The sequence below is a fragment of the Erpetoichthys calabaricus genome, chromosome 1, assembly GCF_900747795.2.
Source record: "Erpetoichthys calabaricus chromosome 1, fErpCal1.3, whole genome shotgun sequence".
Classification (NCBI taxonomy): Eukaryota; Metazoa; Chordata; class Cladistia; order Polypteriformes; family Polypteridae; genus Erpetoichthys; species Erpetoichthys calabaricus.
In genome coordinates, this window is record NC_041394.2 from 273889067 (window position 1) to 274033245 (window position 144179).

General features: G+C 38.7%; 3 protein-coding genes across 3 annotated transcripts in view; 1 reads left to right on the forward strand and 2 right to left on the reverse strand.

The window, feature by feature from the left end:
* Positions 1–205: 205 nt before the first annotated feature.
* On the reverse strand, positions 206–21497 carry LOC114646664 (kelch-like protein 17). The gene is made up of 4 exons (XM_051931576.1): positions 20358–21497; positions 11607–12332; positions 4648–4948; positions 206–903 (listed from the first exon to the last, which is right to left on the reverse strand). The coding sequence occupies exons 1-4, from the start codon at positions 20610–20612 to the stop codon at positions 542–544; spliced, it is 1644 nt and encodes a 547-aa protein (XP_051787536.1). The 5' UTR covers positions 20613–21497; the 3' UTR covers positions 206–541.
* Positions 21498–24357: 2860 nt separating this feature from the next.
* On the reverse strand, positions 24358–65086 carry chkb (choline kinase beta). The gene is made up of 12 exons (XM_028815221.2): positions 64902–65086; positions 64439–64666; positions 43359–43467; positions 41687–41800; positions 41431–41564; positions 39591–39695; positions 38994–39052; positions 38790–38877; positions 36457–36565; positions 31191–31297; positions 30946–31027; positions 24358–29577 (listed from the first exon to the last, which is right to left on the reverse strand). Exons 2-12 carry the CDS (start codon positions 64654–64656, stop codon positions 29521–29523), a joined length of 1182 nt encoding a protein of 393 aa, XP_028671054.1. The 5' UTR covers positions 64657–64666; positions 64902–65086; the 3' UTR covers positions 24358–29520.
* Positions 65087–116347: 51261 nt separating this feature from the next.
* mapk8ip2 (mitogen-activated protein kinase 8 interacting protein 2) overlaps positions 116348–144179 on the forward strand; it is a 229654-nt gene continuing 201822 nt past the window's right edge. The window contains exon 1 of the mRNA XM_051931561.1: positions 116348–117216. Coding sequence (XP_051787521.1) covers positions 117152–117216 — 65 coding nt within the window. The 5' untranslated portion in view covers positions 116348–117151. The remainder of the gene's footprint in view (positions 117217–144179) is intronic.

The window sequence follows — 144179 nt, forward strand, 5'->3', positions numbered from 1 at the left end:
TCTTGTTCTGCTGTTTTAATTTTTGTTTATAAAAAACCTTTAATCACAAAGGAACTCTGTCTTTATAGTTTGGGACAAGGGTCTTGTATGATTTCCCCTCTCCCTGTTAAATTTTCACCTTGGTCTGTTTACAACTATGCACACCAAGGAGCCTGCTTTCCGAGTTTGAAGCCAGGCTAACTTTGGTTTTAGGTCTCACTGGAGCCTTGAGGCCTAGTTTTTAGCTTTAATGGGAGATGCTGAGCATTTTTGGCCATAATGAATGTATTTGGAGTTGTGCGCTCTCAAAAACCTCCAGAATGTTTGTTACCAGGACCAGGCTTTTAAAGTGACTGGCATGAATGTGATACAAAGTGATTACAGAAGAAGAAAACATATGATGGCTCCAATCAGTAAGTTCAATCAAAGTTTCATCTTTGCCAGGGAAGGTTTTTAATAAGGGCATTAAAAAGGGGCAAGTACAACAAATAACAACAACAGGAAGGTTCATTATAGTTAGGCTTATTTAAAATTATAAACTAAATAATGCACCCAAGCTTTATTAATATATATGATTGTCTTTCTTGAAACAGAGGTGAAAAACGGCCTCATAGAAGGAGGAGATTGGGAGAGGAGGTAGCAGCTCCGTTGAGAAGGACTTCAGATCTATCCGCAGTATGGCGTTCTGTTCAGCTGCAGGCATGTAAGCTGTGTGATGCAATATAGCTCCTTGACCTGATAATGCTATTTTCTGCATGGTCTTCACTTTCTCCCATTTTTGTTTCTTTACACAAAATGTCATCACAATGTTTTCTTGGCTATTTCCTCCAATTAAGTATAGTTTGTCCACTGCTCCCAAGAAATAGAGGTTGGATAGTTCTGTATCAGCCCGAGTCAAAGTAGGAAGAAGCTCACTCCAGGAATCTGAAAAGAAAAGTAAATATTTTGATGAATGAAATTAAATCCACTTGTGTGTCTTTTCCTATTGAATGTCCAGGACTAAAATCAATTGTTTTCTTGTAAATTGGGTTAATTTTGTCTAATGTCACATGTAGCAAGTGCCATCCCAGGGTGCATTATTTACCAGAAATACATAAATATCAAGAGAAACAAAGACAAAGTATAATTTAGTGATATGCAGAATAACCAAATCTGGACTCATTCTGGTTAGAATTTAAGCCCCCACCACACTACATGTTTCCAGCAATTTTCAGTCATGCCCTTTATAATATAAATAATCTTAGAAAGGTGTGGACAGTTGCAGTGCACATCCATGACCATAGTCGTGTAGAATGATATCCCAACAACTCAATCATAACACTTTGCCACTAGCCATAACAAAATCAGGCAATGAGCACTCAGCTGGAAGTACAGGCCATATAATGCTTACAAACAGAAAATAGCTCCATCTGATTTAGAAGAAAGTGGAGAATGGAGAAGAGTAATGACTTCCTCAAGTAAAGAACAAAAATGGGTGTGCTCGACCATGCAGAGAACATTCGAGCCACCACAAACGTTTGCTTGACTTCCCACGTTTGATAGAATGGAAAATAAAAGATACTCTATATTGATTGGCTGCCAAAATGTGTGGATCTTAGTGAAACTTTTATGATGTAATAGAAATTTGAAACTATCTTAGAAGTAATAAACGGGTGATGTACTTTGTCATCCTACCCGTTTTCTAGTCATATAATCTGAAAATTGCAAGGCAATGAGTTCCAATAAACGCAACTGTTAAGGGTGACTTGCTTTCCTACTTGAGGTGTGTAGTGTGACGGTGGCCTTATGAGCTGGTCAAAGTTTAAAAAAAATGAAAAATGATTGTTTGCTATCTGAAGTGACGGCATTATTACAGAAGTATAGAAAGAGCAGTTTAATGAGAGACAACATGTAGGCCCAGATCTAAATTGAATGTTACAATACTCTGAGATGGATCCTTACAAGCATGCCAGAAGAGTTTTATTGGCTTCAGTCTTTAAATCAAGACAACAGACTCCTTAATTCAAAATAAAACTTCTTAAAGCTGTTGGTGAGACTGCTTAATTTGGTTGTTTTATATAATTTTAACATTTGATTTCTTTTCCCAATTCTCATTTCCTTATGTCTGTTCTTTAGTGGCACTTGGTGTTCCTTAACTCCTTAACTTCGATAGAAAGATCCTCAATGAACAAAAAGGGACAGGCCTTTATCAGACTGCTCCAACATCATGGACGCTAGCCAGTGTCACAGCACATTGTACTGTAGAATTCCAAAGAAGGGACCAAAATGGACAGTCACAAACACTTTCACTTCCTGTATCTTCTCAACTTACACTAAAGCATCAGTTTCTTTTCCTCCATTGTTAAGTGTTATAGTGACCCTGAAGGGCAAGCGGCAGATAATTCAAACAAGTGCCGTGACTAAAATGAGACACGACATGTGCGAAATGAGACATGACAAATTCAAAGAAGTGATGCACATAAAGTTGGAGCTGAGTGTACAGAGAAGGTAGGTACGAATTCTAAATGAAAAAGAATGCTGATTGGTGGAAAGAGCTGTCAGTCACTTCTAAGTGAACTAAATGACAATAGCAGAGCACTGTTTGGAAAGCTTCACTTTTTTTAGTTGATATATACACTTTTTGTAACTGAATTATACTGTATATAGCAATCGGAGCATGTGTCAGCAAAGGAAAATACCTCATCCAAATCTGCTTTCAGCTCTGATGAGCAGTTCTAGTTTGATAAAAGAAAACCTAAATAATAATCACAATCTTCTGTTACCTTGCGCATATCTACAGCGAGACAGACTCAACCAAGATTAATTAACATTATTGTGAGTAGAGCTTTCTCAGTGCATTAATCTATTTCTGAGGATAAGAAGGAACTGAAACCATGGACTTAACACTACCTCATAGACAGAAACCCGCTCAGTTACACAGGTCTAATCGGAGTTACTGTGCATGAATCCAAGGCTTCTTTATGCCTTACACCCTCACAGGACAGAGGATTAGGCTTGTACACCCACGTTTAAATTAATTTATCTTGATTCTTCAACGATAGAACAGGAATCACAATGGTCATAATGCCCCGGAATATGTGCACACAATGTAAAAAACCATGGATTTTATAGTTTTACTTTTGTTAACCTAGAATGGCATCTACAGTACATTATTTCAAATGAAAAAGAATTAACCCATCCATTTGCCGCTACTGCCATAGTGTGCTCTCGGAAGTGATTGACAGTTCTTTCCACTAATCAGCTTTCTTCTTTGTTTTGAATTTGTAACGCACTGTTCCGTACACTCAACTCTGTTTTTGTGTGTAGCACTTGTTTGAATTTGCTGACGCCCGTTTTATTTTGTGCACATCACCTCTTAGTTTGTGCACATCACATTTGTTTTTCATTTTAACTGTTTACCATTTGCCCTTTGGAACATCTGTAAATTGTCCTTAGTTTATCCTGAATAACATCATGTATTACATAATATCTTTTGTTTAATTAGCACTTATATATATATATATATATATATATATATATATACACATACAAAGATGAGAGCCAGGAGGGTAATGTGTAAGGAAACGGATGAGGGAACTCCAGGTGCCTCAAAGTTCATTTTATTCTTTTTTTCATAAGAGCATCAGAATTATCCTGCTGAAGGACACAACCCAGAATGGAAGCAGAAGTCCTCAAGAGAAATTGTGGTAAGGTTCTATCTTTTCAGTCATGTCACAAGGGTATGTTATAAATGACAGATGATGCTAAAGGAGTTCAGTTCCTTTATGTACATTAGGAAAGAAGGACCATGGAAAGGACCGGTCCAAGTTGTTGATTTGGGAATGAACAGAAAATCCTACTTTGCTACCACAGGGCATCAACTGCTTTAAAGTCTGAGAAAATAAGGATTAAATTGCATTTATATACAGCACTTGCACAGAGTCTAACTATGGTAAATGGAATCAGACAGGCATAACCTAGTTGAGAACTTTGTTACTGTGAAGCAGATTCCTTGCTCTATAACACCTTTCAAGGCATTTCCTGTATTGGGGCTGTAGTACTAGGGTGTTGTACTGTGTTAGACATTATGGATGTAATGAGAAGTCAAGCAAAATGACTCCTTTTATTGGCTAACTAAAAAGATTACAATATGCAAGCCTTCGAGGCAACTCAGGCCCTGATTACATGTTGCCTGAAGAAGGGGCCTGAGTTTCCTCGAACGCTTGCATATTGTAATCTTTCTAGTTAGCCAATAAAAGGTGTCATTTTGCTTGACTTCTCACTGTATTGGGGCTGAATGCAAATTTGTATTCTAGTTTCTTGAGCACCATCTTTGTTTTTAGTTAGAAATATATATTTGTGCAAGTTTTGTGAATTTGTAACTTAGTGTGGCCGTGTATATGCCGTGTATACCAGTAATGGGTACCCTATCTCTTCATTGCCTCCTGCCAATTTATTGATTTAAATACTTGAGAATACCATAAAAGTATGGGACATTATTTAGAAATTTATTTACTTCTTTTTGAACATTTATTAAATTGGTTTTTTTTTTTTCTACTATGTTTTTGTCTCAAATGCTGTATCTTTAACATGTAGCATAGCTTTTGGATTTTCTTTTATGGATAACTGTTGAATTTAGCCCAACATAACTGTGTAGAAAGATATGACATGATAATAATTACTTCATACCTTCTTTAACATTATACTTTAACACAAGTTTCTCCCCTGTTCTTTGGATGGTTCCAACAACATAAATGCAGTCCTCCAGTACAGTTGTTAAAGGAATATCATGAGAGAGAGACACAGAGAAGATGAAGTCAGTGAGAGGCAGGGAAGAAACAAACACCCAGGTGTCAGACCAAGGATCATAGCGTTCAACCGCAGTGTAAAGAGCTGTGCTGGAATCAGGTGCTAGGAGGGAGTCCAGGTACCACCCGCCAACTGCAAAAATGTACCCTTCACACACTGCTGTGCTGAAGTGCCGTCTGCGCTGCAAAAGTGAAAAACACATTATGAAAGCCCACTCATCCATATGAACTGTATAAGTGATAAACATTGAAAAATTAAGTATACAAAATATTTCACAAATTAATATTTTCTGTCCTTCCTTATTTTCTCTATTGTTGCTAGTTTTTGATACTGGAAGATGTCATAATGATGTCATGAACTTGGGTATCATCTTTGAGTCATCAATACAATACGTTTTGACAAACAAATCTCCATCATAGTGAGGCAGCTTTTCCAAGTGAGGCAAATCTCAAAATTAAAATCCTTTCTTTCACAGAAGGATTTGGAAATAGTGATTCATACTGTTGTTACATCTTGGCTAGGTTATTGTAATTCCCTATATGTGGGTTTGCCCAAATCTGCCCTGTTGCACGTTCAACTGGTTTAGAGTGCAGCAGCTACATTTCTAACCAGCACTAGAAAAAGAGAGCATAACTCACCTTTACTGGCCTTGCTCCACTGGCTGTGAGATTTTGGATTGATTTTAAAATTTTATTGTTTGATATTAAGGCCTTGCATGGTTTCGCCCCAAAACACATCTGCAATCTCCCTCATCCCCTTTTGGAAATGAGGGCTTTGAGGTCATATGCTCAACTACTCCTTGCAGTTCCAAGATCACGACTGAAGTGTAGGGGTGACAGAGCAGTTGTTGCTCCTATGCTTTGGAGCGATTTGCTATTTCACATCAGATCTTCTCCAGCTATTGAGATTTTTTAGATCCACTTTTTCTGTTCTGACGTTCACTGTGGTTAAGGTCAATAGAAGGGGGAGGATGGAAATTAAATAGCCAGTAGCAAACTGTTTTACATAATTGTTTGCTTTGCGGTAGTCTTATATGTTCTTTTGTACAGCACTTTGGTACAACTTCTCTTGTTTTTAAATGTCTCCCTATTATAATAAAAAAATCCTGGGATGAGACGAGACTTTTTAGCCTGGGACAAGACGTGACTTTTTCAGAGAGATACTTTCACGTCCCACGAGACGAGATTTTGTGCCAAGAGATTTAACCACACCTGGGGCCAGAAATAAAAGACAAAAGAGTAGATGACAAATTAGAACATTGTAAAGAGGTTGAAAAACGTTGGCACGATACACAGGCAAAGCAGGTTAGAGATAATGAAAGTACTAAAATTTGAAAGTCTCAAAAAAAATGATAGTAAATATCGCATTAGCACAAACAAACGGAAATTATTACTCGGTGAAATAACGGAACAGTAAAAAGAGATCAAATATATTGTTTGGATTTAAACTTTAAGTCGGAGACTTTTAGATCATCTAATTCGTGTTGCTATCAGGGAAAAAAAGTAGTGTTTCTTCCTAATGAAGAGGTGTATCCACGAGAATTAAAAGATTTGTTGTTTGTTGAAAGTGAAATCCACATACGAGAGTGGCAGAGATGCAAAGTGGCTGGCGCGTAGCGCAGGCCTTTGGGGGTTGGTGAACGAAGTGAGCAGGGGGCAAAGCCCCCTAGTGCTTTTATAAATAAATTTCACCTGATTTGACTTGGAAGTTATCCAACACAAGCTTGCCTTGTGAAAAAGTAATTGCCCCTTGTTAAATGAATTAAATTAAAAGGGATGATAAGTGTCAGCTGATTGAACACGGTTCGCCCTTCTCAATACAAACCTTACTAATTTGGATCCAGCAACAAAGACTCAAAAAGCTTATGATGCTGCACTCAAATATAATTCCCATAAGTGATCAGCTAAAAGTTGTTGACACATAACTGCCTGAAAAAGGGAGATAAAGAAATTTCTGGGACAACACCAAACCACACTGACAGCCATACTCTCTAGAAATCATGTGGAATAGCAATGAATCTTTCTTGGAGTGGTTGGCCAGCTAAAACTATTCCAGGAAGCCGCACAGGATATTTAAAAAAAAAAAAAAGAAGAAAAGAAACATGCAAAAAACTGAAGGCGTCTCTAGCCTCAGCAAAGATCAGTGTGCATGACTCCAAAATTGGAGGGACTCTGGAAAACTTTACTTCATTGGAGAGTAGAAAAAGGAAACAACTGCTAACCAAAAATAACCTACGTGTTCACCTCTTATTTGCCAGGAAGCACCTAGATGATCCCCAAGCCTTTTGAGAGAATGTCTTATAGACAGAAGAGGGAAAAAAGTGGAAATTTCTGGATAATGTGGGTCCCTATTTTGTCTGGCATAAAGCAAACACAGCATTTCACTGTTAGTACATCGTACCCAGAGGCACCCCTTCCTATACGCACTTGATCGGAGGACTGATGTGGGGAGGGTCTATTGGGGTTTTGCAGACCTCAGTGACTCAGGAGCTCCACTGAACAGCCAACTGGATTGCACATTTTTGTTGCTTGGTTTACTTGACTTGAATCAGATAATTCTTCCCATAACCCTAAGCTTAAACATGTAGTGTAACCGGGTGTATCATGTAACATCACTGATCTATAATGCAAAGTGACAACCTCCTCAATGGAGCAGAGCTCTGGAGGTCCACAGCTTAACTCAGTTGGGGTTATTGCTGTTTCATGAATCATCAAATTAATGTCATTGACCTGTTGTAATAATTTTTATTAACATGCAGAGAGATGGCTTCAAGTCAACACCACTCAGGAGCACAGAAAAGAAAATGAGAGTATTAAGAAGCAGCTCATGTTGCATTTGTAGGTATGTTTTAGAAATATAAACTTGTCCAACTTCGAGTAAGCTAGCTAACATTATGTCAATTGCCACTACAGTACCGGTTTACTGGAGTAACAATGGAATAGCATTATGTGTGATAGTTTTAATATCGAGTGTTTAACAGATATTATCTGATGTTACAGTACCTAGCTGACACGTGGTTGAAGATTATTTATTGCCGCCATATAGACCTCAAGACCCATACACATTGTTAAAGGCTGCTAGCATTAGTCAACATATGAGTGTTGTGGCATTGAGGGCACGTTTGTAAATTGTACCAACACACCGCCTCTCTGGCTTACTAGTTGGTGATTGGTTGAATTGTGGAAGAGCAACACACAAGCAATTTTGATATACAAAAAGAGCAATTAGCTCAGATGAACTTGTTGGTTAATTTTAATGGCTGCTGACAAGACTGATTTAATTAATGCATTATTGCTATCTGTGGTCATTTGATGGACAAAATGAGTTTAGATAAATTCATACAGTAAGTATAAGTGATATATTTATATTATATGTTTCATTTTTTAAATATCTAAATACGCAGCTTCATTTTGATCCTGTATTGACTGCATTAAGTACATTGAGTAAGCACATTCAATAGTAGTATTAGTAGATTACAAAACTAAAATAGAATACAAACTCACTTAGAATAACATGAAAGATGTCTGGAATAGACTGAGTATATTTATGGGACTCAAGCAATCAAGGGCTCAGTTGCTAGAGGGTGATGTGAACAAAGCTAACGCCCTAAACCATTTTTTTAATAGATTTTCTCTCCCACTGCCACCTTATACCAATGACCAATCTCTCCACACCATCCATACTACATCATCAACTCCTTTCATGCCAACTGAAATGACCAGTGACAAGTGCACCTCTGACCATCAGTGTGGGCTGTCCATAACTGAAGACCATGTAAAGAGACAACTGAGGAAAGTACACACAGGAAAATCTGTCGGACCGGATGGAGTCAGTCCTTGAGGTCTTAAAGCCTGTGCTAATTTTGTTGTTTCCTCTGTCACCTGTTCAGTCTGGCCCTAAGGCTTCAGAAAGTGCCATTATTGTGGAAAATATCCTGCAGTGTTCCTGTTCCAAAGAAAGCAGGCGCTTCTTCTCCTGGACTATATAAGTCCTCTTGTGGTAGACCACCTGGAGCCACTACAGTTTGCCTATCAAAGATTGGAGTGAAGAATGCAATTAACTATATGCTCCACAAGGCTTATTCTCACCTGGGCAAAGCTGGTAGCACTGTTACGAATATATATATATATATATATATTTTTTTTTTTTCTTTCTCCAGTGCCTTCAATACCATCCAGCCATCCCTGTTAAGGGTAAACTCAGAGATATGCAGGTGGATGAACCTGTGGTCTCCTGGATAATGGACTCTCGGTCGGACAGACCACAGTTTGTGAGACTCGAGGACTGTGTCACCACACCATCGCACTGAAGGTACCACGATACTGTACAGTAATCCCTCCTCCATCGCGGGGGTTGCGTTCCAGAGCCACCCGCGAAATAAGAAAATCCGCGAAGTAGAAACCATATGTTTATATGGTTATTTTTATATTGTCATGCTGCGTCACAGATTTGCGCAGAAACACAGGAGGTTGTAGAGAGACAGGAACGTTATTCAAACACTGCAAACAAACATTTGTCTCTTTTTCAAAAGTTTAAACTGTGCTCCATGACAAGACAGAGATGACAGTTCTGTCTCACAATTAAAAGAATGCAAACATATCTTCCTCTTCAAAGGAAACAGAGAGTAAAGCAAACAAATCAATAGGGCTGTTTGGCTTTTAAGTATGCGAAGCACCGCCGGTACAAAGCTGTTGAAGGCGGCAGCTCACACCCCCTCCGTCAGGAGCAGAGAGAGAGAGACAGATAAAAACAAAGTCAAAAATCAATACGTGCCCTTTGAGCTTTTAAGTATGCGAAGCACCGTGCAGCATGTCGCTTCACGAATCAGCTGCACACAGCTGTAGCAACGTGAAGATAATGTTTCAGCATTTTTAGACGAGCGATCCTACGTCAGGATCAGAGAAAGTCAGCGCAAGAGAGAGAGAGAGAAAAGTAAGTTGGGTAGCTTCTCAGCCATCTGCCAATAGCGTCCCTTGTATGAAATCAACTAGGCAAACCAACTGAGGAAGCATGTACCAGAAATTAAAAGACCCATTGTCCTCAGAAATCCGCGAACCAGCAAAAAATCCGTGATATATATTTAAATATGCTTACATATAAAATCCGCGATAGAGTGAAGCCGCGAAAGGCGAAGCGCGATATAGCGAGGGATCACTGTATTAGAAAATTCTTAGGAATTGTCTGGTCATCTTTCTGAAAGCTGAAGCTAAATCATAGTTGGATCATGTCACAAAGGTCTAAAACAGAATTTCCAAAAAATAGCAAATTTAAATTTTGGAATGACCTAGTTACAGTTCAGTGCTAAACCTAATACAGATGTTGTTGCAGGACCTAAATGAGCAATTATTCATGAACCCCTCTAGTGTTTCTGTACTAAAGCAGGAATAGTGAGCCAAAATTCCTCCACAGCAATGTAGTACTAGGGTGTTGTACCGTGTTAGCCATTATAGATGCAATGAGAAGTCAAACAAAATGACACATTTTACTGGCTAACTAAAAAGATCACAATATGCAAGCTTTTGAGGCAACTCAGGCCCCTTCTTCCTGATTACATCTTGCCTGAAGAAGGGTCCTGAGCTGCCTCAAAAGCTTACATATTGTGATCTTTTTAGTTAGCCAGTAAAAGGTGTCATTTTGTTTGACTTCTCATTACATCCACAGCAATGTGATATTGAATTATAGAAGTGTCTGGTGGCAGTCATTGTAGCTGAAGCTTGTGCAACCAATTATTAAGTCTAATGGGAAACTTACTGTTTTTTTCCTATTTCCAATCAGTCTTGGATGACTTCATTCTGTTCATAACTATTCACTCAATAAATGTCATTTATAAAAAGTACTATTTATTCACTCAGGTGTCCTGTATTTAAGATTAGAGTTTCATTGAACACCTAAAAACATTCAATGACAAAAATGTTTAATACGAGTAAAAGAGAAAATCAGGAAGGGGAAAATATCTTTTTAAATAGATATATGAAACGAAGAATAACCTTTTTAAAATTGCTTAGTTACTTGCTCCAGTTCAAGGTCACAAATAGTGATCCATGGACAGGGTGGCAGACCACCACAGGACCCAGCTGTGCACACACCCCACTTATAGCGGGCCAATTTAAAATGGTCATTTAACTGTGAGTCAAAAGGCCAGGCCAGAGAAAGGAGGTGAAATGGATGGATGGTTTATCTCTAGCAGTTTGCAGAAATTGAGCAGATTCAGATTTAGCCTCGAGGTCTACTGGCATTTCTTCTGAAGACAAAGGTTTATTTTGGATTCATAATATTTGATCTGTATGAGATCTCTCATCCCACTCCTTCAAAAGCTCTTTATGTTTAGTAAATAGAAAAGCAACCTCTGTTGTCAAACATTTGTTGTTTCTCAGGTACTATGAAGTATAAATCATTTATTAAACTCATACATATGAACTGCTGTCATAGTCGTTCACATTTGCAACTGTGTACTGGATTTAGCAGATTTGAAGATGAGTGTTTTCCCAAGCTGCATGGCAGATATAAAATATTTCACAAAAACTGCTGCCACACGTGAGAAAAAAAAACATTGATGTCAAGGGGTTTGAGAATGATAGGAAAAGTATGGAATATAAACATTATCCATTTTTATTGAACAATTGCGTTTCTTTACTTTCTTTGTTTTTTGGCTATATTTTCTAATGTAATAATTATATAAGCAATTCTTTCAGAGTAGGTCATTCACAGATACCCCGCATTTATCTCACACACACATCTAGTTTCCTGTGTCGTTTCCTAACCTCGTTGTACTCCCGAGTTTCCCACAATCCCCAGAGTTCTGCCATTATTGCAATTCATTCATGCACAGCCTCAAGTACCTTAAGCAGTGGAGCCACTGAGGCCCAGCAGTTTGTCATCGGATTATACCGGAAGGATGCCATGTGGAATTCAAATCCTTTCTTTGCCTTTTTCCGATACCCTCCAATTACAAAGAGGTAATTATACAACACAGCTGTAGTGAAATTCCATTTGTCAGCCAGAAAAGGGAGCTTTGAACCCTGGGACCACGTTCCAGTTTCTTCATTGCTTTCAAACAGGTACAAGAAACGGGCGGCATCTATTCCACTACCCTCTCCTGCCGTGAGGTTCTCCTTTTTCAAGGTGCATAGGAAGAGGCTGCCTTCTGATCTCAGCGTAATGATCCTGTACCTATCGCTCAGCTCCAGACTGCGACATACAGAAGACAGCTCCAACATGTGTGCACTCAGGTAGCTGTATATTTCAACCAGCATTTCCTCACAGGTAATGGACTTAGCAAAATCCAAATAGAATTGGTAGTTTTCTGGAGTCAGAACAATTTTTAGAAACCGCAGGCACGCTGCGAGAAAATGATTGGCCAGCAGGTAGTTAGCAGCTTCTATGAACTCCGGGAGGTCCACTTCAGTTACTTCAAGATTTTGGTAAAAGGAGAACTCCAGGAAACTGCAAAAGGCTCTGGAAGGAATGTGGGACAGATCGATGATGTTGTCTTTCATCTCTCTCATTTGGGATTGAGACAAGGCCCTGAAATATTCACTGCACTCAGTCAGCCTTCTAAGATCTGCCTAAAAGAAAGTCAGAATGATATTTAGTACACTGATACAAGCATATTCAGGACAGGAATAGCGTGCTTTTTGTTAGAATTGAATACATTTTGGGTGGTGCAGAACTGAGAGGGAACAGAGCATTATGGGACAGTTAACATTAGTAGCAATTAACTGACTTACATAAGCTGTTTTTCTTTTATTTTTTTATAACAAATTGTCAATCTGTAAATTGCCGGCTTCCGAGTGTGACATTTTTAGTATTATGCCACATAATGTAATTGTCATTTCGTTGAGGTGCCCACGCAAACCGCAGACTTAGCTTTAACCACAAAGTCTTTGCAGCAGCAGCAGCAGCCCGTTGCCACCCACACACACACAGCTGTTTGCTACAATGTATGAAGGTAAATGGATAGGTCTTGTCCCAAGTGTGAATAAAGACGTTATAAGTGTGTGCCAAGTCTCCGGCCATGACAAAGTGAAGGAGTGTAAGACATTGTCTCTGGTGATTGTTGCCAGGGAAAGAATAGGACTGGGAGATAATAATGCAAAACCAAAACTCAGGATCAAGACTGGATGTTCAAAAAGATACACAAACAAACATAGTACCGGGGCAAACCAAAAGTCAAAGCGGAGTTTAAACATCCTTTGAGTTAAGTGCAAGTGCTGAAGATGTTGAAAAATTAAATGAATCACTTTTCTGTATCTTCCAGGTTACCAGAAAAGTTTCTTTTACTGTATCAAGGAACAATGTGGGATTGAGGCACTGAAGAACTTTTAGCCCTGAGAACATTTGAATGATCTGAGGCCATCTGGGACCTGAGAGTGACCAGCACAGTTGCTGGCACATGCATGGATCATCACGGCATTATAATGGAAAAGCATCATAACCCTTTTGGCCCTGACATCTTATTACTAGTACATATACATATATATATATATATATATATATGCAGCCATTTTTGTAAAGCACAGGTATGTTTGCAGCCATTGGAACCAGATGTGCTACTATTAGTACAGCCTGAAGAGACTGGAATACAGTCCGCGAAAACATGGAACTGAAACAAGTAGTATTGAAGTATTTGGCAGCTATTGTATAATAATAGTGATCATTTTTTTGTTTTTTCATTTTTGCGCTTCCTAGACACCCCAAAGGTAAAATATCTCACAAAATAATTTTCTCCATAAAAACAGAAAATCCAAGGCCGAAAGGGTTTAAAAATTTCTAAGCCCTGCATGCTTAAACTACACAAAATGTGATGTTGTGTAGTATGTCTTATTTTTGGAATAAAATCTTAAATATCTTTAATTAATCGAAGAAAAACAACACTGATGCAGCAGAATCAAATTGTGCAATGATGAACTGATAATTCACCGGTGTCATTATGAATGTGAAAATACATGGAAAGAAAGGAAAGTAAAAAATGTACCAAAACAGTGAGATCCATCCATCCATCCATTTTCCAACCCGCTGAATCCGAACACAGGGTCACGGGGGTCTGCTGGAGCCAATCTCAGCCAACACAGGGCACAAGGCAGGAACCAATCCTGGGCAGGGTGCCAACCCACCGCAGAAAACAATGAGATGCACATGAAAAAATATCCATGTCTTCTCCCATTTTCGGAGCCAGCTATATTAACCGATCTTCGATATCTCACTGACATGAGCTACTGAGTTAAAAGGCTCAGTCATGGTAATGTGAAATGAAAGCCCCCCTCATACTAGCTAAGCAAGACCCCAAAACACCCTTTTATATTGCACACTGGTGCTAGTGATATAGATGAGAAAGCCAAAGACTGTAGGGATGGTTTTGCAGAATAAAATCCCAAACCAATATCAAACAAGAGCCAGCAAATCATGCAGAGTCCAAAAGCCTTCTGTTAAAGATAATAAACAGTTGTGCTCTGTCCATGCAGAAGGCGACCGTTCCTGAGCATGAAGACATTTTTATACATGCTGTAGCTTAACACAGGTGAGATTCTTTGACACTCTTCTTTATCCTAATGGACTTTGTCTGGTAATTTCAGTCAAGCGCACTTTCTGTTACACCCTTTATTCAGTCTGCTCAAAGCCAACACCTTTTGCCATTTTAGTCTCCTATCATTTTCAATCATGCCCCCTTATTGCTAATCCTCCACCCAGTCTTTGGCATCGGCCTTCAGGGTGTTATTTGGAGTGGTTACATGTAAGACTTTGTGCATCTCGGTGCATTCCAATGTTTACACCATCTAGGGCTCAGTGCAGTTCAGTGCGTAACCCGTACAATATACTTTAAAAATAATAATGCGCTGCGAGGTGCAGAATTACGAAGCAGTACGTGCTTAATTAAAATTCTAACTTAATAATTATTATACATTCTAATGACTGTGCAGGTGGCACGGTGGCGCAGTGGTAGTGCTGCTGCCTCGCAGTTAGGAGACCCGGGTTCGCTTCCCGGGTCCTCCCTGCGTGGAGTTTGCATGTTCTCCCCGTGTCTGCGTGGGTTTCCTCCGGGTGCTCCGGTTTCCTTCCACAGTCCAAAGACATGCAGGTTAGGTGGATTGGTGATTCTAAATTGGCCCTAGTGTGTGCTTGGTGTGTGGGTGTGGGTGTGTTTGTGTGTGTCCTGCGGTGGGTTGGCACCCTGCCCGGGATTGGTTCCTGCCTTGTGCCCTATGTTGGCTGGGATTGGCTCCAGCAGACCCCGGTGACCCTGTGTTTGGATTCAGCGGGTTGGAAAATGGATGGATGGATGACTGTGCATACTATATTCTAATTATCCAGTGTGTTTGTATCTAAAAATATACAGTAAATATTCATGTAGATATATTTCCATAATGGCAGATCTTTGGGGTTGCTGGGCCTAAAAGCTCTGAAGGTAGAGTTGCAGAAAGATCCTGCACTGACCTGGTTAATAAATGGTTATTTGGTCACTACCCACCAACGGTCCACTCTTTCCTTTATCATGTAATCGAGGATTGCAAAAGTGCATCTTTGATGTGTTGGAGGAGGTTACAAGTATAAATGTAGGTGTCCAAGTGGTGCATGGAGTCTAATACATACTAATTTAATACATTAAAATGTTTTCATCTTTTAGTTATGTACATGGTTTTTGTGTGCTAATATGATAGTTTACGCCGGTTTTACTTACATTATAAACAGTTCATTTCTGTTATTTTTGAAATAATGGATTATCTTCATTAATGCCATATACCACTCAGGTAAGCTGTAGAATTATTCAATTATCCTATGTGTTAACAAAGATTGTCTTTTCTTTTTTTCGGATAAACTGGTTGAAGTGTTAAACACTGCCTTGTACTACATTATACATTTTGAACATTTCCTGTTATCTAACAGAATAACTTGGCAAATCATTCAATATCATAATTAAATATTTTAATTGCACATATCGGTTAGAACATTAGACAACGTTTGACGAAAACAAGCTGCTCAGCCCAACAAATAGCTTGCCAATCCTACTCACTTCATTCCTCTAAAATAACATCAAGTTGAGGTGTGAAGGTCCAGAAAGTCTTTCTCTCTATCATATTACCACATGGGTATGTCTATTAATGCATGTAATTGCATTCTGTTACCACTGTACTTTTGGAATATGACTCATTGTTACAAAACAGATGTCCGCTTCAACACGTTCTTCTATTCAGATATTGAAAACAGAAGTTTCTAGGCATGGTAGTCCTGCCCACAGGTCATGGTGCCTGGAGAGTGGTGACGTGCTGCATGTTGATTAGCACTTGCAAGTAAGGATTTCAGTGTACTCTGTACATGTGACAATATTGACTCTATAAATCTACAATTAATTAAATCATAGAATAATTAACTGCATTTGGCTTGAGGTTGGGAGCACAAACTGATACGGCACGCTGCTGCACCCTCCACTCAGTGAACCACCTCAGGATCTCAAATTAGGACCTGAGTGCAGCACCACACTAGCTCGAATGGAGTGGAACAGTGAGAGGTTTATTTTGTATGGTTGGCTGGAGTGACAATCCTGTCACCAACCCCCAAGTTTTCCCTGTAAGTTGGAGGACCTGCTTGCATTGCTTGATGCAGATAACGTCATACCCAGGATGGACCAATTGCAGGTTAAGGGCCCAACTGAGTGGAATCACTTCTGACATTTATAGGATTTGATCTTGCAACCTTCTGATTGCAGGCACAGATCCCTGGCCTCAGACCCTCCACTCTGCCTCATTTGGCTTGCTACTCTATGAAGTAACAAGTTGAACTGTTAAGCAATAAATCATTCAGACTCTTTCCATCTTTCTTCTTCTTCTTCCTCTTCATCTTTGCCTGATCAGCCTTCTCCAAACATCTCGGTCCTGACCTTCTTTTACTTTATCCTTCCATTTCTGCTTTGGCCCACAGCTGTCTTAATGTATGGGCACACTCTGGAGGCCCACGATGTTTCTGACACCTATGTATGTTTCTATTTTGCTATCAAAACAGGGGCCCTAGCATGCAACTTTGCCCGGGGGCCTATAATGCTGGTAAGACGGCCCTGCTTTGGCCTCTTCACTTTCCCTTCCCCTGTAGATCCATTCCCATCACTCTTTCGTCCACATATTGACTTTCTCTCCTCACCTCATGTCCATACCACTTTAACCTACTGTCCTGTACTTTCTTAGCTATCTCTTCCACTTTTGTGTACCTCTAATTGTCTCGTTTCTTATTCTGTCCTTTTTAGTTACTCCCCACATCCATCTCAACATTCTCATTTCTGGCACATCTAACTTAGCCAGAACTTTAAAGAAGAAATCAATCCATTCAAACCCTTTCCATTATTTTAAAAACAGAACTGCAGTAAGACATTAATGGCAGTATATTCATGTGATGTATAATGTGTATGTAAAATTAAATTTCTTTTGGGCTGTTTGATCAAAATTATCCACACCTATTTCTACAGAGTTTTGCAGTTATTATCTGATATAGCCTAACTTAGAATACAGGCTAGTTAAAATTTAAGTTTTCAACAAATAAAATAAAAACTGACACAACCTCACTAAAAGTTGCCATTATTAGCTGAAAATTAAACTGCATGATATTTTCACTAGATGGCAGCAACAGGTCAGTAGTGTCCCTAAGTGAAATTGCTTAGAAGGAATGGCACATGAGAACCACACCTGTTTGGACAAAACTTTGCAGTTTTTCCTGGTACTGTATAATCTAAATTAGAATCTAAATGAAAACATTTATAAAAAAATAAATAAAAACTGAGCCAACCAGACTAAAAGTTGCCATTTCTGCAGAACTTTATGTCTTTTAACCTTAATATCTCCAGAACACAACTTGATACCAATGAAAGTTTTACTTCTAAAGAATTACAAATCATTGTATTACCAATCAACACCAATTTTTGGTGCTTATGTTGACTTCAAAAGTTATTGAGAATTTTGAAATACTTAAGTATGTTGAAAAGAACAAGATTTTTATGTTTGTCATTTTAATATCTCCTTACTGCGGTGGGTTGGCACCCCACCCGGGATTAGTTCGTGCCTTGTGCCCTGTTTTGGCTGGGATTGGCTCCAGCAGACCCCTGTGACCCTGTGTTCGGATTCAGCGGGTTGGAAAATGGATGGATGGATGGATATCTCCTTAACTATTGATCATATCAAAAATCTGTTCCCTTTTTTCTTATGACAAACAAAAATGATCACAATCAGTTTGTGTCTGGTGCAAATGATAAGCAAGCCAGCTTCCCATTTGTGACAAGATCAGTGCCTGAGCTGGAGTAACCAAAGTCTTTTGAGACAGCAGGAGAGGGGTTGGGCACTTTGTGGAGGTCCGGCCAGAAGCACCACTCAGGGAGGAGGAGGGTGTATGTGCCACTTGCCCCTCATTTCTCTCAGTGATTGAGTTGTGTGTTACGACTGGTGTGGTACATTCTACATGCTCCATAACATGTTTTGCATCTTCTGATGCAAGCCAGTGCACATTATCAGCAATGTGACCTGAGGTCATTGGGTGTTTCCGGTCTTTTGACACCCTCACTCAGGTGGCCAAGCGGTTGTTGATCAAGCTGCAGCTTTCTCCCTCAGATCTGCTCTCTTGAGTCAGAGCCTTCTTGAGGCTTTCTCTGCTGCCTCAGTGCTATTATAGATGGCCCTCCTTCTCCTCTCGCCTATGATGCCTACTATGGTATAAGCCCTGCAGAGAGATTGTCCTGCAAAGCCTCTACATCCTACCTCCACAGGTAAGCACCTTGCCTGCCAGCCGTGTTTGCTAAGTCACTGACTAAGCCCTCATGCTTCTCTCTCACTCTCTCTTGCTCAAAGGACTCCTCTATTTGCTCTTCCCATGGTATGGCGAGTTCCAGCATAACTACACTCTTTGTAGTTTCTGACACCACAACAACATCTGGTCTAAGGGTAGTCTTGGTGTTGTGCTCAGGAAACTTGAGCTGCCTGTCCAAGTCTACTGTCAGCTGCCAGGCCTGTGTGGTGGAGAAATCCCTGAGCTAGGCTTAGATGTTCCTCTTGTTTCCTCTCCAACTCTAACGAAGCTCATGGTCTGCTTTAGGGGCTTTATCCTCTGGCAACTGGTGATGGCACTACTGATGCTTTCCGCAATTGTCTTAAGCACCTGGTCATGCTGCCAGCGATATTGGCCGTCTCCCAGAGCCTTTGACCAACCACTCAGGATATTCTCTACATTTCCCTTTCTCCATTACAGGGAGCCTGCTGGTGTATCAACCAAGCCCCAAAAGTGCAGACTGGACGGGCTGGGAAGGACATCATAGACAGCCTGGACCAAAAATCCAATGCAGTGTGGCTCTGACTGCCAAAGGCCTGCCCAGGAGATCTTCCTTTCCACTACTTGCTCCCACCTAGTCCAGGCACCTTGTTGTTTCATTGCTACCACTTTACTGGACCTCTACTCCTCCACTGCTGCTCTCACCTCACTCAGGACTAGGCACCTCCACTCTTTCCCCCGAGCCTTGTCATACAGTAACAAGGGGTTGTGACTGGTCCAAGCCCCACTCTTCCTTTGGCAACTGCTCCCACCACAGCTCTATGGCGTAGCTGTGACTCTGCCTGCTCCGATGCATCCTCTGCTCTCCACCACCACTCCTGTCCCATAAACTGTAGAGTCATTAGATTTTCAGAACTGCAGCACCCCTCTTACTCGCAAGACATTGAACTCTTCCTCAATGGATTCTCAGTTTGCAGGTGTTCCCATAAAGGTCGATACTGCTCAAGCTCCTCGGTAGACCCTGGTCCCCTCAGGTAACAGCTAACTCTTCTTTCTAGGTCTGAAATTATCGATAGTGGAAATTTGTAGAGGAGCAAAAGCCAAAGGATCTTTGGTGAAATCCCATGCTAGTATATCCACGCCGTGAATTTTCAATATTATTACTGAACTACAGAGATAATTCTTATTACTGTTTTGTTCTTTTGTGCATAATTACTTCCATTGCTCTAAATCTTGCACTTAATTTCACAGTAAAGTTTTACTAAGCCTTAATAAGCTTAGAAGTACTAGATGCTTAATACTGTACATGTCTTTCCGCTGCAGTGTGGAGGTCATACATTTTAGATCTACTCTTTATTTAATTTACTCATCAAACATACATTTTATCAGTTTTCCAGGTGATGCCAAGTAGAACAAGTAGTATTTATATCTTATATGTAAACGTCTACACATGGAAGTGTGTCTGTCTGTCTGTCCGGCCCGGAAGTGAGAGATGGAGTCGGGGTAAGGGCTCCACCTCCGAGGAAACAGACACTCGTTTAGCCGCTAATACACAAGCGAGGCCAACATGTCAGCAAAATGAAACCTCTGAAGAAAGAGTCATTCACTCAGCCGCTAATACACAAGCGAGGCGAGCACATCAGCAAAATGAAACCTCCTAGGAGAGAGATGCCCAGTAGTTCCTTTCAATTACGTTACGTCTTTACATTTCAATTTTTTTTCTGAAGATTTCAATAGTTTCTAGGACCCCGGGCTTTTTACAACACAGGCTGACACAGCTAGTATATGTATATATATATATATATATATATATATATAGTAATATTACATCCCTCAGCCACCCACAGAGTTACCTGAAATGTGTGTCCACTTGTCCGTATTGTGGCCAGCTCCTCCGTCTCTTTTCCAGATGAGTAAACTGCCAAAGCTGGTGGTCTGTCCAGTGTCCCCTGTACATTGTTCATTTCACGGCAGTTCTCAGAGATGCCAGGACCAAGCAGCCATATGCAGACAACAGAGAAAACTTTCTGTAGCCATCTAAAGATGGTTGTAATTCCCCAAACAAAAATAGTCCAGAGAGAAAATGAGGATTGATACGGTGGGCTCATTTGCGTTTGTATGCTTTCTTTCACTTAAGACGTAATACTTTTTTTTCACGTTGATAAAGGTTTCTACAGTAGTTTTAAAACGATTAATGGTCTGCTTTTCTGTATTTAACTGAATGTTGAAATGAAATGCAGAACACATTTATTATAAGATGATTAATTTAATTTCTCAAAAACAAGTTCCATGATAAAGAATTGCAAGCCAACATCACATAGTCTCTTCAATGATACTAGGACATATACAGCAGCTATAAACACACTCATTTTCTTCCTGAAATACTGCTATTCTGTTCAGATCACAACAAAGGCCTATAGCAAGACGGAAGACAAAAAAATATTTAAAGACCAATCTCGGTACAACCTGAAAGGCCCAGAAAACAGAGTAAGTCCAGGATTTACAAAAAAAAATGGAGTAGAAAAATATAAGTTGCAGCTTTGAAAGGCGCTACGATTCAGCAGTTCTCATGGCTTGGGCTGAAGCTATTTTAAGACAACGTCAGGCGGCTGGAAGCCCCCCAGCCACACGGCCGCTGAAATCTGATGCTTCATCAGCAGAAGAAATGAGAATGTGGCCCTTAGTGAACATTCCCGCAGTACGCTGTTCCAGCGTTTCACTTGTTTCTCCTTTAGTAATTGAATTAGGACCTGTGGTGAAAGATTAAAATAACTGGGCAATTATAAATAGCATTGTATTATTATAGTAGATTATAAAATACAGCACAAACACATTTTAAAACTAGTAGGTGTGTGTTAGTGAAGGGCAAGGGCAAAAACAATGGAACAGTGGGACACTCCCTTCATTCAGTTCAGGAGAAGCCAGAGATCAGCCATGCAGCACTGCGGGCAAGGCAGGAAATAGTCCTGGGCAGGGTGCCAGTCCACTGCAAGGACCCCTACACACACACACACACACACAGAACGCAGCCAACTTGGAATCCCCAGGCAACCCAATGTGCACATCTTTGATAATGTGGAAGAAAACCAAAGTACGAGGAGGAAGGATCACACAGACACAGGGAGAACACGCAGTCTCCACATGGACAAGAGCAAGTTGCAGGATTCAAGCCCAAGACACAGGATCGACTAGACAGCATTGTGAACTACAGCTCTAAAAGAAAGGGGGAAAAATAAATAGAGAGGTTATTCCAAAAATAGAGAAGAAGGTTTGAGCTGTGTAGCTTTCATGGTGTGTGCGCCAAAAGCATGGTTTTCTTTCAGCATGGGAATAGCTTTAGCCTTTTTTCTTTTGACATATATTTTACTCATTTTAAGGAGTTCATTACAATTGGTAATTTAGAAATCATTAGGACATTCAGCATGATTATTTTTTGCTCAAATTTGACTGAAACACTCTCAGGGAGTATAACAACAGTGATGCTGAGACCCTGAATTAGATTAAATAGTTTTTGAGAATTTCCTGACCTGACGTCTTTCTAATATAAGCCAATGCATATCTAAAATTCGAGTACTTGTATGTACTTAGTTGATTCTTCCAACATGCAGCATGCAAGTGTCTGAAAACAAAATGACTTTTTACAGTAGCATTCTGGTTCTGTAGAGGGGCAAAGGTTACAGATGCATTTAGCATCTATGCCAGTGCCATCAGTCACAGAGAAACTGGTGAACAGCCTTGCAAAAGTGTTCACGTGCAGCCTTAGAGACACAGCTTTGGTCCAGGCAGCCAGTCTTGGTTGGCAGTGGTGGATAGGACAGGTCTGCCGGACAAACTGACAGTTTGGATTTATCAGCATGGCATCGTACCACACATCTTATGGCCACTGCTGATATATGAGGTCTCAGTTACAACCGTGGAGGGCTTCGAGAGGAGGGTAAGCCATTATCTTCACAGGTGCAGATTCACTTTGAATGGTCATACAGGCAAGCTTGGGTCTCTCCCTTCAGCAGTCTGCATGAGATGTTAATGGCGGTACGTGGAAGGAAGGTGATGCAGTACAGGGGTTGCAATGACCCCAGAGTTTCTGATGCTGACATTGACGGGATGGCAGTGGAGAGTGCAAGATGTGCTGGAGCTGGCCGAATCCCTCCAATGGCACGGAAGAGTTGGTGGGTGGTGTAGTCACTGGGAAGGCTGGTCTTGGCAGTGCAGTCAGGATAGGCAGGTTCAAAGCAAGGACTGGCACAGGAAGAAGCGCAGATGGGTGTGGCACACAAGGAGCACGGCAGCACTAGAACACAAGGTCACGTGGCCTGAGCTCTGCAAAACTAACATCCAACTGACTGCTTTCCCAAACTGAGCGGTCTGTGATGTCCTGTCTAGCCCACCCAACCTCTACAAGTGAAGCAAGCTGGAAACTCCAGTCTGCACATTGTGCCAAAGAAGAGAGACACTGAAGCAAATCCTTAGCTGTTGTCCCACAGTGAGGTTTGATGAAAAAGAATCAGCAAATTTTATTTTTTGTGGTGAACAAACTTACCAATTACTGAAGAAAAATACTTAAAAAGTGAATATGAAATATATGAAACTAGTATTTGGAATGTAACTTCACAATTATGAACTGAGGATTTGTACATTTCCAGTGTTTAGGTCTTTACATGTCACAAACAATGATCTCTCTCTCTGCAGGACCCCAATTCAAAAATGACGCCAATCAAAGTTAGATATGTGACTGTAGATGTTCAAAGATCCAGCTCTTGAGTCTCGGTCCTTGGTACAATCAGGACGAGAGGTTCTGTTTGGAAGAAGCAGCAGCCACTAATCCATGTTCTCCATCAATTCCACTCATGTCTGCCTCAAATCGTGTGGCTCCATTCAGGATGTCCATGGCATGGGCCTCTCCCAGCTAATGATGTTGGTAACAGTCACTACAATGACTAACATGTCACAATAAATGGAATGCAGCAAGATTTGGCTTGTTTAATACATTAAATACACACAAACAACATTTCTCCAATAGGATCTTTAGTATTCTGTTGCAGAATTGTCTCAAAATTACCTGCAGAGGTTAACAGTGTTAATAAATAAATGCAGTCTGTACAATAAAATCCTTCTATGAAAAGGGACAGCAATTCATAAAAAAAATATTTTCTGTCCCAGTTTCAAAAAATGTCACGTACATCGCTGTGATAATGGACAGCTTTTATAACGTGGCCCAAATTCCATTTTTTTCAAGCTCCATCTAGGCACTTGACTCACTTGGCTGAGCTCGTAATTTGTCATGAGATATCCTCAAGCAGCTCCTACCACGGGCCACCCTCAATTCTAAGACAATATCTGTCAAAACTGAATTTAGGTAGGTTGCACAGACCTTTCTAACAAATATTTTTGTCCTCGTTATTGATTTGTTTCCTCAAAACAGGCATTTCAGGTTGTTCTTCTGCTTTGCTAAAACTGAAAATGGCACCGTCATTTGATCTTTAATTCAACCAGGAGTTCAGTTTAAATCCATCATGGAAAGAGCAGAGTTGAAGGATAACTTTGGTATTTTTCAAGTCTGTTATTTCTTCACAAACTTGTTATACAGTATATGCATTTGCTACGTAAAACTGTTAGGAACTTTCTTTAATTTTAAACAAATACAGTATCTCTCCCGCTCTGGTGCTTTAAAATGGAGGAAATACTTAAAAATGTAGAAATATATCTGTTTCTCAAACCAAGACAATGTTTCGGATGCATGTTTGTGACTTGAAAAACACCAAAACTTATCCTTTAAGTGTCTATGGGACTTGAACCGAGACTGATGGCCTGCTGCCATTCTGAAGAATAAAAAATCTTAACAGCATTTGGTACTACGGTTTGATTAGATTTTTATTTTACATATAGTCTTAATATGGTTTAAACAATCAAAAACTGCAGTCACATAATAAGGGGAAATTATTAAAGAAGTAGCAGAGCCAATTATTCACATATTGTTAAGTTGCTATAGACACATTTATACAAAATACATTCCTTTTAAAAGAAAGTTCAAAAATACAGTGAAGTACATAAAAACAAACTGATGGACAGGCCAGTGCACAAAACCAGTTTTAAAAGATAAACTCCTACCATAATTCTGTCCTGCAGTTTGTTTCAAACCCATTTCTCAGCATTGACATGTCAGTGCGCTGCTGTTGTTAACGTGTGACTTGCTACTGAGCGCTGTTACTACTGCAGGTTGCAACAAAGAAGAACAGGAATGTAGTGCAAGTTTGGTTAGAAGAAAAAACTGAAATTCACACCAACTCATGTGTTCAGATGAATGTTTAACCTCTCAAAATACACCCACCGGCCACTTTATTAGGTACACCTTACTAGTACCGGGTTGGACCCCCTATTGCCTTCAGAACTGCTGTAATTCTTCGTGGTATGGATTCAGCAAGGTGCTGGAAAGATCTCAGGGATTTTGGTCCATAATGACATGACAGCATCACGTAGTTGCTGCAGATTTGTCGGATGTGAATCTCCTATTCACCACATCCCGAAGGTGCTCTATGGGACTGAGATCTGGTGACTGTGGAGGCCATTTGAGTACAGTGAATTCATTGTCATGTCTAAAAAAACAATGTGGGATGATTTGAGCTTTGTGACATGGTGGATTATCCTGCTGGAAGTAGCCATCAGCAGATGGGTGCATTGCAGTCATAAAGGGATTGACACGGTCAGCAACAACACTCAGGTAGGCTGTGTCATTTAAACAATGCACAATTGGTAGTAAGGGGCTCAAAGTGTGGCAAGAAAATATCCCCCACACCATTACACCGCCAGGATGGATCCATGCTTTCATGTTGTTGACCCCAAATTCTTACTATCCGAATGTCACAGCAGTCATCGAGACTCATCAGACGAGGCAATGTTTTTCCATTCTTCTATTTTCTAATTTTGGTGAGCCTGTGTGAATTGTAGCCTGAGTTGCCTGTTCTTAGCCGACTGGAGTGGTCACCGGTGTGGTCTCCTGCTGCTGTGGCCCATCTGCTTCAAGGTTCGGTATGTTGTACATTCAGAGATTCTCTTCTGCATACCTCGGTTGCAACGAGTGCTTATTTCAGTTACTGTTGGTTTTCTATCAGCTCAAACCAGTCTGGCCATTCTCCTCTGACCTCTGCCATCAACAAGGCATTTTCGCCCAGAGAACTGCCACTCACTTTTTTGGACCATTCTCAGTAAATCCCAGAGATGGTTGTGCATAAAAATCCCAGTAGATCAGCAGTTTCTGAAATCTCAGACCAGCCTGTCTGGCACCAACAATTAAGTCATGTTCAAAGTCACTTAAATCAACTTTCTTCCCCATTCTGATGCTTGGTTTGAACTTTAGCAGGTCATCTTGAGAAGGTCTACATGGCTAAATGCATTGAGTTGCTGCCATCTGATTGGCTAATTAGGTATTTAGGTTAACAAGCAGTTGAACAGGTGTACCTCATAAAGTGGCTGGTGAGTGTATAGAAAAGTGAATGGAAACATTCAAAAAAAAGTTGGGAGATGTGTAAAGGGTTCAGACCACTGAGGAACAGTCACTAACAGAAGAGCAATGATAGATGAAACCACTTTACAATGAAGAATGATTGTCGACTTGCAGGTCTGTTGCCCAATCCAACTGAAAAGCATTTAGAAGCTGGTAAACTGCCAGTGTCGCCATACTGAGAAGGAGCAAGGCCATATAATAAGAAGTAATCAATTTACATGTCTTTAACATGACAAAAAATATTTTAAAAAATAATTCTTAAGAACCCTGGTATACTTCAAGGAAAGCCGTGCTCATCTAGGCAGCCCAGTCCAAGCTCCTCGCCCAACAGGTCATGTAACACAGCCACAGATCTCAATCTCATCTGACAGAGAAGCTGCTAAAAAAACTGCTCGAAACAGCACAAAATCTGGCCAAACAGAAGAGAATCAACCAGAAAAGAGTTTCTAACCAACAAGCAAGAAATTAAATGCTTGAAAGACTTTACAAAGCTTCTTTAATGTGGTTATTGTTGCACATATGAAAATGTTTTTCCTCTGTAGAATCTCCTTCATTTCATCAGGATCTGGTTAGAGGTCCATAGGACAGGCAAACTAGAGTTTGAGACGTTTGCGGAGTAATCTGAATTCTACTGACTACTATTCTAGTCAAAAGGAATGTTGTTATGGAATGAATTGATGATTCGGAGTTGAAAACATTTTGCTACTAAATCAGATTACTGAAATCTTTGAGGAACTGTAATCTGAATTTCTTGAGCATTCCTTTTAAAGTTGAAAATAAATTCTGTTCAGTATTGAACATAATTTAGTTACAGTATATGTTGACAAATGGCAAATTAATAAAAGATCAACTTTTATTATGGATATACAGTACTGGTGTGGCATCAAGCATGATGTGTGGACTTGTGTCAGATGTTTAACACTTTTTCTTTTTGGGATGAAAAACAATTAATATGTAACAGCAATATGTTGTGCCTGGGCTGATTAACAAATTACTGGAGCAAATGTGCTTATGTCAATGATAGACGCTTAAATCAATGAGAACACCTTCCTCCATGAGACAAAGGAGTAAAGAGGCATGGGATCGTTGAGTTGGGGGGGAGATGGAGGCACAAAACCAGGAGTGTGACTGCTCATTTTGTTTCATAGATAACCGATCACTAAATTATTTTATAAAAATGTAATCTCCATCTGCTGGCTTGGGTCTGCAAGTGAGGATTATGGATTTTGAGAAGAAGAATCTTATGATCTGACAAGAAGAAGGGTGGGAGAAACAGAATAAGTGGGACCTTTGCTTGGCAAATACATAACCAATTTGTAACTGGGATTTACAGCATGGAGAAAATAAAGAATATTCCATGACTATAGAAGAAATTCAAATTTTAAAAAACCAATCAGTCAATGGTGGAAAAAGAACTTAGCAAAGTCCAATACTAAAACCCTGAGATATTTGCAAATTTGCAATACTAGTTACAAGGAGGAGAGTTGAGAACCATGATTAGCAAGCACTGTCACCATAGGATTTCCTTGTGGAGAGTCTTGTGATGCCTTGACAAACCAGACTGAACAACCATTAAATGGGAAAAGACCCCAGCCACTCAAAGCACATCTGCTGGAGAACTGAAGAAAACAGCAGGTGCCTACCACTCGATGTTTTAGAGATGATGGGTACAACATAAATGTATACAGCCCAACTTCTTTTACTTTCTTCACAATTGCATTTATAGGCTTCCTTTTCAAGGATGTCAGTATACTGTAGTAAAGGTGTCTTCGTAGCTTGTATGACAAGAAAAGTCTTACAAACAGGATGATTAAAGCACAGGAACTGACCACACTGATACTTTCTGTGGGCCTTTTCAATGTTGGAAACCATCTCATCCATGATCTGGACCAAAAAAAAAAAAAAAACTTTTTTCAATGGTCCCCGTCTTCCTTTTCTACTAGCTTTGATTTAAGTGTTTCAATTTTACTCTGCAAGACTCTAATTTCATCAGTGTGTTGGGAAATGGAGTTGTGAGAACATACCGGTTTTTAAATCTGGAATTTTTCTGAACGTACAGGAAACTTCTGCTCACAAATCAACAAAATGAGCCCGCCTATTGGCCTTATGAGCGTTCATTTGTTCCATAAGGAGACTCTTCATCATCTTGTAATATCAGGACCATGCACCAGAATGTGCTGCAGGCCTCAAGGAGTCTTTTGATAAGTCAAAGGTTTCTGAATGGGCCCGGCGTGCTGCCCAATACATCCAGCAGCAAGATAAGTAGCGTCGAAGAGCACTCATTTGGGATAGTCGGCAGTAGGGGGTAAACAAATGTGACACGCTAAGACTACTGTACTCTCTTCAGCTTAAGGAATAAGCTGCCTGCATTAACAAGGTGCTTCATAGTCCCCCGTTAAATACAGCTTTATGATTTTATTGATTTTTTGACGATTTTATTATAATTATTATTTTATTGCAATTTTTGTTTAGATTCTGTCATGTGACATTCACATGACAAGAGATGTCATAGTGGTGCCTTGAGTGTGCAGTTGTGTAAGTGGAAGCAATGCCATTTGCCTTGGGCCTAATAATTTGTGAAGTGTACCACTGGAACCTGCATAAAAAAACTAATAAATAGCTTTGGAAAAACAAATCCTAACTAAATATTGTCACATACAAGCACAGTATTTCCAGTCTCCTGCCGTTTGCTTTATAATTCTGAAATGCTTTAAGAAAATGTTGATGATATGACATGATTTACTCTACTGTATACTGTCATAGTCTGCACTTGTATTGTGGTCATGGTAATTTAACATATATATTGCACATTTTAAAAAAAAACGTAAAAGTCTATCAATACATTCATATACCGTTACCTTTGACTGTACATTCATATACTTGTAATAATGGAATTTTGACAGCAAAAAATAAAAAGGGGCGGAAAATGTATTAATAAACCAGAGTAGCATTTTCATCCATGATCTTTGCGACACCCTGCACGTTTGTCTCTTTCCTACAGAAAATGAACCCTATAGCTGAAGCTCCATAGTATCAGGTGGCAAATACAGTATACAGTATACCAAATGAAGATCTTGACTTGACATTTCTAGACACTAACACGGACCTACTGTTCTCCAACATGTGTTCCCATTTCTTGAATAAAATGGAGATGAATATTTAGAATTGCATTGCAATTTTTATGCTGAATAATAAATTACTCTAAACAAAATGTTGGTACAGACAATTGTAATAATTAGCATATTGTTTTGCCCTCCCGTTTCTATGTTTACCATCTTTCTTTTATTTCCAAGGACGTTTGGCCTTCACTGTTTCGGCAAAGGTTATAGTGACTTACTTTATGTAGGCACCATTTTTTTGAAGGACTTGCAGGTCTAAAATAAATAATTACTGTAAAAAAAATTAAAAACAGACTGTGCAAATGGTGATAGCTGGAATCAGAATACACAGAAGCTACTCAGAGACATACAGTCTCAAATAGTCTTTCATCTGGCCTCCTTGAAAAGACAGAATAACTAAGCAAACAAAGCTTTCTGCCGGAAGTAAGCATTAAATCGACACAGGGCATAGTCCTGGAAAAAAATAAAAAGACAGCGACAAGGTTATTGAAGTATAAACTGACACCATACATTATACACATTTAATGAAGTATCCAGTTACTAGTGATGAGGCATGACTACCATGTACTGAATGGGAAAGCAATATTAAGTATGCCTTTTATGATTTGTTTAGAGTCTTCCTATAACTAAGTTTAGATGGTACCTGGAATATCTCAAAGGCATGAAAATGACATTTTAATAAGAAAAAAAATGAGTAAACAAAGAAGGATGAACACATGGAAATAGGGAGAAAGAGTCTGAAGAAAGTGAGCCTCAATTGAAGGGGGGTCTATGTTTAGAGAGGCATTTTTAGGTGTTGAACAGTGTCTTTTTACATGACTAAAATACAACAGTCTGCAATCCACCTTTGGTTTTGGTAAATACTTTCAGTTGCTACCTGTCAGGAAGATTGAATGCTTATTTGAAGGTTCATTTTGATTAAATGAAATAGTGGATAGTGAATAGTCATCCAGAAATCCATTTTCTAAAGTGCTGTTTTAGCTCAGGTTCCGGGAGAAACCAGTGTCTATGCTGGCAAGAGCAGAGGGGTCGCAGTGGGGGGCACAAGTCCATCACAAGGCAAAAACATACAGGGCCAATTTAGAGTCTTAGAATGTGAAGACAGAGCGGCTGTACTCAATCACCATACACTCACTTGTGAATCTCCTTAGTGTGCACACAAGACAACAGTATGATAAGGTAATATGCCAACCCTACCCCCAGTGTGAGATGCGACCGTCGGGTCTCCATGAAGATCATAAACTGATGAGGAGACACCCTAGATGGATTGCTACGCACAATTTAAACAGTTTCCATTTAACTCAAGGTATGCAAAACAAACTATTACACAGCAAATAAAGGGCTGTGAGCCTCAAAGTAGTGGCCCTGGGACTCCTCACTCTTGTAGCATCATATCAACGATACCTGGGTGAGCACAGGCTGACCACTCTGTGCAAAGACAAAAAAAACTGGCCCATTTGTCTGCAGCCAGGACAGATTCTGCATTTCTCTATCTGGACCAGAGATCCGGCTGTCAACCAGAATCACTCTTCCAGTGCCCTAGCAACACTTTCCCAGGGAGGCCAAGAAGTGGGACCTCTCAATACTAACACCTCTAAAATAGGCCCAGTATATACAAGTCTAGAAGTGTGTGCAAATGTACCCTCTAAATGACTGCTGTCTTGTCCTAGGTTACTTCCTACTTTATATCTAAATATGTCTCCCTAGGATATCACTCCCTTGAAATCTGTAATGGAAAAACAGGTTTGGAAAATGGGAAAATCTAATATATTTTGGGTGAACAAAATACACAGAAAACATGTGCAATAATTCATTACTTACCATGTACCCAAACTCTATAGTCGATAATTTAGCCTGTATAATAGACCATAAACCCCACATAAAATGTGAAGCCAACGCAAATCTAAAATAATACAAAAAAATATACATGTAGTGAATATTAGAGAAGTATAATGGTTATCATAAATGCTTTACTTTATAACAAAAATGACTGCATAAAAAACAGAGCTGTGAAAGATCAGTTCTAATTCCTTTAAAGAAAGAAATTGCATCTCTCATTATCTCACCTATTGGATTCTATGATCATTTCTTCTTCAATTTTTGCTTGATCTTCATGTGCTATATTTGCATTGTTTACAGCATATTCTGATAGGTAATGACGAATAAAATGCAGCTGCAGCAAAAAAATAAAAAAATAAAAATAGTTAATACAGAAATGGGAAATATTGGGAAAGACACTGTAGTGTCCATACAGTTTAAATATTGAATATTATGGAAAGACTAATTTGCTTCCTATAAAGTACAAGGATACATTTTCTTAGAAGCTCTCATTATTTATTGCAGCCCTGACTAAATAAACATTTAAATATATGTTACTTAGTATTTACAATTTTTGGATGGCACTTCAACTGTTGTATAGTCCTACCTCAGAAAAATACTAAACTGCAGGATTTCTTTTAAACTACTTTAGAAGAAACTTGTGGACCCATAAATTACTGCATTTACTGTCAATTAAAAAGTAATATTTGAAGTATTTATAAAAGTCTAATTACTAGAATATTAAAGTAAACTATTTTTAAAAACTGCATAGAAGTAAGATAATTCTTTAATTCACTTGATTTAAAGGTCTTCTTAAGGGTCAAGAACAATTGCTTTTAAACAATGACTCTACTATCTGCTTCAATCTAGATACATTTATTTATTTACTTTTATTGAATTGATTAGAAGCAAGTAACATTCCATACAAACAAGTCAAACTTAACAAAACTAAATTCAATTCAATCCCCATCCAAAAAAAACAGATGGAGGCCAATAGCCAGAGTAAAAGTTTAGAGTGGAAAGGAGGGAGGAGAATCCTTTTCCCCCAATAAAAATCATTAATATTTTAGAATAAGCTTTTGTAAGTCCAGCTAGGTTTTATAAAAGTTTTGAACAGATCCAATTTGATTTTTTCCAATTTCAAATGGTATATAACATAAGTAACCCACTAACTTAAAAGAGGTGGGCTATGATTCTTCCATTTGAACAAGATAAGTCTACGTGCCAATAGTGTAGGAAAGGTAATCACAGTTTGTTTGTCCTTCTCCACTTTAAGCGCATCTGGGGGTATAACAACCACAGCTGTTAATGGATTATTAATGATTGTGACACCAAGGCTGTTTGATAGGCATTTAAAGATTTTGGTCCAGAATGATGTTAATTTGGTACACGCCCAAAACATGTGGCCCAGTGAAGCTGGGGCTTGACTGCAATGTTTGTAGGTTTGATCTTGCCCTGGAAAAACATTTTAGTCAATTTTAAATGAGATAGATGTGCTTGATCAAAGATTTTAAGTTGAATAATTGTGCACTTTGCGCATATAGCACTCAAGTGAATTCTGTGCTTGGCTGCCTTTCCTTTTCTGAAATGCTGAGCAAGAGATCCTTTTCCCACTGTACTCTGGGATCTTTGAAAGGAAGGGACTTTAAAATGGCTTTATATATTATAGAAATGCTGTCTGAGTCCTCAAGACTGATCAATATTTCTTCTGGAACAGAAGTAGGTAGGGGGTGAGGAAAATTGGGCAGATTTTGTTCAGCAAAGTTTCTAATTTGGAAATGTGTTGATGGGAAGCTAAATTTGGAGTGTATTTGTTTATAGGATGCAAAGACATTATCTGTGTACAACTCTCTAAGTGATTTAATCCCGTACATTTTCCAAACATCAAAAACTATGTATTTTTGAGAGGGTGGAAAAAGGTGGTTATTGTGTAGAGGTTCCACAGATAAAAGCTTCTCTATCTTGAAATGCTTCCTACATTGGTTCTATATTCTGAGTGAATGAATGACAATTGGTCTGTTAGTATATGGATGATAACTTCAATTTACTGAAGCACAAAGCAAGGAATAAAGAAGTACTGCAGGATTTTATTTCTATTGTGGACCAAGCCCGTGTGTGTTCAACTGTGTGTGTTAATGTCCAAGTTTTTTAATAGCTTGTATATTTGCCGCCCAGTAATAAAACTGAAAATTAGGTAGAGCCATGCCACCTTCTGCTTTAGGTCTTTGTAGGGTCGCCTTTGGATGCATGGATGTTTTGAATTTCAAATAAATGAGGTTTTGATTGAATCTACTTTCTTAAAAAATGATTTGTTGAATTATATGGAGATGCTCTGAAACAGAAAAAGAAGCTTAGGAAGGATATTCATCTTGACAGTATTAATTCTCCCTGCTAAAGTGAGATGAAGGATAGACCATCTATGCATGTCTTGTTTAAGTTTTTCCATGCAGACAGCACGATTTTGTTCAAAAAGAGCTTTATGTTTACTTGTGATGTTTACCCCTAGGTATTTAAACTGATCTGTGATGTCAAAAGAGAAGGTGTTCAATCTAATATTGTGTGCTAGAGACTTCACTGGAAATAACACACTTTTATTCAAATTAATGATATCTCAGATATCTTTTGAAATTCTGCTAGTGCCGTTAGGACTGCAGGCTCAATATTCTGTGGGTCTGATATATACAGTACCATATCATCTGCATATAGTGATATTTTCTGTTCAAGTCCTTCTCTGATAATCCTCTTTATCTCAGAAGCATTTTGAAAGTAAACAGCCAATGGCTCAATGGCGATTGCATATAGCAGTGGTGATAGAGGGCATCTTTGTCTAGTACCACGTTCCAGTTTGACATGGTCTGAAATAATGTTAATACAAACTGAAGCTTTGGGACTTGTATACAGTAATTTGATCCATGTATGCATGTTCGAGCCAAACCCAAATTTGTGTAATGTAGTGAAAAGGTAGTCCCCATTCAACCATATTGAATGCCTTTTCTGCATCCACAGATAATAAGATCTCCGGGGTGTTAGACTTTGTGGATGAATATATTACATTAAAACAGGAGCCGGAGATTGGAAGCTAAATGTCTGCCTTTAATAAATCCAGTTTGGTCTTGTGGTATTATCAAAGGAAGCACTTTCTCGATCCTTCTAGATAGAACTTTGGAGAATATCTTAACATCATTACTCAGAAGTGAGATTGGTCTATATGATACATTTAAAACTGGTATAGTGCATTTACAGGCACAGAGGAACTAACACAAAAGTAAATCAAACTGAATTCTCAGGTGTACTGTTCATAATTCACATGTATTCACATTATCACTTACTGTATTTACAGAGATGCTCTCTGTTCTAATTTTTCCATTGGCTTTTAGTGGTTTCTCAACCTGATATTAGCAAATTACCAGACTTTTACAACTAAATATAAAATATTTTTATTCAAAAGAAATGTACAAACCATGCAAGTTATCTGAAAAAACTGCTAAGAGTGGTGAAAATTAAATCTGACATAAAATAACTTACATCCAATGCATTATATAAAGCTGAATGTGTGTTTGTCTAGCATATAGACCCACAGCAAATGAACCTCTCCCAAATTTTGCACAGATTCCTCATTTGTACAAGGGAAGACCAAAGGGTATATTCTTTGATGTGAAATTTTTCCTCTTGGGGAACTTGCACCTTATTATATTAGCTCCCTAGGAGCCATTTCTGGGACTCGCCCAATGTCGCCAAATTTTTCCACCCAGAAAATGTATATAATGACCACACCCTGGGCAGTGCCGGACACCAATGATAGTTTGATACATAAGTAGAATTTACAAGATATCACTGATAGCTCCACGGCCCAAAGACATCTATTAGGTTGACCAGTGATGCTAAACGATTACAATTTCAGAATGTGTACTTATGATGGACTGGTGTCCAGTGCACATTTGATTCCTGGCTTGTGGATGTTGGTGCTGGGACAGACGGCAGCTCCCATTGATCCTATAATGGATAGCCAGGTACAAATGGGCAAATGAATGAAGACAAGTTTGAGTGACATGGTTTTAGGATGTGGAGAAGTAACCACAAGGTAGCAGGCTTGTTTTATATCAGGATTATAGAGAGTCTAATGCTGAACTTAGCAACGTGTGGAGAAAGCAAACAACCAATACTGGATAAACTGACATTTCTTATTCATAACAGGGTGGAACTGTGGTACAGCAGTTAGTGGTGCTGCCTCACACTTAAAGAAGGTTTAAGAAGACCACTTAAAGACGGTTTTCAGATCTTTGTCTGGACAATGTGTACCGTATGTGGTATTTAAGATATTTTTCTCTCATTCTATATCCATTTGTATCACCCAGGTTTTCTGGATTTCTGTCACATTCCAAAATTATGTAATTAACTAACAACTATAGTATATTGTCTGATGTGAGTTAAAGTGGGTGTGTGTGGCTCAGATTTATATGCGATGATCCTAGTCTTTGCCTTATACTCACAACAGAAACGAGACATTCGTAATGGTTATACTGAAAAAATGTGGTATAGCATTTTATTGACAAACATAATTAAAGTACAGTTTTGCTGTTGAAGCTAAATAAGCTTAATGATTTGGTTTATTTTCCCCCATCCATTTATTCTTTGTACCTACTTTGTCTAAGTGACAGGGGATATAGACTATTCTAAACCATCCCTTGATAACCTGCTGCACATGTTCATAGAGGGCCAAAATAATGACATGCTTGCTAGCTTAATTAGGGTCTTCTGGATGTGGGTGGAAAACCTAGGAAGACCTGAGAGAAATGGGCAAGCTCCACACAGACAGCAAAGGTGAACAGGATTAAAATGGAATCTCAATTGTCAAAGCATCACATCCTTAATCTGCTATGCCACTATATTGAAAATGTTGAAAATAAAGGCAAACAGAAATATAGTTTCAAATCATAGAATTAATGTAAAATATTTTGCTAAACATTCAGCCTGAATGCAGACCAGTTATGTATTTCTTCCCAAGTATTACCATGCAGCTAAGTTAATATCATTACCTATTACTTTTGTTTTCCAAGAACTTATTTTATTTCTTAAAAGAATATAATGATAAATGTATAACAAAAAAGTCATTTGCACAAAAATAATTTTAAAATGCAGATGAATTCAGTATATACACTGATATTTATTTGCAGACATGCCTTCAGACAACAATTACAGAGAGTAATACTCATGAGTTCTTTTTGATTAAGTCAGTGTGCTCTTTTGTGTTTTTCCTATAATGTCAAATTGCCAAGGCTGCCTTGTCTAAATAAATAATAGCAAAAGCTGGCATAGTCCTCTAATTGTGCTAATTTATACAGGAAACCAACTGTTCTTTATTTACTCCATGCAGTTTTATTTGCAACTGAGAATGTTACAAGTATTTTTTTTTAAGTAGGCCGACCTATTCTTTATTGTTGTATTGCATGCAGTGTATTTATTTTTGCAGTATTATAACTGAATTCTGTATTTTAAAAAGCTGGAGCATCTTACCTGTTGCTGCCTATTTGGGTAATTCTCTGGGTTAGCTTTAAAAAATGGCCACTGATTGTAGGTGTAGTCATAAACCCATTCGCAAAAATGGTTTCCAATATCAAAACCTCTGAAATGAACATTAACAAAAAAAATCACTACAAGGCAAAACAGGATAATGTGCAATTAATTACTTTATCCTCCAATGTTACTGTAATATTTACTTCGTGAAGGAAAAAAAAAATATTTAAGGCCAGTCGGTCAAGAGTGCTGGTGCTCCAAACAGCCAACTCCAGGATGTCATTTGTAATGATCATGTTAGGACAAAGGTGGCCATACTTTTGGAAAATGTAGGAGAATCCTACAGGGGATAATAAGGGGGAGGCAGTGATACTTTACTTATAATCGCCTTTCATAATACCTGGTGACACTGTACATAAGTTATAAACAGTCAGATAGAACAATATAACAAAAAACAACAAAAATTAAGATAAAGCAAATTGTTAATAAGGATATTAATACAAAAAATTTACATTCAACAATCTACAATTGCTGCTTTTAAAAGTAGAGGCAAGGAGCTCCATAACCTGGGGTCAGCAGAACTAAATGCTTGATTATGCAGAGACTGGTGAATAGCAGGGAACAACAAATCATCCTTCTCATTAGAAGTTAGTGAATACTGAAACATGTGTTATAATGTAGCACATTCGAAGGATGCACAGGAATATTATCTTGGAAAACTTTATATAATGTATAAGGAAAATAATCTTATAAGAGACATATTCAACTGGCCACCAGTGTAATAAAAAGAATGACGTGTTCCAAAGGCTCTGTACCATGTTGTAATCTGCTTAGTACTTTTGCTTTAAGTAGAGCATTACAATAATCAGCACAAGAAATGACAAAAGCACAAATAACCCTGTCATCAGCATGATCACAAAGAGAAGATCAGAATCGTGAAATGTTCCTCAGTTAAAATCCAGTAGATCTGGTTATAATCTTAATGTGAGCCTCAAATGACAAGCTACAATCTAAAGTAACATTCAAGACCCTCACATCTGAAGAACTAAATATGGTGCTACCATTGATTTCAATACTAAAGTTGCCAAAAGATTTAAGCAGAGACTTTGTACCTATGAGCAATGCCCCTGTCTTGTCTCAATTAAGTTTTACAGAGTTGTGACACAAACAAGAATTAACGTGACTCTCACAAGCAACCAGTGAATCTTGCAGAAAGCCAGAGGTTGATTAATTGTGAATGCAACATCATTAGCATAAAAATGGAAACTCAATCAATACTGCCCAATAATAACAGGAGAAGATCCATAATAAATAAGAGTGAGCCAAGTCTGCAGTCCTGAGGACACCCCTAGGGCAACAGAAATAATGTAGGGAAGAACCTGAGGCTACCATTAAACATAAGTTGCAGTGTGCCAGACAGGACTGAAACCATATTAATGGAGCATCTGTAAGGCCTAAATATGACTTGAGGCATTGAATAAGCACAGAAAGGCATAATGTTTCAAATGCCGTTGAGAAGATCCAACAGTAGAACAATGAAACAACTACCCAAATAAATAAATAGCCTAAATAAGTCAAATGTCTGTTCTTACGGTAGTTTCTTGGGAGCCACAGTGTCACGGAAGTTGTCGTAAAGGCCTAGTACAGAGTTGAAAGCAGCAGTGGAAACTTACTTAATAAGAACACACAGTAAATTCAGCTAGGAGGGAAACTTGGGTGCCTGACAGAAGTTTGTTTGTAATATGCAGACATTGTTGTGTGGGAGTCTTCAGACACTTTAACTACAAAATGGACATTGACTGAGAATAGAATGCTGGACTAAGCAGTCTGAAGATGCCCTAAAGATTCACCCTTCCATGGGGACTTAACTTTGGAGTTATGAGGTGACACTAGAATGGACAACCACAGTGATGACAAGAGATTTGAATATTCTCTATAAACACTTGGGTCAATGAGACACTGCCTGTGAGACTTTAGATTGCTAGTCATGAAAAAAGAATTACAGTGCTTGTGGATACTGCCATTCAGGATCCTGAGCCATGCCAAAATATTACATTTTGAATCATTTCAGAACACAAAAAAATAAACAAAACAAGATAAATAAAACAAAGGACTGTCGATTTTTTTTGGCAAAGGGGTTGCTTTATCTCATCTTGAATGGCTTAAACAATGATAATAAATAACTCTTAAAACCACCTTCACACAAAGAATATATTTCATGAGAATGCTGCGTGAGAGAGACACCAATAAAAAGTAATATTCTTCTCTAGAAGTTTTCAGAATTACATTACCACTGTACAATTGCAATGGTCACACTAACCTCAAGCCTTTACCTGTAATTATAACTACTGTATTCAAAATCTATCAGCATAAGCTTTTCACTGGAGCTCACATCTTGGTTCGCAAGCAGTAGAATGTTACCTAAAAAGAAGCAGAACATAACGAAAACATTTATAAATTATCCTGCACAGTATTATAGTAAAACGTTAAGTATTCTGGTTAGGAAAATAGGTGATAACAAAATCTGGAGGACTTGCCTTCTTGAACATCATTATGACAGAATACTACTGGTGAGGGAGTTGCCTCCAGCATTGCTCTAAGAGAAAAGATAGAAATAATAAACCACTTGCTCAAATATAACTGAATTTGATTTCAGTAATTAACAGTGTATTTAAAGTAAGGGCAATGTAGCAAAAAAAAGTTAGCAGTGCTGCCTTCCTTTTCAAGGACTAGGTTTCAATTCTTGGCCCAGCGTTTGTGTCTCCCTGTTCCTGATTAGGTTCTCTCCAAGCACTCCAGTTTCCGGTCAGGACCCAAACACATTACATTATGGCCTGTAAACTCCACACAAACAGTGACCAGGCAAGGCATTCACACCCAGGTTGCTGGATGTATGAGCCAACAGTGCTACCCACCCTTAAAAAGAGGTTTTAAATAATTTAAGTATATGTTAAATAACTGAACACACGTTCATTTCAATATTATCTACAGTATATCCACTTTGGACCAAAGCCCAATATAGTAGCATCAGTCACTTTTCTCAGTAAGGAGTATGTGGGCTGCCACACAGTTTGCCCTGCTACAGAGTTAAATATTTACACAAAATATTAGACTTAAATAGATTTTGTACTTACCTTAGGATTTTCATTTCATCTTGCAGATTGTACTTCATCAGTTTGTTAAATTTTTTAATATGGGCTTCCCTTGTGAATTTTAGTGTCAGAATTTGCTTCATGTATCTGGAAAAATAATTTAAATAAAATCATTGGTACAGAAGAATCAAAGTCAGTGGTGGTATATATACATTAACTTTTTTTTTTTTTTTTTTTTTAACATAGAAGGGATATCTAAATCCAATCCTGGATAGCTACTGCAGCTGTAGATTTTTTCTTCCATCCATTTTCTTCATCGGTAACCAATTGCTGCTCTTAATTGACTTCTTTTCCCCTCATTTTAATTGCAGCATTTTTTAAAACTTGGTCATCTGAATTGATATGACGTGAGCCAACAGATGACCAGCTAAACTGAGGCCTCAAACTCCAAAAACTTCACTTCAGTTTCTTAATCAGAAATGGATTTTTATTGTTAATTAAGCCTGTTATTTAAGTCTGTGGCTTGTTGGTGCTCTCTTCCTGCCACACCAGACATTTCCAATATGGATGATTTTCTTTTTTCTAAAATCACCATCAAAATGTTTTGTTGACCTGAGCGGATCAACATTACTAACAACTTCACCTTTCTTTATTTTCAAATATAGTGTGATGGACACAGGTTAGTTGGTCATGTGTTGTGTATCTCATTATTGTTGGCTGATACTTAAGGAAAAAGAAGCAACTGAGGGATCTGAGTCTTAAATAGCAAGTCCATTACAATTAAGGCAAAAGAAGGTAATCAGCAGCAAAAAGTGGTCACTAAACATGAAAACAGTTAGAAGGAAAACTTGCAGCCTCAACAGCACTCCAGGATTGGAGTTAGACACCCATTATATACTGAGGCAAATCAACAATGATCTTATTGTTTCATTAATAATTCCAAGATTTTGGTGAAATATGCACATGAACACAACGAATCATAAAGTTATGACTCTAAAAATGGTAATTCCAGAAATTCGCATAGCATGTACATGCAACAACACAGGCCACTTCTCAACAGCAGCCCAGCAACTCTAAAGTGAAAAGAAGAACTGGAATAAAGGCTCTCTGGCAAAAAAAAGAAAAGAAAAAAAACAAACAGGGGTATGGAGCGAGATTGGATGTGAGATGTGAGAGTGCTTTGCTGTGGTACTGGAAAGTTAGAAGTCATGCCCACACACAGAAAGAGCAAGAAGATAGAAGCAGTGTGGTTACTTGGGCTCTGCTTATTAGATACTTCATGTTCTCCTTCTATACATTCCTCCCAATTTTTTAGTTAAATAAATCAATACTTTTGTATATCTAGACTTTTTTGGTATTTTTCCAAGTGTGAAAAAGCACCAAGAGAGAGCTCTCCAATTAGCTGGAGTTAGCTGGGGTACCTGGCATTGCCACGGGTAAAGTAAAGTACAGGTGCGGACACAGAAACCAAAATTTCACTGACTGATCCCACTGTGTTATGTTTCAAAAATGAAATCAACAAAGCTTCAACGGTGTGGGTTTGTATAATAGAAAACACACACACACACACATTCAGCTTTATATATTAGATTGCTAACCTATAAATAGTTGTTTTCTGCTAATCAAATTTATTATCTCAGGGAAGTGGAACACTGCAGTAATCTGCAAATTTCTGGCAATTTACACATTGTATGACATTCCTTAATCATCAATAAAGTAACATTCATTTGATGTTTTCCCTATTGGAATTGCAAAGCCAGTTAACATTTTAGGAAAAACTAAACAATGTTTCCACCGTGTTGATATGTATATTAATAATAAATTTAGCTGTTTAAAAAAAAAAAAAACATTAATCTGTTATCCCTTAGTATGAGATTGCTACCTTTCTATGGTCCGAAAAAGCCATTTTGGTTCCTTGTTGAAGGGCATAACCATTCCATGGAATCGAGACATCTTTACAGCAATCTCCGCTGAAGTCTCAGGGATACTTAGCTCATGTGTCATCAACCGTCTGCTCTGAAAAAATTGAATGTTACCCATTTTTATTACTTTTTCTTCATTACACTATTTAGTATGAAGGCTATTTATAAAAACAAAACACAAGTTTTAAATAAAACTGTAAACAGAATGCTTCTTACTGGAATGTATTGTTCTAACCGTCCCTGTGGAAAAACTCCATATAACCGTGGACCCAGTGCTCGCTCTGCCAAAATAGCAAACATCACACTCTCTAGCACAATGGAATCAACATCCTAGAAAATAAAAATCCAATTTAAACAAACTGACCAACATTTTCCAAAATTATTTTACTCTTATATGTGAAAAGGTAACTATAGTGTAGCAAGCAAGATGCACAGTGTCTATTATGATAACCAGTGTCTGCACTAAACATCATTCTGGAGCCAGTTACTGTAGTCTTCACCTTCATCCTAGAATTTCTTACTCTGTGAGAATCAGGGCCTTAAACTAGACACCTACCTCTTGCTATGCTGTATGTGTCCTCATTTGCCCAGCTCATCTCAGTTACATTATCGACGGTGGCAGGTTCAAGTGGCTCCTGGAAGGAACCAGTAGCGTGAAGCTAAAGGTAAACAAAAAATGGACCTGGCTTGGAGAATTGTCATACCTGGTGCCTTGAGATGGTGTTCTTTCACCTACATTAGGACATATTCGCTCAGGTTCCGCTAGGATTGCTGTAGTCTGATATGTGATACTTCATATCAATGCATTTTCTAATATTGTAGCTCATTTATAATTTTCTTGAGAAAGAGAATCAGAAAATTTTTAACTATCTTAGTGCTATTTTCTATCAGCTCAGCAGACCTAGATTCTAATCCCAGCTGTTTACTCTGTGTAAAATTAGCACATTCTCTCCAAGTGTGCACAGGTATCATGGGAGTAATTCCAGTTATGCCTTTATTTCAAAGATGTGTTATGATGGGTTATAATTGGCTTGGTATGAAAGAATGTCTAGGACTATACTATCATAAACAGGCTGGCTGGCAAGGGGTTTTCAGATGCCAGGGCACCATGTGAATAGTTCAGGGCAGGAAAATATTCTACGAAAAAAACTTTAACAGGATACACAGATCTGCTTTATTGACAGAGGTTGCTGTGCTGTGTTGTCTGAAGTTGCCAGGATAGGCTCCAAGTCTTAATGACTTAAAAAAACGAAAAATTACCTTAATAAACAAAATGGATCGATGGATTTTTGAAATTGGTGTAAAAAAAAGATTAGTTATTTTTAAGTCACACTTGGACTCTGATGTGAATATAGAATAATTTCCAGACAAAGTCTTAACATAACGCTCTCAAACCTGTTTAATCTAATTTTGGGTGGCAGGTGGCATCAAGTTTATCCTAGAGGCATTACATATTTGACAGAAATAAGTGCTACATGGATGCCACTCACTTGCATAGAAATTCATGCAGGCCCAGTTCAGAATAGCAAGTTAAAATGTCCTGTATGTCTTTGGAAATACAGGAGGAAAACTGGATTATCAATAGTAAACCCACACATTCAGGCGGGGAATGTTGAAGCGCCACAAAGACAAACGCTGAGTGGTGATTTTAAACCCAGGAAATCAAATCTATAACTTCTGCCACCATAGTGCCCGAATGAAGACTTCTACAATGAGAACTTAAAACAAAATCAGCACTGATGTTTTAGAATTATGTAACTATTTCCAAACATACAGGAATATTTGTTTTTCATTTTAACAATATCAATTTATAAATACATATTCATTCAATACATTCAACATTATGGAGAAGACATAACACAATGTATTTTTGAAAACAATGTTTTACTTGCAAAATGGCTCCATAAATTCTGAGAAGCACTTGGCGAGGTTCATCTCCAACACTTAGAACATGCTCTGGCAGAGAGCACACGTACAGCAGATTACTTAATCCTCCACTAAAGAGAGAGAAATAGAGAAACAAATTCAGTGTTGGGACTTTGACATATCCACTTTGGAGAAAGTAAACACAATTAAGCACTTATCCGCTACAGCGTGACTTTGATCTCAGAGTTACATTTATATTCCCATTTTACAAAGACAACAATATTATTCATCCTCTCAATCACTCTGTAAAAAGTCACTTCACCTGCCTGTGCTCCCTTAAGGCCTGCTGTCTACCACACTACTTGGTAGCTTATTCCAACTTTCGGTAGTTCTTTGTGCAAAGAAAAACTTCCTAGTGTTTGTGTGAAATTTTCCCTTAACAAGTTTCCAACTGTGTCCCCGTGTTCATTTTAAAGTAACAGTATCAATCCACTGTACAAATTCCCTTAGAGTCCACTATGACTCCTAAATCCTTCTTATAAGGTGTACTCTCGATTTTCCGACTGCCCATTGTGTATTGAAACCTAACATTTTTACTTCCTACGTGTAATACTTTACATTTACTGACATTAAATTTCATTTGGCACAAATCTGCCCAAGCCTGTATGCTATCCAAGTCCTTCTGTAATGATATAACAGATTCCAAATTATCTGCTAATCCACCTATCTTGGTATCATCTGCAAACTTAACCAGCTTGTTACTTATATTCCTATCTAAATCATTTATATTTATTAAAAATAGCAGCAGCCCCAGCACTGACCCCTTTGGAACACCACTCTTAACATCGGCCAGTTCTGAAGAGGTTCCTCGCATCATCACCCTCTGCTTTCTGTGTCTGAGCCAATTCTGCACTCATCTACAAACATCACTCTGAACCACAACTTATTTAAGTTTGATGCCCAACCTCTCATGTGGCACTTTATCAAATGTTTTCTGAAAGTCAAGATAAAAAATACCACAAGCTCCACTTTGATCGTATCGTTTTCTTGCTTCCTCAAAGAATTCTAGCATGTTAGTAAAACACGACCTCCCTCTTCTGAACCCCATGCTGACTGTTCAGAATAACTCATGTCCTTGCCATGTGCTGCTCTACTCCTTAATAATTCCTTCCATTAAATTTTTCTGTTATGCTTTTTAAACTGACTGGCCTACAGTTGCTTTGATCTGCCTGACCATCTTTTTTACATAACAGGATAATCTTTGCCAATTTCCAGTCCTTTGTGATCTACCCAGTGCTCAGTGACTTCCTAAAAATATGTGTCAAGGGCTTATGTATGTATTCGCTAGCCTCCTTAAGAACTCAAGGGTAAATATTATCTGGTCCTGGTGATTTGTTTTATTTCAGCCTATTTAATCTGAGCAGCACTTCTCCCTCTACAAATTCTGAATCCTTCAGTACCTCCTTAGTAGTTCTGTTTACCACTGGGAGGTTATCCACTTGCTCACTTGTGAAGATTTAATAAAAAAAAAAAAAAAACAACAACAACTTTAGAGCATCCGCTATTTCATTGTCTGTACCTTTTAATTCCCCTTTACTATTTCTGATACACTTCACCTCTTTCTTGATTGTTCTTTTACTACTAAAATACAGAAAGAATTTCTTAGGGTCGTCTTTCACCTTATCTGCTATATTCCTCTCCAACTGTCTTTTAGCCTCCCTAATATCCTTCTTCATGGTTGCTCACATGTTCTCATACGCCCTACGATGCACTTTGGAGTAATTAGTCTTATATGCCTTATACTGCTGTTTTTTCCTTTGCAGCTTCTTTAACTCTTTATTAAACCACTGTTGAGTTTTTTTAAAGTTCCTATTAATTCCAGATTTAGGTATGCATCTGTCCTGCATTACATGTAAAACATTTTTAAAACTGTTCCACTGCTCCTTGACTGTCTCCACACTTAAACGCTTATCCCAGTCTATTCTCCTTAGGCTTTGTTAAATTTAATAATTTTAGTCTTTGCATCTGCACTCTTACAAAACACTGAGAACTTTATTATATTATGGTCACTGACCCTAGTGATTCACTCAATTCTATCCTGATTATTACAAAATACTGAGACAAGCTTCACCCAGCATTGGTGCTTTAACATACTGTGATAAAAAACAGTAACTGATTACTTCTAAAAACTCCTACTCTTGTGCTCCACCATTTGCAAGGTTATCCCAGTTAATATTCGGACAATTAAAGTCCCCCATGACTATAACATCTCCCTGTAAACTTGCACTTTTAATATTACCAAAAACATGTGTGTTAAAATTACTGTGTCTGCATTGGGTGGTCTATAACACACTCCTAAAATAAGGCCTCTTTCCCTAATGCTTTCCAGGTGAAGCCACATGCCCTCACTAAAATGGGGATCATCATCCAACTGAAGAGGACTTACACTTAAATTCTGTTTGACATAAACAGCAACTCCACCTCCTTTTCTGTTGTGTCTATCCTTCCTAAAAAATGTGTATCCCTCTATGTTATACTCATCCCCGTCTTTGTTATTTAGCCAGGTTTCCGTTATTGCTATATCATCATAATTATGCTCTGCTACATACAACTCCAACTCACTTTCCTTATTTTTGATACTTCTAGCATTAAGGCAAGCTATTTTAATGCATTACTCCTATATTTAAAGGGTGGGTTAGAATTTACATTACTGACACCATTGTTTGTTCCTTCATGTACAGTTCTAAACCTGGCCTGTCCTAAACTCCCTGCCCCCCCCCATTCCCTAGTTTAAACAATCCTCAACTAGCCTATTCATACACCTCCCCACTGGTGCCCCTCCTGTCCAGATGTAACCTGTCGCGGCAGAACATGTCCCATCTGTTCCAAAAGGAGTCCCAATACCCCATAAACCTATACCCTTCTACCTTGCACGAGGATTTGAGCCACATGCAAAGTCTTCCGATGGCCTCAATCTTACCTGGACTGGCGTGTGGCACTGGCAGAACTTCAGAGAAGACTACCTTATAAGTTCTGCTCCTCAGTCTGGCACATAACTCTTTGAATTTGGATCACAGAACTGACAGACTACCCTTATCTATGTCATTTGCTCAAATATAGACAATGACAACTGGATCCACCCCCACACTGGCCAAGAGCCTATCCACCCTTCCAGGGAGGCCCCCCCACCTATGCACCCGGAAGGCAACGCAACATGCAAGACTCTCTGTCTTTGGAGCAAACCTGCGCTTCAATTCTCCTAATGATTGAGTTCTTCACTATCACTACCTCTCTCTTTCTGGGAACTGGTTTTGAGGTGGCCCGTTGGGGCTCCTCATCCCTGCCTACCACCTAAAAATTATCAGAGACACCATCCAGCTCCGCAACGACAGGATAACGGTTTGACATTTCTAATTCTGGGGTTGATGCCCCCCGGACAGTGTGCACCCTTTACCTTACACCTTGTGACAGTGACCCACCTATCTCTACCTGTCTTGTCTGGAATCTCCTCCAGTGCCACCTTAGTTGTGCACACTATCTTTCTAAATGAGGCCAGGGCCAAGTCTGTCAATTCTGTACCACAACACAGGCTAGCCAACTCCTCCTCCAGTTCAGCAACCCATAGCTTCAGGTGCTGGATCAGCTGGCATCTCCTGTAGATGTAGCCCTCATTGACGACTGGCACCTCCCAGCCGTCATCTAAAAAGTCCAACATCCAACAGGATTTGCATTGCACTGGCCTCACTATTAAAATTTGACTCAGGATTACTAAAACTACCTTAACTTTTTCTTTTTAAAATTAAAACTAAATGATTTAACTTAAATGGTAAAACTTCTGGCCCCTTAAGCTCCTGTACTATTCTCTCTCTCAATTGCCTACTGTTTGTCCTTCTATGAGGATAACTTTACTTTTCTCTCTCTGTTTTTCTAACTTTATGCTCCTCTTATTCCTTAATTAAAAGCTCTCCACTCGTACTGTTTGTATTGCCCCCATATTAAATAACACGCTGTCACCCACATGTTGTACCTCTGAACTGCTAAGAACTGTTCAATCTAAAATAAATAAATAAATAAATAAAATGTGTTTAGTGAATATTTGCTGCTACTTTCTTATTCTTTTATCTGCTCCTACAGTCCTTTGTGCCTGATTGGACATCTTAATGCTGGCTGCTTACCTACGCACTGTTGAACATTCTCCTTTATTGCTTTGAAGTTGGCTGGGGCCTTTTTTTTTTTAAAAACTAAGGAATCACTGTTTCAGTTACTTATTAACAATTTATTGCTATGATGCAGTTATTTACTTACAGATGCCTGTATCAGTTACTGCTGCTTTCTATCCTGCCTCCTTGATGCTAGTTCAAATAAAAATAACAAGAATGTGTAACAAGTTAATAGCAAAGCTTCAAACTCCCAACTACTTTCGCTCCTGTGCAGGCTAAAAAAAAAAAAAAAAAAAAAGCAAAAAACCCCTCTAAAGGGAAAAAAGCTTTAAAAACTCCAGCGTGGTTCCTTAGTGGCAACCAAAACCCAAGTTTATAAGAGCAAAATGTATTTTTTTAATTAACTCTCACATCACAGAAAACCCAAAAACCCAAGTTGAATATCTGCATTCTGACGCCTCTCTTCATTTACTTGCAAGCAATTGTTAAAACTAATCTCCCTCTTTAACATATTTTAGTTTTTGCTTATATACCTATCTGCATCATGTGGTAATTAAGTCAATTGAACATTTTCACTCTGCCAAGCCTCTAAAGTGTGTGTAACACATACAGTAATAATTAAGAACAAACATATATAATATATAAATAAAAAAGTTTAACATATGGGACTAGAAGGAGCTTCAATTACTGAAGACAACTTGGTCTTTCATGTTTAATGTCACAATATGAAGTTCTGTATTAAACAGAAGAACTGTGGAATTAGACCAACAGAAAAATTGTGCACTGATGGCAAACTAATCATGGGTGTAATGCCAATAGAATTACACCTGGGTGAAAATGTCATCATTATTCTTTTAAACAATTCTATATTCATTCTTAAAGTCTCAAGATCAATCTCATGAATCTCTATACATTAACCAGAATTATGACTACCCAAGCATAAGAGAGTTAGAACTGTTAAAGGAGGAAAGCAAACCCATCAAAATTTCTCTTCTGGAGCAGTACTGTAGATGGTGACTATTACTAGTAATGCTCTGATTAAGATCAGGCGATTTTCAATCTGTAAATTAGCCAATCTCACAAAATGATTTTTCCACAGCCATTTTTCTAATTTTTATAGTAATTGAGTTTGATGCTCCTTTATGCAAAGTATTACAGTATTTGAGGAATCACACGCTTCATTTTGCTGGTGAAGTTCCTGTAAAAAGAAAGCCTTTAGAAGGAAGGGAAGACTGGAATACAAGCTTTTAAACTAAAGAAAGTAGTGTAATAAACTGAGAAAAGGGATTCTGAGGAGCTGTCCTGTTCATGGTGAGGAATGGTAGAGTGTACGAAAAGAGAGGTGCCTCTTCAGAAAAAATTAAGAGAGAATGTGTTCAAACATTTTAATTTTGTCCTGTGATTTTATATGGATTCCTTTTCTGAGTATGGACAATGAGTGAGCTTATGTTTAGTACAGCTGCTTACTTTTTAATTGGAAAAAGGAGATAAAGAAGAATTTCCCTTTCTGCTTAGTAGACAATAGGCTTGTTAGCTTAAGAGCCAAGTGTGTTGGTTTTAGATGTATCTTCTTTATAAGCATAAAGATTTTATTAGAATTGTGACTTTTTTTTCTTTTCTTTAATGGCATGTGCAGTATATTATGGGTAAATATTTTTGTGCATGTTTTATTAGTGTAAAAATATTTTAAGAATATGGTATTATTTTTTGCATTTGTTGATGGTCACTGAATAAGAAGTCTGTAGAATTTAATTTTGTTAAAATAAATAAATAAATAAAAACAGGTAACAGTCTATTCTGGAAGCTTCTTGAACTTTACAAATTACAGTATAAGAGCATAAAGGGCCCATTTCTGCACAAACACTTATGCATTATGGATATAGAGTCACCACAGAGGAAATGTGCAAACTCCACACAGACACTGACTGAACAAAGGATTCAAACAGAAGACCTTGGATCCATGAGGAAAAAACATGTATCACTGTTTCACTGTGTAGCCCCTTGATATTAAGCTATAATAATAAAAACAGTTTTATATATAAAAGGATCAAGATGCATATAAGCAGACATAAATGATTTGGAAAAGTATGTATAATCAAAAATGGAGGGATGTGTCATTGTATCAAAAATAATTCTATTATTCAGTTAAAAAAAAAGAAGAAATCATCAATGATACTATTTTATTAGACCGAGGATACTGATCAGATGATTGAGATTTACTGACTTGCTTACAGTTTATTTGAAGCTAAGACCTATACAGAAGAAAACAGAAGAGTCTACTCCAAAAAAATGTAACAAAAACTTTGAATCAAGCAGTTTTTTGTTTTGCATCATAAATAAATAAAATAAGCCCTTTCTCTGTGTACCATCACAAGGTGCTTCACAACAAATCAAGAACACAATACCTGCAGACAAGAATATGACAGAAAACAGCTGATCCACATAAAACTACTCCTTAAATTATTTATTTCCAGGAGGAAAAATTCTGCTAGGTGCAAATGATAAATACTTGTTAATTTTTCAATTCCTCGTAAAACTATAGTGTTACATATTGTATTACAAACAGAATTAATAAACCTAAGGAATGAAATTGGTGCAATGCAGTAGAACAGGTCAGCTCAGCTGCTGTTTTCAAGCTGCAGTCAGTATACAGGTAGCTTCTCGAAAAGCAAACAGCTACCAAGATCTATAAAATATCTGGCACTGCATGAAGCCTTTGGGCAGATTTTTAACCTATACATGCTGTATACAGTGCTTTACAAAAGGATTGGGACCTTTGACCAGTTCCCCAGTTTTACAGAATAACAAATCTTACACTAATATTTGTTCTCTATGATATATTTATTTCAAAGCACTTAAACTCAGAATTAATTTTTTTCAAAGTGACATTGTTCTATGTTAGAAAATATTCTTAAGAAGAAAAAGGTAATATGCAGTTTTCTACATATTTAATCCACATGCTATAATAATTTGTAGAGAAACAGTTTGCAGCCCTAAAATCTTTTAATTATTTTTTGCATTTGAACCAGTGGATGTTAGAAATATGTGATCCTCCCCTAAACCAATGAGAAATGTTACAGAACACTAGAAAACTACCACAAGATCTCCTGGCCAAGAGAAGGTAGTACAAGGTCCCTAGCTAGAGAAACTTAGACTAATTTTCCTATTTACAAACAAGTCCATGGAATACCTGCAGGATTCGAGTGTTCTCTTTAACCAGAAGGAGGAACATACACACTACCTGTCTGGGATTAGTAGTGCCATAGTGCACTTTAAAGTATGCAGCCAAGGAGTTGCTATAGAGACTTGTTCTTTTAAAGGCAGCCAAGAGTTCAGGGTTGCAAGGTCACTGGAAGATTTTCAAGCCAGGTGAAGGGTAACTCTGACACAGAAAATGATAGCATAGTTTACATGGAAGTGAATTCGGAGAGTTAAATATTGATTTAGTCCACAAGAACTAGAACTTAGCTACTAACATTTGCTCTGCTAAAACTAAGAACAATTTTGCAGAGTACAGTCCATCCAGGCCATTATCTAGTATATTAATGTATATATTTAATAAAACTCTAAAAATATAAATTTAAGATTTGAAGCTTCCTGAAATACTACACTACTTGGTAACTTATTTCACATATCTATCTACAACTTAACATTTTTATGTACTTTAATTTAACCAGCTTCCATCTATGATACTGTTCTACTTGAGGAACAGGTTTTAAGTAATGGCTGCATGACCCTTCTTAACCTCCAATTCCTTAAACAGAACACTTCAACTTTTTTAGACTGTACACATAGCTTACACCTCATAGTCCTTAAAGCTGTCTACTCTATCACTTCTGGACTTCCTCTAGCACTTCTCTATGTTGTTTGCGAAGCAAAGACCATAACTGAACACAAAACAACTACGGATGTTAAAAAACTCACTGGTGACAGGAAAAGAGAGGGAAGGTGTGGAAATGGACAAGATGAGATTTTGGTTTTCCCTTTTTCCCTTTCTGCCAGCACAGTGAGTTCAGAAAATGGATGGATAAAGTATAAAGCACATATAAAGAAAATAATATTTTTTTCTAGGCATACCTTCACTGTGTCCCCATAAAGGGCAGCTGTGACACTGCTACACACACGCCTTCGCATTTAAGTAGGAAATTAACCTGTATAATGCAGTAACTCACAATTTCATATTTACAAATGGCAGGTGTTTTCTTAGCATTACCTTTACAAATTATCTAAAAAGATAGATCAGGTCTAGATATGGAACATTAAAGGAATATTTATACAGCAAATAAACCCAGTCCTTACAAATCGCCTTTTTAAGACACTAACTTTGTGGGTTTGCAACCAATTCCAATATGCAAGATCACTGTAGTCCTTGAAACTATTAGTTGTATTAAAATGGTTGTATTTCCATATTACTGTTATAACAAGATTTTCTAAGTGATATGACTTGAAAATCTAGAAGAAAAAAAAAATCCAGTTGTACTGATAAGCAAATTGTCATTGAAATGTTTGAAGAGATTATACTTTTTTTTTTTTTGCTAGGGAGAATCCTAATATTCACCTCATCACTAGAAGGGAGATCCTTCAATACCAGCACATCTCTGCCAATATACAACCACAATCCTCCATAGACATTACTGCAGTCTGGATTGAACAAAAAGATTGGACATCTGGGATCGTCAAATGTGTTGAGAGATCTCCAATCATGATGCTTGACTCTATTCCTGTGTCTGTCACTAGCCTTTGAGGACATACATTACTCCTGGTCTCTTAGTAAAAATCTACTAAGACTAATATACTATACTGACAAACTATAATATATCAAGGTGAACATGCTGCTACCACAGGCATGCTTTAGACCACATTCGATACAATGTCAGTGTTCCACTAGCTTATTGTCCAATAAGGAATAATATATTTCTCTCTCTCTCTGTCTGTCTGTCTGTCTGTCTGCTTTTCATGAAAGAATTACTTAACAGATTTAGATTAGGTTTTTTTCTAAAATTTGCTTGAACATTCCGGTTGATTTTGCGACCTCTCTCATTGCGCTAAGTATCATAGTTCGCTTGTGGTACCGATTTATTTGCGTGAATCCGAAAGAAACAAAGCACAGCAGGCCAAGGGGAGGGGGCGGTACCCTCCTCACTCATGCGCCAGCCTCAGATTGTACCTTGCATCCGTTTAGCTAGTAAACAACAGAACTACTTAATGGATTTAGATCGAATTTTTTTCTAGAATTTGCTTGAACATTCCAGTTGATTTTGCAACATCTCTCATCGCTCTAACAATCATATTTCACTTGCAGGAGTGATATATTTGTGCAAATCTGAGACAGAGGCTGTGGGCCGAGGGGAGGGGGAAGCGTGATGTCAGGAGTGGGGAGTCAGTCTATCTCTGCGTTTTGGAGTGTACCTTGCCTCCGCTTAGCTAGCGACATCTTTTTGTTTATTGGTTTTTACAGTTTTCCTGTTTCACTACTACGCGGGCGGAGCTGCGGGGGACGGCTAGTATATATATATATCTATGCACACATACATACACACAAACACACACACAATAGGGCTGCAACTAACGATTATTTTGATAATCGATTAATCTGGCAATCGTTTTGTCAATTAACCGATTAGTTGGTTTATAAAAAAAATTTCATCTGAAATTAAATACAAAATTCATGACATGGAACTTTTCACCAAATAAAACAGATTTATATTAAATTTTCAGAAATTTCTTTTTTTAAATGAACTACTTGTATACATTTTAAACAAAATATAGGTTTTATACAACAGTTATATAATAAAACATTGAAAATAATAGTAATAAACAGAAATAAAACACTTAGTAGCACTTCTGGCTCTGGTTGTGCAATGAACAAACACACTTGCTTTAAAAACAACAGTTTTAAATAAATTAACTAAACGTGCAATTTGGCTCATGTATTCAGAATCACACTATACACAATATTAAGCAATTTAAGTTTTTCTTGCTGTGAGAGAGGTGGTTTACTGGCAAAGCATCATGTAAATATCTGACAACCACAATATTCCACTACAGAAGAGTCTGTTGCGCCACCATGACTATTTTATTTTGTGAGTCTACAGTAATGTTTAAAATTAGTTCAGCACAATGAACATTGTTGTCATATGATGGGGAAGTGTCTGGACTATTTTCCTTTTGTAGCAAAACAAGTGGTTTCATTTGCGTGAAAACCTGTTCTTCCTTTGCTATGTAATATGCGGAGTTTATTTTAACTGAAAGTTCATATCTTTTTGCCACATTAGGCTTATTTTTTGTGTCTGGGAACATTTTATCACAGCAGATTCTTTGACACATTTACTTGTAGCCAACACACTCCTGCAGCCTGCCGCATGTCATTTGTTGTCGGAGTGTGCTGTTAGATTTTTACGTTTTAAAACTGTGGGATCCTGACATAAAATCCATTTTACATGTTACACTATGCTTGCTGCAACAACACTTGGACATTATTGCGTCTATCTCCAGATTGTGCACACATAATAGCTGCCACATTCCCTGTGTTCATTTAACTTGTTCCCTATTTATGTCCTCAGAAATTAACAAGATGTGTGTGCAAGTTGCACTACCAGCAAAAAAAAAAAAATCGGGGGGCGCAGTATGTTCAAGTTGGAATGTGTCATCAGAGTCTCTGTTTACTATCAACATGTGACAGCAAACCGCTTTGAAGATCCTACAGGATCAATATGCATGCTTCAATGTTTGATGTGTAAAAGTCATCTTAAAACTTACCCAGTTGTTATTTGCTACGTGCTTCTGGGGTTATCCCCTGCACGACAGTAGCGGCAGGCAGCAACTGCCACACAGAACACATTATATTTAAGATATTGTAGTTCTCTGCACATTTAGAATGCTTAATTTTATACTTGATTATCACTTTCAGAATGAAATGTGTTAAAGCATGCATGTTACATTTAACAGATAAATCGTTAACTTCATTTAAATAATAATCATGGTGGGTTTCAGCAGTGTGCTCCAGTTTCCTTCCAAGGACATGCAGGTTGGGGGATTTGGTGATGCTAAAATGACACTAGTACAGGTACAGTTAGGTCCATAAATATTTGGACACAGACAACTTTTTTCTAATTTTGGTTCTGTACATTACCACAATGAATTTTAAATGAAACAACTCAGATGCAGTTGAAGTGCAGACTTTCAGCTTTAATTCAGTGGGGTGAACAAAACGATTGCATAAAAATGTGAGGCAACTAAAGCATTTTTTTAACACAATCCCTTCATTTCAGGCGCTCAGAAGTAATTGGACAATTGACTCAAAGGCTATTTTATGGGCAGGTGTGGGCAAGTCCGTTGTTATGTCTTTATCAATTAAGCAGATAAAAGGCCTGGAGTTGATTTGAGGTGTGGTGCTTGCATGTGGGAGATTTTGCTGTGAACAGACAGCATGCGGTCAAAGGAGCTCTCCATGCAGGTGAAAGAAGCCATCCTTAAGCTGCGAAAACAGAAAAAACCCATCCGAGAAATTGCTACAATATTACAAGTGGCAAAATCTACAGTTTGGTACATCCTGAGAAAGAAAGCAAGCACTGGTGAACTCAGCAACGCAAAAAGACCTAGACGTCCACGGAAGACAACAGTGGTGGATGATTGCAGAATCATTTCCATGGTGAAGAGAAACCCCTTCACAACAGCCAACCAAGTGAACAACACTCTCCAGGGGGTAGGCGTATCGATATCCAAGTCTACCGTAAAGAGAAGACTGCATGAAAGTAAATACAGAGGGTGCACTGCAAGGTGCAAGCTACTCATAAGCCTCAAGAATAGAAAGGCTAGATTGGACTTTGCTAAAGAACATCTAAAACATTTTTGGTGACTCGGGCGCCTCCGAGAGTGGTAGCCTTTTCAGCAGCTCCATGTACAACTTTATTTTTCAACCTTTTTTTTTTTTTTTTATTATTTTTTATTGATCACTCCTATCATTTTCTTTTATGTGAATTTGTTCCCTGGATGCTTACATTTACAACGTGGACATGGATTTTAACACACCGAGACTCGTCTATTCAAGTAGTCAACTTCAAGCGCTGAGAACAATGCCAGTGTCGGTGTGGTTCCCTATTTACCCGACGAGGTAAGAAGGCGGTATCGTGGCAAAAGAGCCGGCACTAAGCTAAAAATGAAGCGGCTTGCAAGAAAGTGGCGTTTTAAGCCTTCGGTGCCTTCTGTGATCCTGGGAAATGTGAACTCACTATCAAATAAGATTTACGAACTGGCTGCACTGGTGAAAAATGTCAGGACCTACAGAAAATGCAGTTCGTTGTGCTTTTGCGAAACGTGGCTAAATACCACCATCCCAGATGCTAACGTGGAGCTACCCGGATTTAGCACAGTTAGAGCAGACAGAGACACAAGTACCTGCGGGAACGCACAAAGGAGGAAGTCTAGCTCTCTATGTCAATACAAGGTGGTGTAACTCTGGACATGTAAACGTCAAAATCTCCACTTGTTGCAGGGACATCGAACTGTTGGCTGTAAGTTTGCGTCCCTATTACTTGCCCAGAGAGTTTGGACACGTCATTGTTGTTATTGTTTACATCCCTCCTCGGGCGGACGTGGAGATAGCGAGTGACATCATCCATTCTGCTGTTGCTAAATTACAAACGCAGCATCCTGAGGCGCTTGTGCTAATCGCTGGAGATTTTAACCATGTGACGCTGGACAAAACATTACCTGCCTTCTCCCAGTATGTGGACTCTAACACCCGGGGAAATAAGACTATTGACTTACTGTATGCACCCCGCTGCCTGCGCTTGGGAAAGCAGATCATACACAACCTGGTTCTGCTTCAGCCTCACTACAAACCAAGAGTGAGGGAGCTACCTACAACCACACGCTCATTCAGGAGGTGATCCCCTGAGGCAGAGCAGGCTCTGAGAGACTGCTTTGGAACTACAGACTGGGATATCCTGCAGGGATCACATAGTGAGAACATTGAGGAGGTTGTTGACTGCACTACTGACTACATCAACTTCTGTATGGACATTGTAGTTCCAGTAAGAACAGTACGCTGCTATGCCAACAACAAGCCATGGATTACAAGTGACATCAAGGGCCTTTTGAACCAGAAGAAAAGGGCTTTTAAAGGCGGTGATCAGCATGAGCTCAAGCGCATGCAGAAGAAACTCAGAGTCCAGCTTAGGGCAGCAAAGGAGCAGTACAGGAGAAAGCTGGAGCAGAAGTTGCAGAATAACCGCATGAAGGAAGTGTGGGATGGGATCATCACTGGCTGCAGCTCGAAGCGGGGTGCCACCATCGAGAGAGACGTGAAGAGAGCAAACCAAATGAACAACTTCTTTAACAGGTTTGACCACCCTAACCCACTCTCACATCAGAGTACTACACCCTTCACCCATCCTTCTGCTGATACCAGTGTAGGAGAGACATCCCCACCCACAATTACAGCAGCGCAGGTGAGCAGAGAGCTGAGGAGACTTTGTGCCAGCAAAGCAGCGGGTCCAGATGGAGTATCGCCATGACTGCTGAAGGTCTGTGCACTGGAGCTGGGGAGCCCTCTACACCGCATCTTCAACCTGAGCCTGGAACGGGGAGAGTCCCGAGGCTTTGGAAAACATCTTGTATCACCCCAGTCCCAAAGGTATCACGTCCTAGTGAGCTGAATGACTTCCGGCCTGTTGCTCTGACGTCACATGTGATGAAGACCATGGAGCGGCTGCTGCTTCACCACCTGAGGCCACAGGTACGCCACACCCTTGACCCTCTGCAGTTCGCATACCAGGAGAAGGTGGGAGTGGAGGATGCCATCATCTATATGCTACACCGATCACTCTCCCACTTGGAAAGAGGCAGTGGTGCTGTAAGAATTATGTTTCTAGACTTCTCTAGCGCCTTCAACACCATCCAATCACTGCTCCTTAAGGACAAGCTGACAGAGATGGGAGTAGATTCATACCTAATGGCATGGATCGTGGACTATCTTACAAACAGACCTAAGTATGTGCGTCTCGGGAACTGTGATCAGCAACATAGGAGCACCGCAGGGGACTGTACTTTCTCTGGTCCTGTTCAGCCTATATACATCGCACTTCCAATACAACTCGGAGTCCTGCCACGTGCAAAAGTTCGCTGATGACACTGCTATCGTGGGCTGCATCAGGAGTGGGCAGGAGGAGGAGTATAGGAACCTCATCAAGGACTTTGTTAAATGGTGCGACTCAAACTACCTACACCTGAACACCAGCAAAACCAAGGAACTGGTGGTGGATTTTAGGAGGCCCAGGCCCCTCCTGGACCCCGTGATCATCAGAGGTGACTTTGTGCAGAGGGTACAGACCTATAAATACCTGGGAGTGCAGCTGGATGATAAATTGGACTGGACTGCCAATACTGATTCTCTGTGCAAGAGAGGACAAAGCTGGCTATACTTCCTTAGAAGACTGGCATCCTTCAACATCTGCAATAAGATGCTGCAGATGTTCTATCAGATAGTTGTGGCGAGCGCCCTCTTCTACGCGGTGGTGTGCTGGGGAGGCAGCATTAAGAAGGAGGACGCCTCACGCCTGGACAAACTTGTGAGGAAAGCAGGCTCTATTGTAGGCATGGAGCTGGACAGTTTGACAGGCGCTCAGCAGGATCCTATCAATTATGGAGAATCCACTGCATCCACTGAACAGGATCATCTCCAGACAGAGGAGCAGCTTCAGCGACAGACTGCTGTCACTGTCCTGCTCCACTGACAGACTGAGGAGATCGTTCCTCCCCCAAACTATGCGACTCTTCAATTCTACCCAGGGGGGTAAACGTTAACATTATCCAAAGTTATTGTCTGTTTTTACCTGCATTTTTATTACTCTTCTGCTGGAGCATGTGAATTTCCCCTTGGGATTAATAAAGTATCTATGTATCTATCTAAAAAAGCCAGCACAGTTCAGGAAAAACATTTTTTGGACAGATGAAACCAAGATCAACCTCTAGCAGAATGATGGCAAGAAAAAAGTATGGAGAAGGCGTGGAACAGCTCATTATCCAAAGCATACCACATCATCTGTAAAACACGGTGGAGGCAGCGCGATGGCTTGGGCATGCATGGCTGCCAGTGGCACTGGGACACAAGTGTTTATTGATGATGTGACACAGGACAGAAGCAGCCGAATGAATTCTGAGGGGTTCAGAGACATACTGTCTGCTCAAATCCAGCTGAATGCAGTCAAATTGATTCTCCATGTGTATCATGAAACGCCGCCCAATGACCCAAAACATACAGCCAAAGCAACCCAGGAGTTTATTAAAGCAAAAAAGTGGAAAATTCTTGAATGGCCAAGTCAGTCACCTGATCTTAACCCAATTGAGCATGCATTTCACTTGTTGAAGACTAAACTTCGGACAGAAAGGCCCACAGACAAACAGCAACTGAAAGCCGCTGCAGTAAAGGCCTGGCAGAGCATTAAAAAGGAGGAAACCCAGCATCTGGTGATGTCCATGAGTTCAAGACTTCAGGCTGTCATTGTCAGCAAAGGGTTTTCAACCAAGTATTAGAAATGAACATTTTATTTCTGGTTATTTAATTTGTCCAATTACTTTTGAGCCCCTGAAATGAAGGGATTGTGTTCAAAAAATGCTTTAGTTGCCTCACATTTTTATGCAATCGTTTTGTTCACCCCACTGAATTAAAGCTGAAAGTCTGCATTTCAACTGCATCTGAGTTGTTTTATTTAAAATTCAATGTGGTAATGTACAGAACCAAAATTAGAAAAAAGTTGTCTCTGTCCAAATATTTATGGACCTAACTGTATATGTGTGTACTTATATTCACCTTGTGATGAGCTGATCCCCCGTCCAGGGATTGTTTCTGCCTTACGCCCAATGCCACCTGGAATGGGCACTTCCCTGGATTGATTGATGGATGTAATCATTAAACATCCATTCTTTTCAGAGATATTGTGGCAAGCTGTCTTGGGAATTTAATGTATGTTTTGGGCAATTCACAATATGGCGAAGCCAAACGTTGTTTTCTCACCGTGATGATACCTCGCGCTGCCACCTGGTGGAATCTTCCAGATTTACTTAAAGTATGTGCACAAGTATAAACAGTACACTACTTGCGTAGCAGTGCCAACTGCAGGCACACACGTTGCGTGAAGTATAAACCCAGCCTTAAATGAGGGATACACCGTTCTGTTGCGGTGGATGTGATGTGCTGTAGTATTCACCACTGCGCTCTTGCTGAGTTTTTTTATTACCTTTGCCCAGGATACTGAAAAAAATTTCTGCTCAGTCAGGGACTTATGTTTCGTTGCAACTATTTTTGTAAACACACACACGCCAACGTTACACGTGAATGCATGTGTGTAATGCAGCACCATAATTTAGCAGATTGCCTTTGTCCAAAAAAAAAAATAAAAAAAAACAGCAAGTGAAAATCTGAACGTTTACTAGCTAGTGGCTAGCAACATATATTTTTAGTCGCCGGTCATAAAACTTTTGTCATATATGCTACGGGGCTGGGCTATGACTTGAATTATTCCTCACTTCAAACCAAAAGTCATCATTGTGCCTATCCCAGCAAACATTACATTCACATATCTGAAGTAACATTCAGCTTACTGGGATGACGGGGTGTCTTCTTCCTCCACAGAGCCTGTAACCTTATGTTTTCTGTTCAAATGTTTGTGCATCTCTGTTTTGCAACAGTCAGCTTGTATTTAAAGGGCAAACAAAGAATTTTTATCAAGCAATGATTTATTAACAATATACCTATCAAAATAAAAAGAAAAGCTCAAAAGGAGCAACACAAAGGAGTTACCTAAAAAGCCATTCGCAGCAAAGTCCAAATCACAGTCCAATAATCAGAATCCGTAATACAAAGCAAAAATTATCAAAAAAAAAAAAAAATCAACAACAAAGACAGCAATACTTACAGAAACTCTAAGCAACAAGTCATTTCCATTCCCATTCCTAGGCCTACTAGGAATAGTGCCTAGAAGGAGTGATGCCCGGGTTGGCATGCCTTTTGGGGCTCAACCCACAAAGAAGTTATTTTAAGAGACAGCACACTATTACAAGATCACATATATAAAAGAAAAAATCAACAAAAATAAACGAGAAATACTCATTCAAAATAAACAAAAACAACAAAACATAAAATGCACATAACTTCCACGAGACACATTAACAGTGAGGCTTGATTTTAGATTGTGCTTGAAGCCCTACCTTTTTATGCATACACTTTACACTTTAATATCACAAGGTCTTTTTGATTCAATAAGCTTTTTTGTGTCTTAAACACTGAAACCGACTCCTCTATTATAATCGATCAATAAACACTTATAGCAAGTGAGTTAATTATTCTATATTATAAATGGAAGATAAGAGTATTTCATTGTATCCCATTGTTGTTTACCTCATTATACTATGCTATTTTGTGTTACTTTGTATTGTATATAGCACTTATGAATTTTATGAAGTATTGAGATTATTTTTGTTAAAAGTGAAGCATACAATAGATATCATAAAAGAACATCCATCCATCCATTATCCAACACGCTATATCCTAACTACAGGGTCACGGGGCATAAAAAAACATTTTAAATAATTGCTAGGGGCACATTCATGGCAAAAGACAGAAAGGGTTAGGCAGGTTATGTACGACAAAGTGCCATCCACACCATCAAATGAGGAGTATCTCATATGCCTATAAGTTGACAGGAGATCAAAAGGTAGTTTCACCGAGTTCACCTCTTCAAAGAACTGAGGATTTAGCTCAATGTTATTGCCCTAGCATGCAAAATGGCAACATGAAAACCAAATGGGGTAGCTGAAAGCCTTTGCTATTGGCAGAAGGGGCAGGTAGTCCAACAGCTGCTCTGAGCATCTGTTCCTTAAAATAATACAGGGTTCAGTGATATAGTAGCTGTAGACTGGTTATCAAGGAATTTTGTAGTTTATGTAATGTGGCCTAGGAGAACTTATTTTTCAAGTACAAACATCACTGTGAGAGAGCAAAAGACAGAATGGACAAGTGAGCTGGACACCTGGACTGAGCCCAGTCTGTCTAATTTCTGCTAAGCAAGGTAACCATTCTGAAAATTATGGTACCATTAATATTACTAGCAAAAGGGTTTATACATTTATTTGGTCATTACTGCCAGTGTCCACTGAAATTCTTATTTGCATGTGCAAATCAATATGTATAATCTCATCTAGATAACTATTTGGAAATTAACTTGCTCCAGTGCCAACAGAGAACATAAAACACTCTTCATAAAAGTAAAGGAAAGGGCAACCCAATACACCAAGCAGCGAGGGGGCTGGACTACCCAGTCTGTCACACTGTAACAACTAATACAGGGCCTGATTTCCTGATAGGAATTAAATCTGTTCATTAAACAACATCAGTTCACTGCCCAATTTCTCTTCCTCAACTGATTACCAATCTGCTTAATGCCTGCAATGTTCTTGAACACAAAGTCAAAAATCAAAGATACTAGATAAAACGTAGACAATGTCAAGTATGACAACTATCTGAAAGATCAGCAGAAGATGTAATGAAATACAGGGCTCAAAATAAATTTGCTGTGACAACCTACCTCTTACATAACTCAATAGTGACTATGCTGAACAAATTAATTCATTGTATTATTCTTTGGTAGAATACTCACAGCACATTATTTGAATATCTTTTCTATAAACCTCAAGTTAATTTCACTCATTCCTCTAACCTTTTCTTTTGATAAAAATGTTTTATCCAAACAAAAAAAAAAAAAAAAACAACTTTTTCTACAATAAAGGCAACAGTCATCTGCAGTTTATGCTGCCAACACTCACAAAAAGGCAGTACCAATAAATGGATGGGACATACGTTAATTTCCAAAAGTACTTTTTCATCTCTCTAGTAATGAGCAAATTTACTCACTGTAATCAGACTAATTTGAATATGAATTCAAAATAACTGAAGGAAATCTATGAAGACATGGGAAAAACATGTAAACTCTGTAGCCAGGCCTGGATTTGAACCCATGACTTCCCAAGTCCGATGTAGCAGTACTACCAAACATGTCAGTTGTATTTTATATAAACTTAGTTTCAATGTCTCTCATCATTGGGAAGAACCCTTTCCTTTTTGGGCTGCAGAGTGAAGCAGTGATGAGTGCAACTTGTCTCACAGTTACAAAAGCATGAGTTCCAACACTGACTCAAACAGACTGTGTAAAGCTTGGACATTCTCTCTGTATCTTGGTAAGCCAACTGCAGATTCATTCCAAATCTTAAACATACACATGTTAGATAGACTGGTGTATCGAAGTAAGCCCTATAGGAGTGAGTGTGCATAAGTGTGCTTTGTGGTAACCTAACATCTCACTCACAGTTGTTTTTTTTTTACCATGCAACTGATAAGAGCAGACTGGTGGGGTACAGATAGTGGTGGCATATGCACCCAGAGATATTAAATGTACTTTTCAGAACACTGTATGTGGCATATATTTAAAATAGGCTACCTACTTAGGCAGCATGGCAATACAATAGTTAGTACTATGACCTTACTTATTTAGTCTCCTGGGTTAATATTCTGTGCCTGGTTGTTGTGTGTGTGGAGTTTGTTTATTCTCCTCTGGGTACACAACTTTTTCTCCCATAACTCCCATAGATATGCTGCTCACGCCGTGGTTCTAAACTTGCCTCAGTGTGAGCAAACATAGGTTGGTCTATTGAAGGGCTTTGCAATGCAGTACTACAAGGATAAGTTCTGGCCCAAACCACGACCCTGAACTGGATCAAGTGGGTTTAAGAGTGACAATGTTTCAGATCCTAATTTCAGCATGCCCTACCCTTTTGACTTCTAAAGAGACATTGTGGCACTAAAAGAAAACGATTATGAATCAAGTGTGAGGAGAGTTTTGTATTGTGTGGAAATGAATTTGCGCATAAACAAAAACAGGGAAAGGACCATAAATTTGGATGATTAGCTTGATTTATGGCCTCACAATAAAGAGGAGGAGGAGTCTGATCAAGACATGGAACTGGTGTAAAAGTGTTAAGTTGTGCAACTAAGAGAAACAGTTAACTGGGTTTGGGCATGTATATTGAAATGTACAGAATGACTGAAAGGAAACCTTCCAATAAAGAAGCAAAAAATATATATGGCTAGATATATTAGTGATAATGAATCAGCTGTTACAAACTGTATCACTTGGTTCTATATGAAGGGCTCTCTGCCTTCTCATACACTGCAAAGTACAGTATAGTTTAGCCACGTGGTGGTCATGAGGTTGAAACGGTAGGAGGGATACCAGAAAGCCACCATTTCTAACCATACTTGTGATTTTAAGGAAGGCACTCCTAAGAGCTAACCACTGGAACAGGCACCTCAGTCGAGTTTTTCATGTAGATTGCTTTGTGTGCTCAGTTCAGTTACGCTCAGTGTTACGTATTTATTTGTCCATCCACTCATTCATGTCAGAGAAGAAGCTGCACTAACTGCAACCAACAAACCAATGTTAAACACACGCACCAACAGGGCTAATTAGAATTGCAACTTTAAACTCATGAGGAAGACATACAAATATCGCACGAACAACAAGTGTAACGCACGACAGAAGTAGCAAATCAACTGCACTAACCTCTGCGCCATCGCGATCTTACTAAATAACAGTTCACATACAGTTCACTTCCTGGCACAATAGCTTTCAACATTAGGACACATGCCCCTCTGCAATTACTTTTATTCATCTGTGTCACTGTGTTACTTTTTTGAACAACTAAAATTACTAAAGTGTTATCGACCAAGGTTAACGTCCCTTTCATGTCGACTACGAAAGAAAGAGGATTAATAGAGGCATGGGATAATCTGGCAGTGCTGACTAACTCCTCTTACAAGCCACGCCTAATCATTCACATTAGTGCCGATAAGCAAAAGCAAAGAAGAATTGTTTCAGCGAACACTTACCTGACAATGTCGATCTCAAAATCGTTCTCGGAGATGAGCTTCCAGGACCCAGCGAGAAATTCCTTACACCAAGTGTAAGCCCGGCTCCTGGTTTCCTTGTCCACCTCTTCTGAACGTCCGTCCAAGTGGGACTCTGCCTCGGAGTCTACATCCGTAAGGGCAGTCGCTCGAGAAATAATGCCCGCTGCGTGCTCGCTTTCACGTAGCCCCGCCTGCATTATTAGTTATCTTTATTTTATATATATATATAAAAAAAATACAGATAATGAGTACAATAATTGGCTAATTGTGCTCCAAACAGCAAAGCACCTTTTCAAATGCCCCCTTCTGAAACTAATTAAAACCACACACATGGATTTGTACAATGAACACTATTCAACACTGATTGTAATGCCTACAAATTATATTACCAGTTGCTAATCTACATTTTTAAGAAATGCCCAAGGCACCTCAGAATTGCTACCTTTTGACGCCGATATGTTCTGTTTGTTCACTGGAGAACCGCTTCCCTTAACCTGCGTTCAATTTTCGCCGTCTGACATATAGTGGTTTCATTTTAATTTCCAGACACTGTAAGGCAAAGGCACAAAGATAGACACGCAATCTAACCAATGCCACCTGACTACGATGCTGAATGTCAGAAAGGACTTCCAATCGTTGACTAACATCCATAGTTTTTTTTCTAACGTAAGGGGTGGAGCCATGACGTCGGCAACAAGCTGCCTATAGAATCAATGTAAGATAAAGTAAAAAAAAATGTATACGAGATAACGCAGTGCCAAGTTCCAACACAGTCAAGTCCAGGTCAAAGTTCGCTGTGATTTAAGCATAGCAGTGAGATCAACGCTTCACTGGTACCTTTTGTCAAAATAACCGTTCCCGTGGACAGTGTTTAATCCTAAATGGCTCCGTTGTACAAAGGTTTGCGCTTACTCGGAGCTCAAGTGATCTGGGGTCTTCCAAAGTTTTCAAGTTCGCCCTGAATTTTCTTCTGAAATTCTCGAAGATTGTCATGTTCGGTTGACTGGTGACCTTAAGTTGCAGGACTTTAGTGTGAGTTTGCTGAGTTATGAACTCTTCCATTCAGGAGTTGTTGGAGATGTTAGGGGTGGGACACAAGCCGACAGCCTGTTGTTCCACAAGCCTTTATTATTAACATGCTTGATTATTTAACATCGCAATTAAAAAGTTAATAGAGATTTCATTCCCACACCTCTATAAAGTTTAACTGCTGGGATTGGCTCCAGCACACCCCCGTGACCCTGTAGTTAAGATATAGCGGGTTGGATAATGGATGGATGTGACTCTTGACATTTTATGTAGCTTCTATGCATAATATACAGAACCTCACTTATTTTTTTGTATAATAATTATGCATTATTTTCATACCTAATTTTGATTTTTTTTTTTTTGCTTGTAACTATTTCTTTGACATCTTGTAAAGCACTTTGGGCTACATTATTTGTATGAAAATGAGCTATAGAAATAAATGTTGTTGATGGTGGTCATATTTTAATCAGATTAATTATACATGGGGGGGCTAATGTATTTTTTGCATTAAGACCCATCAGATTCTAGTTACACCACTTATCAGCAGTCTAATATTGAGAAACATGGAGGTTACTGCTGGGTGGAATCTGCACATTATCCCCTGTGACTTTTTTGAGTTTTCCCTCCCACATTGCACATTGGCCTTGTATGGGTGTGTGTCCCGTAATGGTGTGGTGCTACAATATGGTTGGTTCTTGCTTTGTGCCAAATTCTGTCAATTCAGGATGCAGCCCTCATAACCCTCAAGTGTGTATAACAATTGATGGATAACTGTATGCCTGAGTTCCTGTTTACCTGTTTTTATATCCTTGATTTATTCAGAGACATGAAAAGTTAGTGTGACTTTCACTTTACTTGCTTCTATGAAATTGATTTAAGCTGTGATAAGAAACCTAGCAACACTGTATTTTTTACATTTTTGATTTGTTGGGATAATTTTATTAAATGACTATAAACCAATACAAAGTAGTGTCAACCAATATTAAAACATCATATGATTAGAATGTTCACCCCATGGTGACCACAACTCCCCCAGCTCCAATTCCCTGCCCCTGCATGACCAAAAATTGCTTATTATAATAATGAAAAAAATTATATCCAGAAGACCCACAGCAACCCCACAGTACAATAATAATAATAATAATAATCACACAAACGGACACAAACCTGTGTGTAAAAGAAAATAAAGCACATACAAGAATACAACAATGTAAACGATTGTGTTAAAAAATACACTAAAAATCCATCAGAGTAAAAATAAAATAAACACACAACAACAAACAACTTGAACTGTCATTCAGAGAAAGAAAAAATATTTTTTCCAGTTTAAGATAATAGAAGACCCAGTTTTCCATTAAGTTATGAAAGGTGAATTAGGTTACTTCCAATTAAGTAAAATGAGCCGCTGTGAAAAAAATGGAGTTTAGAGTACCACAATAAATTTTTGATTAGGTAATATTATCCCATCTGGTGTTACTCTAAATACAATTATCAAGGGATTGGTAGTGATTTTAGACCAAGCACTATAAAAAAAAGATACACAGACATTTTAAGCCTAAAGTATACAGCACTCCTTAAACTTATGGCTGTTGCTCTGGATACTCCATTCCACAATCTTGTTTGCAATTTAAATGACATTTAAGCTTCACAAAAGTTAAATGTAAAAAAAAATAAAGTTTTCATAAAGTTTAGTTAAAGTGTGACATAGTGGTTAAGTCTTTGGTCTTCAAAACCGGAGGCTGTAGGTTCAAATTTTCCTACTGACACTGACACTACTTGACTATGTGCATGTCACTGCACCTGTAAAAGCAAAAGAAATGTAACCAATTGTAGCTCAAAATGTTTTATGTTGCCTTGGATAAAAATGTCAGCCAAATAAGTAAATGTAAGTTAAAACATTGTTTCTTATTTTAATGATTGCTTTAAGCTCAGGTGAATGTTATCTAGATCAGGGGTTCCCAACGTAATCCCTCCAAGACCCCCAAACTGTCCAGATTGTTGCTTGCTCCTAGCACACCTGTACCAGGTAATAAATAACAATGATCCTTGGGTGCATAATTTGGGACCCGTATTTTTGACCCATATAAAACACATTTGGGGACCATATGGGTTTTCTGCCTGGGGTGCCAGTCCATTTCAGGGTGTACTAAGGCAAATACCCAAACAGGCAATTTATGGTTGTCAGTCAGTCTTAACATTCTTGTCATTTGAATGTAAGAGGAAAATCCATGCATACATGGAAGAACAGTACACATTCCACAAATACATCAGCATGTCTATAAAGATGAGAGTATTATTATTTCTGCTTTGTTTCTTTAGCAGGCCAAAACTTATGCCTAACCTCCTGAGCCACACCGCAGCTTCTTTTTCATGTAAAACTCAAGCTTAATATGTGTGGTTGAAAACAAAGCCAAAATCTGTGAGTTCATTCAGAATCCTCTTACTTAACACAAACATTGGAAAGAATGGTGTCTAATCAGCGTGAATAGCATAAACAAGTGAGCCTCTGTTTAAAATAAAGATTGTTCAAACCTCTACATAATGCCAGATCGCTGCCCAAGGTCTTCATAGCACCCTGAGGTTTGTAACTTGGTGGTATTTGAAGAATACACGGAGCAGCTGACGCACAGTATTGCGCAAGACGTGCGTTTTGGCACTCATGACTTCCCGTTCAAAGGCAAGGGCATCACACAGAAGGAGCAGTTTCTGCAGATTGCGGAACTATATTGAACTTGACGGTATTACTACTCGAAAGGTTGAGCACTCGATCACCAAACAGACTTTTGTAGTATCGCGTTCATATTGAACGTGCGCTATAATAACACACAAAAATAAAGCTGAATGGATGCCGCGGACGTGAAGAAATCTTTTGTTGTTACCCGGTGACGTTGACTTTTCCTATTGGGCAGTTTTTTGCAGGCCCGCCCTGTGTCGTAGGTGGGCCTATGGGAGGTCACGGGCAAGTTTTCTGTCAGCAGCTTTTTCTATTCTGATGCGGGCTGCTGAAGAGTGGCATTTTACAAAAACGGTGAGAGACACGTGTCTTGGGGTACTGTAAACATAAACGTTTAAAATAGAATTTTGTCAGTCAATACTATTTAAAAAATAATCTAAAAAAGTTTAAGTAAAGCATGTAGTTTTAAACAGAAAAATAGCCAAGGTTGCATATTTTTAAAGGATTTCTTTGTAAAACATAACGAGGTTTCCAAGAGTTTACTGTTGTCTTCTTCAACTGTTCAGTGGCCGTTTTTAATGCCATGAAACGAAATAACTAGTGTAGTTTTGTGGAGTCATTTATGCGCTAAAAGGCGGTAGCTGGGAGTCTTGGCCAAAATGAATATGAAAATTTGTATGTAGAGTTCCAAATATTTTGACTTCAATAAAGAAAGAGAATTGTGCAGGGATCAAAACTGTATTTTCCCAGGTGATAATGCACTTGGCATCTGGGAAAAGCAAAGCATTTCACGATTGGCCGCGGTCTAAATTTTGGCCATTCACTCTGGGGAAGATAGCGGATTCTTGCCACAGATACAGTATACTTGTTAGATTGAGTGGTACTCAAACCTGTGATTGCAGGTTTATGTTGGCACGTCGCAGTTGATGTTCTGGCGTAAGGTTGGCGCTGTTCCTTCACTGGATTCCGCCATCCTCCAATAGAATGAGTAGATTTGATAAAGAGAAGAAATCTGACGCAAAATACAGTGACGTGCCTTTAGTGAGTAGTGGCCCAGAAGAGAAGATGGGCACTATACTGGGCTGGACTTGTTACATTTAATCATTTTTATTTCTGTGTAATTTCATGAGAAACTTTATTATAAATTTAGGGGCATTATAGTATTCATAATCTTGGAAATGATTGCTGGTTAGGTTGTCAGACAAAACATTATTCCCCCTACATGTGTATAAAACATTTTAATAAAAGGGCAAATAAAATAATTTCCCTCTAATGACATAAAATTCCAAATAGATTTTAACAGGAAGAATTCACACTATAGCATATCAAAGAAAAGATATTTTTTCCTAAATAAGATGCTTATTATGGGTCGTATATTAAGGAAACCAATAGAAATGATTGCTTAACACAATATATCACCTTTTGTTTGTGTGCATTAGACTTTCAACAAAGGGAAGTAAGATTATTGTGATCCAGAAACCTGAAGCACAACTTATACTGTAATTATATAAACTATACAGTATGTTCTAAGTTCTCTCAGTAGCAAAACAAAGCAAAAATAATAATACCCTTTTCTTGCTAGGTGTTGTCAGCTTTGGAGTTTTATAGGAAAATCTTCCTTTGAGTCCCATGTTTTGCTAGAGTACAGTGATTTCATCTTTGTTAATTGTTATGTCTGTCTTTGCAGAATCAAAGGATCATGGAGCTGTTCTTCTCCACATACATAACCAAACTGAGCTTGGAGAAAACATTTTTTGGTAGTTGTTATTAATACAATTTGGCATAGATTTCTACCAATTGAAACAGTGCTGAAAACACCAAATTTTCTCAAGTGTAGTGATTATAGCTGCAATTAATGTACCCATTACCAGACAATTGGTGGCCAATTACGCTTTTTCCTGACTCCCAATGAACCAGTCCAAGCATTTTACCTGTTTTGTTGAAATTATTTTTTTATTGAGGGTTCTTGAAACTTACCATGTGATTTCGTTGCCCGAACAGTTTTTGCTGTGTGTGAGGAACACACCTCAAAGGGCCCAAAATGTTGTGGTTACTGATTAAATTTCAGCATTTGTGGTCATGCAAATGAGAAGCTCATATTTCAAATATTATTCTGTGTGCTGTTTAGTGCGCTGCTTTTTAGTTGGATTTTTAGATTTATTTTGTTTTGTATGATTCTTACTTTGTATACAAAATGCAGCCACAAATGTGCTAAATTAAAGAGGAAGTGCAAACGCATATTGACAGTGTTCTAATCAACCGGGAAACTTAAGGGAGAAATAAAGTGCTGTATATAGGTTAAGCAGAAACTTTAAAAGAAATTATAATAAATAGTGCAGAGAAAAAATGCTCAAGATTTCCTATATATTTTTATGTGGGCAAATATTGATTGTTTATTTTTAATGTAATCAATGAATATGTAACAATTTCTTTAGTGGTCTTACCTGTAATGGGGGGATAAAACCTGGAATCGGACTGTCTGCCTTGTACTGTATTCAGGTGCATATAATTCACATGTTTCTCTTTAGTGAGAACTGGTCAACTTAATTTGAAAATATATCTCAATTTAGGAAAAGGATGTACCCATACTAAATAAATCAAAAAAGAAAACTGGCAACATGGTGATTTGGAAGTTTACACCATATACACCCCTTTATCCATATTTCTCAAAATCTTACCATTATACAGTTGTAATGTACTTGGAATGATATTCTGTGTAAAATGGTTTCAATTTTTAATAATTATAATTCTTATTACTTTTTTAGTTTAACTAGCTGTCATCCAGGAGTAGAATGAATGTCACAAAATGACAACCGTGCTTTTCTTTTAGGAACACATTAGGCTAATGAAAGAAAAGAAAATACCGCTTTAACCATTTGGTGGCCACATATCAAATCTATTTCATAGATCAGTATTTTCTAGAGAACAGGTGCCAAGGTAGGAGCCAAACCTATATAACACCTGGGGTCAAACATTCTATTTCAGCAGATTATAAAACAAAGTAATCTTTTAAAAGGCGTTTGAGGCAGTAAGGGACCTTGTTTGTGAAGAAAATATGTTGTGGCATTATGGGATCAGACTGTGTTAACATAATACAATGTCAGGAAAAATAAGATAAGGACATGATTTCCTGTCCTGTTTAATCAACATATACATTTCTAGATGTGCCAAACTGCAGCTGACCTCTAACACCTCTTTCTTGACATGGGTCCTTGCAATAGTCACATTAGTATACAATAACCAGTGTAAAATGTATATAAACTACTTTTAAATACTATTCTTTAACTCATAATGTTTTATACCTAGAGTGTGTATATATATATATTTTTTTTTTTCTTGCAGAAATGCCATCAAATGTGGAGATTAAAGCTAGGGTTCATGACATAGAACAATTAATGCAAAATGCAAAAGAGCTTAGCCAGTCTGAAGGAAGTTTAATTCTTCAAGAAGATATATTTTTTAATGTTCAACACGGTCGTCTCAAACTTAGAAACTTCATGGTAAGCAGTATTCTTTTTTTTAATTGTATTTTACTAAGTGTATTCTGTAGCAATATTTTTTGTTTACAAATATTAACAAAAATCTTAAATTAATAGTAAATTATTGTATTGGCAATGTACATTTTATAATGAATAGCAGTGGGCATCTTTTAAAATAATAGAATTGCTCATAACATTAAATATACAGTCACTTTGTACAGAGCTCATTCTTCCTTTAAGTGTGCGAATTAATAATTTGTAAAATGTGCATACATATCACTATTGCATCTTTTAATTATTCATTTATAGTCAGAATTTTATTAGGTGTGTTTTTTAAAGCTGTGATTTGGGCAACCAGCTATTTCTCCATTATCTTTCCCTCTTTGCACTCGGGTCCCAATCCAGGTGGTTCGTTGTGTGCTGGGTGCAGCAACAAGCTATCATCACATGCTCCCAACCCCTCTCTCTCTTTCTTTTTGTAATTATCTATACAGTATACAGTACACACCATTGTCAGAATGATACAAAAGGACCAAAAAGTTTAAAGATGATAATATTTATTAATCTAAAAACATACACAGGGAGGGTTAACAGGGGCAGAATACAAAGAACAAAAGGAAAGACAAAGCCAGTAGCATGCTCCCCTTTTAACTATTAATAAATAAGACTAGACCTATCACTATTAAAAGTACCACTAAACACTCTCTTACTCGCCTTGTGTCTGCAGTGGCTTAGTCATTTTTTTCTTCTACTAATAAGCCATTTTTTTCTCTACTCCCCTTATGACTCTAAGCTGAAATACACTACTCAAGTGAGGTAGTTTTAAACCTATTCTTGGGGTTGCATCTCTGTGTGTCAAAGGTGGCCATTTGTTTGCTACTTAGTATTCATACTAGAAACTATCCATTGTAAGTTCCTGGATTTCTGATATCAGGAGTCTCACACAGTATTTGGGCTGCCTGCTTTAAAGGGCAACACAGTTCTTCTTTTTCTCTTTGGTCACCATAAGCTGTCATCTAATGGAGGGAAGGTTTTTAATTGGCTTCCTTACAGACCTCATCTTTATAAGGACAACATGGCCCCATATTTCACAAACTGGTACAGTGTGCTGCTCTCTTTTTTCTAGTAAATAGTGTCCCAAACTTTCAACCCTCTATTGCCCACTCATCACCCTTTTTCTTAATAAGTCAGGTCCCTGGTGTCAGGTGGGTGACCTACTGTACATTCTATCATTCTGGAGGAACAATAAATGTTACCTCCTTGGTCACAGCTCTGACAATCGGGTACCAGTGCTCCTCCTTATCCAGTACATTTTTGAGAGCTCTGTGTCCTTTAGCAGTCTCCTTCATTACACAGTGGTAGGTCATCATAAAGGTTATTTTAGTTCCTTTTACTTGAGTTTTTATTTTTATAATAATTTCACCTGTCAGTTCATTTTCAGTTTCGGTTTAACTTTGTGATTTTTTTTTTAGTTTATGTTATTGGTGACATACCTCAGTTAACTTCTATTTTGAATGTAGTTTTCATTTTAGTTTAAACAAGGGATATTTATTGAATATTACGAAATGCATGCTATGCTTCAGAAGCACACAGATGTAACCATAAAATACACGGTGGGTCCTTTTTTGCCCTAGCCCTCTTTACAATCATCTTTCGAATTTTTTGTAGTACATGTGTCACTCACATTGTAGCAGCGTCGTTCTCTTCAAGAAGCTGGCTGTTGAAGAGATAACAGCTTTCTGAAAATATGAAGCAAAAGTTTGTTGACCAACTTTGCCTGTTGTTTCTGGTCTTTGATAGGTCTGATTTTCATTTTCATCAGTGTGACATATTTTCAACTGCCTTTTAGAAATCTTTGTGAAAGGAGTTTAGTTGTGTGTCTTTGAATCTATCAGATTCTTCCCATTCTCTGAGGTATTTGACCTGTCTGTCTAATATTTTACATATTTGCTCATATTACTGTCATACTCCAACATTAATCAGGCACTCTGTTCCCATTTATGACCAATTTATGTTGTGTGTGCATGTTCAAAAACATATTCTTTATAGTTTGCTGACAACTTTTTGCACTCATTAGGCAACTTAACCACACAGTGTGTTGGTAATTACTGAAAAAGGAGGAACAGTGAACAGTAGCAATATTCACTCTGTGGTCTAGGTTGGCATGAGCAAAGATTTTTCTTTGTGAACAAACATTTACAATTACATTACCCTGTGGGCACTACTTGCTTTTATGCTGTATAATTATCTCTTCATGTATAAAAATTTGAAGTTTTTATGCATTACAAAACACACTTGAAAATGTATTTAGATAGGTAGGTAATTATTAGAGTGGCATGCTTATATAAACTATTAGGAAACAAACAGCGTATTAATTCATGAAGCTGAAGAGATACACTATATTTTGCTCATGACTTTAATTTAAAAAAGAGAAAATTCTGTAACAATGATCAAACAATTTAGCCACTTTCCTAAAAGCTTGCAACAGAAAACAGTAGTCAATCTGTGTCAAATCAACAGATTTTAGGAAATGTCCCTCACAGACCATCTTCAGTTTACTTCATACTTGCTGAAAATAATGCCATTATACACAATAACTAATTTGGCAGAAATATTTATATACCATTTTTAGATAGCCATAAATAGGTAAATGTGCAACAGTGGACCAACTGTTTTAGATGTTAATGACTGAAATGTTCATGCATCTAGTATTAACAGATCAAAGGTTTTAACTTCTGGAATATTGTAATTTTTTTTTTTAGTAACACTCAATTTTTAGTTAAATTCAGCCCACACCCCAATTTGAAGGCCCCCATATCTCAGAAACTAATGAACATGCAAGCCTAAAATTTGGCACGCATTACTATGGTATGTTTAAAAAACCAAAGATACATGAAACTAAATAACAACAAAACTGTGGCCAAAACATTCATGATGGTCGGGCATAAGAGAAAGTAATTGGGTCACTTTAATGTCAGTTTATATGAGGTTTTGGATTTCCCCATTTTATTTGTGTGCTACTATAAATATAAATATAAATATTATATCGCTCTCTATGTTAATACACGGTGGTGTAACTCTGGACATGTTAACGTCAAAGTCTCCACTTGCTGCAGGGACATCGAACTGTTGGCCGTAAGTTTGCGTCCCTATTACTTGCACAGAGAGTTTGGACACGTCATTGTTGTTATTGTTTACATCCCTCCTCGGGCGGACGTGGAGACAGCGAGTGACATCATCCATTCTGCTGTTGCTAAGTTACAAACGCAGCACCCTGAGGCGCTTGTGCTAATCGCTGGAGACTTTAACCATGTGACGCTGGATAAAACATTACCTGCCTTCTCCCAGTATGTGGACTGTAACACCCGGGGAAATAAGACTATTGATTTACTGTATGCAAATGTTAAAGACGCATACAGCGCCACCCCGCTGCCTGCGCTTGGGAAAGCAGATCATAACCTGGTTCTGCTTCAGCCTCACTACAAATCAAGAGTGAGGGTCCTACCTATAACCACATGCTCATTCAGGAAGTGGTCCCCTGAGGCAGAGAAGGCTCTGAGAGAATGCTTTGGAACTACAGACTGGGATATCCTGCAGGGATCACATAGTGAGAACATTGAGGAGGTTGTTGACTGCACTACTGACTACATCAACTTCTGTATGGACATTGTAGTTCCAGTAAGAACTGTACGCTGCTATGCTAACAACAAACCATGGATTACAAGTGACATCAAGGGCCTTTTGAACCAGAAGAAAAGGGCTTTTAAAGGCGGTGATCAGCATGAGCTCAAGCGCGTGCAGAAGGAACTCCGAGTCCAGCTCAGGGCGGCGAAGGAGCAGTACAGGAGAAAGCTGGAGCAGAAGTTGCAGAATAACAGCATGAAGGAAGTGTGGGATGGGATGAAGATCATCACTGGCTGCAGCTCGAAGCAGGGTGCCACCATCAAGAGAGACGTGAAGAGAGCAAACCAAATGAACAACTTCTTTAACAGGTTTGACCACCCTAACCCACTCTCACTCTCACCTCGGAGTACTGCACCCTCCACACGTCCTTCTGCTGATACCAGCATAGGAGACACATCCCCACCTACAGTTACAACAGCTCAGGTGAGCAGAGAGCTGAGGAGATTTTGTGCCAGCAAAGTAGTGGGTCCAGATGGAGTATCGCCACGACTGCTGAAGGTCTGTGCATCGGAGCTGGGAGGTCCTCTACAGCGCATCTTCAACCTGAGCCTGGAACAGGGGACAGTCCCGAGGCTTTGGAAAACATCTTGCATCACCCCAGTCCCAAAAGGTATCACGTCCGAGTGAGCTAAATGACTTCCGGCCTGTTGCTCTGACGTCACATGTGATGAAGACCATGGAGAGCGTGCTGCTTCACCACCTGAGGCCACAGGTTCAACTCGACCCTCTGCAGTTTGCATATCAGGAGAAGGTGGGAGCGGAGGATGCCATCATCTATATGCTACACCGATCCCCTCTCCCACTTGGACAGAGGCAGTGGTGCAGTAAGAATTATGTTTCTAGACTTCTCTAGCGCCTTCAACACAATCCAGCCTTTGCTCCTTAGGGACAAGCTGACAGAGATGGGAGTAGATTCATACATGGTGGCATGGATCGTGGACTATCTTAAAGATAGACTTCAGTATGTGCGTCTCGGGAACTGCACGTCTGACATTGTGGTCAGCAACACAGGAGCACCACAGGGGACTGTACTTTCTCCGGTCCTGTTCAGCCTATAACATCGGACTTCCAATACAACTCGGAGTCCTGCCACGTGCAAAAGTTTGCTGACGACACTGCTATCGTGGGCTGCATCATGAGTGGGCAGGAGGAGAAGTATAGGGACCTAATCAGGACTTTGTTAAATGGTGCGACTCAAACCACCTACAACTGAACACCAGCAAAACCAAGGAGCTGTGGTGGATTTTAGGAGGCCCAGACCCCTCATGGATCCCGTCCTCAATAATAATAATATTATTATTATTATTATTATCTGCAATAAGATGCTGCAGATGTTTTATCAGACGGTTATGGCGAGCGCCCTCTTCTACGCGGTGGTGTGCTGGGGAGGCAGCATTAAGAGGAAAGATGCCTCACGCCTGGACAAACTGGTGAGGAAGGCAGGCTCTATTGTTGGCATGGAGCTGGACAGTTTAACATCTGTGGCAGAGCGAAGGGCGCTCAGCAGGCTCCTATCAATTATGGAGAATCCACTGCATCCACTAAATAGTATCATCTCCAAACAGAAGAGCAGCTTCAGCGACAGACTGCTGTCACTGTCCTGCTCCACTGACAGACTGAGAAGATCGTTCCTCCCCCAAACTATGCGACTCTTCAATTCCACCCGGGGATGGGGGGGGGGGGGGGGGTGTAAACGTTAACAGTATACAAAGTTATTGTCTGTTTTTACCTGCATTGTTATCAATCTTTAATTTAATATTGTTTTTTGTATCAGTATGCTGCTGCTGGAGTATGTGAATTTCCCCTTGGGATTAATAAAGTATCTATCTATCTATCTATCTATCTATCTATCTATCTATCTATCTATCTATCTATCTATCTATCTATCTATCTATCTTTATGCATATGCACACATTTCAGAGTAAATATTGAACAGTAGGCTACTGGAACACTGGCTATAAATTTATGAAAAAGACATTTTCATTTAAACCCATTTTCATTCTAGTTTTTGAGTATGGGATTTTAATTTTAGTTTAGTTTTCATCTTTTTTTTAGCTTTTAGTTTAAAGTTTTTATTAACCGTAAAATCCTTGATCCACATACGTTCTCACTGAGTTTTCCTCTATTTTTTGGGCTTTGTTCTTTTATCCCCTTTGGAAGTCTATCACAATGTGAAAAAGACAAAAATTCATTCAGTAGTATGTTTTTTTTATTGTACAGTCTGTTGTCTCTTTTATGATAACATTTGCTCTCCCTTGTATAAACATGATTTACCTATCTGTCAGGAAAGTTAAACAATGGATAAGATAGGTGTCCATCCGCTCATCTTCTGTGCATGCTTTGTCCAACCTGGATAAAGTGACTAGACCTCATTCCAGTAGCATAAGGCATCAGGCAGGAATCAACACTGGATATTGCACCAGTCCATTTCAGCCTACAATAACACAACATGATTTGCAATATCAGTCTTCATGTTTGATTTTACTTTGAAGTGCTACATAATACCAGTTGCTCTTGGTGAGGTTAATTTTGAAAAATGATAGCCGGGAAAGCTTGATAGCCATATTCCATGTTTTTTTTTTGGTAAAATCAGTTCTTTAGTGCATCAATTTACTATAAGTATATCTAATTACAGTATGAAATGCAGCATTACAGTTTTTAGCTTTTTGGTATGACAGCATTAAATGTTCAACAATTTTTTTCCTGCTGCATTCAGATATTTATTAATAGCTTAAAAATACTCTGTCTAGTGGATGAATCAAAGCTACTATATTTATAAATGCTATAAATACTGATAAATTTTCCACATACTTTTTTTTTTTAAATATCAGTATGCACCTCTTCTTCTGCATTGTCTATTACTTTAAACAGATGTGACATTTATGAATACTGTATTAAACAAATATGTATTTTTTTAATTAAACATTTTGTATTTATTATAAAATTGTTATTTTAAATACAAAGTGTATGTTTTATCAGACTATAGAGCTTTAAGCTGCATAATTGTATGTATGTCAAAAATAAATTATTTACTAATAACTGTTCTGTTTTTTATGATTTTGTTTTCTCTGTTTCAATGGTAAAATAATAGTGAAATTTTATTTGCGTGAAGATTAGTAGATTATTAGTGATTTTAACTAACAAAAGCATCTTTTCCTTGTCATTCAGAATGGTAGTGGGCAACTCATTTTTTATGATCGACCAGATGTGAGCGGACCAAAGCTTTCAAATTATTCTATTTCTCCTACAGAGGACCCAGATGGACTAACTGTAGGTTCTCACCATCTCTATTTTCAAATAGCAATTTGTTATACCTTTGTGAAAAAGGATGTAATTTAATTTTACTTTATATTTGAAACATCTTGTTTGCTCTTTGTAATATGTTAACATTTTGTAAAAAGCAAAATTTTAATTTTATTAGTTAAATGCTTAATTAAAATACACTGATATACATGCATTTAAAGGGGAAAAAAAAAACTCACCACAAAACTTAAAGAAGGTTGTATTTGTGTATACAGTAGCATAAGGTAGAAGAATGTTATGATCTGGTATAAACTTTCAAATTGTTTACGATTTATTTTTAAGCTCTAAGTTTAATTCCTAATTGTTGAGTGTTTTTAAACATCATTTCTGTAAAAACCTAGTAATCTATTGGTAAAAACTAAATATTTTTATTAGAAATTTTTTAGTAGCTACTTTTATTCATTATTTTTATTAAAGTTAATTTATTATGGAAGTTGACCTTCCACAATAAATTGACTTTACATTGATTGATTGACTGTAAAGTACATATTCTGTGTGGCCAAAAGTTTGTGGACACCTGCCATCACACCTAAATTAACTTATTGAGCATCCCATTCCAAAACCATGGGTATTATCATGGAGTAGCCCTTCCCATTCTTCTAAAAAGATTTTGGAGTATGTATTGGGTATTTGTGCCCATTCAGTAGGATTAAGATCAGAGCTGTGTGCAGTCCATTCAAGTTCATCCACACCAAACTTGTTAAACCTCGTGTTTATGGATCTGGCTTTGTGAAAAGGGGTCACAGTCATGCTGGAACAGAAAAAGGTCTTGATGAAAGTGTTGCCACAAAGTTGGAAAAGAACAGTTGTCTGTGGTTTGGAACACTGTTGTGAGTGGCACAAGAGATGACAGACATTTTTTACCTGCTTTGTGCTTCAGCACTGGGAACTCCTGCTCTTTGAGTCTGCATGGTCTTCCACTTCATGGCTGAGCTATTGCTGCTCCTAGATAATTCCATTTCACAGTAATGGTACATACAGTTGACTGGTGCAGATATAGCAGAGCAGAAATTTCCTGTACTGACTTGTGGCAAAGCTGGCATCACATGACAGTGCCATGTTTAAAGTCACTCAGCTCTTCAGTTTGACCCATTCTACTGCCAATTTATGTCAACGGAGATTGCATGGCTATGTGGTTGGTTTTATACACCTGTTAACAATGGTTGTGGCTGAAATACCTGAACTTAATAATTTGGAGGGTTGTTCATATACCTTTGGTCAAACAATATAGTTATCAGACAATAGAGTAGATAGTTTAAGATAAAGTTCTAGTTTGTTATGATGAAAATTGAGTTTAATGATTGATTGGGTTAGTAAAGCTGCAGATATCCAGGTGGAGAGCAGGGGAGTAGAAAGTGTAAACAGTGTTCAGTTATGTTGTGGATAGGTGTGCCTTTAAGAATTGCCGGAATATAGGTAGACATGGAGCAGTTTGGTTGGTCAGGTGAAGCTTCTTCCACAGCATGGCAGTCAGGCCTGAGAAATATTTTTCATTTTTAGAATATGTGCCAAGAGGTAGTCAGCAGATGGGTCATGGCAGAATTGAGACGTCTAGAAAAGTATGGAGAAAATGACAGACTTTAGGCACTGTGAAGCAGACCTCATTGGAGTAGGTATAGGTCTTATACAAATACATAGCACAAATTATATCAAACTACAGATTAGATCTGCAAGAAAAACCTGAGTTAATTTGTCCTGCAGTCTAAATATAAATTAGGTTACTTCATTAAGGACACACTGTGAGTCATAAGCAGGGATCGAACATTCAGCTTTAAGGTTTCAAGTTCATTGTCCTAACCAGAAATACCAGACTAAAATTAGTCCACGCGTTCAGTGAAAACCTATATTATGGATTCTTATTTGAGGAATTAGCTCCCAATAAAGTGTTGTATCACATTTTGTTGTATTTTATGTTTAATTTTTTTTCTTGCAGAAGTTGCTGTCAGATGCTTTGGGTGTAAGAGGAGTAGTAAAAAAACAGCGGTATTTGTTTATGATCGAACAGACAAGGTTACATGTGGATACTGTTGAAGGACTAGGCCATTTCATGGAATTAGAGGTAAAAGTGGAATAATTCAGAATTCTTGTACAAAATGCAAATATGCTGTTCTACAGTATATAATAAATAGTTCTGTGCGAAAGTAGGTAAATCCCCTGAAATGTGTTGTTTCTTTAAATATATTTAAATGTATACATATCTAATCCTCACTTCAGTGTCATCAAATAATGAAGTTGGCCTTATCTTTTTCTGACTACGTAAAAAAGTCTATGTATTCATCCATCTCCTAACCTGTACTTTAGCACAAAGTAAGAATCAACTTCAGATTCAGTTGTCAGCCAATTGCACGGCACTACTATGTATTCACTATTTAGAATCACTAATCAACTTGTCTTTATGGTGTGTAAGGGAAAACAGAGAGCTCAGAAAAAAACTAATTGAGTCTTGGGAAGAATGTGCAAACTGTATACATGCAATGCCTAAGCCAGGATTTGAAATGAAGATATGTGAAGCAGCAGCACTAACAAATACACCACTGTGCCTCCCAAAGATTTTTCCACTCAAAAAATTAAACAACACAAATGCAGTGATCATTCAACAGAAAAACCTTGTATCAGTTGTAAAGGCTTTTTTAATGATTTGAAACCTGGATTGCTTAGAACTAAAGTCTTTTAGGGCAGCATCAAACACTAATCACTCACAGTGTACACTCATTTACACACCCATAAATTTCTAAAAGTTAGACAATTTAGATTTGCCAGCTAACCTATGATGCATGTCTTAGAGAGGTGAGAGAGATGGTGACTTCCATGAAGGACAAACCAACAAGATATTTGGGGAGAATGTGGTGGTTCCACACAAACAATGGCAGTGCAGGAATGTGAATCTTTTAGCCTGGAAATAAAAGCACTGACTACTGCACAGAATAACTAACTAGAAAATGAGACTTTTTGTTGAAAAATAAAACCTAAAAGAGAATCTTATAGCAGGACAATGATTCAAAAACTCTAAGTACACAGACAACAAATTGAGTCAAAAATAAGAAATTTGAGTTTTTAAATTGATAAACCGCAATTCTGAATGAGTACCTTAAAGCTAACATGTAAAGTGTATTAAAATACAGTGGCTACACTGCAAAAAATGAAATCTAAACAAGCCAGACAATCTTGAAAAGAAATAATAGATCTTGTTTTTTTTTATTTTAAGAATTTTAAGACTTGAGTAGATTTGTATGTGTAAGATATATAATCTCATTTTTAGAAAATTTAACAAGTTTACAAGTTAAATTTTCTCACTATATTGGCAGATAATTTTGCTTGATTCTAATACCTTTTTCTTCAAGCAAAATTATCTGCCAATATAGTGAGAAAGTTTAACTTGTTAACTTGTTAAATTTTCTAAAAATGAGATTATATATCTTACACATACAAATCTACTCAAGTCAGTTATTCTTAAAATAAAAAAAACAAGATCTATTATTTCTTTTCAAGATTGTCTGGCTTGTTAAGATTTCATTTTTTGCAGTGTACACTTGGTAACATTGAAATGAAAATCAGAATTCCATATGTTAAGGACTTTATCTGCTTTCAGAGATCTTGACACTAAATGCAGTTTTTTCTATATAAAATTTCCTATGAGTGGTAAAAAATGTAGAGATTTCTTAAAACAATTTTGTGTTTGTTACATTACATAAAATCATGTTGTTAAACCTGACATACCTGCCATGTAGTCTGTATTTACAAAAATATCTTGTCAGATTGCAGAGCTATGTCATGTGTGAAAGAAAGGACACCAGACACTGCAAAGGTTTGGGGCAGCCACCCTTATACAGTAGACCCCTGCGAAGTCGCTGTTCAGAGTTTGCAGCCTCAGTCATTCGCAGATTTTTCCTTAGAACATATCTAATAATTGTTAGCGGAAACTGCAAATATCCTCCGCAATTTGTATGGCTTTTTTCGTAGCAATACTCTACTGTAGAGAGAACAGGAAGCAACTGTAGAGGAAACGCGGCTTGGGATGGTGAAAGTAGCCAATAGAATTTGAAACTGCAACTCCCAGCAGTCCCTGCATTGGCTCTGATTGGTCTTCTGCTGAGGGTGCTGGGGCTGTTGGGGTCAAAGGATGTCAGCGCGGCTTTTAAAAAGGGGGCTGGTAACCAAAAGCAAAAAAAAAGTTTTTGTAATTTGTGTTTCAAGTTCCTGTCTCTCTGCCAGCCTTCTGTTGGCTTATTCATTTTGTCCTGGATCATTTCATGGTTGGCCTGAATTTTCTGCCGTCTGCCTTTGTACATGAGGACTGTAAGTGGATTCATGGCCATCCTGCAAAGAAAGAAGCGCTCCTGAACCCGTCCACCCGTCTTCACCATTTCAGGAACTAGCGGTAGGACTTTCTTTACATTCCCATTCAACGTGCGGATCTCTGGACTATCTATTTTCATCATTACATTTCATCCGTTGCCGTTTTTCGTGATTTACTGTGTGTGTTTTGTTGGTGCTTTGTTGTATTTAATGTGTAATCGCTGTAAGGGGAACAGGGGTGCTTTCATTGTTTTCATTTATTTCATTTGTTTTCATTACATTCTTTATTTTTCTGTTTGATTACCGGTTTGCTTTGTTTTTGTCTCTGTTTGTGAGTGCGTGTGTGTGGGTCGGGTCAAGGCTGGGTGCGTCCCTGGAATCTCCTCCATAAAAATAAATAAATCACCATCTTCTCAACAGTGTGAATCTTAGCGGTACCGGATCACTACAGCGTTATTCATACAGCGTTATTCATTTCTCCTTGCTGCTGATTGACTGTGATGCATCTCCAGCTGAGTGTTCTTGTGTTTTACGTTTTGTTCCTCTTAACCCTTAAACCGCCACAACCGGCTATAGTCGTTTCCCAGTGCCATTTGTGAACACGCAGGAGCTGATCAGTCAGTGCCGTACATTCATTGAGCAGCCAGCTCATGACCACTGCCAGCCCCTTGTGAGCAGGGGGGCTGAACGCACCCCTAGAAGACACGGACGCACTTCAAAAAAACCCTCTTAAAAAATGCTGATAGACTACTTTCACATTGCTACCTTATTTGCTGGGCTTACTTGCGGCTGCTCTGTCGTGTGATATGCTTCTCGCGCAAGGCTATGCATACTTAAAAGCCTGAACAGCACATGTCCTTTTTGGCTGATTGCTTTGTTTCTCTCTCCTCCCCCAGACATCCTCTGCTCTTGTTGGAGGTCCCGCTCCCGTTGTGCTCCCCTATGATGTTTGTCTGTTCTTTAATTGAGAACTAACTGCATTCTGAGCTTGTTTTACTTCTGAAAGAGACATGTTTGTTTGAAGTGTTTGAATAAAGTTCATGTCTCTACAATCTCCTGTGTTTCTGGGCAATCCTGTGACCCAAGTGTGACATCCTGCTGTACTGCAGCCTCACTGTCTCTGGGATTGAGCCGCTGCACTAGACTAGCCTGCCAGCATCAGCGTTTACCTTGGTGTGCTTGCGTGCTGCCAGTTCAAGCGCAGTTGGCTCGGCGATTTACTTAATTTCATCCATGGCGTCAGTGGCACCTTGTACATATTGTTCCAGTAGTTTTTTAAATAGTTTTTACAGTTCATTAGCAGTGTTTAAAATGACCAGTGTTGTAGCAATTGTGATGCTGTTTGCTTGAAAAAAAATGTGTTCAATTAAAATTTCACTTTTTCTTAGTGAATTGTGACGTTTACTTAAACTGCAGCAAAAAAGTATTTTTGCGTCCAGGGATGCATTAACCCCCAAGTATGTGGCAGTTTAAGGGTTAAAGCCCCGAGATGCCGCCGAAACACCCTGCACCTTCTAAGGCTTCTAGCAATGAAAATGCGCTTGCATGAATTATAGTACATATAGCGTAACATCAGTATTTTACATTCTAGCACTGCGGGAGACATAACAGTACAGTATACAGTGTGATGGGCAGCCGGGTCCCATGCCCGGCCGGGATGCCCCTGCTGCATATGTTCCGGGGGAGCAACCATGGGCAGCTCAGTACTTCCCCCGGAACGCTTGGTGGCAGCCTCCCTGGCCGATGGTGATTCCGCAACCTCCCGCTTGGCTCCATGGGAGATGGAGTCCTCCACAGCCTGGCTGGGAGCTGGGGTGGCCGCTAGGGGGTGCTGCCTGGAATCTACAGCCCGGCTGGACGAGTCTTCAGCCCCACCCGGAAGTGCAATTGGGACCAGGTGGTCAAGCACCTCCGGGTGGGCTATAAAAGGGGCCAGCCACCACCACTCGGCATCCAGAATCAGGAGGAAGAGGACGAGGTTGCCTGAGTGGTGGTGCCAGAAGAAGGGTTGTTTTGTTTACTGTTGAGTGCTTTTGGGACTGTGTATTGCCTGTGGGGTTCACGGGGAAGACGTGCTCCACAGGTGAAGAAAAATTAAAAGCCTGTGTGTTTTACACGTGCCTCTGCGTAGTCTGTGCCGGGTCTGTGCCGAATCGGGCGCTATATAGCAAACTTTTTACAACAGGTTTACCTTTATATTCTTTTTGTTTAGGTAATGTATTAAGCTGAGTTTGAAATTAAATTAGTATTTTGGGGAATCTTTAGGGTTTAAACTAATAAAAATAGGCATTTTTTAACCACATCCAAAATTTACGGTTTTTCACAATTCGCGGGTGCTCTAGGAATGTAACCCCCGTGAATTTTGGGGGTGTACTGTAATGTGTTCCTGGCTGCAAAAGTAAAAGGTTTGATAGCGAGTAATGTTTACAAGACAGAGTCCAAAACAGAACTGAAATCCAGAGGAAGGGATTGAGGTTTTATACAGAGTCTGGGGGAACTGAAGTCATCCTCGGGGCCAGGACCGGAAGTGATGTTGTCCTTGGGACCAGAAATGATGTCATCCTCGGGGCCGGAAGTGTTGTGTCCCAAGCTGACGCAGTGGCTCCTGGTGGCATTTCCCAGGAAAGGTCTGCAGGAGACTTAGAAAAAGAGTCCCTGGGCAGATGTGTTACTACTAGTCGTTAAGGCCTTCAGCTGCCTCCTATTCACATGTGTGTGACACATGTTAGAGCTGACATTTTATCCAATGTTTCTTACTTGGTTTAAAATAACTTCAGAGTGTTCATTTTCATATGTATTGTTTTACTATGCCTGATTTAAACTGTTGAATATGCTTCTTTGCAACAGGACACAGTATAATATTTACACAACTTCAAAAGTGTAGCATGCATTAATTGTTGGTGTAGTTTAAACCAAAGCAAGCTCAACTGGGCAAGTGTTCTTTTACAAAGATTTCACTGGAAATTGCGTGGGTAGGCATTGAGGAAATAATTTGAAAGAAGCCTGATGGGTCATGAAATAAATTTAATATGTGGCATTAAAATAAAACGAAAAAATGTACAGGTTATATTCTTATATATTTATAGATGTTTCAAGCACTGATAATATGTTCATGCCATTTTTCTTTCTTTTCTTTTATTTCCAACACGAATAATATGTTCAGGCCATTTTTCTTTCCCTTCTTTTATGTGAATAACTGAATATTGCATGGCTGCTATTCCTAATACTGTAGGCTGACCATGATCAACAGTGTTAAAACGATTAAGAAGAAAGTGGTCCAAAAAAATTGTACAAGATGAAATGAAGCATGTGTTTGTAGAGACACTGTTATTTGTGAATTCGCTTTTGCTATTTTTAATTATACCACAGAAACACCAATCTGACATTCCTGATACTGCATCATACTTAACATTCATTTTGACTTCATGATAGCAGGAATCCTTCTGGGGATAATGTTTACTGATACATTATAATAAACTAATTGGCACTGCACAAGTGAACTTTCAGAGTTTAAGTATTTTATTCTTTCTCAGTATAACATGTCTTTGTGTGGCAGAGTCATCTTTAATGCAGGCACAGCTCAGTTGTAGCTGGTGTTCAAACAGTGACTTTAATAAATATTTAAGGTTGCTGACATATTCTGTTTGTGGAAATAAGATCTGTATTTTGTGTGCACAGAATTCTGTTTTATGGATGCAGTAATCATATATTGTATTAAAAAGATCTATATCTCGCTTATCTGAAGTTATTAAAGCAAGTGCACTAAATAATGAAGACATAATTCAGCAGGCACAGTGTTGGCAGCAGCGAGGACTAAGACAAGAATCTATTGCAGAAAATGGCTTACCTGGTTTAATTAAACAGTGTTTAACACGATCCACATCAGTACTCCTCACTACTGCTGACAATGTGCTTGGTGAATTATGTCTTCATTATCTTGGGTGCTCATTTTAATAACTTAAGTTCACAAGCTATAGCTCTTGTTCACACAACATATAGATCTTGTGCCCACAAAACAATATTGTGAGCACAGAAAATCCAAATATTGTTCCCACAAGATAACATATTCCCACAACATAAGTACTTGTTTCCACAAGGTAAAAAAATACAAGTTTTGGGGCTTTCCAGAGCTCCATAGTACTCTGACTCCATCCTTCTCTTTAAATTTTCCTTTGTTGACTTTACTCTCCAAGTATAACATCCTAATGATTTAAACAAGTTCTTTTTATCTCTAGGTGGTGTTGAATGACGAACAAACGCCAGATGAAGGAGACTCTATAGCTCATACGTTGATGGAAAAACTACAAGTAAAGAAAGAGGATTTAGTTACTGGAGCATATATTGATATACTTCTGGCAAATAAATAAAAAACATGCAATTTATTTATCAGTATAGGTTGGTTTTCTGTTTTTGTCAATTAATAAGAAATTATGTTGATTTTACAACTATTTGAAAATGTGTACTCTGTTTATGTCATTAATACTGATGAACTACATTAAGAGAAGGTTTCTGAAATCATAGATCACATGAGTACTTTGATATGCTCAGATTAATATGTGCAAAGATTTTTGCAATATAAGCATTGAGTATTAAAAAAGTTCTTGAATACTGCTGTTTGAAAGCTGTCCAGAATATATTTGCCATAAGAACAAAGCATATAGTAAAATAAATTTCTTTTATTATTTAATAAATTTAAAAGTGTAGCTGATTACCATTTGTTTATTAAATAATCAGGGAATATGGTGTGAACTTGGTGTTTGAGGTGGCACGGTGGCGCAGTGGGTAGCGCTGCTGCCTCACAGTTGGGAGACCTGGGGATCCGGCTTCACTTCCCGGGTGCTCCCTGCGTGGAGTTTGCATGTTCTCCCCGTGTCTGCGTAGGTTTCCTCCGGGCGCTCTGGTTTCCTCCCACAGTCCAAAGACATGCAGGTTAGGTGGATTGGCGATCCTAAATTGGCCCTAGTGTGTGCTTGGTGTGTGGGTGTGTTTGTGTGTGTCCTGCGGTGGGTTGGCACCCTGCCCGGGATTGGTTCCTGCCTTGTGCCCTGTGTTGGCTGGGATTGGCTCCAGCAGACCCCCGTGACCCTGTATTCGGATTCAACGGGTTGGAAAATGGATGGATGGACTTGGTGTTTTATAAATAAAGATTAGCCAATTTATAACGTATAGCAGACTAAGGCTACTATCCTCTAACATACAAAATACTCTGAATTCACTGAGGCATACATTCAGTATTTTGATTCTGGTCCATGGTGACTCCAATGTGTGCCATATATTCATTCACCAACTTATTCTTATAACTCTGCTTTTTTTTTTCTTTGGTGACAATCACTGGGAAGCCATGCCGAGCTGGACAAACTGCCCTATTCCTATCATATTTTACTGGGTCTAACTTGAAAATGCCCTGGTGCCTACAAGCCCATTAAGAAATATAATTCATCCAGCCTCTCTTAGTTAATGCTCCTGGGTCCTATCTCAGTGGGCTGTCTGTTACAGTATTCTGTTAGGGAGGGTTCATTTGATCTGGTACAGTCTTGATCTGAAGAAGCAGCAGTGAAACGTCAGGGTCCTATTATGTTTCTGAGATCGTCACCCTATAGAAGCTGAGCCTAGCCTCCTTGTACAGCAACATCATTTTGGATGCCTTGTTAGACAATACTGCGGTCACCTCCACCCTCCCAGTGCATTTACAGTGCTCCTCCTGGATCCAAGGTTTACCCTTCAGTAGAAAAAAAAAACTCCACTACCCTGCCATAAGCCTTCCCAGAGAAGATAAGGAGTGTGATTTCTCCATAACTGGAACATACTATCTTGTTTCCCTTGTTAAAAATAGGAACCACCAGTCCTAAGGTACTGTACCTAACTTTCTCGCAACACTGGAGTAGCATGTTAGCCAAAACACCCTAAGTATGCATTTTTTTCAGCACTTCTGCTCATATCTCATTCACCCTATAGCTTTGCCACATGGGAACTTTTTAATCACTGCACGAGTAATGGTTTGGCAGTACCACTTCAAGCCCATCTGGAAAGTATTTGTCATGGCCTCACTAAACTACCACACCAGAACCTTCAGTTTGGGCACTAGTGCTGCTGCTGCTTTCTTGGTTTGTTAGTACTGCTAAGTCAGATCCTACTAGATTTGCATCTAATTCCTCTTTAACTTGACAGCATACCTACCCAATGGTATACACCAATCATGGGTCCAGGAATTGATACAATTTGGTGTTGAATGTCTAATTGGTGGAATGCTCACACCTCCCCTTGTTTGTGAGTGATTTTTTTCTCCAGGTATTCTAGTTTTCTTCCAATATTCCAAAGATGTTGTAATAGTAGTAGTAATAGTAGAAGTAGTTTTATAATGCATACAGAGGACAGTATAAATATTACTCACGTGCTCAACTAGCGTGCAACACGTCACTTTTCTCTGATGCTATGATAAACAAGAATATACAGTATTAAAATACACAGCTCTATTTTATAAGAAACAGAGGTCCACTTCTGTGATGTACTTTAACAAACTTGGTCAAGGCATGCATTTGAATCATTGATTACATTCTTTAAATTTTCATGGAATGCATTAATGGTTGTGCTCATCATAAAGTGCTCCCTGCAGGAGATATCCGTATCTTGATACATTATACAATGGTATGAAATTATGTTTCCCAGGACCACAGCACAAAACATAGACAATAAATAGGACAATATAGCAATACAAGAAGTGGGTAATATTACATTAGGAAATGCAGAACAAGGAACATCATCTGTAAAAATCAATATCATGTACCGATGGTGCCAAAATAGACTCCAGTTCCCTGTGGCCTTAAACTGGTTGTGTAAATGGATATATGAATTTCTACTGTGAACACCTTGTTTCTTTTTATACCACTCAAAAGGCCTAAGATCTGGTGTCTGCATTGCACTGAACTGAGGCGTGGGTCTAGTTCATTCTAAGATGAGTACACTACATCCACAAAAGAAGCACCTGATGTGCAACAGTCCTGTGGCATTCAAAAGGTATTCTATTCATACAGAGGAAACTAATACATTTATACTATACAGGTATACAGTATGTAATATACAGGGGTATATACTCCTCTCTGTGTGGAGTTTGCATGTTCTCCCCGTGTCTGCGTGGGTTTCCTCCGGGCGCTCCGGTTTCCTCCCACAGTCCAAAGACATGCAGGTTAGGTGCATTGGTGATTCTAAATTGGCCCTCGTGTGTGCTTGGTGTGTGGGTGTGTTTGTGTGTGTCCTGCGGTGGGTTGGCACCCTGCCCAGGATTGGTTCCTACCTTGTGCCCTGTGTTGGCTGGGATTGGCTCCAGCAGACCCCTGTGACCCTGTGTTTGGATTCAGCGGGTTGGAAAATGTATGGATGGATGGATATATATAATGTAATGTTCACTCACTCACTCACCAACAAAAACACTTTCCCCTATAGTTAAAAAACTGAAATTTGGCAGGATGGCACATTTAAGGCAGTAGGTTTCTGCTACGAAAGGACATTTCAATAATATATCCATCTTTAGTGGTAGCCCCACAACAGAAAAACTAATACTCTATAATCTTTTTTTTCTTTTGTAGTGGCCCATTTTCAGGACAATGCTAATCTAGCGTTTGACTTTATTAGGGTTACAGTTCATGATACAATTAAGATGCCCTTCAGTAATATGCTGCTTTCAGAGCTGTTTAGTTCTTTAGCCTGCATTCTCCCTTTGAACTGCATGCACAGGAAATCTGTCAATGCATGTGATCCAGTCACTGAGTAGCAAATTTCATGGGAATGCCAGGTGTTCTTAGTGATGAGGCTACTTAGTGTATTCCCTAGTTCATTTTTACAGGTAGTCATGTAAGCTTTGCAATTACAATGCCATCTGTTAAACATTTATTTCCTTTATGTGATAACATCCTCAAATAAATTACAGTTTGTGGTCTTTCTCTGTAATGAAATGCATTCTCAAGTTTATGCTTGTTTGTTTGAGGCATTTAAGACAATTGAACTCTTCTCATACTGTACAAAGCGCCCAGTATAGTGAATCCCCTCATTGTTTTCTACATAACATTCCCTCCTTCGTTCTTTGGCATTTGCATGTTGTGCAGTCTTTATGAATGCTTGCTATTCAGTTTGTTATTGTGTTTTTCATTTTGATTACTGAATCTCTTCCTTGTGCTGATCATCTGCTACTCAGTAAATCTTCAAATTATTACTGAATCTAAATTCATTTAAAATATCAAGAACTTTCTTGAATATTTTTCTCATTTTGTTTGGTCTTATATTTTCCTGTTGTATTTTCATTTAGCAATTTGCAGCCTTAGCAGCAGGGTCAGTAGCAATCACGATTCTATACTAAGCTTATACCAGCTATTCAAATTAAGATGTGTTTTAGCCATGTTTATAACTGCATGCAATAATTTTTATTCTAGGAAGTATATCTCATGGAGAGTCATTTATGTGGTCAGTATAGCTTTGTTCAGGTGGAGATTTGTTCAAATTTGTACAGTTTCAGTTATGAGCATGTTAACTGTTTAGCTTGGGGTCATCCCAGTAAATCAGTAGTAGGATATGCACTTGGACTTCTAGTCTACAGTAACTTTTGACCCCTAGTCCAATTTCAATTTGGTCTTTAAATAAGACACACATTATTAGTGCATTTTCATATTAATTTAAAGACAGTCGAAAATGTTAGTATTAGTCATATACTGTCATTTTAATAATAGTCTGGTTACAGTCAGACCTTTATTTGTTCTAAACGTTTTCCTACTGTTACCTCCTGTTTGCATGGATGCCAGCAGCATGTAAAATGCACCTGTCTGGATGAGATTTAAAAAACCATTGTGATGTATTTGTAAAAATCGACCCTGCTCATTTTCAATGTGCTTTCTTTCTCCTACTTTGACTCCATGTCACTGCTCCAAAGGAATTGAAATGTTTGCATTCATCAACTTTTATTGATGGATGTATGGATGGATGTTCTGAATCATTGGGCAGGTTAGGCAGTCATAGGCCCAAAACGGCCACCATCTAATTTATTGATCTGTAATAGTATGTACATTGCGTGCAAAAATTAAAACACTGTCTAAACAGGTTTCAAATCACCATAGTTAGTTTTACCTGCACTATGCTAATCACATTTCATCTTTGCAAAATAAAGTGATCTGATTCCTTCTTTCAAGATGAGTGCTGGGCCCCAGAGGCACTAAGGTTTACTACTTGCCAGATCCGGATTGATGCAAAAATTGAAACACAGGATACTGTGAGCACAGTAATACACTCTGCTCACAAGATGGCAGCATTTCTTGTTTTGCGTTTGATAATCTGTAATTAATATTGGAAGAGCTATGACGCTATATCCTTTAATTTAGAGTTAAATCAGTCAGACTGTAACTTTACATATGCGGTTATTCTAGCTCATCTTGTAATATCTTGATTTTCTATAAAGAAGTTTCTTTGTCCATTCTCTGATAGCCATGGCACCAGTTAATAATTCAGGTCAAAATAGTGTGCAAAACTTTTTTTTAAATTCATACCAACTTTTCTGAACCATAGCTTTACATAGAAAGATCCAGGCTTATCCCTGTAATGTCTAATATCTTGACCCAGTTGTTTTTTCTTTTTATACAAATTACAGTATAAACAATTTATATCGTTCCTTAATAGCCATAACACAATTAAAAACATTTTTTAAATGTTCATATCTTTGATAGAAATTGATGTCATTTTTATCAAGATACCTGAAATATTTAAAAATATTAAATCGACCCCACATATTATTGTGAACAAACAGAATAAGCAGAGTAGTCAAAAACTGTGACAGGGGAGGAGAGGGGAGTGCTCGGAACTTATAGGTGCAGGACATGAAGAGGCGTATTCTTAGGCAGAAGTGACGTCTGCGGGAAGGCGTGATTTGACAGCGGATGTTCTAGTTGGGCTTTCCTTCTGGTGGTCTTGTGAAGAAGGGAGAAAAGGCATTAATACCATTCATCAACCCCTGACTCTGCTACATACCCTCAGTTAAGCCCTTACACTGCCTCCCATGCACTTGTCGGTGACAACACAAACAAATTTGCACCCGTTTGATTAACCATGAAGTGGAAATCCTGCTCTAATTCCTCCTGTATGCTTTACTCAATTATCATTAATTGCTGACAACGAAGTGGAAATCTAGTGGATTCACACTAGTTTAGAATGTGATGCCAATGCAGCAGTGATTTGAATCTTGAGATCTTCTTGACAGCTGCAATCTTACAAAGCGCTCCTATATTTCAGACATAGACAGTAGATACTCCTTTAGTTGTCCCAAGTGGAAATTTAACAATTTAGCATCTGGGAGTTTAGTGATCAATCTGTTGTGATTATTTACATCTCATTGTTATTATGAGTCTTACCTTGTAAAACTGAAAGAATGCAAACCCACCTACCACAACACAATTAAAAAAGGATGCCCTATTTTACTTAAAATTAGAAAAAGAAATCAAATTCACCTCACATGAGAAACAGCTTGAAAGTTAAACAATGTGGCTGGCATTTATTATTAATCTCAATTAATTAATCCTTTGCTAATCCTTTGGATATTTCAGTATCTTTGAGTAATTACTTAATATTACATGTTTCTATTTGCCAGCAATGACAACAATCTGTCCCTCAATGTCCTCTCAAATGATAATGGACTCGGTGAGCCTCTCATGCGTCTATTGATGTGGAAAGAGTGACTATCTCAAGTTGGGATTGACATTACTGAGAATCCGTCATGAATAAACCGCATATCGTATGAAGACGATTCAGTTGTCCCTACAATTTTTGAGAAAGTTGAAATCAACCTGTCTTGCTGGATGTTCACTTACTTAAATGAGCAGAGCAGAGCATTTTGACTAGCTGCATAACGATCTTTTAAATCAGCTGCACTGTAGCAGATTGCAAGACTTGGCAACGGGAAGTTAAATTACCCCAGTTTATCATTGATTTTATATTCCAGATGTAAGTGTGTGCACTGCCAGTTAGTTTGTACTAGTAATTCCACATTACTGTTTTATTGGTACACACATAACTATAACAAAAGGTTCTGAGACCTGCTTGATACAATTTGGGGTCACAGGGGGTGCATGGCAGGGACTAGCCCTGGACCTGATGACAGTCCACCACAGGGCCCACTCAAGCACACATTCACACTCACAGAGGATCACAGTCATCAATTAATGTAACACACACATCTTGGGAGATCTGGAGCAATATGCAACCTGTGCCTAGTATTTCAACTCAAGAGGCTAGATCCAGCAGATCTACCGTGACACTCATTGTTAGTTGTTTTAATGCATGTTTTATGTTTAACTCTGATGTTTATTTATCTGTAATTTCAAATGGTAATATATTTATTGTTGTCTTGTTGTCTTATTATGTTTAGTAATTTGTACCTGTGGTGTCATTCTGCTGCATACTACATTAAATATTTTTGCACTGGTGGCAGTAGAGGAAGCTGCCTCTCACTGTATTGTAAGTTATCTTATCAATAAACTGACCTGAACAGAAGAACTCCAGTTTTTATTGGGTATCCTAATTGTGGTAGTCCCTTTGTTCTGTATACTGTAATTTGCAACAATTGATTGACTCTAATGCAGCTGGCTTTTTCTTATTTGTTTGCTGTACTGAATAGCAAAATGAGTTAGTGAGTGTATGACTGCTTATCTTTGCTAAAACAGAACTGTTCATAACCTTCTGAAATCAAACTATATTTTACTTAAAAATGATCCTATTAGAGTATGAGATGACACAGTATACCCCACATATAAGCTGAAGGAGTGTACTAGTCAGAGAAGACTTTCTTACTGCCTTTCACTCATTCTCTATGATTCTCTCCTCTTGTCTGTCAAGCTCTTTGCATTTCTCTGTACAAATCTAGGCTATTGATCCACTTTCTCTACAGTTGTGTTGTCTTAAACTGGAAGTCTTTTATTAAATACCAGCCACAGTACCAGTCAAAGACAGGTAATAGAATATTTTTAAAATATTTGCTATCTTTTGCTCTATGTGTACCTTCAGCACCTTTCCTCTGTATTTGCGCGTGTGATTGTCCCTTCACCAGCACTCCCTCACTTGAGAGCGTTCCTGTAAAGCCTGCTTCAAAGACTGTCATTATTTTTGAGCCACCTTTCTTGCCTTTTGCCTGATTTTATATTTCCCGTCTTCAAAGGTGACTCTCTCAGCGTACCTCCTACGCCTTTACTGCTTCTTGTGTGTCTCACACTCGCACTTCCTCTTTCATTGCATCACCAAAGCCAAACTGACCAATCCAATCAAATTGCTCAGAGGGCCTGGATAACTTATCAGCATACTATCCATCAAAGAAGCAGGCACTGGGCTGTATGGAGTGCAGGAAGAACCAGAGGTATAGAGAAAACAAAGGGGTGAAAGAAAAACCTGTTGTGAAGTGGAGTCCCAAACATAACCAAATGAGTGTGACACCTCCTAAAGGGTGCATAAAGGCAGGGGAACAAATTAACCAACCTGCCTGAGGGGACTCAAAATGCTCCTAGACAACATCAGACCTAGTAGGCCCGAAATATGGGGGAGCTGGCAAAATAACAAAAAATGTTCCAAATATAGCCCCACAAGAAGGATGGTGACTGTAATCCCCTAAGTAGTGCACAGAAGGGCAATCAAAGAATTTTTATAAATTAGGATTTATTAACAACAAAATACAAAGTACAGTACAAGGATTTGCTCAAAAGAGCAAAAATAGGCAAAAGGATTTGCTCGAAAGAAAATCCTACAGCAACCAAGTCCCAATACACTATCCAGTAATCGAATCCTAATAACCGAAGCAAGAAGTCAGCAAAAACCAGGAGAATCTAAAGAAAACAGCAATACTTAGAAAGAACTTCTGGCTGCGTCTCTAATGCTAGATTCCAGATAAAATCTGAAGGAAGACCCAACATGTCAGGGTGGCCTCGCCTCCCGGGGCTCCACAAACAAAATACATGCAATGGAGGCACATTTAAAAAGATAATACATAATTACAAAAATGAGAACTAAAGATAAAATACATATTAATTCAGACTGTTACCTAACAAAACGACTGTAGGACCTTGGGTGTCCTGTATTTCGCAGTCATCTTCTGTGGCTCCAAATAACTGGAGGACCAGAATGGATTACAGCAGGGAGTAATGAAAATAAAAGAAAGTATCCATTGTCTCTTAGGCTCACCTACTGATCCAGTGTGCCTCACCCTTCATTCCAGCAGTTTACACATCTCTCTATTATAAAGGAAAATCTTGGGACAAGACAATTGCCAAGAGATTTTTTCAAGTTCCGCCCTCCTCTCAACCGTTTTCAACCATGCCCACGGTTGTCTCACCTCTCATTCGTGTGAATGCTTTTGTCAGACACAGTTCCTGCGCTCTCAGCTCTTATACATTTTTATGTTTTCCTCACTTTAAGTTCCCAATAAAAGAAAACTTATTATGTCCAAATCTTATTTAAGAGTTTCATCCCGAAGGGTTATCAACAGAAGAAATGAGTACACGGGCAATCCTAGCACCGAGAAACAATGAAGTCAAACAAGTTAACGTGAAAATTGTAGATCGGTTACACAGCAAATTAGTTAAATGCGTATCAGTAGACTATGCTGAAACAGTTGGTGGTGATGTTGTGGAAGATGAAAACATCAACTTACAATATCCCATAGAATATCTACAACCGTTAACACCGTCCAGTCTTCCACCGGCCAAATTACTGTTGAAAGGATTTATTGTAATGTTATTGCGTAATTTATGTATGAGTGATTGGCTATGCAATAGGACAAGATTAGTTGTATTCAAAATTGGGCGAACAATTCTGACGTAACACTTTAACAGGCGACAAGAAAGGTAATGTAGTACATCTTCCGCGGATATCATTAGACACCAAAGGAGATCTCGATATGCCATTTGGATTAAAACATTTGCAGTTTCCTGTTAGAATAGCTTTTGCTATAACAATTAACAAATCACAGGGACAAACATTTGAAAAAGTTATTCACTCACAGGCAGTTATATGTTGCGTTGTTATGATGTAAATCCAAACATAGAATCAAAATTCAATGCGATATTGATGAAAAGTTAATTGAAAAAATTGTTTTTACTGAAGTTTTACAGTAAAAGTGTAAGTTTAAAAAGTATTTGAGTGTTAATTTCAAAGCCAAACCGAACAAAAATGTATAACGCAACGAATACCTCGAACGCAACATGAAACATAATTTTCTTTCAGTTTATTATGTTTTACGATTTTTTACTATGGTTAATTACTCGCTGTAATGGAAAATAGTTAGTTTTATTATGCATATGAAACAAATCCCATGAAAATAACAATCTGTTTAAATTGTACATCCACTTCCCCATACGTGAGTGGCAGATCCACGAAGTGGCTAGTGCGTAGCGTCCCCCCTGGGGTTGGTGAGCGAAGCAAGCAGGGGGAAGAGCCCCCTAGTTTCTATTAAATAATTCTAATAACAGAAATGAATCACTGAAACATATTGCATATTGTTCAATTTCTTTTTTACCTTTACCTGTGAAAGGTCCAGAAAATTGATATATGTTCAATGACACACCACCGCGTTCCAAATTATTATGCAAATTGTATTTAAGTGTCATAAAGATTAAATATTTAGTTTTCAATTAAACTCATGGATGGTATTGTGTCTCAGGGCTCTTTTGATCACTGAAATCAATCTCGGACACCTGTGATAATTAGTTTGCCAGGTGAGCCCAATTAAAGGAAAAACTACTAAAGAAGGATGTTCCACGTTATTAAGCAGACCACCATTTTCAAGCAAAATGGGATAGAAAATGGATCTCTCTGCTGCCGAAAAGCGTGAAATAGTTGAATGCCTTGGACAGGGTATGAAAACCTTAGATATTTCACAAAAACTTAAGCGTGATCATCGTACTGTTAAAAGATTTGTGGCTGACTCAGAGGACACACGGGTTCGTGCACATAAAGGCAAAATGAGGAAGGTTTCTGCCAGACAAATACATTGGATTAAGAGAGCAGCTGCTAAAATGCCATTACAAAGCAGCAAACAGGTATTTGAAGCTGCTGGTGCCACTGGAGTCCCGCGAACATCAAGGAACAGGATCCTCCAGAGGATTGCAGTTATGCATAAACCTTTTATTCGGCCACCCCTTATCCAATGCTTACAAGCAGAAACGGCTGCAGTGGGCCCAGAACTACATGAAGACTAATTTTCAAACAGTCTTGTTTACAGATGAGTGCCGTGCAAACCTGGATGTTCCAGATGGATGGAGTGGTGGATGGTTGGTGGACGGCCACCATGTCCCAACAAGACTGCGACGTCAGCAAGGAGGTGGCGGAGTCATGTTTTGGGCCGGAATCATGTGGAGAGAGCTGGTCGGTCCCTGAAGGTGTGAAAATGACCTCTGAAAAGTATGTGGAGTTTCTGACTGACCACTTTCTTCCATGGTACAAAAAGAAGAACCGTGCTTTCCGTAACAAAATCATCTTCATGCATGACAATGCATCATCTCTTGCTGCAAGGAATATCTAGGCATCATTGGCTGCTATCGGCATAAAAGGAGAGAAACTCATGGTGTGGCCCCCATCCTCCCCTGACCTCAATCCTATTGAGAACCTTTGGAGCATCCTCAAGCAAAAGATCTATGAGGGTGGGAGGCAGTTTACATCCAAACAACAGCTCTGGGAGGCAGTTCTGACATCCTGCAAAGAAATTCAAGCAGAAACTCTCCAAAAACTCACAAGTTCAATGGATGCAAGAATTGTGAAGCTGCTATCAAATAAGGGGCCCTATGTTAATATGTAACTTGACCTGTTAAGATGTTTTTGATTGAAATAGCTTTTGATTTCAGTAAATATGACATCCTAATGCTGAAAATTCAACAAATGACCATTTTCAGTTTGTTACAACCTATAAAATGTTTTGAAACTCTGCTGTGTGTAATCATTTGGAACAGTGCTTTTTAAGTATTTTATTTTTGAAAAACATACCGTCATCTTTAGGAGGTTTGTTCAGTAACATTCGAATTATACTCTAATGGTTGATGACTCAAAAATTATGCTGACTGCCACTTGCATCGACTATTTAGGAAAATCAGAGAAAAATATCATTTGCATGGTGATGGTGAATGCTGATATATACTGTCAGATAAAGTCTATGAAATGATTTATCTTCCATCAGTACACTCTCTATGCATATCTGTATATTTGTATATTAAAACACTGTTAATTGTTCATTCTTTTTTGTTCCAGAATATAGTCTCCCTGCACTTACCGGTAGTTTAATTTGCTAGAATTGGTGTTTACAATTGGAAATCTTTTTTTATTTCTTTATGCACACAGCCCTGCTTACAGGGCAGCTAAGTCCTCATTTTCTAAAGAAAGATTTCATGCGCTGATGTGATAAACAAAATGTGATCCAGCAATTCTTTTAACTTGACATATTTTTTTCTTATTCTTTCATGCATTTGTATAATTGATTTCATTGTTGCATTTGTAGGTAGGCTCTTACAGCACTCTGTTGTATGTGTAGGTGGAGTTCAGATACTTTGTTGTCTAGCAGTTTCAATATAATGATTTTATTTGAAATTCAAAGCAGTGCAAAAACCAAGCCAAAGATAAACATGTTAATTTTTATCTCTTTTTAATAGGGAAATGTTGTTAGGCTAGCCTGGAGAAGTCTATTAATTTTTTACATCTAAGGTGCCTCACTTAAAGGTTTTCCAATGTTGTTATTTGTCCTAGTGTCTATATAAACACAGAGAATTCCAGTTTCTTGCCTGAAGAAGGGGCCAGAGTTGTCTCGAAAGCTTGCATATTGTAATCTTTCTAGTTAGCCAATAAAAGGTGTTATTTTGCTTAACTTCTCATTAACACCAACTAGTGAATGTACACCTGCCCATCTATATTAACATTTATCATGGTTAAAATTAAACCTTCTTTCATATCTCTTTGCTTCGTAACAAAAGACATGTGCTGACTCAGGACTGTAACACTGCATGCTCGTTTGTTCCGGTCGAGCTTTCAGCCTGAATGTTGGCAAATGAACTTTACGGTTTAGCTTGCAGCACAGGCCTGGACTCATATGGGTTACGTCAGCCCCCGCTTTTAAATCAAGTCAAACTAATGGTGTAATTGAATATCCGTCCTTCTTACAATATAGGCTGTCATGAGTAAGGACTCCATATCATGTTGTGAATCTCAAGAGTATTGCAAACCTCTGTTAGCTTCAGCCTAAAATCGGTAACATTGTTCTTGAGCCTCACAGCTAGGGTCCTGGGTGTGAACCCCTGCCTGGCACTGCTTATGTGGAACGTTTCCAAGTCTGCATTGGTTACTCTCCGGGTTTTTGCTCCCATCCAAAGGCAGACATTACAACCCTATTCCAAAATAGTCCAGAGAGTAACCCTAACCCAAGCCCCTTATAAAAATAAGAAGGAGTGATCTGTAAATTCTATTCACCTTGTACTATATTGTGAACACTACAACAACACATCATTTAATGTGAATTTAATTGTTCATTTTTGAAAATACACACTCATGTCAAATCTGATGACTGCAACACGCTCTAAAAAAGTTAAGACAGTTGAGTGTGTACCACCATGTTATATAGATAGATAGAGATAGATAGATAGATTTATTAATCCCAAGGGGAAATTCACTAACATGTGACCATTCATTTTAATAACACTTAAGTGTTTGGGCACTAAAGACACAAGTTGGGTAAGTTCAGCAAGCATCATTTTTCCCCAAATTCATCCATTATGCAGGTCTTCGGCTGTGTAATTGTATGGAACCTTCATTGCCATTTTTTATACTTGATAATGCACCACACATTCTCAGTCAGAGACGGTTATAACTGCACGCAGCCCAATTTAGTATTCACATTCTCTGTTAACACAGCCATGCACTTGTAATTCGGCAGAATACATTTTAACATTGACCAGCTGGAAAACGTAGGGGCGACCTTGAAAAAGTGGGTCTCTGGATGACAGTTGTTCCAAAATTTGTAATATCTTTGTGCATTAATGGTGCCCTCACAGATGCCATGGGTACTGACACACCAAATACCATGACAGATGCTGGCTTTTGAACCCAATGCTGATAACAGCTTGGGTAGTCCTTTTCCTCTCTGGCTCAGAGAACATGACAGCTGTTATTTCCAAAAAATTATTTGCAATGTTGACACATCCAACCATAAAACACAATTCCACTGTGCTACTTTCCATTTCAGATGAGGCCAAACCCAAAGAAATTGAAGTGTTGATGATGTATGGCTGCTGCTTTGCATAGTAAAGCCTTAACTTGAATTGTGGATGTAGCAGTGAATGGTGTTGACTGACAAAGATTTACTAAAGAATATTATCCATTACAGAGACACAACAATTTTTAAGATGTCTGTGGGATCAGAGATCATGCACATTCACAAGTGGATTAAGACCTTGCCCTTTGCACACTGAGATTTGATCAGACTCCTTGATTCTTTTATATTATGCACTGCAGAGGGTGAAATGCCCAAAATGTTACCGAATTGTCTTTGGTGAACGTTCTTCTCAAAGTACTGGATTAGTCATTGACACATCTCTTGGTAAATTGGCGAGCCTCGACCCTTCCTTGCCCTTGAAGCACTAGGGCTTTTTGGAGGCTTCTTATGAACTATAACATGATTGGCTCACCTCTTTAACATCACTTTACTATTTCAACTTGTCACATTGGTCCATCCATCCATCCATCCATCCATTGTCTCCCGCTTATCCGAGGTCGGGTCGCGGGGGCAGCAGCTTGAGCAGAGATGCCCAGACTTCCCTCTCCCCGGCCACTTCTTCTAGCATAGTCCCTCCAACGTGTCCTGGGTCTTCCCCGGGGCCTCCTCCCGGTTAGACGTGCCCGGAACACCTCACCAGGGAGGCGTCCAGGAGGCATCCTGATCAGATGCCCGAGCGACCTCATCTGACTCCTCTCGATGCGGAGGAGCAGTGGCTCTACTCTGAGCCCCTCCCGGATGACTGAGCTTCTCACCCTATCTTTAAGGGAGAGCCCAGACACCCTGTGGAGAAAACTCATTTCAGCCGCTTGTATTCGCGATCTCGTTCTTTCGGTCACTACCCATAGCTCATGACCATAGGCGAGGGTAGAAACATAGATCGACTGGTAAATTGAGAGCTTCGCCTTGCGGCTCAGCTCCTTTTTCACCACGACAGACCGATGAAGAGCCCGCATTACTGCGGATGCCGCACCGATCCGCCTGTCGATCTCACGCTCCATTCTTCCCTCACTCGTGAACAAGACCCCGAGATACTTGAACTCCTCCACTTGGGGCAGGATCTCGCTACCAACCCTGAGAGGGCATTCCACCCTTTTCCGGCTGAGGACCATGGTCTCGGATTTGGAGGTGCTGATTCTCATCCCAGCCGCTTCACACTCAGCTGCAAACCGATCCAGAGAGAACTGAAGATCACGGCCTGATGAAGCAAACAGGACAACATCATCTGCAAAAAGCAGTGTCACATTGATATTAATCCTAATGTACTCTTGTTCCAGCTTTTTTGAAACATGTTGCAAGCATCAATTTCAGAATAATTGTGTATCTTCAAAAAATGCAGTTGATTAGGTAAAATATAAAATACCTTGTCTTTATACTGTTTTTGTTTGAATACAAGTCAAAGTAAATGTACAAATCAGGCTTTTTTACAAGGGGGAGTCAAGCTAAAGTTAGAAAATGGAACGAACCTTAACAAAACTGATAATGTCATTCCTCAATGTAGTACTTGTACTTGCGCCACCTGCCTGGAAGTACCTGGATTCCAGCAGACTGCTGGCATGTGCTCTGACGGGTCTCGCGGAGGCTCTTGGGAATTGGAGTTTTTATTATCTGAGGGCCTGTCTTTATTAATTTATCTACAGCCTGATCAGTCACTTCCCGGCCCTCCTTACCTTCTTGCTGGGTGAGTGGTGCTTCGCTCGCCTCCCCCTTCCCCTTTAAAAAGTCCAAGTCCGTCTTTTCGCCGACGAAGGCGCAAACAGCGGGACGTGGACCTCCTCCTTCCCAGAATTCTTCGGGTTGGGTCACGTGTCCCTCGCCGGCAGCTGACATGCAGAAGACTGTAGTCCCTCTCATTGGCTCGAATGAAAGCGTACCACCTTTTCTTTCCCATGACGGACTTGGTGCAGGTAGGTTCTGGTGATGTTACTGCGTGTCCTGACGCTGCCGTCTTATGGTTCTCTGTCAACAGAAATTTTTTAAACAGGTCCTCTGCCAAACCGACGGCCAGAAAATCCTGCCGACTACGCCACTGTGACAGTTTGAGGTCCTCTCGACCACTTGAACCCTCTGACCACTCTTCAGATGCCAGGTAAACGTTCAATTATTATTTATTTGGACAATAATAAAGTGCACAAAGCACCTTCACTCCACAATACTCATATAATAAATCAATAATCAATAATAAACAATCAATACAATCCTCCACTCCCAGACGCGTTGCCACCCTTCCACCCAGCTCAGCTCCATGCTCTGGTCTTTCATAGTCCTTTTTATAGTCCTTGACCCGGAAGTGTTTCGCCCTCTCTGTCCACGTGACTAGGAACACTTCCGGGTTAGATAAAAATCCTTTCTTCTTCACCCCGGAAGCACGTCATTCCTCCTGTCCATGTGACTTGAATGTACTTCCGGGGCGTAGGGCAAATAATCCTTATTCCTCCCTGCAGCGTCCCCTAGCAGCCCCCCCACGGCATCCAGCAGGGTTGGGGATAAAAACTGCATTGTCCAGAATTCCCTGCTGGCATTCGGGGCACCTCCATGCTGCAGGGTGGGCTCCACCTGGCGGCCTGGGAGTATTGGCCGGGATGAATGGCCGGCCACATATCACAGTACCCTGCCTGTCCTCCTCTCAAGGTGTAGGTCTATCAATATTAGAACTATTAAAATTCATAAGACTACTTACCCATAAAATATAAGGTCCAGTACGTAAACTTAGCCTCTTGACTTCAGAAATGTTTACACTAATTTGATGAACAGGTCCTTACATCCATCCATTTTCACCTTTTTTAAACATGCCTAATGCAAGTCAGGGCAAGTCTGGTTCAAACTTTCAGTTTACATAGCTATTATTTAATCACTGTTGTTGAGAATGAATAAACCAAGACCTGTTTGATATCCATCCACTCTACTTTCTGAATTACAGCACCATCAAGAAGATCAAAAAACACACTCCAGCTCACGCTCACACTGACCTGACCAATTTAAAAGGTCCATTAACCTCAGCTTCACATGTCTGGGATGTAGATGGACACTTTACTCAGAAAGAATGAGCAAACCCAACAAATGTGCGGACAGGGAACAGAATGTGATCTATGTGGGAATCCATTCCTAGGCCCTAAAGCAGTGAAGCAGCACTTCAAAGCATTGTTTCTGTGCGTCAATACACAGTCATGGCTATCTGCTTTTAATTTGAACTCCTAAGGTATTTACTGCATTAGTCCTTGTGGTGTCATTACCAAATGGCATAAAAATACTTATCTATGATAGCAATTTAAAAATTACAGCTACATTTTCTAGATCATGAGATTTTACTCTGTTACTTATTTTGAAATGCCACAGTTATTTAGGCAGTTACCTGCTTATGATTTCAAATGTGGAAATATTACTGAAATTGTTGCTTCTGTTTAGCACTTAGAGGCTGTGTCCTGTCTTATTTAGTTATAATTATTTTGATGCAAATTAGAGTTGTTAAAAAATGAAACAAATCTTTGTTTATTGAAATCTATGGAAAAGGAAACATTGCGTTTTTTTACTACAAAGTGAGAATGGGGAAAAAAGGCAATTAATTACATGAGGAGATCACTTAGACGCAGCATTCATTTTCTTTTAAAACAATGTCAGTTAATAGAGAGCAGACATGGGTGCAAAGGATGAGAACAGCTACTTTATTGTTGTCTTTGCTTCTTTGATCATTAGCAAAGAACGTAAACAGCCAAATCTTAAAAAGAGAGACCAGTACAGATTAGTCTTACTTGTTAAATTCCTTTAAAAAGTGAACCAACTGTGTTGTGTATTTCTAGAACTAAGCCACACTTGAGTTATCTTCTTTTGTCTTCTGATGCCTTTTGAACCTTGAAATAGAGGACTAGCACAAGTTATTGGGATCCTGCATGCTAAGATGTCGACATTGGCCTTATTCAACAATCATATCATTCCAGAGATGACTCTCAGTTTAGAATCCTTTCTCTCCTATAAAGATCTAAATTCAGATGCTGTCTTTTGTTGCACCTTTCAGGAATATTCCTTAATTGTTTTGGCTTTAATACTCAATCCAGTGCCTACAATGTGACTTTTCTGTCATTCCAGTAGTTAATCTGTGACACATACTTTAGATTTTTTTATGCTGAAAATCTACTGTACAATTTAGTGGATTGTGTTTAAACATCGTTGATTAAGTGTCCTGTGCTTGAATCCCGTACCTATTTGTTTTCTAGGCATCTGTTCTCCCCAATTCTGCATGGATTTTCCCCTGCCCTGCACTGTTTCCTGGCTTACACAGTGATACTGGAATAGGCTCTGGTCACTATGCCTCTAAAATGAAATAAAGTGGTTTGTCAAGTTTGATATACTTTAATCCAACCACTCATTTTCTCAGGTAAGGTTAGCATCATGGGAGGCTGGAGAATATATCATGATAGCATCATCTGCAAAGCAGAAATTAATTTATTGAAGGGCACACTGGTAAGCACTCATACCCCCTCAAGCAACTTCTAACCAACACTAACCTGCACATTCTTGGGTTGTAGGAGGAAAACTGGAACCCTTATTATCATAATATCTTGCGTGTGTATCTATGCTGTTGTGAAAAAGAGAATGATTGCAAAATTGAATGCCATCATGAAAAATCCCCTCCACCCCATCCAAGAAGTACTCTCTTGAAACACTTTTAGCCACAGGCTCATTCCTCCATAGTGTGCTAAGAAGAATCTCTGAGGATCATTTCTGCCTGCTGCTATCAGTTAATTCAATGGTTCCTCTCAACATCTCAAACTAAATGTTTATACTCTTTAAGTTTGGTACTTTTCAAGTCATAATTATTTCTTCACAAACATGCTACATACAGTATGTGTCTCCCAAGTGAAATTGTATTCTAAACTTAAGCGTTTTCTATAAATTTAAAAAAATATCTTGCATGCACTTAAATTTTATAATGGAGGCGATGGGGCATGGAACACCACTGTAAAATAAAAGCCTGGAAACTTACTGACTCTGTCTACTTTCAAGTGGCAAAAGTGTCTATATAAAAAAACATGCCTTCTGTTTTTCCAATGCATGTTTGGGACAACAATAGGGACTAGAAATAAAAGTACAGTGGAACCTCGGTTCACGACCATAATTTGTTCCAAACCTCTGGTCGTAAACCGATTTGGTCGTGAACCGAAGCAATTTCCCCCATATGATTGTATGTAAATAAAATTAATCCGTTCCAGACATATGAACTGTATGTAAATATATTTTTTTAAAGATTTTAAGCACAAATATACTTAATTACACCATAGAATGCACAGTGTAATAGTAAACTAATGTAAAAACATTGAATAACACTGACACAAACGCCCAGGCTCCCTGCTCAGCAGCACGCGAGCCTCCTCTCTCTCTATAATATTGCAGCAGTTTGCGCTATAGCCTTACAATCCGATCGCTGTATAAACACTTTTTTAAAATTAGTTTTAAGCACAGGGGGAAAAAAGGAACATTTGAACAAATCCAAACTTTATTTAAAAGCCAACCAAGACAGTAACATTGCAGGAGTTCACGCTAATAGCATTACAACCCGATCACTGTAAACACTCTTTTTAAATGAGTTTTAAGCACAGGGAAAAAAATGAACATTTGAAAAAAGAGAAAAGTAACATTGCAACACTTTCTTCTCACCACTCTTCACTTGCTTAGAAGCCATGGTTAACTGCAAAAGCACACAAAATACTGTAGAGCACAAAGAGTTCACAGGTAAAGCATGCATGTCTGACTGAGAACAATGAACAGGGAGAGACTGAACACGTGCTTAAATACAGTAAATGGCGCATACGAACTGGAAGGGAAATGAAATAGAGCACAAAGACTTCACAGCGAAAGCACGCACATGCAAGCACGCACGTCTGAGAACAATGCAACACGTGCGGAAATCATCGGCGCGCACAAACCAAAAGGGAAACTGGCTTGTTCGTATACCGAGTGTGTGGTCGTGAACCGAGGGAAAAGTTTGGCGAACTTTTTGGTCGTAAACCGAGCTGTACGTGTACCGAGATGTTCGTGAACCGAGGTTCCACTATACAACTGTACACAATTGGGCAGGAGATGAGAAAGGTACCTTGAAAATAATGGCAGAGTCTGAGAAGCAGGCTTTATAGGAACACACTCGAGAGAGGAAGTGCCAGTCAAAGGAGGTTCAGACACACACAAATACAGAGGAAAGGCGCTGAAGGTGCACGAGGGCGCATGAGATAACAAATATTTTTTTATTTATTCTATTGTCTGTCTTTGACAGGTACCATGGCTAGTACTTATAGAAATGAGAGATTTCAGTTTTTGACTTTTAGTAAATTTCTGAAAACATGTGTTCACTTTGTCATTATAGGTTACTGAGTGTAAATTGATGAGTGAAAGTGGCAAATATATATATTTATGTATATATATATATATATATATATATATATATATATATATATATATATATATATATATAGTGGCAGGAGGCAGGGTCCCCTTCTACATATGTTCCGGGAGAGCAACCATGGGTATCTCAGTACCTCCCCGGGACGCTTGGTGGAGGCCTCCCTGGTGGACGATGGTGCCTCAGTTTCCCGCAGGGCTCCATGGTAAATGGAGTTCTCCACAGCCCTGTTGGGATCTGGGGTGGCCACCAGGGGGTGCTGCATGGGTCCCTGAGACAGCCAAGACAACTATACAGCCCCGCCCGGAAGTTCAATTAGAAACAGGTGATCAAGAACCTGGAGCACTTCCGGGTGGGCTATAAAAAGGGCCAGCAACTACACCACTCAGGAGCCAGAATCGGGAGGAAGAGGACGAGGTTGCCAGGGAGGAGTGGTGGTTCGAGAAGGGAGTGTTTGTGATTAAAGTGCTTATTGGACTGTGTTGTGCCTGTGGGGTTCACGGGGAAGACGTGCCCCACAGGTGAAGAAAATAAAAGTCCTTTGTGTTTTACACGTGCCTCAGTCTGAGTCTGTGTCGGGTCAGGCGCTATGCAGCGTTGTAATTCACAATATATATATATATATATATTTATAGCTGTGATGGCCTGTCGCCCTGTATAGGTGTTGTTCCAGTCTTCAGGAACCTGTCTTCACCTTACAAACCTGTTAAGTATGGTAAAAGACATGCAGATTATGATTATTACAATAGCTTTATTAACTCAAAAGAGATGTCAGAATGGCACAGTGCACTTAGTTAAAATCTTGTAAGTGCTCAAATTACCTGAAAGATATGTATGTTTTCAATACTCATAACTGCAAACCTACTTTTGTCTACCTCTTTGTATTATACTGCATACTATTTATTGATACTTGCTATTTATATTTTAGAATGCCCTTGTGCTGATGATCTCTCTCCAAAGTTACACATAAAATAAATGCTAATTAATAAGAAAAGAAAGTTTGCCATCAGTTTATTTGATTCACTGTGTGATGCTTTTCAGACTATGAGTTCTTAGAGCATAACTAGGGCATCTGCTACATGATTTGCTTCCTTGTTTTGTTTCTTATTGTGAATACTCTTCCTCTCACTTTAAAATGGTGTTCTTCAGTGCAAGATTCACAACTTGGCTTGTAGAATTTCTGAAAAGTTAATTGCATTCATTCCTTTGAGCAGCTGGAAAATCAGCACAAGGTCTTTCCAATGTTTTAAAGACAACAAGAAGTTTAACACACTCTGTCACAACACGCATAAACCATGGGAGATTTATCTTCTCCAGAAATGTTGTTGAGTTGAGTGTTTGTTTTTGTCTCCTCTGTTGTCAGCTGGCCATATTTCAGTTATTAAGTATGTTATTGCCATAATTTGTTTAAAGTAATCAAACTGAAACTGGTCTGTTTAACTGTGTGCTTAAAATAATTTCAATGTTCATGTATATTAATGTTGTGAATTAGCCAATTTAGTTTTGTTGTTCTTGTTTTATGTGAAAATACTCTGAGCCTGTGTGCAATAAATAGCATTATACAAGAATAAATAAAATTGAATTGAATATTTAATACCCTATGTGGGCGGCACGGTGGCGCAGTGGGTAGCGCTGCTGCCTCGCAGTTGGGACACCTGGGGACCTGGGTTCGATTCCCGGGTCCTCCCTGCGTGGAGTTTGCATGTTCTCCCCGTGTCTGCGTGGGTTTCCTCCGGGCGCTCCGGTTTCCTCCCACAGTCCAAAGACATGCAGGTTAGGTGGATTGGAGATTCTAAATTGGCCCTAGTGTGTGCTTGGTGTGTGGGTGTGTGTGTCCTGCGGTGGGTTGGCACCCTGCCCGGGATTGATTCCTGCCTTGTGCCCTGTGTTGGCTGGGATTGGCTCCAGCAGACCCCCGTGAACCTGTGTTCGGATTCAGCGGGTTGGAAAATGGATGGATGGATGGATGGATACCCTATGTATGAAAAAGAATTTAAGTATCATATACTACTGTACATAAGAATTGCATTAATTCAGTTAATAAATTGAGGTTACAACTAGTAGTCTTCACTTCAAATTGTCATTTAATTAAGAGCAATGAGTTAAACAATGGCTGCCTGAATGCTTCTAGTAAACATACCACAATTTCAGCTGCACTTTCATTATGGGGGTATGTATGAGTCGGATACTGACATCAATGAATACATATTATATTATATTTTATATTATTGGGGGTTTGACACTATGGGGCAGTGATTGGCACTGCTGTCTCATGGATTTAGCAACCTGGGTTTGCATCCTGTGCCTGTGCACATTCTCCATTTGTCTACAAAGGTTTATCTCAGTGTACTTTAGTTTTCCAACTCCCGCATCCTCAAAGTTGTGGAGGTTACACTAACTGGTGAATCTAAATTGGTTGAGAATGAATGCGTAAGAGTATATCTGTGTGTGTGTGTGTGTGTGTGTGCATGTGTGCGTGTGTGTGTGTGTGTGTGTGAGTGAGTGAGTGGACCCTATGAGGTACTGGCACCCAGTGCCCAGTGGGTGCTGGGTAGTTTTTGGCCTTGAAACCCCTCCCAGACTTTGTTCTTTTCCTCCACCTTAACTGTAGTTTTTTAAAAAATTGGTTTCTGTCCTCCCTGGACAACTGACCTTATCATCAAACTGTCATTTACAAATTTTATAAAACAACACTATATTTAAGGACTTCTGTTCTCTTAATCATATATCCTTCTTATGTAAGTGCAAAATTCTTTGTTAATCTTTTGTATACTATTTAATCATTGTTGTTTTATCTAAATGGAATTTTCTTGAATGTAACTTGCTTCTTTGACATCTTGTAAAGCACTTTGAGCTACATCTTTGTTATCAAACAACATCAAATGTTCCTGCTTATCCCATTGCCTCCCTGATTTGGATTAATCAGTCTTCATTATTTTCTAACCTGCTTAGTCCTGAACAGTTTTGCGGGAGGTGCTGGAGCCTAAGTCAGCTAGCATTAGGAGCACAATAAGGAAAAACCCTGGACAGGGTGCCAGTCCATTGCAGGCTGAGCACAAGCACACACACACACACACACACCCCATCCACACACTAGGGCCAATTTTAGGATCACCATTTCATCTAACATGCATGTCTTTGGATTGTGGGAGGAAATCAGAGCACCAGCAGGAAACCCAAGCAGACACAGAGAGAACGTGCAAACTCCACACAGAGAGGACCCCAGACGTGAACCCAGGTCTCCTTACTGTGAGGCAACAGTTCTACCATTGGGCCAACAATGAATTGATCAGGATTATGAGTATTTTATTATGTTGTATATTGTGAGAACCCTACTCCAGCATCTCTGTTTTCAGACCGTCCAGTTGCAGTATTCAAGAAGTGTCTGGATTTATTTCACAACCACATTCTGGAACATGAAATATAGTTTAAAAAATTGAATCCCACCCTTGTAGGCTGAAATCCACAAAGGAAACAAATATGAACACGGAAAGAGCATGCAATGTCCAGAAAGGACTTTTATTTCTGTCCTTCATTCTTACAGACAATAGATAACTGCATTTTAGGGAATTTATTTTTTAAGAAGAGAAAACTATCAATACTGTATTGTCAATACACTATTTTATTACAAATTGGATTAGTGGCATTTATTTGACATTAAAAAAAGCAGCACACTGTTTTGTAAAATGTAACAAAACTGGATTTTTTTTTTCCTGAAGACTGAAATTATGATGGAGTACCTCAGTGCTTAGCCATTTTAGATTGTGGCCACAGCCAATCCATCATCCGCAGTTCATGTTTGTCACTGATAAACAAGGCACACAAAGAAAGGAAACGTGAGCAGACATTTGTAAATACACAGAGTGATCAGCAACGAGTATAAATCTTAGGACACCGGGAATCATAAGATCGGTTTTTATTCATTAGGGATGTTAATTTTCTACAAAAAAAGATGTCGTTTAGACTAATCACGCCAGTTAAAGAGTATTCTCTGTTGTTATTTTGGACGATGGAACAACAACCAGACGGCGCCCAGCCAAGAATAAACGTACTTTACACCTCGGCACCTCCGCTTGAGAAAGATGCTTACATGTGCAAAAGAAATTCAGCACCGCACCCGCGGACAGATCCGGCACAACTCGGGCGTCATTAAAAAAACAAGGAACAATCTTTAAAAGCGATAAATTGCTCCAGTTCAAGTGAAATGCGCTGCTTGTATAGCCATCCTAATATTACTTTTAAATCTTTTATTGAGCGGCAGCAGGGATTAAAAATATTGAGTTACTTTTACTGCACAGGAGCTCCCCGGTGAACTATGGTATTTTGCAGTTCTGCGCTTTTCCTGTCTTCGAGTTTTTGGCTTGTTGATCTCGAAGTCCAATCGGGCGGCGAACGTAATAGCTGGAAAAGATTTTGCAAATGTTAGCAAATGAAGAAGGTTTGTATATGTTCTTTTTATTGTTTGTCAAATAAAACTGTCTTTTCCACATTAAATCGGACCTCTTAACACCTGTATTGGGAGACGTTAACATCGCCATGTTCAGTTACTTTTGAGTACTGCGCCTATGCGGTAAAGCACTTATTAAACCATTTTGAAATCCACTTAAAGAACATATTTTATGGAGTATTTCAAAATGTGTATTTTAAAATAATTGAGCAATATATAATTGAATTATGCAAATTGGGGGGCTATACGTGTTTCTGAAGATGTTCACACATTTGAAGTAAGCATTCTGAAATAAAGTATATTTATTATTATGAGATTTAAAATTAGTTTTAAAGTTTAGCAAAAATGAAAACAGGCAGCATTAACTTAATTTTATCCTGCTCGAAAGCAAAAAAAAAAAATAGATTAAAATGTGAAAAGGTTTAATTGGAGATTTGAGAAAAACGAGTTTACATGCAACCCTATTTCAGTCACTGATGATGTAGTGATGGTTGTTCCAGAAGCAATTCAGTAGAGTGTTCTGATCAGTTACAGTTAGGTTTCTGCTACACACACACACACACACATTCCAAATATTCCTTACACTTAAGGACCACGCCCCGCCCACTTTGCTTAAAAACTATATATTGAAAGCCTGGATGTCTCCACGTGCTTACCAACGTCTAAAGGAGCACAGTGAAGTCCATCATCAGTGGCACCGTGACATTCTGGTTCAACACCTGCTCAACTCTGAGCCACAAGGCAAGAATAGTGTCACCCAGTTCCTGTTGGTCCAGGATTTATAAAGACCTTTACAAGATCATTTAGACTTGCATAACTAAGTTCATATGCAGTTTTTATCCAGAGGTCATAAGGCTACTCAGTACAGTCATACTGTTAACTCCATGATGGATATAAGAGACAGACAAGTAAGATTGCCATTGTGTCATCCACTCCTGACAGACCTGAATGTGAACAAACACAAGAATAATTTGGACTAAGGAGAACGAGGAGGCCGTGCAAACATCTCTCTCTTAAAAATTGTAGTTTCTGAATGGCACTTTAGTGAGTTGTGCAGTTCTGCATAGAGCCATTGCTTGACAGAGAACCATTTCATCCTGGGAAGGATTGTTTGCATGTAAAACTGATTCATTGGGCTTTGAAACGTTTACTAATATGTGGAGAAAACAGAAATCTCTAACCTATTGGATACTAACAGATCAAGAACACCTGAACTTGGCCTGTGCTATTGCGTGCAGGAAGAGTCCTCTGTCATAATCTATAGAACATTATGTATGTAACCTGTTACAGATCTAAATAAGTAAGGGTTCTTTCAGAAACCTTCATGTGGATGGTTCTTTTTGGGAACCAAAAATGGTTCCTTTAATGCATTGCTTTGTAGAATCACTCAGGCACCTTTATTTTTAAGTGTGGACGGGTCAGGATTCAAGCCTACGACTCTGGACACAGTGAAACAACAGTGCTCTGCTCTACCTTGTACACCCAGATAATTAAGAGGTGCAGTAGGCAAGTATCTGGAATACTTGCATGATAATGAGGTTTCCACTGTATAAATACCGTAAAAATACCTGTGAACAAAGAGCACAAAATTGTAATTTTTCAGGTTTTCATTTTTTTGCAATTATATTTCAACAGCTTGTACAATGATGAAGGATGATGGTGACAGTAGATTAATTTAAAAAATGCTCATTGCAAAGGTGTAGCTCTAACAAGCAGTTTTGAAAATGAGTGAACAAATGACAACAACAGTACAAATACTACTACTACCACCAATAATAACACTAACAACAACAACATTTATTTATATAGCACATTTTCATGCAAAAAGTAGCTCAAAGTGCTTTACATAATGAAGAAAAGAAGAATAAAAGACAAATAAGAAATTAAAATAAGACAACCTTAGTTAACATAAAAAGGAGTAAGGTCCGATGGCCAGGGTGGACAGAAAAAACAAAAAAAAACTCCAGAAGGCTGGAGAAAAAAATAAAATCTGTAGGGGTTCCAGGCCACGAGACCGCCCAGTCCCCTTTGGGCATTCTACCTAACATAAATGAAATAGTCCTCTTTGTAGTTAGGGTTCTCACGGAGTCACTTGATGCTGATGGTTATACAGACTTCTGGCTTTTAATCCATCCATCATTGTTGGAACATCATGGTGCTTTGGGTAGATGGTGGTGGCACAAGCCACCACCAATAGGACACCGGAAAAGAAAACAGAAGAGAGAGTAGGGGTTAGTACAAATTTTGAATGAATAGTTATTATAATGAATTGGATATACAGAGTGTCAGGATTAAATTACAGTGAAGTTATGAGAAGGCCATGTTAAAGTAATGTGTTTTCAGTAGTTTTTTAAAGTGCTCCACTGTATTAGCCTGGCGAATTCCTACTGGCAGGCTATTCCAGATTTTAGGTGCATAACAGCAGAAAGCCGCCTCACCACTTCTTTTAAGTTTTGCTCTTGGAATTGCAGTAGTAGTCATCAGTCAGTCAGTCAGTGATTGTCCAACCCGCTATATCCTAACACAGGGTCACGGGGGTCTGCTGGAGACAATCTCAGCCAACACAGGGCACAAGGCAGGAACAAATCCCAGGGCAGGTAGCCAGCCCACTGCAGGGCACACACACCCACACACCAGGGACAATTTAGGCTCGCCAATGCACCTAACCTGCATGTCTTTGGACTGTGGGAGGAACCCCATGCAGACACTGGGAGAACATACAAACTCCATGCAGTGAGGACCCAGGAAGCGAACCCAGGTCTCCTTGCTGTGAGGCAGCAGTGCCACTGTGCCGCCCATAGTAGTAATACTCTCCTAAAAATAAAGAAGTCAGAGTGGTTCCACAGAGTGACACCCTATCTATCTATCTATCTATCTAAAGGATCCATATTTAGTTCCAAAAGGGCCACCTATAAGGTTTTAGTTGTGTAACTTGTTCCTTAAATGGCAATGAATGTACATAATAAGAGATATGTGAAATATCAATGAGTTCAGGATTTTAAAGGGACTTTTGCTGCTTATAATAACAAAGGCTAATTCTGGCTGCCTGCAGCCTACTATACAATAGAGATTTCTATTGTGTTCACATATGCTCAGAACCTTTTCAAAAACCAATGACCCAAATTCATATGCCAAAAAAAAGCACAGACTCAAATGGTTCTTTTTCAAGAAAATATTAAACAAATAACTACAGAACCCAGTAAAATTCCATTAAAATATACTGTTATTTTTAAGAGTGTAAGCAGAAGCAATATACGTGTATTTCAATAACAAGATAAGTTATCTTACATTATCATATGCTGCCTCTTGTTGTTGGTTTCTAGCCACTGTGGCTGTAAAAATGGTAAAGAGGGGTGTCTGAAATATTAGGCGGGGCATGGTATGATGGTCCTTAAAGTTCAACCAGTAACATGATACTCGACATCTGTACAGCTAAATGACCGCCTAACCTAACATTTACATTGGCTGACACCGTTATCCAAGGTGATTTACAACTTTTGGGATAAAATGGTTACATATCTTTTGTTTTTGCTATTGGAGCACAGGTAGGTGAAGTGATGTGCTCATGGTCACACAGCATTAGCTGTGAGATTTGAACTCAGAGCCTCAAGGTTTGAGGTCCAAAAGCCTTAACCACTACACAATACAATATTTTCCAACTCATGTATTTATTACTACCCTCATGCACAACTCTCTGGATGAAGCGGGTTAGAAACTGACATATTGTATTATGTGGATATTAAGTGAACATAAAAAAAACAAACTGACCAGCCCAAGTCAACAAGTAAGACTGAATTTTTCATAGTTCAAAATGTTAGTATTTATACGAAATTATTCAAGAGCACTGAAGGAATTTTCCACAAGATCTATAACAAAGCGATTTTCGAAGTACAGTATTGATCAGTTGATGTATATCACCCTAGATAAAAGCTGTGTGTTTTCCGTCTGATATTATATGAAGGTACAAGGATATAGCAAAAGGAAGAATATTGATCAGGCACATTTTAAGTGATCCTTCTAACCATCTATTTGTCTACTTTTTTTTATATTGCTTAATCCAGTTTTGGGTCGCCTGTTGTCTAACGGAAACTCTTCAGCATCAGACCCAAGGTTGGAACCAACCCTAAACTGAGCAGCTTCGGAATGGTTGATAATCCCTGCTAAAAAAAGCCCATGATTAACGTGTGGATATGTATTTAAGCGGACGTTTCTGGGCGGCTTTACAAATTCCCTCTATTGGTGTTTGAGTGAGCCGCACTGTTTTCCGTGGCCGCGGGTTACTAGGGAAGCGCCTGTGCATCCCAGCTCGTGGCAGGCGGGGCCGCGCTCGATGACGCCTGTGATACAGCATTTCTATGCAATGCAGAGTTTTGATTGCTGGGTTGCGCTGGAGCCGCTTCTCGTTGCTGTTACGCATATTTGGATTTAGGTGCCGCACTAGAGAATTTACCAGTACACGATTGACAAACCCATCATTTGTTGTGTGTTTTTTTTAAGAGTGGGAGCCCAGTGTCGTCCGATTGTTTAATTTATGTGATATCAGCCATTCGTGACTAAGAAGGAAGCAGTAAATCGTGAAAGAAGACGGATTTATCTTTTTTTTCAATTCAGCTATCCTAAATCGTTCTTTACGCAAGCATTTTTAATGTTTGTCATTTCTCCGAGTGCCCTCTCTGCGCTGTATTCTACCAGATGACATGAGCTGAGCGACCTTTCCTGGGAGGGTGCAGCGCTTCCATATGTTTGTGAGTGTGTGTTTTTCACCAAGCCGGCTGTACTGAATCTCTGCGCTCCGGCGTTCACTTCTTCCTGAATGTGAGCACATGCGATGCTTCATCAGACGGCGACACTTTTTCCGGATCGAGACATTAAAAACAAACAATTAAAAAAGCCAAAACAAACCCAAATAAGCAGACTTTGAAGGGTGCACGTGTGGAGCCGCTCAGTTTGCCAACTACATCTGCAGTGTTGCCGTAAGACAGACAGAACGAGAGAGGGAAAGAGAGAGAGAGGGAGCGAGGAAAAATCCTTCGTCCCCTGATCCCTGCCTGCACCCTCTAGCTGTGAATGGGCTGTGTGCTTTGTGATTATCTGCAGTCACTTTAGAGTCATTTCTGGAAGAAGATGGCGGACAGGGCTGAGATGTTTTCAATTTCCACCTTCCATTCGCTCTCTCCTCCAAGTTGCAGGTAAGCCCACCGTCAGCCGTTATGTGCGATGCGCGGGGCAGCATCGAAACGGAGAAGCCGAGGGAGACTGTCGGAGATCCTTAGGATGCTGAGGTCGTGCCTGTCATTGCTTATCAGAGACTATCTGTCAAAGGGAGACCATTCCCTTAGCACAGGTTACTGTTTTTCTGGGCATTTTTGATGCCAGTCGCCTTCATCTCGGAGGAGGGGGGCGAATTACGCATAATACGGGTTATGCTCTGGTAGGCTTGTGTACAAATACATGTGCAGATTAGAACGACATCAGGTACCCATATTACTCGTAATCCATGTTTCGGAAAAGTCGCATCTGCACAGAAAGTACAATTTCGATTTTAACTGGGAAAAATAATATATTTTCCATCGTGGTGATTGATAGTACTTCAGTATTTCGGTGATTTGTCATTGCGTTACAGAGGCCCACGCCCAGCTACAGATGACGAGGGATTCATCAGCATCGCTTTAATGTTTTTATATTCTAGGGAGGTAGCAAGTACACACTGAAATTACCGTATTTTATAAAAGGAAGTACTTTACCCTCACGAAAAAAAAATTACTGTACATTTCAGAGTGGTGCAGCACTTCATGTTTTGCTGATGACAACCAGTGCGCTATTTTAAAAGTCTGCGGGAGCGGCGTTATGTAGAGGGTCCAGTCAGGCTTTCCGCACACCAGCCAAGGTCTTTACTCTTATGTAACTGCTCGCAAGGATTCCATTTTCGTTAGCTGATTTCGTCAGGCTTAGGCATTCAGGTGTGTTTTTATTATTTGCAAAGTTGTTAAAACCCAGGATAGCGTGAATTGACAGCATGTATTCAATCTGTTTTAGATAGACAGAATGACTCTATAGATAGATAGATAGATAGATAGATAGATAGATAGATAGATAGATAGATAGATAGATAGATAGAAAGGTACTATATAATAGATAGATAGATAGATAGATAGATAGATAGATAGATAGATAGATAGATAGATAGATAGATAGTTTACAATCGCATTGCTTGCGGAATTGATTGCCAGCAGTGGTGAGGCATTGATATAGTTTTATACTCTTGAACACTAACATAATTAATTGGATAAATTCTTGTTGAAGCAATAATTTCGTGCATTTTAAGACATATTAGTAGTTTACGCCCAGATCACCAGCATATTTTAAATGATGGGCGGTAGATGGTTTACTAGCACTTGCTGCTCAACTACTTGGTGTGCTGTAGTGTGTGACGTGAAATGACGTCATATCACCGGAGTACAGCTTCACGTATTTTGACAGCGAGGTCGACTCCAAGATCGGAGAAACACGTTTCTGTTGTTGACCTATACTTCCTTAGAAGAAACGACCGAAATATTGTAATTTTTTTAAATAATCGTATAGCGTTTGTCAGATTATGAGCTCGTATTGGAAGCCTTAGTAGCTGAAAGACAAAACGTTGAATGTTGCAACAGGACCTCGCCTAACAATTACATACTCAGCAGCCCTGGTCTCTAGCGGATTAGCCCGAGGATCAGGTGGGGTTAATTTGAATCACTGGCTGACTCTCTTAAAAATGGCTGTGCTGGTAAAGGTCAAATGGATCTTCTTTCCTCTGGTTCAATGAGTTATTGACATCTCTTAGTAGTTACGCTTTAAAAGAAATGACCATGTTGGGAAATGACGTGGACTGGAGGTTTAGTCTATCTATCTATCTATCTATCTATCTATCTATCTATCTATCTATCTATCTATCTATCTATCTATCTATCTATCTATCTATCTATCTATCTATCTATCTATCTATCATTTCATATCTTTCAGAAACAAATGTACTCAATGTGTTGTAAAATTCAGATATCTGCTGTTTTATGCAGAGTACATCATACAAAGTATCAAATGAGAATCAAATCAAATACATTCCAGTCAGAAACGACAAGAATAATGATACTAGGGAAGGCATGGGTTAGAAGTCCAACTGGAGAGTTAGTATGATCAGTACTCTTAGAAACTGCGCTGGTAGAGAACAGTGTAAATAAAGGCCAGGCACTAAAGGATTTTTGAGTATGTTCCTGTTGATGGAATTTAATTTTTTCCTAATGGTAAATAATTTTTGGCTGTCATTGTAAAATGAGCTGCCCATTATGTTTTTTTCCAGTTAGCCATGATGAGACGAGTAGTTAGTAGTGTTAAAGGAGTTACAGTATTTGAACAAACTGATCATAGCGCATTGGTGTGTAAATATTTTGACGACAGCCTTTAGAGTGTGAGGATTTGCAGTATTGTCAGAGATAGGATTATAGTAAGGTAGAGTCAAGGAGATGGCCAAAAATTGTGGTCACAAGTTTTCGAAGCTTCAGCACATTTACCTGCTGTTCCATGAGATTCTTGTTTGCCCTTTTTCAATTCAAAAGTACCTTATGGCATGAGGTGAGCCTAAGAAATGTTGATGTATGTGTGCATTCAGGTCCAGTATTTTACTCTACAATTCTGGGTTCATTCCCTTTAAATTTAGGCTGATTACATTTGTAGAACTTTACATAAAGAAGTGGTGGTTAGTGTCAGATGAGATGTAAATGTAATGAGAATGAAAATCAACCGACCTTGCTACATTTTCAGAGATAACACATACAGAAAAACATTGACAAAAGGTATTTATTCCATGGCCATTCTGGTAAATGCTACCGAATGTTTAGAATTTGCTTGACTAGATTAAAGGACAGTTTTTATTCTAAGGAAATAGAGATACTCAGTCAACAACTACTCATACTGACAACTGTATGAGCATACCTGACACATAGATGCTGTCAGATGTTGTATTAAATTTGTGGCATTTTGTTTATTGCTGTTTGCATTAAACTACTGTCACTTCTCTGTAGGAAACAAGTGAGTAAGAATATAAACTTCAAATTGAACTTACATAATCAAGTCATTAATTTACAAGTGTGCATTAAGTGACTGGTTACATCAAAAGCTTGTACCAGTAGCTGCCAGTACAAAGCACACTCACCCCTGTGTACTGTAGCGTATTGCACTGGCGGTGAAAGCTGATCTAAATAAAGTGGAATTGATTTTGCTATATGTTACTTACTTGTATTCTTGGAACCAATTACTGTGTGCTATCGATGTTTTTACTGGACTGTATGCTATACAGTAGATATTTGTACTGGAGGATGATGGGAGTTGTCACACACCATGTTTTGAAATAATTTAGATCTCAATAAAATCAAATATTACTTTAATATTACCTAGACTAAGAAAGAAGACAAAGCAGTATTTAGTCGTTGCTTACTGCTCATATCTGTAATGATTCTTTTTAATGTTTAGCTTGACTTTTAGTTCCTCATTGTGTTGTTTTTCTTGTTATCCAATTTGTACAGATACTTATAAGGTAACAACATTTTATCACATCCTTTCACAATTATTATTTGCCACAGAAGCCACCTGACCAACTTTGTATGCAACGTGGTGTGCAGATGACCATTGTCATTCTCAGTGGTATATATTTTAATTATAAGCTAGCATTTCAGAAAATAGCTGGCTAATTTATATGAATCTTGATACTGTCTGACATTGACTCATATTACTGTAAATGGGTATTGATATGTTGAACAGGGTGCCTTTAGAGTGACCTCCGTGTGGTGTTTATAAGCGAACAGTTACTGTGTCTGTTAAAGTAGTGATGACTAATGCACTTGTGGTAGACTTTTAAATGTTAGCAGTGGTAAAAATATATAGTACTACGCATATCTGACTGTTTGTTATATTTTTTTGACATATAGTATATATCTTAAAACATTCGGTACATATGAATCATCAAATTTGTCATATGTTTACTACTCTTTGAATAAAATATCTTACACTATGGGTTACATGCTCTATCTGGCATCTTGAGTTTGGTTTATCCATACAGCTGGTAGCTTCTGTTTCTTGGATTCTTATGAAACTAACAGGTAAAACAATTTTACACCAGTGTTGTAGTTGTCCTTTCCAGTCTTCCAAATCTGGAGAAAATGGTTGAGTCTTTCAGTTTAATTTTACCTTATTCAAAAAAGCTGGTTTTCTTAACTAAAGTCTAAATTCAATATAGCTGACAACTCTTAATGTATATTACATGATACAATTGAGACAGCTACCTTGTTAAACATGTTGGACAAGACTTTTTCATAGAAGTAGTCTAACTTATGGCTTTTTGTTTTCCATAGACATTTTTCATTATATTAGTATTTTAATAGATTACACATTGTACACAAAGTAAATCCTTATGTTAGAGTAAAACATACAATATTTTAAGATATATATACAGTACTGTATGTTTCTTTGAGTAAGTGCAACTTAGTTAGAAAACATAAAAAAAGTGCTCCTCAAGATTATTTTAATGCAATCTGCTGCCCAGTAAAGTTCCCACATAATACATTTGGAGCATTTATACAGGGAGCTGGTACCTAGAGGGGCTTGGAAACTGAACTTAAAACTACTGCGACCTGTAGAAGGTGCTGTCTAGTTGGCCCAAATGAAAAATCAGTGTCAAGGAAGCTTTAGTAATTGGAAAGGGCAATTTATGCACCAGTTAGATTATTATAAAGGAGAAACGTCAGATTATCAAATCAACTCAAAAGAAAGCAATAAACCTGTTGCCTATCTAGGCCTATCTATACAGGATACTGAAGTGATTTACCAACTCCACAATCAAAACGATTCTTTTAGGCTGTTGTTCCCTCCTGGGATTTGAGTGTTAGTCATCTGCTGTTTTGCCAACTTCCTTCTGCGCTCTCCAAGTGAAACTGATCAGCCACAGCTTTTGAGTCTGGCCTGGGCCATGTAATATTTCTGGGTAAACCTTGAGAAGAGATTCTGGTGTCATACAGACTGTCAAGAACCCCCCTAGGCCATATGCCTTGAACTCCCAGTGGTGGTCCAGAGTGCTTCTGCACTTCTAAGCCCTATTGTTCAATTAAAGGGTTACTATATAAGAAAAAAGTAAATAATACATACTCTTACAATAAGCAAATATAAATAGGTTCCTAAGGAGCAGACACTTTGGAAATAGTGGGAGTCTAATTTTAAGAAATGGTGATGCTGAAGACGTGTGCACAATCAGAGTGTGGGCTTCCATGTCACAGCTACTTAAAATTTCTGTTGAGAATGTTCCCAGCCTGGCAGACAGACATTTGTTATTTTTTTATTTATTCTCTTTTCTGAATTCCCTAATCTGCATGCATTTTTTTGTTAATTCATGTTTGTGTTCAGAATCCTAGTGGCAATTATAGGTGGGACTGTGATAAAAGTCTAAAATTAGCTCTACAGAAACAGGTATTTTGCGTTGTGGTTTTAGTGACTGTTATACGCATTCGTTTCTGCCTCTGCAGCATACCTACAAACTGCAATAAGAGATTTTCAAGATACAAATTTAAATACTGACGCTAACTTTTGATTACATGTTTGCTTTGTTGATATGTAAAATATGATGTAATGTAGTACCTTTTATGCTATTACCAGGACATGTCACTATATATTGCTTATATTTTCATTTATTTTTTTTTGTTTGGTGACTCTGTTTTAATAGTATGTGATGTGTATAGTTTTATAGTTTTAATTTTTGAAATATGGGGAGGGTTGGCATCAGGAAAGGCATCCTCCGTAAAAATCAGGCCGAAATCTATAAAACATAGTAGTGGGAAAATATGAAGAGGAGGTAGAAGAAGATCTTAAAAGAGAAGGGCTGTTTACTTCCACATAATGCTCAGCTGTGTTAACAGTGTTATGGAATTCACCTTACGGTTGTGGGAGTGACTTTTAAAAAGCAGTGTGTTAAGATCTAAATGAACAGATTTTCAATAGTGACACACTGAAAATGAGACCCTACAAATTCAGTTGGTTGTTAAAGTGTAGTGTTTATTCTGTGAGTGTATAATCAGCAGTGAAACATAAAGACAAAGACAATAAAGCAAAACATCAAAGGTAATTAATAAATTGAGAGTTTGTTTCTTGGAAAGATGTATTTTGAAAAAAGTCTGTATTTGTGAATATATGGCAAATATTTAACCATATGGGACAGCTATATTTTTTCAAGAAACACCAAATTCAATGATACTGAGGTAAATAAGCTGGTCAGCATAGATATGACTGAGTAGAGCAGTGACAATTTTGTAAAGGCAGCGTTCATAGAGTAGAGAAGCAGACAAGCAAGGGTTGACACACTGAGATGACAAATGTGTTTTTTTGGGCAAAATAAACTCATAATCATAGATAAAGCTTGGTTGAATCCTAAATCAACTTTGTAGAGTTTTATAATGCTCGCAAAAGTGATTTTTTTTTAGCAAAGTCTTTCCTTTTTTCTAAATGAATTTCAGATGCTCTACTTGACACAGAAGTGTACAACTCACAATTGCATTTGGCAGTTATTATGTTTGGCAACAACCTGTTTGGATTCCTCATCTAGTGGGTATATACTGTACTTGAAGATGGCATAATAGATAATCTTAAACAGTTGTAGGGTGGAGTGAGGGCAATCACAGTATCTTCTAAAGCTGAATAATATGGATTACTCTTAAGTATAACATCCTCTTTTGGTGAACAATTTGTGCAATGTTTGTTGTACTAAAAGTGTTTTTTTTAAATGATTGCATGTGAATTTGTTTTCTACTAGAAGAACATCAAAGATAATGTCCTTAGCAGGGGATGGCACTTCATCTTAATTTGTTTTTTATTCTATGCCTGTCTGCTTGAGTCAATCATGGTAGCTTTAAGATTCCAGATAAAACAGGGAATAGATGGAAAGTTTTTGACTAATATACATAAGAGGGAATGACTCAGAAAACACTCGCTAGTCACATAAGCCTTTCAATGACCTAACAAGAATGGTGAGTGTAGCAAAAACATACAAGCAAGGCAGTAATGGCTCCAAAGCTGGTGCTAATTTTGCTGTTTTTTCTTATTCAGCAATAGATCACAAAAAACAGTAACTGGGTCACACGTACTGGGCAGCCTAGGTTAGGTTAAGTATTATTATCCGAGAGGGAAATTTGTTTGCAGCAGGAGAGTATCCACCTTAATAAAAGGATATGTGTTCGTGTGTATGTCTGTGTGTCCGTCCAGTTGCTATATCTCTGTCATTCCAAAAAATTGCACATCACAAACATTTTTAGTAATAAAATCAATGGAATTTTCCATTCCAACAGTTGGCACATTACAAATATTACCCATACCAAATGGCATATAACAAAGATGTATATATTGCATGGTGCACAGCAAATGTTAACACTAAGGTCTGTTTTGATTACTTAGATTTCATCCCATGTTAGATAGGTAGCATAGCTGGTAAAACATAAGACATTATTACAACGATATAAGAAAATAAACCAATGTATGATCACCATTGTTCCAATTAGTACACACACCTATAAAATTTCTTCAAATAAGAATAGCGAATTTCAACTGTACAAAATAATAATTCATAACTCAGCAGGATCTCTATGGTTACTGCAATTCAAAGTACTTATTGCTATGAGAACAAAAGTGTTTTTAAATTTGATTTTCTTCACCCCTGGGAACCTAAATCTGTAGCCTAATGGCAAGAAATATACCTTTGGAAACAGTAAATGGCAGTTGTCTGTAAGAATCAAAGCAGCCTTCTTGCCAACTTGTTTGTGATAGAGCGCAGTGAGATAAGGCTGCTGCAAACCGGTAATGTTACTGCTAATTTTAACAGTTGTAAAATAAAGACAAAAAACACCATCAAAGGTTTGGGGGGATCTCCCATATACTGTAACACAAGCAAGGGAAATGACATCTTCACAGACAGTTCAAATCGGAACTGATTCTGTCCAAACAGAATTTATCAGTCTGCTTCTCAGCTATAATGTAAGGCTGGATTGTATTAAAAGCTGAAAAAAAAAAATCAGAAGACTTGCAGTTGCCTCCTCTTTGCTCTTTATGTAAATTGGTAAGGGTCCAGACAGGCCCTGGGATTTGTTTAGCAGCTAAACTCTTCAAAAGATAAACTTTTCAAAGCCTTTCACTATATGAAAAGTTAAAACCATTTGTGGGAGGTAATTTACTAAGGCTTTTAGATGTGCAGCTTCATTTTCAGAGTTTAGATACCTGTTTTCCAGAGACATCTGAAATGTGCTGGGCAGAGCTGCTCTGCTCAGGACTGAAGTAGGTGCCTACTTGTTCTGTCTGGTTCAGGACTTTTCTTTTATTTTAGTTTGTTGAGCGACTCTTCTGACATTATTTTAATCAAAGATGGGCCAACTTCCAGCCCCAGACCTGAGTCTGGTCTTTACCTGAATTGTTTCTGAAGGAAAACCATGTGTCTCAAACTTTAAACAGAATTCATTGACCTTTTGTACCAGTTGATAGTCAAGATTAATAATTCCTGCCGATTCCATATGAGTATTACTTTGAACGCCACCCATCAGCTTCATGTCATTCCACCATGACCCCATGTTTTAAGTCCACAGTTCATTCTCAATCCTGTCCCTATACTTCATGTTTGCCTGCTTTATTTCATGTTTCGCCTCCTTCTAAAGTTGCACAATACAATACAATTTATTTTTGTATTTACCAAAATTACCCAAGGTGTGCCACAATGAGCTTTAACAGGCCCTGCCTCTTGACAGCCCCCCAGCCTTGACTCTCTAAGAAGGCAAGGAAAAACTCACAAAAAAACCTTTGTAGAGAAAAAAAATGGAAGGGCAGTTCAAATAGAGACCCCTTTCCAGGTAGGTTGGGCATGCAGTGGGTGTCAAAAACAGGGGGTCAATACAATACACAGAACAAAACACAAGTAATCCTCAATACAATATAATAGTACAATAGAAATATTACAAGTACAGAGCAGAATTCAACAGCAGATGATATCACATAATGTGATTTGGATTTGTTCAGAGTCCTGGAGACCTTGGCCATTAAGCTGCCTCCCCCTATTGGCCATTCCACAGTTGAGTCAGCACTGGGCCAGCCAATGAAAGGACCACTCTACCTGACAATTCCTGTGATCCTCCATCAGGGATGACTTTACCTTAGGCAGGCAAAACCACTTGGCAGGTGGGCAGTGGCACCAAGGGCCACATTTAAGTACTGAGAAGAGAAACAGAATAGGTGTGGGTTAGTAACAAATTATAACTATCATGTTACTTATGTTTTAGTGCTAATGATTAACAAGAGATGCAGTCTGTACAGTTAAACAACAGCTCTAGTCAGGATATGCTAAACTGAAGTAGTGAGTCTTCAGCTGGGATTTGAAAGCTGAGACCAAAGGGGCATCTCTTATAGTAGCAGGCAGATCACTCCACAGCTTTGGGGCCCTGTAACTAAAAACTCGACCTCCCACTGTTATTTTATTAATCCTTAGAATCATAAGCAGACCGGCATCTTGAGATCTTAATGTGCACTCTGGTTTGTAAGTCATGATAAGTTCCAATAAGTAAGCCGGACCTTGGCTATTTAAGGCTTTATATGTGAAAAGGAGGCTTTTGAATCTGCCCTAAACTTAACTGGGAGCCAGTGTAAGGATTTGTAGTTCTTTCTGTTCAGTTACGGTTCCATATTAAAATGCCCTGTTTCTTCTGTTTAGCATTTCTTTTAAATCTTTAGTAATTCTTGGTTTGTTGTTGGGCTATATTTTGACTGATTTTAAGAGTTAACATTGCTTGTATTACCTAACTGATGTCAGGGAGGGACAGTGGGTAGTAGACTTAGGACTGGGAATCCATTGGCTGGGATTTCAACTGAGAACTCTGGACCCCTGGTTACCAAAGTCCCAAGCCGCTGTTGTCTCCATTTCACTGTTGCTTCACCTCTGCATGATCGTGAACATGTGTGGGTAATTGTGTGACTTTGAGTGTTTGATTTTCTTAGTATCCTTGACTGTGCTTTAGTTCACACGTGTTCAACAAGGCCGGTAAATTCCTGAGACAGCATGATGTGGTAAATGGACTCCTGGGCATTCCGAGGATGAGCAACATTTCTGTTTTCAAGATGCCAGTTCTGTTGCAAAGTTAATTTCCATTTTCAGCTTTTCCTATTTCACGGACTGTCTTTTGGATGTTGATTTAATGCAATCTTTTTTTCAATATTAATTTCACACACCCATATTTAATGTTTATTTCATGCATTCATTTTTTGATAATATAATGCAGTCATTTTTAATGTTAATTTCATACACCATTTTTTATTTTATGCACTGTTTTTTAATGTGATGTGCCGAGTTTATTATTTTTACACTTTTTTATGTTACTTTATTAATTTTTTGACAATTATATACACTTATTTTTCAATGCTAATTCTTACTTTATCATATACGAAGTATAGGGAAAGTATTGTAATCGTCCAAAAATTCAACCTTGAGATTTTTTATGAATCTCGCGTGTTTTAGACCTCCCTGAGTCCAATTTAGTTTCTCATTGGGAAAGTATTGTAATCATCCAAAAATTCGATTTCGAGATTTTGATGGATCTTGACGTTGTAGACCTCCCTGGGTCTGAAAATACCATTTTTGGAATTATGTCTGTGTGTCTGTCTGTGTGTGCGTGTAGGTAAACACGATAACACTTGAGTACGCTTTCACTTAGGTCAACTAGATTTTACATACAAGTATTAGGTACAAAACGTAGATTTCTATCAACTTTTGAACTATTTCCACTAACTGGAAGTGGTACTTTTTTATTCATGCAGCTGCAGAGTCTGATCTATTAAACTTTACATTTATAATAATTGTTCAATATATTATTAACTTGATTTGATTTGTTGTTGATAGTTCTTTAGTCAACATATAATAAAAATATAATCATTGTCTTCCGGTTTACTCCTCAAATATCCATCCCCATATATACCCAGTATACGAGAAAGTCTAGAGTAGACTACTCCCGATTTTTTAAATTGTAAAATTGACTCTTTTGCACCTTCCTTTGTTTTTGGATTTTTCCCTTCATGGCCACCATATTGCGGTCGCAATTCCAAGTTGTCTGATGTCTGTTACTGCCTGCTGCTCTCACTCCTTCCTGTGCCATGTTGATGCACCCTCTCTGAAATCTTCTGTTTAAAATTGGAGATGAACGCAGGGGCAGAAGAGAAGGAACCATGGTGTCTCAGGCAGTGGAGAGCATGCAATTCTTCACCAGTTTTGTTTTTTAAATCTGTTTCAATTCTAATTTTATTTTTTACAACTATGATTTAAAGGGTTTAAAATAATTGTACGGCAATCAATACAGCCAACCCTTCATCCATCTGCTTTTTGTAGTCTTTTAATCCCAGAATCAGTATCATGTGGAGTAAGAGCACATATGAACAGCAGCTTTCTTTGCATTTTACAAATACACACAGCCACACAAACATTAGGAATGCAGTTTAAAAATTTCAATTAAATCAACAGCGTGCCTTTGAACATTTGGAGCGGATCAAAATCTCAGGATAAAATCCAAGTAATCTAGATGAGAGCATGACAGTGCATGACAGTTGACAGGGCAATCAGGTAATTACTGGGGGGCTCAACTAAGGTGCTATTCAGTCATGCTCCATCTGTGCTAATGCATACAAAAATAAGTAAAATAAAATAATAAGGATGATATAATTTTAGTCTTTACTGATAATGAAATCATGGAAAATACTTTGTCATTGACTTAGAAGTAAACGCTGCCATAACAAATTTAATGAAATTATTGAATATTTTGCCTTGTATCCTTATAATTCTAATGGTGCTTGAATAACACAATCAGTGGTTTTACTTATAGATCACATTAAAATGTAGCATTTACAAGATTTTTAATTTTTAGGGTTGATTGAAAAACATCATTTCAATTTAAAATGAAAGTAATCTATATTTCATTGTTATTTGTACTGAAAACAGCAATTCAATTAATATTATAATTTAATTTCACATACTGTACATAAAAATGTAGTAGTTGAAGATCTTTTCAGATTATTATGTGCAATAAAATCTCTCTAAAAGGCAAAATAATATAGTAATGGTACTGATGAATCAAAACAAATCTTGACGTAAACTAATGATTTATTTTTTTAGTCTGAGCTAATTTTTACTTAAACACTACAAAACAAGCAAAGAAAGTGTGAGATGAATCATTTCTTGGCTTGTAAGCTTTTTTTTTATTTCTGCAGTATATTAATTGTAGTTTTCATTTAGAGTTGAGTATTTTCATAAATGCTTTTTCACAAGCTGTTTCAGTGGTTTCTTCTGCTGCCTCATAGCTTCATAATGCCAGGTTCAAATAACTTTTTGTGTGGGGTTTGCACATTTTTCCTGCATCTGGGTCAGATTTTTATCGTTTGTACCATTCCAGAAACATGTCTTTTAGGTTAGTCTTGACGGCTTTAAGTTGGTTCCGTATGAGTGCATTTTTGGGCATGGCATTGTGGGTTGTGTTGCTGCCTCCTAGGTCCTGAGTCATTTGGGCACTGTCTGTGTGGCTCTCCATGTGTCTGTGTGTGTTGCTACCAGGTACTTCAGTTTTCCTCCTACATTTTGTAAAAATGAGTTAGATTGTTTAGTGACTCTAAATTGGAACTGGAGAGGGCAGCATGTTACATGTTGATTAGCACGTGCAAGTCAGAATTTCACTGTACTTTGTGCGCTTGACAATATTGACCCTATAAGCCTAGAACTGTGAAGTGTGCCTTCCACTGTACAGGCCTCCTGTCCATCTTTGGTTCCTGCCTTGTGTCCAGTGCTGGAGTTCAGCGACCAAACTAGATAAGCAGGTTGGAAAATGGGTGGATTATTTTTGAGGTGTTAGTGTAACACAAATTACTGCGCTGCTAGCAAAGAAACAAATTACAACCCCTATTACCACTTTGATATCATCTATATATATAATTCACTAAGTCCATGACAAGCAAGACGCACGCAAGACCGAGCCCCACCCACCAACAATTCACTAAGCAGCCGACCATGGCACACGCACTAAAGAGCCAACAATTCGCACGAGAGCGAAAGCATTTGCCAAGAATGTTTTCATTAATCAAGAACGAAAGTCAGAGGTTTGAAGAAGATCACATACCGTCGTAGTTCCGACCATAAACGATGCCAACTGGCGATCCGGTGGCGTTATTCCCATGACCCGCTGGGCAGCCATTACTCCCACTGGCATGCCTCCGCATAAAGTCAAATCTTAAAATTGGTTCAGTCGTCATGCTTCTTAGAAATCTCATGCCAGCAAGAAGTCTCTGTAAAGGCACTAGACTGACTGTTACCAGCATTCACCGCAATGTACTGGGGTGTAAAACAATCGCAGCTCCTACCTCACAAACTGTCCATATTCCCCGGATTTCCCTGACCCCATCAGATTCAAATTTGCCTTTTACTTTTACACGCAGACAATTTCCTGTTAGATTGGCCTTTGCAATGACAATTAATAAGGCGCAGGGACAAACTTTCAAAAAGATATGCCTGTATCTGCCAAAACCAGTTTTCAGTCATGGGCAATAATGTTGCTCTCTCCAGAATTCCATCTTTTCATTCACTTACAGCACACAGGCGCGCGTGCGAGAGAGAGAGACATACACACACACACACACACACACAGGCGCGCGCGACAGAGAGAGACACACACACAGGCATGTGAGAGACACACACACACACACAGGCGCGCGAGAGACACACACACAGGCGCGCGTGAGAGACACACACACATATACACAGGCGTGCGAGAGAGAGAGACACACACACACAGGCGCAAGAGAGAGAGAATCCCTGACCCCATCAGATTCAAATTTACCTTTTACGTTTACACGCAGACAATTTCCTGTTAGATTGGCCTTTGCAATGACAATTAATAAGGCGCAGGGTCAATCTTTCAAAACGATATGCCTGTATCTGCCAAAACCAGTTTTCAGTCACGGACAATTGTATGTTGCTCTCTCCAGAGTTCCATCTTTTCATTCAATTACAGTCGTATCCTCAAACCCACCTCATTTGGACAACTGTGTCTTTCAGGAAGTGTTCACCCATCAATACATAATTATGCGGCGTATGGTACGCCGTGGGCTGGCTAGTTTTAATTAATTACGTACAGTTATGTAGGGCTTATATGGTTTGCTTTACAATTCTTCTTGTTTAATTTGATTGTCAAAAAGAAAGAAACAAGATAGAAAATGTACGCATGGCATAACATTCAGGTGCGTTCATGGATAGTTAAATGTTAGTTGTTTTTATTTTCTTTACAAGAGAGAGACAGATATAAATACATTGCATGAAAGGGTCAGTTAGTCATTTTCCAACCTGCTATATCCTAACTACGGGGTCACGGGGGTCAGCTGGAGCCAATCCCAGCCAACACAGGGCACAAGGCAGGAACAAATCCCCGGGCAGGGCACACACACCCACACACCAAGGACAATTTAGGATTGCCAATTCACCTAACCCGCATGTCTTTGGACTGTGAGAGGAAACCCACGCAGGCAACATGCAAACTCCATGTGGGGAGGACTCGGGAAGCGAGCTCAGGTCTCCATACGGCGAGGCAGCAGCAACATCACTGTGCAACCGTGCCGTCCTGCATGAAAGGGTAATTTGGAAAAGTGAATTAATCAATAAATGAGATTGCTGACAATGTTTTTCTGTTTTAAATGAGACGAATCTGAAAATTGTTTTTGAGTTGAAGTTTTTGAAATTTCATACACCTGTGCAACATTGCCACATTGAAGATTTTTCAAAGAAAATTTGACATCTTTGAGAAACTCCCTTGAAGAATAAATTTAACAAATTTGAACAAAATCATTCCATAAGGAGCTGAGTTGTTTCATGCAGACAGACGCAATGAGTACAATAGGGGCGTCAGATTTTATGCAAATGCACCTAAAAATACAAATGAGTTGGATCAATGCAGTAAGAGTAGGTAAGAATATTAATTTGTAATGTTCTGACATTTTTTGTTTCCTGCAGTCTGAAACTGGATTACTTGGTTTAAGAGAAGATCCGTGGGTATTCCATTGAGCCTTTAATTTCACATTTACCTGTCTAAAGCTGTTGGTAACCAGCTTGTGAAAGTTAGATTTAAAAGTAGCAACTTAGGTTTTAATACTCCTAGTGTGAACTCCTGTATTTTTTTTAATTAACATGAAGATTTGGAAGTCAGACATGTGCATAGGAAATATCAGATTTACTGAGGGATTTACTGTGATTTCATGGAGTATGGATTTACGCTGGATTATGTAATATATTTGTTGATTAACAATCACATGGCTCAGCATGCAGATTTAAGGATTGACTGGAAGCTATGCATGAGTACACAGAAAAAATATTATAGAACCACAGTAAGAAAATGGCTTTTACATCAGTCAAACATTTGTATCGTTAATATTTGAAACAAGCAAATGCAACTTTTAAAAAGATTTTACTATGCAGGCTATTAATAATTGAAATTAAATAATGCAGTCAGTGGCTTTACTAGTAATTCACTTTAAAATAAACTATTGATGAGTTTCTTTACTTTTTGGTTAATACTTTAAAAAGTAAAATTTAAATTTACAATTCATGTACCTGTCCCATAGTCAAGCTGTGGGTTAACAGGTTACACTTCTTTAGATTTGTTGCAGAATAATCAAGTAAGGGTAACACAGTGACACAGTAGCTGTCTCTGCTATCTCACAAGGTCACTTTCAGCCTGCAGAATATTGTCCAGTTCTCCTCTTGTATCTCAAGTCATGCCTGTTGGTTTAACTGGTGACTTTAAACTGGCCCTGTGGGGCTACATGAATCATAGGGGACCTGCTTAATGATGGACTGGAACTTCATCTAGGGTTGTTCTCCACCTTGCACTAAGTGGTGACCTGGATGGAATATCAATTAATATGACAGCTATTCATATTGAACTAATAAACAAAACAGATTTTCACACGCCTTGTTATCGTTTTTAATGTTGACGGTTGAAGTCAATGCTGTTTCTGTTTCTCGCATGACTTTTACCTTCCACATCAAAGCTTATCTTTATTTTAAAACATAATTATATTATGTTTTGCAATGAACCTGTATATCTATCTAAAGCTGCAAATTTACTTATCAACATACCTGTACACTGTGGAGGGAAGTCTCCTTAGGAAGTCCAAAGAAGCAAGAGGAGTACATTAATAGCTCTGGTTCGGAGGTACTACACAGCCGCTCTAAGGGCTGCCCTTAATGTTACACATGAAAATAGGGTGAAACTAGATTTCTGATGAAAACCTATGTTGTCCCATGAATCCACTAATAAATAACTTCTTCAATACATTATGATATTTTGGTGAATATCAATAAATTTAACATGTGTGAATGCAATCTTGGATGGACTGGTTTCCCGATAAGGAAGGAGGGAGGTTCCTTGCCAGGGTGAGAGGCCGTAATGGATGGATAAGGGTGGCCTAGCATCCCAACCAGGATGGGTGCCATTTCCTTGCAAGGATGGAAGGTGGCTGCTCCCGGGATTTATGTCTTCCCCCCTGCACATGACTGGAACATCCCACTGGTGATACTCCCACGTGGATACCTGCAGGACAAGCAGGGAGTTGTAGTTCCATGAGACAGCCCTGTCACCAGAGGGAGCTGCAGGACAACAGTATTCCAAGCGCTTCTCCCTGACCCAGATGTGCGGCACTGGAAGTGCTCCCTGGTGTATTATAAAAGAAGCCAGTTTTGCCTGCACGAGTAGTCAGAGTTGGGGGGAGATTGATGAAACTATGTGGGAGGTGTGGAAGGAGAAGGAAAACTTGTTGCTTTGTTGTACAGCCTGAAAAGTAGAAAATTGGAAACTTTGAAGGTACTGTATTGAATAAACTGTGCCATTTAGTTGTGTCTTAGGGTTTGGGGGCTCAGTTGAGCACAAGACTTTAATGTCTTAATGAAAAAAAGCTGGAACATAAGCAACAACTTCAATTAAAATATAAAACAAAATATTAATACCTGAAAAATATAACAATTTTCACATAAATATGTTTGACAGATACATTGATTTTTTGTTGCTCCCTGACTGTTGGACATTTTTGTTTATATGCCATAGGTGACTTATTTATAAATGAATTAATTATTCTTGAGAAAGACTGATTAATATAATAATAGTAGTAGTAGTAATATTGTCATGTGTACTGAGTATAGTGAAATTCTTACTTGCATGTCCAACCAATATGCAACTCTCTTGGGCCATGAGAAACAAGAAGCATTCAGAGAGATCAATGTTCTTGTTTTATGTTAGGTTAATCATAAAAAATGTCATGGAGTGTGCCATATTTGTGCAGGGAATAGACCTCCTGGTACATGTCTATAAAGACCTGGTTCTGAATGTCTGACTGGTTACTAGGTTTGACTGTTTTCCTTTTGTTAGTATAAATCTGCTCCAGGAACTCCTGTTTCCTCTACTGGCATGATGGGTTGGTTTGATAATCTTAAGTCACTTGTGCAGAAATGAGCCTTGTTACCTACTGGAATCCAGGGCTTATTCTATCTTTGAACCCAATATGCCTGGACAGGCTATGGCTTCTCATGATTTTTTAATAGAAAAAGAGGTTTAAGAAAATGGATGGAAGATCTAGGACACCGATATTTTACAGTTTGCTATTGGTGCCTTTATCTTCTGTCACTGTGTCTGATTTCTGTTTCAGCAGTTTTTTTATTCAACAGTTTTTTCTCTTTTTTTAAATTAAACTAGTTACCACATGTGATATGTGTGCTAAAATTTGAACACTGTGCCCATTTGTTGTACATGTGCAGTTTGCACATTCTCTTTTTGTAGGTTTTCTTCCCATATCCCCAAAACCATACAAGTTAGGTTAACTGGTGTTAGCCCTATATGTGTTCTGATGTTGGTCAGCAGCTTTCTCCAGTATTGGTTCCTGCCTTGCACCGATTTTGATGCAGTAAGCTTTGGCTGCATATAATTCTGAATTGGATTAAGCAGCTTTGAGAATGTAGCAGTACTATCATTGTACAGTTTTTGCTTTCTCTGTGGTTTTCTTTTAGTTATTTTATATTTATTAGTCATTTTCAAAAAATTATGTAAATACAGATGAGTAAGAGATTTATTATTAGTTGTCAGAGTCTCAGTTGAGGCACAGGGCACTGATGAGAACACTGGCAGCTGGGTAAGTAGAGCTAAGCAGTTCCCCTAGACCAATGTATGACAAGAAAGGCTCCAACTCATCCAGGAGGAAGTGTGAGCAGATGTGGAGAAGGTAGGCATGAGCAGGATGGTAGGGATGAGGCAGCAGTGGGCCTGAACTAGGTGGGAGAGTCTAATGGAGCAGAAGACTGCCTTGGCTGACATCTGGTAGGCACAGCCCCAGTGCATAAAATTCCTGATTAAAGCTGTCTGTGATGTCTTACCCAGCCTAGCAAAACTGTGAGCCCCACAATGAGTTGACAGTTGTCCTGTCAACTCTCATGCACTTTCATGCTCCCAAGAATGAGACACCATCTTTCTCCTTTTGTTTGGGAAGTGGGATGCTAGAACACATTCTTAGCAGCTACCCAAAGGCCCCAGGAAAAATTTGCTATTGCAGGTGACATGGCCAGGTGTTAAAGACAGTGGTGAAAAGCGTATCCTCGGCCATTCTTGCCAAAAGCACCATCACCTCCCTAGCAAAAACATCACCTTTGTGAGGGCAGGAGAACAGCCCTGACCACAGCCCAAATCACAGATAGATCTGCTTCCCACTGTGCATGACTGGAAGCTAATAGTGAACTTAGGCAAACAATGTAAGTTCTCAGCACACATTGCAGTAACATCACAGTGTCCAGATATACTTGTACTGTCAGAATCTAAAAAAATGAAAAGAAAACAGTTGTGATAGAACTCACTGTGCCTTGGAGGAGGCATTTGAGAGGAAGTGCGCAAAGTACTGTACAAGGATCTTCTGGAGTAGTGCTTTAGGAAAGGATGATGAGCTTGCCACTTGCCCGTGGAAGTGAGCTGTGGGAACTTAGCTGGATGCTTGCTTTGTAGAGTATTCACTCATCTCAACATTACATGGGTTGCAAAGATATGACCGATATAATGCATCAGGGAAGCCACATAAAGAAGATGGCTCTGGATCAAGATGGGTGTGACCTGTGGATCACAGCTACTGGGACACAAGTCGGGGTCTGATGTCCCCAATTTGGGTTGCTAGGGCAAGAATATGTAATGTGAGAACCAAAACACCCAATGACTCCAGGATGCATCTCTGATGAAGTGTCCCAGTGATTTCTTCTGATCCACCTGCATATCATAATATTATGTAATATTAGAATTATTATAAACTAGGAGCCTAAGCTACTAGTATGGAGGCGACAAATAAGTGTGTCTCAACACAGCCTTTTTGTTTTGGGTCTCAGCACAGCCTGATGAGTAGCAGTGTTTATTTTTTGCTACATTTCAGTCCAATTAAAAAGTAACTGAGTTTGCATTACACCCAATATGACAAGTGCCTAAGCTGCAGCTTTTCTTATTTTAGCAAAACTCCTTAAAGATATTCTTGCTCAGTATGTTTTTTGGGGTAAATATCAAATATATGAACTACTGTAGTTACTTATTTAAATTAAAATTATGAAGATATTGAATATGAGCCTTCTGTGAATAGCACTTTAGAGAATGACCCCATAAATAGCCATTTATTTCTATCCTCCAACGTGAAATAGCACCATATTTTAATATTGTTGTTCCATCATATGGTTAGTGCTCAACATCCAAACAGGAACTATGTGTACTACTACGAAAGATTTTAAATCGGCAATATTACAGCTTTTCCTTGAGTGCAGTATATCAATTACTTCCTCTGCTTATTTTAATCACATTAGCCCACATTGGTTCTCCTCAAAAATGCTGATGTCCAATAGATAGCCAATTCAATCCTCATCAGCATGTCCATTATCGGACAGACTTACTGGCCTGTAATTAGGTGGCAATGTTTTAAAAATTGGAAAAACATTTTCTATACCCCAATCACTAGCGATCTCATCTGTTTCTATTGATCCATTTATGTCTCCATTCCTAGAGGACATGGCCATTCATTCATTTTTTTTTAAAACTTGTTTTTTGCTAAATCTGAATTTCAGTTTTTGATGGGGATTGTCAGTCTTTTTATCAGCTGGCACCAGACTGCATTTGTTTTCTCACATGAACATGTGCACATTTTTCTCTTCTTTATTTCGAGTGTGATAGATTCTGCAACCAGCTTGCTTGCCTTTATGCTGTTTTTTTTATTTGACAATTGTTTCTTTATTTATTTTTCTCGGTTTCTCCTAATCTTCCACTGCTTTCTGGGGATCTAAGATGGCTGCAATAGCATGGCTGTCAGGTTCATGCCAACCTAGATAGATAGATAGATAGATAGATAGATAGATAGATAGATAGATAGATACTTTATTAATCCCAAGGGGAAATTCACATACTCCAGCAGCAGCATACTGATACAAAAAACAATATTAAATTAAAGATTGATAACAATGCAGGTAAAAACATTGTAATAATATAATGTTAACGTTTACCCCCCAGGTGGAATTGAAGAGTCGCATAGTTTGGGGGAGGAACGATTTCTCAGTCTGTCAGTGGAGCAGGACAGTGACAGCAGTCTGTCGCTGAAGCTGCTCTTCTGTTTGGAGATGACATTGTTTAGTGGATGCAGTGGATTCTCCATAATTGATAGGAGCCTGCTGAGGGCCCGTCGCTGTGCCACAGATGTCAAGCTGTCCAGCTCCATGCCAACAATAGAGCCTGCCTTCCTCACCAGTTTGTCCAGGCGTGAGGCGTCCTTCTTCTTAATGCTGCCTCCCCAGCACACCACCGATTAGAAGAGGGCGCTCGCCACAACCGTCTGATAGAACATCTGCAGCATCTTATTGCAGATGTTGAAGGACGCCAGCCTTCTAAGGAAGTATAACCGGCTCTGTCCTTTCTTACACAGAGCATCAGTATTGCAGCCACATAGATGGGCAGGTGCACCGCACAACCCCTTGGCACTAGCTTCTCCTGGAAAGAAGCCAAGGTACAAGACTTCACTATAGTGTGCCATCTTATGAAAGCCAACCATGTTGGTGTGCCGACCTTGTGTGCAGTTTATTAGAAAGTCTGTGATCCAAACAGCAGTTAAAGGCAAACAGGTGGATAGTCATAAACATAAGGACAAAACAGGAACAAGCAAAGAATGACCAAAAATCATAAGCTTCTACAGGTGCACAGTCTCAGGATCATAAAGCACTGCAGAATGTGGTGAAAGTGGCACAGAATGTTTTTGCCATCCTGATGTATTCCGCTCCATATATGTAAAACACTTGCTGCCGTAGAAAGACAAACAGAATTATTACAGACCCAACCATACATAGTTTCTTTTCTTACTACTCCCTTTAGGCAAACATTGTAGGACCTTTCACATTCAAAATTTGTAGAATCAGGTAAGAGTTTTTATCCATGGATTATATGATTACTTAACAGCCAGTCATAATAAGAAATACTGTATGTGTTCTTGTGTTTATGGTCTATCTCTATATATCTAAAATCCAAAGTCTATCTGTATGTATGTCTTTCCACTTTTCACAAGATAACTACTTAACGGATTTAGATCGGGTGTTTTTCAATAATTTGCTTGAAAAATTGCCCGTTGATTTTGTGACTTCTCTCATCGTGCTAAGTATTATAGTTCAGTTGTGGCACTGATTTATTAGTGTGAATCTGAGAAACAGGCTGTTGGATGGGGGGAGGCAGGACCTCAGGAGCAGGGAGTCGGGCGGGGCCCTCCTCACTCACACGCCAGCCTTCGTTCGAGTCGCGATACCTCTCTCCACGTGTTGGAGCTAACTTTGCCTCCGCTTAGCTACTGATACCTGTTTGTACAGCAGACATTATCATCTAGAGATTGTTAAGGACTAACGTTTGACGTTTTTGAGAGAGAGATCACAGCTACGTGTGTTTTAGAAGGTATCTGCTTATTGGTAGAGATATCATGACCACTTGCTTTTCTTCCCACGTGGGGTTGCTCTCCCATCAGAGCAGAACACGATCAGATACATTGGCAGCATTTGACGTTGGAGCGTACCTACCTTCTGCTTGGCCAGAGATACCTTGCCAACTTTTTACATTTTTGGCAAAGAGATCACAGCTACATTCTCGCCCCTGATAGCAAAACCAAAAATATTAATAATAATAATAATTCTTTGCATTTATATAGCGCTTTTCTCACTACTCAAAGCGCTCAGCAATTGCAGGTTAAGGGCCTTGCTCAAGGGCCCAACAGAGAAGAGTCTCTATTGGCATTTACGGGATTCGAACCGCCAACCTTCCAATTGCCAGTGCAGATCCCTAGCCTCAGAGCCACCACTATCAGCAAAACCAAAAATATTGTATATTAAGAGGCCCTTGGATATGAAAGCTATCAATATAAATTCTTCTCAATACAAATTATTACATTTTTTAATTTTTTTTTATTGATTTTTAAAGTGTGTCCTTTTTCACTACTATGCAGGCGGAGCCGGCAGGAGACAGCTAGTATTGTATATAATTGTGCATATGCTGTATTCTATAAATGATTTTTTTTTTGTTTGTGTGTGTCTTTGTTGGTATTGTACCACTGTCACTATTGTAAGAAAAAATGCAAGAAAGAATGTCATTGTTTTGAGTAAACATGACAATTTACTTCAACTTGAACTTATAAATGAACAAAACTCCCAGAAGGTGCTCAACATAAAGCACAATATTTAAGCCTTTGTCAAGCTTCTATTTTGACTTCCCATGTTCATCCAATGACATGAGAGCTGCCTGAGTTATGTTGTATAACAATACACATTGGTAGAAGGGGCCTGGGGAAAGATGCAGGCCAAAGTGGCTATGGGTAGAGTCCTGGTTAGTTCCTAACAATGATGTCACAATAAGGGCTATTGCTCCTGCAATAAGAAACTTGAGAATATAGTAAGGTCATTTGAACTTTTGTCTCTTATTAGAAAACTCAAAATGTGTTACATTGTTTTTGACATTATTCACTGCAATAGTTCATTTCCTTTTTTCATACATTTTGCACTTTAATTTTCTTTTTGCACCTTTGTTCTACTCTGTGTGTGGTGTTTATGTTGCGCTCATTAGAGGCTAGCTGGCTCAGGTACCTACTCAAGTGAAGCAATCCTTTCTTGTGTTGATCATAATAACTTCAATTTTAGCTCCATTCCCAGGCTACTGTTTAGAGCTGGTTAGGGTTGTTTTGGCACTGCATCAGTGTATCTCCAAAAATTGTTTTTGTTTTTTGGAGTTTTACATGTTTGATTAGCAGTGACTAAGTGGCTGTGCTTTTTATATATTGCTCCATTTTCCAAATTCTATCTTCTTTGTAATGAGAATCTTTGAAATTTAATAATAACCTGATTATCCTTTTTAATGAAGACTTTTACAGTATATGACATGGTTTCTAATGCTTCTGAAACTATTCTTTTGCCCACTGGGAATTATTACAGTAGTGAGATACTGTACTCTACTTTTAGCAGAAATTGTGCTTTATCTACAGATAATCATTTGTTCAATATCATCTTCTATCTTGGTGTTGCCTATCCAGTTTAATTCTGCTCCAAAAAACAGATACACCTCAGTCCTGGTAATTCTTGAACTGTGTTACACATTTTTCAGTAGATGGCCACACTATAAATATTGTAAATCTGACTTATTTCAACAGATTTCAACAGCCAGAGGATAGCCTTTACCTACTGGACAATGAAAAACTCGCAGTGACATCTGTAAAACCAGGCATTGCCAACGTGTGCTTTTAAAACCAACAGATCTTTCAATGTAGCAGATCTCAAATCTTTCTATGCACGTGTCCTGGGCACACAAGACCACTCGCTTCTAGATCAGTTTGTATGTGCCATCTCACGGCCACATAGGTGCTCTAGCAGTACTAATGAAGGGTGCAAACTGATCATCTAAATTGCTGAGGAAGCTACCCGCCTACAGAATGCTGTTTGCCCTTTGCATGGCTATTACCTGCTTATGTTTATGCAGACAGTCTTTCACATAGCAAACATTATCAGATACTGCTTTAAATTATAATTAACTACATTTGTGTTTAGAGTTTCAGAAAGATTCTTCATACTCTTATCAAAGGGTAAGCAAAGGGTATAGCATTAAATGCCACACATTATATACATGGACAGCATTCATAAAATACAGAAGGGAATGCGTGGTTCTTTACCAACAATTTACAGTATTTACAGATATTTATTTACTCATTGTTATTGCAATGTGGTAGCAGACCACCTCTGTTAGAGCTTCCATTTCCCATTTATGCATATTTTTTAATACAGCTCAATATAAATAGTATTAACTGTGTTATGAAATGATATACCTTCTTGTCATCCATTTTCGGAACCTGCTTATTCCAAAAAAGAACTGCAGTGGACCAGGACCTAATTCAATAATCCTGGATTATTGCATGGCAGGACCCAACTCTTTGGCAGTGGCTTCAATCCACCAAAAATATTATACTAATGCACATTCACAATCCTGCAGATTATGCCAGTTTCAGTCACCGATCAATCTAACTCTTGTGATTTTTTGATATAGTAGAAAAAATGGCGTACTCAGGAAATCCACTTGAGTAAAGGGAAAACATGCCCCACAGATAGTAAGTATTCTGGGATTCAAATTCCGACATCTGAAGTGATTGTTAGATACAACAATCTGGGCCTAAAAGCAGAAAAATATATATATACTAGGGGGCTTTGCCCCCTGCTCGCTTCGCTCGCCAACCCCCGTATTTGGTTTTCCGGATACACACTTTTAAGATTTTTTTTTCTTTGAATTGTTGCTATTTCATTAGTTTCACTTTTATTTCAGAACGTTTGTAGAAACAATATTTGTAATCTTGCGAGTCCCAATATGCTGAATCTTTTTAATGAGGTCAGGATAAGTTTCTCTGTTTGGAATTTCAGCACAGACAAAACGATCTATATCATAGGCAGTTAATCATTTTTTTTTACAAAGTAACAAAGTAAGTAGAGTTCTGCATTGGACTCCTGTCTGTAAAGTCGTGCTATTTTCCTCTCACAGTTCCAAAAGTACATGGGGTTACCAAGGTGATATCCCAGCTTTTGTCTAGGTTTTTGGACAAGGGCTAGACAGAACGTTTTTGACTCCTGGGGTAAATGTAGCTTTTTAAATAAGCAGACAGATAAATATATATACATGAACAAAGTAACCAATAAATGCATGTGTGGTTAACTCCGTTTTTGAAATTCTCATGATTCTTTATTTGTCACATGCATAGTTATACAAGACAACACGCAGTGAAATGCATCCTGATCTGCTTATCAAAAACTGTGCAAAGTTAGAAGAGTATCAGTTAGATTTACAAAAAGTCGTAGATAGAAAGATAACAGTATAGTAGAACATAACAAATAAGTAAAATTATGTGAATAAAGTAGAATTAAGTTTTAAGGTGCAATAGTGTAGTAATTATTGTGCAAAACCAAAGTTAGACTGGTGCATAGTTAAATGAGGCAGTTTGTTTGTTTGCGCTACTGCGATCTTTACATTTTTTTTTTATATTTTCTAATTTTCCTACTTTCATATCCTTTAACTTTCTCCACATGTGTATAGCACCATTTTTTTTTTTGAGCCTTTCTAATTTCACTGGTTTCATAGTCTCTAACCTGCTCTACATGTGTTTAGCGTCAACGTTTGTAAACGTCTTTATGAAGTTCAACTTTGTCATTTTACTCATTGTCTTTTAATTCTGAGCTGTACAGTACAATACATAGAACAGAATAAATCCTCAATACAATATAAAAATAAAAATTCTAGAAGTACGGAGTAGAATTTCACATTAGATGATATCACATAATATGATTTGGATTTGTTTTAAGTCCTGGAGACCTCATTCATCAAGCTGCCTCCCCCATTTTGCCATTCCACATCTGAAATAGCGCTAATCCGATGAAAGGACCCCTCATTCCCACCTCCCCATTCATCAGGGATGACTTTACCTTAGGCAGGCAATCTACAATTTAAAGAGACTGTTATTTTCTTGTGAATTGTTACATATGCATTATTTTCACTTTTACTTTAAAAACTTTTGTAAAAACAATACTTGTCCATTATTTTCGGCCACGTGCCTGGTTACATCTCTTTCTTCCCAGACGTATAATACTGCTCGTGTTGTGAAGGGTGTTGCTGCTGAACGTACGCTATGGATATGCCTTTGGATAATTTGCTGCTTGCTAGTTGCCTCTTCTGCCTGTCGCATGTCGTTGTTTTAAGAGCTCGGAGCACATGATGCTTGCCTGCCAAAAGCAATCCAACAACTGCTAGATTACAGGTCTGTTGACTTGTTTTAAATGATGGCTCACTGTCTGGTCTCGCGTGACGTTGTTATAGCAATACCTGCCTTTTATTACTGGCCGCGGGCGTGTTTGAATTCTTTCTTGCAGGATGTATAAAGCTGCTCGCCCTCGGGGGGTGGGGGTTTGGGATTATTGCTGCTGTCGCGCTGCCCTTCGATCTCTTTAAAGCCTGTACAGCCGGTGTCCTTTTTGCTACGGCCCTGGGACAATCTCTTGGCACCAAGTCTCATGTTTACAGTCCCCGCGAGATGCACCGTGGCAAGTCTCCTTGGTCTCGCGGGTCTTTCAAATGTCTTTCGAGATTATCACGTATCGTAGCCTTGCATTTGCTTTCCATTCCAGGATTTCCTTTTATATAGAGAGAGACAAGCGTGTACATTGAAGAATTATGGAAAATAAAGTATATGAATTTATTTTCATGTTTTCTTTTAAGTCGTATTACAGCATGTTGCCATTCTTACCTCTTATGGTCTTTGTATAATGCGCACCTACATTAGAATGTCTTTTTTGAACTTTAGTAATATATAACAGCTATTATTAGAAAAGTACTAATTTAAAAAGGGTGGATTTACATTAGCATTAGCGAGAAACACTGCCAGATTATAACATTATTACATTACTCTCTGAGCAACAATTCAATGACAAAACCAGAGATTGATAGTTTAGCTTGCTTTAAGCATTGCTCGGAATTGT

Bases quoted from the DNA above. Each gene is read 5' to 3' on its own strand.
- LOC114646664 (XM_051931576.1), bottom strand. From the start codon at position 20,612: ATGAGCCCACCGTATCAATCCTCATTTTCTCTCTGGACTATTTTTGTT. The intron at 12,333-20,357 runs GTAACTCTGTGG...ACTTTCTTTTAG, and splicing joins CAAGTGGACACACATTTCAG to GCAGATCTTAGAAGGCTGAC. The intron at 4,949-11,606 runs GTACTTGAGGCT...TCACTTTTGCAG, and splicing joins CAGTGGCTCCACTGCTTAAG to CGCAGACGGCACTTCAGCAC.
- chkb (XM_028815221.2), bottom strand. From the start codon at position 64,656: ATGCAGGCGGGGCTACGTGAAAGCGAGCACGCAGCGGGCATTATTTCT. The intron at 39,053-39,590 runs GTAAGTACAAAA...CTTTTCTCTTAG, and splicing joins GATGAAATGAAAATCCTAAG to AGCAATGCTGGAGGCAACTC. The intron at 29,578-30,945 runs GTAAGTAATGAA...ATTTTTTTCCAG, and splicing joins CTATAGAGTTTGGGTACATG to GACTATGCCCTGTGTCGATT.